This window comes from Sylvia atricapilla, chromosome 11, assembly GCF_009819655.1.
Source record: "Sylvia atricapilla isolate bSylAtr1 chromosome 11, bSylAtr1.pri, whole genome shotgun sequence".
In the NCBI taxonomy this organism is placed as follows: Eukaryota; Metazoa; Chordata; class Aves; order Passeriformes; family Sylviidae; genus Sylvia; species Sylvia atricapilla.
The window spans coordinates 3693360-3812663 of NC_089150.1; the positions used below are offsets into that span (position 1 = coordinate 3693360).

The window sequence follows — 119304 nt, forward strand, 5'->3', positions numbered from 1 at the left end:
TTCTCTCAGTGAGTAGAAGCGTACTCTTGTTTAAATTGGCAACTGAAACTTTAGCTGAAACAGAAAATCCTAAGGCAAGTTGGAAAGGCATCTCTGCTCAAGTTTAAATGACTTTCTGGGTCCCAGCCTCTCAATCGCAACAGTCGAGCTGCCTCTGTCCTTCAGATGTCAATTTACACTCGGGTGGCAAACACTGCGAGATAAGGGCTGGAGTCAGAATACATTGCCTAATCAAACTGTGATTTTGATTTGCAGCAGAGGTGCAAACAAGGTTTCTGCTCCTGTCATGCTGTGAGGTTCAGCAGTTCTGCTGTCCCTTACTCCAAGTCCCTGTCCCAGCACTCCCCTGCCCAGCCGCCTGCAGCTCTGCCTGCAACCCTCCTGCTCTCTGCCAGCCTGTGTCACAGACACTCTCACACTCCAGGGTTTGGGAAAAGCTTCTTGGAACTCCATCCCCTGCACAGGCTCTTACCTGGCAGCCTGGGATGGCACCAAGGTCCTGTTCTCCCTCCTCTCAGGAACTGCCACACAAGGAGAGAGAAATGTGCGAGATAAAAGGGAGACTCCTGGAGCCTGTTTCTTCTGAAACCCTGCACTAGTCCTGACTGCACAGGGGAGAAAGCCCAGAACTGCAACTCCTCAGCAATCCTTGTTTAACTTTGGGAACATATCCTTTCCCTCACCCACAGTCCCCAGCCACATCTCTCCAACAAATGTATGATACAAGTAGAGGATGTCCCATCTGTGCCAGTTTTCCTCTCATTAGGGGGAGGCTTCATTATCTCACCCTGCTCACCTCACTCCTACTCTGCCTTAGATACAGAAGTGAGCAGTTCCGAGTCACGGCTGATGTTTTCGGCTGAACAGACTTGAAAAGTAAGATAATTTTCTCTGCTGCTTCCTTGAAGTACTCCTACACACACCCTTGGGGCTTGCACCTAGAAAATGCCCTCTGGGAGTCTGCTCCTGGATCACTGCTCTTTAGGAGTGAGTCTGCTCTTGGATCGCTGCTCTGTAGGAGTGTCCTCACTTCCAGTTCCCCAGGGAATGCTCCCAAGCACCTTTCAGCTACTGCAATTAAAAAAAGCTCTTTGTGCATATCACAAGATGATGATCATGCTTTGGAAATTTAAACTAAATGAAGTATTTTAAATAAACATCAAGCCATGTTGTATCCTCTCACTTTGAGGCTACTCATTATGATCCCAGCATAAAGACCTCAACTTCCCCATCCCTGGAAGTGTTCAAGGCCAGGCTGGACAGGACTGGAGTAACCTGGTCTAGTGGAAGGTGTCCCTGCCCATGGCAGGGTGTGAAACAAGATATCCATGATGGTCCCTTCCAACCCAAACCATTCTAGAACTCTGTGGTTCTGTGATCCCAGAAATGGAAGTGCCAGGCAGAAATACATTTCCATTAGGAGAGGGGAGTCAGGGGCAGCACTGGCCATCTCCCAAGGCAGGGATGGAAAACTGTCTGGCAGTGGAACACTGCTGTTACTGTGAAAGGAATAGCACTTGAAGAGGAAAATGGATCAACAGTACCTGGGTTTGTACCTTTCACTGACAATAGTCTTGGACTGTGCCTAATGCAATTCACATTACCAAGAATACATTATCAAACTGTAAGGGACTGGGAAAGCAGGCCACAACTGTATCCCACAAAGAAAGGATTCTTCTGCTGTTCTCAGCAACAATCTCAGTAGGCTTCTAGGATTTCCTGCTTTTTGTCATTTCAAAGGTCATTAGAAAATTGAAGTATATTAAATCTGAGTTTCAGTAAAACAGTTCATATTCTTCCTTTATATCCTTCATGAAACGGAGTACAAGACTTAAAACTTCCGTGTAAGAAGAGAGCTACAGTTAGTATCTGTGGTTGGCCCCCAAATACACGACACGATTTTCATACACCTTCTTCATCGTTTTCTCAATTTGCTTCAAAAATACTTGTGGAATTCTCCCACATAAAGTGTGCACTGTATCCAGAAATTTCGACTGCAGAGGGTAGTACAAGGACTGGAAGAGATTGTCTTCAAATGGAAACTAAAGAAAAGAAAAAGAGAATTTTTAGTTTTCACTAGTGAAATCTGTAAGAGAAAACATTCCATAGGTGGGGAATGTCTCGCCCCTCACCTGCTGAGTGTCACCAACCCATCACTTCATACCCTGCCTGCCTGAGAGTGTGCATTGACAGGAATTTTATTAAGGTAAGGAAACAGGAATTTTGGCAAGCAGAGCTGTACACACACAACATCCCAAGTGGACACAGGCACCTGTGTCTGTGGACAAGCTTCTGCCCTCCATGTGCCTGGGGGCTTGAGGTGCTCAGGGGGGACAAGAATTCCCTGGGAATTTATGGACCAGAGCTGCAGCCCCAACCTAAGAAACTCCAGTCCAGCATCTTTTTTCTACCTTCAGTATTACAGAAAAGCAATTTATCAGCCTTTCTAATGACTGTAACACGAAGGTGAAACATTTAAACCACCTCAAACGCACGAGAGGCCAAAACAACCCCGTCCATTTGCGCCTGGTGGGTTTTACACAAACACCACCGCCCAGCCTGGCGGCTGGCAGAGCAGGAGTGAAGCAGGAATCCACCGTGGGACACACGGAGCGGCTGTGCAGGCAGCACTTACATCCCGGATCACCTCGTAGAGGGCCTTGAAGGTGGGCTGCTTGTCATCGTGGTACACGCCGCGGTTGCCGTGCAGGATGGAGACGCCGTCCCGCTCCGCCCCGCGGCAGTTGCTGCCGTACATGCAGTGGTCGGGCCGGTAGTTCCACTGGCACGGGAACACGTACAGACACTCTGCCCACGGCACCGGGCCACGGGGAAGGAGAAGAGACACGTCAGACAAGAGTTACAACGAATTAAACCAGCCTGGCAGTGATGGTCAGGGAATATGCGGTTATATCTTTTGCGAATATCCGCGACAGAGACACTTCCCTCCCTGGTGGGGGACTACACTCCCCAGCTGATGGTCCTGAACAGGCAGGAAAACACAAAATCTGCGATCGAGGGAACAAAATCTACAACCCGAGGGAAGCCTTTAGAAAGCTGAAGTGGGAGAATCAAACCAGAGAGGAGTACACAGCAGGTGGCACTGTCCAGCGCCCTCTGCCACAGCAAGGAGCTCCTGGAGTGACAGGAACCACGGGGGAAACACATCGAGCAGTGAGGGTTGTGAAAAATCCCGACTCCTCCCGGAGCCAGCATGGGCAAACTTGCAAAGTATATCCAGTGTTTGCTGCTGAAGCTGTCACAAAGGCCATGGCAATTTGTTACGCAGCAGAGCATAAGGGGTGGTGTATTTTATTCACAGCCCTCCAAAGAGCCAACATCCATTCATTTCACAGCTCTAGGTTATTTAGAGATGAGCCTAATTTCTCACAAAGGCTCATAACTCCCTTTCTCCTGGTGATTTTTTTTTTAAACTCTGTGCACACAGTGCTTGCAATCTGTTTGTCGTAAATCACTCCAGTCCCTGCAACCTTTCTGCCTCGGCCCTGGGGAACAATGAATCAGGGCTGGTGCCAGCAGGGCATGGCAGAAGCAGTGAAGATTGAATTCTTCCCTTGGCCTTTCCAAGGTTCCTGGGAAGCCTGCAGCTGGTGCCGTGGGGTTCTGCAAAAGCAGGAGGAAAACGTTCAGAACTTTTCTTCCTTTAAGGCCTCTCGAGCAGAGTGCTCCAGAAAGGGAGAGCAGTCTTTGGAGAAGGGCAAAGGGAGCAGCTCCTCAGGCCTGGGTAACAGAGTTCTCTGGTTTTAGCCCACATTTATAAAAAGGCACCTGCAGCAGTCTTGGCCAATTCCCTCCCCAGGCACTCTCCACAACCCAGAGCTTCAACCCCCAGAAAGCCCAGTTTTCTGTGTTAACTGTACCCAGTTCTTTGTTTTCTTTTCTTGAGCAGTCTGATAGTATGCAATTCATAAAAAATTCCTTACTAGTACCAAGGAAAGGACAGACTGTGGTGCAGAGGAGTCCCCACATGTGGCTGTTGTAGGGAACACTCATCACAATATTGAAGTAGTTTTGCAACCTTTGTTTTTTCCTGCACACCTCAGTGAACAGCTTGTGTCTGACTTCACAACTAATCCGGCTCCACCTTCTTCTTTCTCCAGGAGACCACACTCCCATAACACCAGTTTCTTTTTGGAAATTAATTCCCATTCTATTTTTCCAGAGGACTAGGGGTGATCTACGGTGTCCCAGCAACGTTGATGTTTGACATCTGTCTGCAATAAACAGATGTTTGCTTTTTGCTTTGCTTCTTCTCACTCCAGCAGTTTGCCTGGATTTGGGTATATCCAATTACCCTGTGACTCCTTACACAAAATGAAAAGGGAGCAGAAGAAATAAAGATAATTCCAAATTTGTTTTATTCTTAAGATCACTGGAGGTGACGAGGTCATAAGAAACCAGGAGAAGCAGTAGGGATGGATACTCAGCATCCAGTTAGAAGCATGAATTAAAGTTCTCAGCCTCTCTGGGAAGTGTGTGCTACTCTCCAGTGTTTAAGTCCCTGCATTTCTCACCAGCAGGACATCGATGACATCATCTGCTGCCTGCTGAGGCCGGGTCACTCAGCTCAGAGGCTGCAAGCTGCTTTAGATGAGATACTCCAATGGCTGTGTCCACTTTCTGTCTATATTAGCTTGTTACTTACTTTCTTAAGTATCACAAGTTAGCTGAATTTCAGAAAACCGAGGCTTAGCTTTGCACAAAGTGTGGCACTTTCACATTCAGATAAATATCTGAAACAAAAACATTTTTGCAGCTACACCCTGGTCCAGTGACGCCCTGAAGCACATACACGACATGAACTTCATCCCTTCACTTAATTAATTTTATACCTCATTATTTTCTCAAATCTCCAGAAAACAGATTTACATATTCAACGGAACAAAGTCCAAGCCCCACTACCTGCAGCAACGTCAGAAATATTTTCACAGGTTATAAATCCTTTGAGGGTGCAGTTAAACAATAACTCCACATCAGACTATTTATGCATATTATAAATAACAAATAGCAGTTAAAAAGAAAATCAAGCTCAAGATATTTTCTCAACACAGATAATGATGACTCTGAGAATCACTCCTTACCTGGGTTAAAGTAAAAAATGATATTTAGTAAATCCTGGTCTCCCCACGTGATGTAATTTTTATACTTTTGGTACAATGGATATAACATTTCCTCCCAAGTCAAGCCACCTGGTATCAAGCTGTTCTGCAGGGCAGGAAAACAGAAGCCAGGGGTTAGTATCATGATCAGTGCTGTGGTTTCTGACTCAGAGTGGGCACACACAAATCTCTAAGTTCTGCTAAGTCATGTTGGACACCCAGGTGAAAAATGAAAAGCTGCCAGGAAATGTTGGATCTGGACAGGGCTGTAACAGCAGAACTCACTGTGTTTATCTAAACAGGAAAACAAAGTCTCCTGGGCCCAGCTCTGATGTCAGCTCCTGCTATTCACTATTTCCTTATTCACTTTTTCAAGGGAAAAAGTGGAAAAAATGCAGGGACAAGGTGAAAACAAAGATATGAGAGCAAGAGGAATATTTGGGGTGGTTTTTTTTTCTCAAGCTGTCCCTTAACAACGCAGGGAAACCCCTGGCATTGCCTGAGGAACCACTTGGGGTAAGCAAAGTTTTAGTGATTACAGAAAATGTGCTCAAAGACACACATCTGTCATGAAAATGTTCCCTTCTCACTTACACCAGTTCACAGAGTCACTTATCTGCAGCAGGATGCAAAAGTCTATTCACAACAGATGCAAAAATCACCAATTTCTCTGCGTATTCACATCAAGCTTTCCAATTTTAAAAACAACACAGCGACTGCACTGAAGATCCTTGAGTCTGTTCTTTCATGTATCTTTTCAGGGAAATGTAAGAAGTTGGGGAAGCCATTTTTAACACTGCTACCAGACTGCTTCACCTGCAAGTTCTCACTGCTCCAGCCCTGAGGAAGCTTCATTTATTTTAATAACCATGTTCACAACAGCTTTTAGTATCCAATTATAATATTCTGTATTGCTCTACGACGAACTTTATGCAATTTTACACTGAGCTTTCCAGGATGTGAAAGAATATATCAACCCTGAGTTTCTGCAACAGCTGCATTTGTTCTCTGTGGGTTTGCCCCACACTCTGAGGGCCAGCCTGTAGAAAAATGGCTACAATAATTAGCGAGACTCCTTCTCCAAGGTGTTTTGTAAATCAAAAGGTTTAATAAGGAAAAATAACAAAATAACAAAACATTGCAGAAAACAAATAATAAGAGGCGCACAGGAGTCTGAGAAACCTTGCTACCACACCTCCAAAAGCCTTTACTTCCTTTAGTGCTCTTTCTTAAATACTCAGTTCTTTAGGAGGGATAACTTGGCTTGCAGCCATCAGAGAGAGACACAGGGTTTGAAGAACAGTGACAAGACCCAAGAGGTGCTTCTTTCTCAGCCCTGAGCCAACCCTTCTCAGAAGGGTATTGAACCTCCTGGGTTCAAGAGGTGAGCCTTAAACCTTCCCTATACGTGGGAACATCTGCTGGGTGCAGAGGGCACATCCCTGCAGCGGGGGGCATCACTGCAGCAGAGTGCATCACTGCAGCGAGGCGCATCACTGCAGCAGAGTGCATCACTGCAGCGAGGGGCATCACTGCAGCGAGGGGCATCACTGCAGCGGGGGGCATCACTGCAGCAGAGTGCATCACTGCAGCGAGGGGCATCACTGCAGCGAGGGGCATCACTGCAGCGGGGGGCATCACTGCAGCGGGGGGCATCACTGCAGCGGAGTGCATCACTGCAGCGAGGGGCATCACTGCAGCGAGGGGCATCACTGCAGCGAGGGGCATCACTGCAGCGAGGGGCATCACTGCAGCGGGGGGCATCACTGCAGCGGGGCGCATCACTGCAGTGGAGGGCTTCACTGCAGCGAGGGGCATCACTGCAGCGGGGTGCATCACTGCAGCGAGGGGCATCACTGCAGCGGGGGGCATCACTGCAGCGGGGCGCATCACTGCAGTGGAGGGCTTCACTGCAGCGGGGGGCATCACTGCAGAGGGGTGCATCACAGCAGCAGAGTGCATCACTGCAGCGGGGCGCATCACTGCAGCAGAGTGCATCACTGCAGCGAGGGGCATCACTGCAGCGAGGGGCATCACTGCAGCGGGGGGCATCACTGCAGCGGGGCGCATCACTGCAGTGGAGGGCTTCACTGCAGCGAGGGGCATCACTGCAGCGGGGTGCATCACTGCAGCGAGGGGCATCACTGCAGCGGGGGGCATCACTGCAGCGGGGGGCATCACTGCAGCGGGGCGCATCACTGCAGTGGAGGGCTTCACTGCAGCGGGGGGCATCACTGCAGAGGGGTGCATCACAGCAGCAGAGTGCATCACTGCAGCGAGGTGCATCCCTGCAGCGAGGTGCATCCCTGCAGTGGGGGGCATCCCTGCAGCTCTCACCTTGAAGTGTGTGCTGCGGATGCGTGTCAGATTCATCAGCATGACGCCGGAGTTGAGGCCGGTGGTGCCGTAGTAGGGGTGCCGGGCGAAGCGGCTGTACCAGCCGATCTTGGGCACCTCGTGCTCGGGGGCCATGGCAGCCAGCTGCGTGGAGTTGAACTCCCTGAGCAGCTGCCAGATGTCATCGATGGGCCTCAGGAAGAGCACGTCGGTGTCCACGTAAAGCAGGGAGTCCACGTCCTTCAAAATCACCTTCGGGGGTTTGAGCGGCGGCACGGGGAGCAAGCCAGAGAGACAACAGACACGAAGATTATTGCCAAAAGGCACTTTGGCTTTAAACTGATAATTTGGAGGTTATTGATTTATCAGCTAAATGTAATTACACGGAGGAACAACGGTTATCGGATTATTGGCTTGTTGTTTGCTGTGGGTTTGGTTTTTTTTTAACTGCACAATAAAACAGTTACCAGAGCACTGAGGTTGGATTAACCTTCTTATGAAGCAGCAATTCACTGAGCTCCCAAAAAGGAGCAAGGACTACTTAGTACCTGTTCAGAAATTACATGTAAATAATATATATTTACAAAGCTATATATATATATTTATATATTTTCAAGATCTCTAAGTGGTGAAGCATACAGTGTTCTCCTTGGCAGAAAGGGTAACCCAAGAGACCAGAATATTTAGACTTACCTTCATATATAATTAATATATACAACTGTTTCACATTAATTAACACAACCCCATTGATTACCAATATAAGTGCACCCCCCTGAAGAACAAAATTTGGTTGTTCAGCAGAAGTGTCACAGTAAAACACACCAGGTTGTATTCTGAGCTCTGTTACCAGATTCTGTGTGAGGAATAACCACAGTACACTTGGTCAGGCCAGGAGGGTATAAACTGCAGATTAGAGGCAGGACATTTCAGAAGTTCCTGCTGACCATGTTCCGCCTTGTGGCTGCCCAAATCTTTACACATTCCTTCATTAACATCCATGGTGGGACAAATGACCTGCTGCTTCAAGTCTTTGTAAAGTAATAAAGATCATTATCCACAGCTGACCAACACTTCCAACTGCATTTTTGTTGATCTTCTTCATTATTTGCTAAAACTGACCAAAATTTCCTGAAGGACTGAAATTTTCTTACTTTGGTCTAGCAAAAAACCCTATTTACCTCTTTCTCTTTCTTTGAAAAGCAAACCTAAAAGCCTTTGGATTTTCACCATGTGGAACACAACAACCACGCTCTCATCCAACTGCAATGAAATTAATGACAAACTCTCCTATTTATGCAGGTTGCAAGAAATTCTACCAAAGAAATTGGGCTTTACATAAATTCTAATGTGTTGTGACTGAGGATTACCTGTGAAATAGAGTGAACAACATCAGGATTTTCAACAAGTGGGTGAAAAATATCACCTCTAAGCATGCTCAACAGGAATCCACTAAGATGCCAAATCCGTGAGTAAAGACTTAAATGAGATTTTTCACCTGACTGAACACTTTGGGATTCAGACTGACATTTAGTCAAGTTTAACAAATCCCTGACCTGTATTTCTGACAGGATAACTACATGTTCTTCCTACAGAACAGGGCAAGCAGGAGAAGGAACTGTCTCTGCATTTTAAACAAAACTTATGCGTACAACAAACTCTAAGTAAACACATTCAACACAATCCAGATCTCTCTGCTGGATAGAAGATTATAGCAATACAGCATTTTCCCACAAAATTGCCACAAACCTGCCTGTGGAGGTATCAGTAAGTAAGTGACAAAAATAGTTCAATAATACACTAAGAGCTCAGAGTAAATATTTGCAAATGTTAAGTATCCTCAAGTCCAGCACTAAAAAAACAAACCAATAAAAAAGACAGCTACTGTAAGAGTAAATCAAAAGGAGGAAGACAATCTGAAAGGAAGAGAAGTTTTCAGTTTAAGGATATCCTGGGCATTGTGTATTAGCACCTAGCAGCCCTAATTCATGGGTACCTGCTATATGAAGTCACACAAAATCAAAAAACATTAAAAAGAGAAAAAATCATCCCCAAATTTAGTCTGAGACAGGAGGTAACACTGGAATACAAGCAGAGCAGAAGCTGTTAGACTTTGCCTGTGGATCCACAGCACACTGAAGATGATGTAAGGTTTTTAAGGCAGATTTTAAAGAATTTTGAGGCATTTTTCCAGCACAGAAAGCTTACCCCACTTCAGGGGGAAGTTTAACAGAGGCCTATGGACCCTCCTCACCCTTCCCAAGCATAAGTGACAGCTTCTTCCAGCAGAAAAACATTCTTTCAGCAGCTTTCAACACAGAAATAAATTTAATCTGTGGAAGCCTATGGACTGTAATAATCTTCCTACAGATTCAAGCAGGTATTTCAGTTCCCTGTGGAGTGCCTACCAGCACCTGACCCCACCTTGTATTCCTCCTCTCAGGACTCACATGCTCTCCCTTCTGCTGGTTAAAAGATTCTTCTTTCTCCTGTGTCCAAGGTGCTGCCCTGCAGTGACACCCAGCTGGCTAAAAAAAGAGCTGTGCTACCTCCTTTAAGCCCTTCCCACTTTCATATGTTGAGTGTTAAGACTCCTTTAAAAGCTGCAGATATCAGTTTGAATTGCTCACATCTCTCCTGGCTGTGCCTTGGGTAGGGGGGGGATTTAATTTCCCCAACTGCAGCTGTAGGAGTTCCTCAGAGAGCAGGAACCTGCAGTGCAGGTTAAAAGTGACACGCAGAGAGCTGGAGCAGCAGCTTTGCCAGGCTGCATCTGGAGGTCTGAGCTCACACAAACCATGCAGACACACCTGACAGCCTGGGATTTTGGAAAGGGATAGCCAGAGCCATGGTTTGCTCTGCTTGTCTTCCCCTTGCTCTGCAGGCACTTACAGCTTAAAAGTGTGATTTTTTTTTCCTTTTTTTTTGCAGCTATATAGAGTATTCTCGGTAAATCTGTCAAAAAGCTCTGCACAGAACTGGCTATATTTAGCCTGGCACTTCACTTAAATACTCAATTATCTGTAATTTGATTTCACAACTTCTGTCTCCATAGATTCTCCCTGTGTTAGCAAGGTTGGCAAGGAATAACACACTCCTGAGTAAACACACACTGGGCTGTGAGGCTGGGCTACCTAAGGGTTTGTGAGGGCTCATGCGGCAGCTTAGCACAGCTTTATCCAAAATTAGGGACAAATCACTAAGCTTGATGCTCGAGTAACAGTGCCACAAAGTTGAGTTACTAAACCTCATTGTAGTAAGAGATTAACTCAAGTTACAGCAGAGACTTTTGTCTAGATAAGGCCCTGGCATCTATTCCCACTGGGCTGGATACTTGAGCATCCCTCAAGAGGAGAGCTGTAACACAGGGATATTGCTAATCTGTCTTAAAAGCTCTTAAGTAGATTAAGTGTTTTGAGAAGGGCTCTAAATGTTCATCCAAAAATCATCCAAAAATCCCTTAAGCATTTCAGGATACTTCAGCTGATTGTTTTCGTAGCTGCAGAAGAGCAGCACAGAGACAGCTGCAGCCAGCCCTGAGGGACCAACATCCCTGGGACCAGAGGATGTTCCTCACCTGCTGTCTTAACACCCTAAACACTGTCTTAAACTAGTCCCCAGTGACTGCTGAGAGCACTGCCCTCCTAATTTCACCTTATAGTTTCATTCTGTGCTTACAAAAAGATCTGCATCTTCCTCCCTGTGTCTCTGCAAATGCCCTGGATGGTTTTGTTGCAGCAAGAGACTGACTTGTGAGATTACACTGAGGTTCCATCTACAACCCCTGCCTGCACCGAAGTGCCAAATGTGATCAGATGTCTCAGAATGCCTCTGAAAAGCACAGGATGCTGTAGAGCCTTCCTTAATATTTCAGCATCCTGTGTAGAGCCAACGAGTTGGGAATGTGCACCTTAACTCAGGACAGAACAGTTCAGTACTCTGAATTGCAGGGTCACATCCCACAGCTCTGCTCCCATCTCTGGGTAAAAGCACTGAAAGGTTCTCACCCAGTTTTCCCTGAACACATTCCTCAGACCCTCCTGTCCACTTTCACACGCCTGCTGGTGCTGCAGAGGAGATTTCTTTGGCAGGAGAGGCACTTGTGAATCAAAGACTCGCATTCCACTTGGGCTTAGCATTATCAGGAGCAAGACAATTTGCACAACTGAGAGCTAAACAGATGATAACTGCTGCTCTCCTGGGGTCCTCCCTAAAGCCAGGCACATTTCATGCTCCTGCAGGGAAAAATGCAGCTCAGTATGAGGAAGGATTTTAAAAAACTCCCTGATATTCTGCTGGTATTTATTAAAAATAAAAGCCAAACTATTTTTCTAAATAGTAATACTTGGAACCCTCTGCTCCCACTGCGTGCAGACAGTTCAACTGGGATATCAGAACCCAGTTATCAAACACCAAAAGACCAAAATAATGGCTGGAATTACCCAGAAACAGCCCAAGGTTGTGGCAGCCTGTGAACTCGAGCACAAAAGCTCGGGGGTCCCACAGGACATTTGGCACCTCAGCCACGATTACAGCTTGTTTATTATACCCACATCAACTCTGTGTCAGCTGCAAGTCCTCTTGGACAGCCCGTCCTACACAGAGCCAGAAACCTCAGCCTGACCACACACAGCACTCTGCAACTGCCCCTGCAGAAACAGCATCTACAGCCCAACTGCCCCCTCACTCTGCTGACACAACATGCAGCAGGTTAATATTCCTTAAAAGAAGTTACTGGAGAAGTTCAGCAACGTGAGAGGGACAAGAAGGAATCAGTAAAAGCACTGCCCAGCCTGAAGCAAACAGCATGAACACATAACCCCTTTCTGTCATCAGAACAGTCAAGAGAAATAAAAGTTTAGTCATTTCTATAATTAATCTCCCAAAATGACAGAAAGTGTCACAGAAGAACAAAGATTTCTGTTTACCCAGGACATCCTGACACCCTGTATGGAACGAGCTAACGCTTAGGATTATTTTCCAGGTGATGCAAATATTTAGTCAGGAGAGAGAGGATCCCTGCTGCAGTTGGAGTTACTTCCAGCCCATCTGGCCTTTGTGCTGTTGCTTGTCCAGCCCTAAATGGCAGACCAGCAGAACTGCTGACAGCACATATTTTCTCACATATGTATTCACAGGCTATGTATCTGGACATGCAGCTGTCTCCTGATTGCTTCCATCTGAGAGGGGAAAGATTTCTTTTCCCCTCCCCACCACTCCTAAGACAGCGATGAAGAAATCTGGATCATGTGAACAGCTTGTCACTTCACTGGAGTCACCCCAATCAACAGCAACCCACAAGATATTTTTTGATAGATGTTCTCAGCTCCACAGAAATTGCTTTATGCGAACGTTCTTTCAACTTCTGATATGCAAAATTGGTATCAACACCTCCCTTCTCTCCAAGATTACGACACTGAGTGTAACACAACTTTTCAGTGAACTTGAAGAGTCCAGGATACACCAAGCTCTTGCATGAAATCCAACTTCAAAAACTGGAGTTATTACCTTAAGGGCAATTCTGACAGTCTTGGGGAAAAAAAAGTAAAACTCAAGGAAAAGGGAATGTTGAGAGCATCAATTTAAGGGCTAACATACGGAAAGGAAGATGGCTACAGAGGGCATGTGGTCAAGAATGTTATTTACAAAAGGCACACAGCACCTACTCCAAAAGATCTGCCCTAAGAGAGCTCTCACACTCTCTCTAGAGTCTGGAGAGTCTGAGAGACTCATGGAACCAGAGACAAATCAGAAACACACATCCTTTGTTAGCCAGGAAAAAGCCAGGCTGGATTTCTGTGTTGTTTTTTCAGTGTCTTAAAGCACAGACTAAAATTATCTTTAAGCAGATGTTTCAGCCTGAAAATGGTTTTAATATTAAAGCAGCAAAGCTTCCTTTCTGTGGAATTAACCTTTTCCTGAAGCAACCTACTGAGAAATCCAGGTGCCTTACCGGAAGAAACAGACGCTGGGCAGCACATGGTTTGAATAACTTTTTCCATTCCTGAGCATTTCCTACTGAGAAGGTTATTGGGTAAAAGTTGGACTCAAACTTCTTTGTATATGAGGAAGGCCACTCCTTTAACTGAAAGACATGGTGGGAGGAAATCAGACACTACAAGTTACAGAGCTTTTGTAAAAAAAATGCATGCATAAGGAATTTATAACTGTACAGTAAACGTGCTCAGCTGCTACTTGTTGATGTCACCATAATTTTTCTCAGAGATTTACAACTTCTATTGTAACTAACTCATCTATTTATTTACCCAACAACAAAGGAACTCACCTTCTTCTCAAATTCAGGCTTAAGGGAATCCTCGGCAAAGATGTGGAAGCAGAGCCTCCTGTTGCTGAAGAGAACTGCTGATTTCAGCATGATCAGTGTCTCCTCCAGCCGGTCCCCACATGCCACCACTGCCAGATGCATGCACTGCAAGGATGAGGGCTCCTTGGGATGCTTCTGCTCTCCAGGCTTCCTGAAAATTCAGGGATAGGCACATAAAAATCACCGAGGAGACGTGAAGAGAATCCCTCATCAACAGACATCAGGGCTGGTACATTTTTCTTCATCGTTTTGTAAGAGATCAGGAGGTTTTTTCTGGTGAGATATTTACAGAACAAGCAAATAGCATGGTAATTTCTGTCCACAGTACAGATCAATAATGTTACAATTACAGCATAAAGAAAAAGGCTAATTTCTGTTATTCCTACATTTCTGAGTTTGCAAAAACCACTGCACTACAGACACGGTTTAAGCCAATTTCACAGCACCCCAAAGCAGACACCACCTTGCTCTGTGCAAATGACAGGTCTTCCCCCAGCCCAGAGATCACAAAGCCAGAACAGAGTTACAACTACCCAGCCAACTTCCTAACACAATGCAGATCACACAACTGCATCCAGAAACCTTATTTCCAAGCCCATCATGGCTAGACTGGAAGAAGACAATCATACTTTAAAAAACAAAAAAAAAAACAACATTCCATCCATATGTAAATTGTTCTAACAGTTAATTAATTTTGCTATTAAAGATGCATGCCTTAATCCTGGCCTGAAGGCGCTGGCAGAGTTTCAAAGGACTGCTCTCCAATTCACCCCATGGAATCCATGAGATTTTGCTAAAATAGGGATTTTTGAAAACAAATATAGTCACACATCCCAGATGAATCAGACTATATTTCAAGGGCCAAACTGTGGGATTTTCACTTAGCACCCACCTGTGTGGGCTTTAAATACATTTCATTCAGATAAAGGGAGCACAGTAAGAGGCACAATGAAGCTTCCTGCTAGCCAGAAAAATCAGATTCTCCTGGGGAGTTGAAGACCTTTTGAAAACAGTCTTTAGTTTGGTGTTTAGTGTGGAGATATGTTGTAATAAATCATATGGGACTCCATTTCCTTCATGCAGGAAAAGCCAGTTCTTTATTCACATAACTCATTTTATACAGTTTTCACAGATCTCGTGTGTAACACCTGGTAGTTTTCTTACTACTTCTTTTATTGGTCATAAGGTGATTTGTACGTATATGCTAAGATTCAAGTTGTTTACATTTTTCCTTTATGGCTTCTTATGAAACAGATCTAATATTTATGCAGGTGCACTTGTTTTTCACCCAAGAATAGGTTGTTATGTTAACAAACTCTTCATACCCAAGATCGTTTTCACATGGGAACTTGCAAACTACTTAGCTGCACTTAAACAAGTGACAGCTTTTAGCAGAGCAAGGCCTAATTTCATATTTTATAAGACCTTTCTAATATAACATTTTTTTTTACCTATCTGCAACAGAGGTAAAAATTGCATCCTCCAGGGATGCTTGCACCATGGTGTATCCACATTCCAACACAGATGGCACTTAGCCTCCATCACACGGGATGGAGCTGACCAAGCAACTAAATCCCAGGCACAGTAATCACTCCTGGAGGGCTCAGGAGGCAAATCATAGATCACTGCCTGCTCTGGACATATCTCTGAGCAGAGGACATCAATCCCAGCCCTGCTCAGCACACACAATTAATCACTGGAGGTAATGCTACAAACAGAAGTTCTAAATAAAGAGAAAAATGACAGTTTTAAGCTGTTATTATTTCTTTTTCCAGACATTGAACTGCTGCTCTGTGTAACAGCAGCGTTTTATCCTTCAAAGTAACCCACCTCTGTGTAGAGGAGCACCAGGCACTGACACTTCACTGACTGTACAAAACAACACATTTCATTAAGGGTTTAAAATCTTCTGCTGTAGTCTTAATTAACCCCCAATTTCATCAGTGCATAAATAATGGAATATTACATCCATGTGAAGTGGTATTTACTTTCCAACCTATTAGTGTAAAAATTGCTGAATTATTGACGTGAATAATTAGCTGCTCACACAGATCACCTTTTCCCCCTTCTCCCTATCTGTGTAATATTTCCCCTTAATTGAGTCTCTAAATCAAGCCATGCACAGGCTGGGAGCTGCTTTGATGTAGTTTCTGGCAATGGAATTTGCTGGGAGAGGCACTAAACCCTGCACTTTTACTGCAATATTTCAAAACCCCACACCAAAGCACTCAGCTCTGCTGGGCAGTTTTAACCATGGTGAGCTCTGTATTATGCAGCTGTTTTGCAGTGAAAAATCCAGTATTGTAAACTACACTTCCAAAGGACAGAGTGAGCAGAAGCAACCCTTGGTGAAAGCAGAATGCCTGGAAAGCCCACGGGAGTTGGGATAACAACACACATCCAACACAGACACCGTGAAGGACAAAGCTGAGCCTTAGAGGTGAGGAATTACCATCAGTGCAGGGGGCTCAAGAGCCTGGGGTGGCCTGAATTGGAACAAAAAAAAAGCCCAGAAAAAAGAGCTATTTGAACTACATGAGGGCAATAACCAGTGAGAGAAGCAGCAATGAGATACAGAAGAATTTCGGGACACAACGTTAGAAACTTAGAGGGACAGTAAAAACAAAGGTGAGCCGCAATGGGAGATAAACAGTGCCACAGCAGGATGCATTTGACTGCAACTTTAACTTAACCTTTAAAAAACAACAATTATCCAGAAGCCCGAGAAAGGGGCAGGTGTAGAAGAGGCAAAGTCAAACTGCTGGAGAGCAAACAAGCAGATCATGGTGAAGAACATCCCAGCTCCCCTTCCCTGCCCTGTTCACGCACGCACCTCGGACAGGGCAAGGAGAATGGAAGGGGCAGGGAGGAACAACAGCTGGATGAAAGAATAACCCTTAAAGATGTTCAGGACACAGCCACGTTATCCTGCCTCTAAAATGGGAACAGATGTTACAGCTCTAAGAATTTCCTACCTCAAGAGACTCCCAAGACATTAAAAAGCCCATAGATCCACGGAGTGATGCAATTATTATCATTAGCCAGTTCTTCCTAACATTTACATTCGTTCCTTTATAGTTCAACTTGTCTGTTATGAACAGCCTGTAGTTGGATTTTATAACCTAAATGAAATGTTTAAACACATTGAAAGCAATGCAGAGACCTGGGCCCTAAAGTTTAATGTGTTTGACAAGAAAAATACACAAACTAAGATTAAGCACTCCAGAAAGCATCACAAAATACTTGCAGAACACATCCCCATGGAGTGGCTGAAGACTATACTCGATAAGATGGAGCACAATAAAATGTTTATAGCAAAGACCTTCCAACAATACAGAGCAACTCCTATCCAGTTGCTCACTCATATTTTATTCACTGAATACTGAAAATTTTTTTCAGAAAGGCACTGACACAGCAGGAGCAGCCTGACTGCTCAAGCACAACAGTGTGCATTCCTAGGTCTTAAAGTTTAGATTACATGTAATTTTCTTATTAGTCACAGCCAAAGTGTCTCAAACATAATTAACCCAAAAACCTGTCTAAATCAATCCAAATCCATTCAAAATAATGCATTCCCACCTCATTACACAGCCTGCTAATCTATTCAAGCCTTCAAATTTATTCCTGAAAGATAATGCATGCAGATGCTTCCAAAATGCAATATAGTTGTTCATTTTTGAAACCTTCTTCCCATTATGATCTCACTTACTTCTGCAGCACAAACAAGGGTAGATTTGGGCATTGTATCAAAAGTGGTGATTCACTGACCAGGCTCCTTCCCTGACAGCCACCCCTGAGCCAACGTCCCAACAACAGCTCCATGATGTGAAACACATTTTCCTGCACGCTTTGAAACACAAATGTTTTCAAACCAACCTTTCTCACTTTGCAGCAGTTGCACAAACCCAACTGTAGCTGCTGTCAATCCAAAAAATGGTTGATGTTTCAACTTTCTCCTACCACTCAGAGAAAAGGAAAAAAAGCCACTCAAAACCAGAATGGTTTCTCTCTCCTCTTACGAAGTGGGCTCTTTACGAAACAAGTATGAAATTCTTGGAGTTTCAGCATGTTATTATCAAACTGAAGCCAAACTTGCACGTGCTGCACACAGGCTGCACAGAAAGAAAATGCACCTTGACAGGCTGCCATGCAAGGGATGTTTTGCGTTGACAAAGTTACTTTCAGGGAACTAAATGTGCTGTCCCCAGCCTTGCCACCCTGCTTTCACAGAGAGTATGGTCACATCTGCCTTTCAAATGTAAAACAATCCTCCTTCTTTTTGATACTTCTCACACATGGGTTTGGCACGTATTTAACATTTTTTTATATAAAAAAGTCTTACCAAAGGCATAGGACTTGCTACTTCCAAGAGGAATGAGCAATAAAACCACAAAAGTCAAGTTTTCAAAGCTAACCAGAAACTTACCTAGATTTGTCAAAATTACCTAATGACCAAAGCAGGACACATGAATGTCACTGCTAACATTTGTGAAGCACCAGCCAGCTAATGGCATGTGCCTACATTAAGCTTTATGTATAACTTCATACGTTGAAAGAATTCTACACTTCTTAAAACTTAAAACCTAATCATGTCTTCTGATATTATGTGACTACACAAAGCAATATTACAAATCCCAATCAAAATACAATTCATCTTGCCTGCAAGATGCTCATTCTCACGAAGCAAACACAAATCCGAAGTAACACCTTTGAGCTGAGCCCAAAACTTGCATCCTCTGACAAACCAACCTGACAAAACTGAATTGAAACGTTTTATGTTCACACAGACAGAACTTCACTAAAGTTCTGTTCATCAGTTCTGCAGTCTCATGCAAGCATGTACACGGTGATCACCTCACAAGATCTTGAACAGTCCTAATCAGATCTGTTATTATCCTGCATGAATCAGTTAGGTAAGGTGGGATCTCTCTCATCAAATAAAAAAATAATGTTCCTTTGCTCATAAGGAGGAACTAAAATGATAATCACGGCCTGTTTCCTACAATCCAAATTCAAGCCCCCCACACTGCTTTCAGTTTAGCTTGGATCAGGCTTTTTAAACCCAGCACATCCCACCATCTGATGTTTTCCAACCAGGTAAGCATCACCTCCACTTGAACCACTTATGTCACACCCTCCCCACATTTTTTATGATAGCCTCACCTGAATAAATTTTAGTAGTAACTAACGTAACACAGAAACTTTCAGCGAATGGCTGAACAGAATTGTGCTTCTCAGTTATACAAACCCCTGCTGGGGCCAATGGTGCAGGATGACGGGGAAAAAACAACTACCAAGCCCCACAAACAAAATTCTGAAGAAAACGCACACTTTGAATACCAAATTCCTCTCTTTCTTTTTTTGCTGTTGCGTTGCAGACCTTGTAAAAAGGACTCGCAAAGTCAACAAATAATCAAAAAGTTAGATAACGTCAGATTGTGAAACATGAAGATGCCACTGAAAAGCGCATTGAAGTGGAATGGCTGTTTACGCTCGCTGGCAGTTCCATACTTCCCGGGCTCCCTCCTTCAGTGCTCTTCTTGATTTCCATGATAATCACAGAGATATGCCTTAAAGAAAAATGACTTCAGGAGGTACAGTTGCTAGTGGAAATAATCCTGCTTTAATACCAGCATTTGAATTCAGTCCGTGACCCACTCTCAGCCCCAGAAAACATCTCCTGCATTCAGTGGGGTAACAATGCTGGGGGGAAACCAACTGCTTTAATAAGTTAAGGAGTAAGAGCTCAAGAAACAGGAATAGTCTTTCATTCAGAACATCTCTGTGAAATCACGAATCAGAGACACAAAGACATACCAAGTTAATTAGATATATGAGGTCACACTGACCATAATATAATTGGAATGCAAAGGGGAAAACAAGTCCTCCACCCACTGAAAGCTGCCCTTTCTCAACTAATTAGTTTTTTAAAAAATACCCTGCCTGTAAGGTGCTGGGAAAGGAAACACACCACGCCACGATTTAAAACACCTTTAAAGGTCTGCTAAATCGATTTACATATAAAAAACCCCTTCCAAACAAAAAGCTCGAAAGCTTGTAATTTGCCAGTGCCTCTGCAGTTTGGAGCCCAGTGGCACCGCACGGCAACGACGAGCCGCCTTCTCTTTTCCCTGGAAAATCCGCAAAGCGCAGCTCCCGAGGTGACAGCAGCGCCCTGTTCAGCCCGCGAGCACCGCACTGCCCACGTCAGCCCGAAACAAGGCCAGAACTAATGGAAAAGCCGCTACTTTAGAAGCGGAGAAGGAAACCTCCTGCTCGGGCACAGGGAAAACCTTCCGTGGCATCTCCGGCAACTGCGCTGCCAGGGGAAACACGCGGGGAAAAGTTTGTACTTGTGAACCTCAGCAGCCTGCACAGAGTCTTTCATCGCCCCGATCGCTCGCGGGGGAAGAACATCTGGGAGAGAGGAGTGCCCGGTGCACCGGCACCAAAGCGACACCGCCGAGGGGACAGGCGGGTCACGCGTGGGGCTGGGCACGGGCAGAGCGGCCGGGGCATTCCCGAGGGCAGGGGGATTCCCGAGGGCAGGGGCATTCCCGAGGGCAGGGGCATTCCCGAGGGCAGGGCCGGGGCATTCCCGAGGGCAGGGGCATTCCCGAGGGCAGGGCAGGGGCATTCCCGAGGGCAGGGGCATTCCCGAGGGCAGGGCCCGGGGATGGAGCCGCCCCGTTACCTGGCGCTGCCGCCGCCCGCGGGGCTCCTCCTCGGGGGGCTCCGGCCGAGGCGCGGCGGGCGGCGGGCGGCGGCGGAGGGCGCGGGCGGCGGGGCCGCGCTGCCCGCCAGCAGATAGAGCAGCAGCAGCACGGCCAGGCACAGCAGGGCCGCCGCCACCTTGCAGGGCCGCCGCATGGCCGGCTCAGCACGGCCGCATGGCCGGGTGCGCCCCGCGGCACGGCCGGGCCGGCAGCTCCGCACGGCCGCGTCCCGCCCGCCGCATCCCCGGAGCCCGGGCCCAGCGGGGACGTGGCCGCACAGCCCGGGCAGAGCGGGGCGGGACGGGGCGGGGCGGGCCGCGCCTACCGTACTGCCTGGAGTAGCCGCCCGGCCCCGGAGAGCCCGGCCGCGGCGGGACACCGCGCTGGGACACCGCGCTGGGACACCGGCTGGGGGTTCCGTACGGACAGGAGTGCCCGGCACGGACCGCGGGTACGCAGAGGTAGCTTTGGTTTCACGGACGGGCAGTGCTGGGAGAACGGGAGTGTGTACAGCGAGGTGATCAGGAGAGAAAGGGGAAGCTCGTCTCGACAGAGTCACAGAATCACCAGGTTGGAAGAGACCTACAGTATCATCAAGTCCAACCCATGCCCTAATACCTCAAACAGACTCACACCGAGTGCCACATCCAGTCTTTTCTTAAACACACCCAGGGATGGTGACTCCCCACCCCCCTGGGCAGACCATTCCTGTACTTTATCACCCTTTCTGTAAAAAATTTTTTTCTTAATATCCAACCTGTATTTCCCTTGGTGCAGCTCAAGGCTGTGTCCTCTGGTTCTGTCAGTGCTGCCTGGAGAAAGAGCCCAGCCCCACCTGAGCACAGCCACCTTTCAGGGAGCTGTACAGAGTGACAAGGTCACCTCTGAGTCTCCTTTTCTCCAGGATAAACACCCCCAGCTCCCTCAGCCCTTCCTCACAGGGTTTGTGTTCCCAGCCCCTCACCAGCCTCGTGGCCTCCTCTGGATGTGTTTGAGCATCTCAATGTCCATCCCAAACTGAGGGACAGAACTGGACACAGCACTCAGTGTCCATCCTAAACTGAGACACCCAGAGCTGGACACAGCACTCAGTGTCCATCCCAAACTGAGGGACAGAACTGGACACAGCACTAAGTGTCCATCCCAAACTGAGGCCCAGCAGTGCATTTCCTCTGCCTGTGCCAGCAGGCGATCTGAGCCTCCCTCTGCCTTGCAGCGCCAGTTTATCACCTGCAGACAGCACACGCTCCTCATTCCATCTGCACCGAAGGCAGGTAGATGATAAAGTGCAATACTTGTAGAACTGTGAAGGAACAAATTGCTCACTCACTTGTCCCTGTGTGACCCATCCTAGCCAGTCTGCTGGGGAACATCAGCAGGAATCAAACACCGAACTTCTCAGAAGTAAATCCTGCTTGGGGTCATAATCTGATTTATGACCTTGAAATGTACAGAATGATGGAAATACAAGGATTCTTGCTGCCCCATGGAGCTGGAGTACAAGCTGTGCAAAGAATGGAGACACCAGTGTTGGAAAGGGGAGAGAAGGGAAAGTGGAGCCTCGCAAGTTTGGCACTGGAGAAGCCTCATGTGTCCCTGCTGGAGCCACTGGAAGTGACAGTGGCATTCACTTGGCAGTGGAACTGCACAGCCTGTCCATTTTACACTGCTCACACCACATGCCTTCACCAGTGGTATCCCAAAATGTACTTTCCCTTAGCATCACTTCAAATGCAATGAACAACTACTCTTTCAAGAGTTTCATCCAACTCGGATTGTGGCCAGACATGAAAATGTAAATTACTTCATGCTAAGAGAAAATAGCAATACTAAATGAGAAACTACAGAAAACCCACAATGCATAAACATATGCTCTTTCCCGAGAATATATGCACTATAATAGAACCCTACCAAACTTTATACCTAGTGAAAAAGAGTACCAGTGCTCAAATCATTGAGCTGTTCAAATGTGTGATTTTTGTATCATCAGTACAATCACTTTCTTCTCTAGATGTGTCAATTAAGGCCTCTTAGGAATTTTGGTTTGGATTACCATTTCCAAGGTTGCCAGATTTACTCATTATCAGCGATGTGGAGCCAATTGTGCTTATCAATTGCTAAGATTCATGTTTCTGCTTCTCAAGCAAACAGCAAGTTGTCCTAATTACTTGCCCAAACCCTTTTGGATTATGCATTTTACTTCTTCTGTGATTTATTAAATACATACCAGCCAAATTCCCTTCATCAGAAAGATGTAGTCTTTGTACATTTCCAAATAAAACTTTTTCATTACAGTTCTGAAAAAATTCAGTATGTACTTTACAGAAGAAAGCAATACCCATTCCTTAGAGATCTTACTTCATCCTTTTCTTGCATGGAAAAGCAGAATGGCTGATACACCACTTTCTTCACTAAAATCAATATATAAATAGTTCTTTTACAAGGAAAGTATTAGCACCAAAAAAAAAAAAAAAATAGGCTGGGAGTTCTTAGGCTCTAAAAAATAATTCTGAGGCAGTCTTGGAAAGTGTCACTTAGGCAAGAAAAAAATCTCTGATGAAACTTCTTTATCTTTCACAGGCTTGTCCTGAAAATTTGAATTTATCTCGAGAAGATGGTGCCAACTGGTTCATAATGCAGCTTCCTGTCCAATATACTTATTAGAGATTACTTTGTAAGGTCCAAAAGTTAATTAGTGCTGAAGTTCTCTGGAAATGCATCAAAAGTTTCTGAGGATATGACTGAGGCCTTAGTCCAAAACAAATCAGCATCTGAAATTAGATATCATTAACTGCTTAACATGAAAAAAAAAAAATAGCTTTTTATATGCCATGCATCTTCAATTTCTGCATGTGAAAAACTGGGACACAAGGAAGTTTAGGCTGAATATTAAAACCATCCATCAATTTTAAATCAGTGGGGAGAACTATCTATTTTGAAGCAAATTAGTAAATTTTTGTGCAGCACTTGAACTGCTGGTTCACTTCAGTACAAGAGTAAAAAGTCTTCTTAAAAGGAGACGTCATATTCAGTGTTCAGGGGATGTCCAACTTAGAAGATTGTTTGTCTACTTTTTTTTTAAGAAAACTTTATTATGAGAGGTTACATAATTATGCTTTTCCCCTCCAGGAAAATATTTGAATGCATTTCCGAGGGGGCAGTAAGAGGAAGACAGCAGCATTTTAAAATGCAGAGAATTGTCTAGAACCAGAACACCTCTCATGGTGCAAAGGCAGAAAAATTAGATCAACTGTACATTAGGTGATATATTTAATAAATTACAGCTTTTAAACCAACTTTTCTGCTCTCGCATCTTGTTCTCCTTCATGCTGTATTTGTTTGGATCCATGAGGATCTGTCCCCTGTTCACCCTGTCAATGTTTTGCATTAATCCAGTATTTTACAAGAACTTTATGTAATTGGGAATTCCTGCTCTGGCAGTGCTCGTGGAGTCACTCTTCTGTTCGCTCATCCTCTACCTTTTCTGCAGCAAAGGAGAAGACAGATGAGCGCAAACATAACAAATAGTACATTTGTTCACAGCAATCAGTACTGCATTAACCAGTGGTCGGCTTCACAGAAAAGAAACAAACCACTCGAGTTTAATTTCCACACTCCTTTATGAAAAGCAGCTGATGAAATAGAATATGCTCAGTCTGTGCAACATCCTTTATGCAATCGCAGGTAAGAATTCATTCCATTTGCCCAGATGCCGGATTATGATTTTCACCCTAAACGACCCAGCTCTGCGCACTTACACTGCCCACATCCACAATGACTGCTCACCGCTCCCTTTCCCAACAACTGCTGGCAAACATCAGGAAACCACGGCAAATTTACGGGCAGCAAGAATTCACAGCAGCTCTTTAAACCGCGGCAGGTTTCCCTCAAAGGCGCAGGGTTATAACCAGCGACCCGCGGGGCCCGGGCGGCGCTGAGGGGACATGGCTGAGGGGGCGGGGCTGAGGGGCGGGGCTGAGGGGCGGGGCTGAGGGGCGGGGCTGAGGGGCGGGGCTGAGGGGCGGGGCTGAGGGGCGGGGCTGAGGGGCGGGGCTGAGGGGCGGGGCTGAGGGGCGGGGCTGAGGGGCGGGGCTGAGGGGCGGCCGTGAGGGGCGGGGCTGAGGGGCGGGGCTGAGGGGCGGCCGTGAGGGGGCATGGCTGAGGGGCGGGGCTGAGGGGCATAGCTCAGGGGGCGGGGCTGAGGGGCGGGGCTGAGGGGCGGGGCTGAGGGGCGGGGCTGAGGGGCGGGGCTGAGGGGCGGGGCTGAGGGGCGGGGCTGAGGGGCGGGGCTGAGGGGCGGTGCCGTTCGCAGTGCGCATGCGCGGGGCCGCCCCGGTGCGGGCGGGCGCGGGAAGCGGCGGCGGGAGCGGCGCGGGGCTGAGTGAGTGGCGCGGGCGGGCAGGGCTGGGGCTCTTCCCGCTGCTCTTCCCGGGGTTCTCCCGCTGTCTGCCGCCTTCCCCCAGGGCTCTGTCCCGTTGCAGGGCTCGCTGCTGGGTGGCTGAGCGAGGGTACGGCCCCAGGTCGGCGCGTGGCCCGGTGTGACGGCACCGGCGGGAGGCTGTGTCCCGTTCTGGGCTCCTGAGTGCAGGAGAGGGTCCAGCGGAGGGAGCAGAAGTGCTGAGGGCTCTGGGGCATCTCTCTCATTAGAGGCTGCGGGAGCTGGGCCTGGTTCGGCTGGAGAAAACTGAGAGGGGCTCTCTTTAATATACATAAATATCGCCAAGAGGTGCCAGAGGACGGGGCCGGCCTCTGTTCAGGGGGCCCAGCGACAGGACGAGGAGCAGTGGCCGTAAGATAAACGCGGGAAGTTTTGCCTTAGCTTGAGGCAGAGCTTTTTTCCGTGGCGAGTGGCCGAGCGCTGAGCAGGCAGTGTGCCGTCTCTGTCTCTGAGGATGTCCCAAACCCGCCGGGGGCTCCTGTGTCACCTGCCGCAGGTGACCCTGGCGTGGAGCTCTCCCCGAGCCCCTCCCAACGCCAGCATTCTGTGTTATAACACCGAGCCTCTCATGCCTCATCCCTGGCCCTGCTCCCTCTGCCTTTCCCTAACGCACAGCAGAGCCCGTGAACGTGAAAATTTGGGATAACTGGGGGTTTAAACGCTGTGTCCCAGTGATTCCTCAGTTGTGAGATATGAAGGATATAGGTAGGACCACCCCAAGAAGGGTTTGGGGTGAATAATTTGGGCCAGGGATGCTCTGACTGCAGGGCACGGAGAGCTGGCCCTGGTTTTGGGGATGCTGGTTATTTATGAACCTCTGACTGGGGAAAATAAAAGTGCACACTGGCAAGTCATCCCTGAAGAGTCCAAATGAGCTATTGGTACCTCCTAACCGTGCTTGTGGTGTTGAGAGAAGAAAATCTACAGGAAAGTGCATCAGGTGTACAGGTGTTGGACAAACCGGCTGTTTCCTGTTTAGATACAATTCCATAAAACACCTGCGGGTTCTCGGTCTGGGATGGGTGGGAATGTTGGCCCTGGAATCATATGATATGGTGAAAGGGGATGTATTTAATAGTTTATTTAAGTACAGTTAAAATTTATTTAATATTTACTATAGTAATATTATTAGTATTATTATATATTATTAATTATGTCCTGTTATATTATTCTGTAATATGTTATTGCTATATATAATTATTATTAATTATGTTAATATTTATTTGATATTTTCCATACATGCTAAACAAGGCTTGTTACCCATATGAGAAAAAGGGTGATCTGTTAATTTAGCCTTCTTAATTGTTAATGATTTCTGGCTGTTCACAAAATTGTCAGGATGGAGATTTATTTAGTAAAGACAATTGAAAGTGAGTGAAAAGTAGTTATTTCCCAAATAATAGTTCTGTTCTGGTTTTATTTGTTAAAATATTTTTGGTTTAAAATGCTAGTTTTCAAAACCATGTGACCTTTTGCAAACACACCTTCCAAAAAACCAAAACAAATGAAACACAAAAAATCTCCCCAAACAATCTATAACTGGATTCTAAATTAAACCTGGTACAAGAAGTTATTGAAAGGTTGGAAAGTTGTATATCAGGTGAATAGTACTGTATAAATTCCTTTTCTTGTGCAAAGTACATACATGTGCTGGTGTATATACATACATATAGTTCTGAATAATGTTAGCTAAATTATCCTTGAATCTGTTGCTCATATGCTGGCTAATATGTGTGTGAATTGCAAAAAAAAAAATAGAGCTGTGTTTTATAAGTTTTACTTGTTTTTAGGATTTTTTAATAGTGGTTTGTGCTCAGCTCCCTAGAGAACTGCAAAGGTCTAAGGTCTGCTGTGTGTGAAATTATAAATAACAGTAGCAGAAAGAAGCTGAAAAGTTTTAGGACTGAATTTTGGTTTGATTTTCACATGGTGCTTTCCTGTACTCCAGCTCTACATTCAATTGTTTCATTAAGGTGCACAGAGGTGGTGCCTTCATGTTTTTGATAACGCTTTGATGTTGTTATTGTCATCAGTGTTTTCTTCTTGAGCACATGGAGGATAATTAGGTGGGAATCTGAAATGTTCTTGCTCTCATAGATTGGAAGGTACAGTAATCTTTTCTTTCTTTTCCTGTTTCTGTAGGGCTACACTACCTGTGTTTGCTTTTCCTGCTGGATTCATCATGATAACTCCAGCTTTTGAACTCTCCCAGGATCCAGATTTTCTTACAGTAAAAATCAGAGTGCCTTATGCCAAAGCTTCAGAGTTTGACATTTATTTTGAAGGGGAAGATTTCAAATTTTATGCTAAGCCATACTTTCTCAGGCAAGTAGTGGGAAAAGTTTTCAAGAACTGATCTTTATACTAGGAAATGAACTTAATTTTGGTCCCTTCAGAATGTTCTTCATCTGCAGCTTTTATTCTCTTGACTACAGACAGCACAGTTCATGCAAAGATTTGGTTTTTTGGATCTGGCCTCTTTGTTCCTAGGCATTAAATCATGTTAAAGGGAGTTGAAAGAAATACTTTTCTAAATTTACTGTACAATGGCTTTTTAATTTTAATGGCCAGACTACTCTCTGGGTGTAAATTTTGTAGAGTGTGTCTTTTCTTGGGAGGAATCCAGGGGGATTGAACTGCATGGATTCCATTACTGTGAAGAGGAGTGATGTAGTTAAGTCCTTTGTGCTGCTTTTGGAATGTGCATTACATTTTTATAGGCTGAGACATTAACTTGCAGAATTAGTCAGGCTTTCAGTGAGGCATGTCATTTTTTGCCTGCAGATTGACACTTCCTGGAAGAATTGTAGAGGATGGCAGAGAAAAAGCATCTTATAATACAGATGAAGGTATTGGTTGATGTTATTGATATCTGTGTCATAAAAAAGTGTTGCTATCTCCAGTAGTTTATACTTCAAGGCAAAAAAAAAAAAAATCCCTATAAAACAATAAATTTGGTGCTTGCAGAACCTTTATTACCTGAATAAGACAGTAATCAGATTGGTGAATGTAGCTTCTGTGGATTGTTTGGTGCAAGGATTAAAAATTAAATAAAGCTTGCTTTCTTCTGTTGGTCTGTGTTTACACACTGTAAGTCAGGAGACTCCAAGTAGTTAAATATTCTCTTTCATGTTTTATCATTAAAATCCTGAATTGTTATGAAATAAGGTTAAAAACATGCACAGGGATCAATGCAAAATAAAATGCTACCTCCATGTGTCCTACTTCCTCTGAGCCTTTCTCATAGAGGAAAAATGCACGTTTGTCTGTCTCAGATATTTTAATGCAATCATTATATTCCTGCTTTCTTTTAAGGTATTTTTACAATTCAGTTGCCCAAGGAGGTTCCTGGCCAATATTTTGAGGGGCTGGACATGCTGACATCTCTTTTAGCACCAAAGAAATCAAGATCAGCAAAACCTTTGGTAGAAGAGATGGGTAAGACAAAATCAATCTTGTTTATACAGGATGATACATGTATGTAATGAAACAGGTACAGATCTATAGAGTGATACATGGAGAAAAATACAGTATTTTTATTATTGGTTAATCCAAGGTATGAGAAGGGCATGAATAAATCAAAGTATGTATAAGAGTAGAACTAAGTCTGTTGCAGATGATACACATGTCAACTTTATAGGTTTAGTTATGTTTAAATTTTCCCAAAATGTGTGTATAATGTGCTTTAAAAATATGCAAATGCTCTGTAGGTCTTTATACCCCTCTAGTGGCTGTAGAACACACACACAGTTGAATCTTCTGCTTTCTACAAGCTACTCCTGGACTAGTAGCTCAAGTGATAAGCTAATTAAAACCACAGGTTCTAGTGCATGTCTTGCTTAATAACATCACTATTTAACAGGCAAAAATGCTTGGCTGTCTCTGATTTTTTAACACCTGCCTTAAGTGATTGATAACCTCACTTAGGTTCTGTCAGGGTTCTCCTGGCATCAGATGCTGATCTTGTTGAATTCAGTGGAACAGGTATTTCAGTCTGAGGGAGTGCATTTGAAATTTAGTGTTCCTGATGTTCATTTTTGAAAGTTGAGGAGTTTGAAGCAGGACCTGTGGATTACAGATCTGTATGACCCAGTGTTGAGTGAGATTTCTTAAAAGATGCAGTAAAATGAGAAAGACAAACACCAGTAGCACAATAAACCTTTCAAGGCAATAATACATATTTTTCTATGTAATAATTTTCTATTTCTGACCATGTCATAGATACAGCTGCCTCTGCTGAGCTGTCTGACGAGAATGAAGAAGAATTTGACTGGGAGATGGAACAGATTCCTTATGAAGAAAGCACTCCAGCACTGCAGCACCCCTATGGGTTTGGGAATTTGCGCTCAGGGGTGTTCCAGAGGCTGCAGGTAGAAGAATTTTGTCTTCTTCTGTCTTAGAAGTTCTGGATGATTTGTTGTGTAGGTTTCCTGGCTCACAAGGCAGCAGCTTTTGAAAAGTGCAACTCAGTGATGTAACTCTAACTTACTGTTGTATGGATTGTAGTGTTCACAGGTCTTGGAGCAGGATTGCTGTTTATGGAGGAAGTATTTATATTTTGTTAGGAGATATATGCTGCTTTATTTGTAAAGAATTTTGTAAAGCAATGCGTTTCCCATGAGTGTTAATTGGATGGGAAATAACTTAATGATGTTTAAAAGGGCACTGCAATTGCTTATTAATTAATCTACAGCCACTTCAGAGAGTGAGAGTATTCTCAAAAGTCACAAGAATGGTGTATGATTCTTATCTTGTTTTTGTTGGGGTTGTGTGCTTTTGTTTAACATTGGAAATTTATCATAATGCAAAATAACCTCCCTGCCTTATGATAAAGTGGCCTGAATTGATTTGATATTATCACGAATTCTAAGGAGCTTCAAATAATTGCATTTCCTTGGAATTTTGATGCTTTATTTGCATAGTAGAGCCTGAATTTGGAAGACTTGAAAGGGAGGTTGGAGCTGTTCTAGGGATTTCAGTGCAGTGCTGACAAGCATCCCTTCTTAAATTCTTCCTGAATAGATCTTGTGTGCCCTACCAGTGGCTTGGTCCTATGATTTTGTTCCCCTTTGCAGGATGAGCTCAGTGATGTCATTGACATTAAGGATCCAGACCAAACTCCTGCAGAGGAGCGTAGGAGGAAACGTTTGGCAGCTGAAGGTGCCAAGTTTGAGCCTGATCATTACCTGTGAGTAACTGACTTCACCTGGCCAAGACCCTCTGAAACACGTTCCCTTTTCACCTGTGGTTGGATTTAAGATCACTTTTGGAAAGGACAGCTTTGCTTTTGCTCTGGGTTTGTCTCCTCAGAGCAGGCTTTAGTGGGTGTTCTTAATGTGACACTGACACAAAACATTGCTCATCTGTTTTGGGGTTACTCAACTGTTTAATTCCTGCTTAAGTCTGTGTTAAAGGGGGCTGCTCTCAGCTGCTGCAGAATGTTGTTTCATCCTTCATCTCTTCAGCAGCTGAACAGCCACTCCCTGCTGGAATTTTGGGTTGACAAAGCCAGAACTTTGTTTTTGCCTTGTGAAAAAAGGATTAATAAGCCCCACTTGTCCAGGAGGGGAGAATTTGAGTTTTGAAGTTATGAAATTTTGTCTTGGCCGCTTTGGTTTTTGCCTTCATCACGTGAAACTTGTTTTACAGCAGAACAAAGATAATGTCCAAACCAAAATTTTGTGCTTCATTTCATGTAGCGAGGTAAAAATGATTCTTTGTGCCTTTCAGGTTGGAGTGTTCCAGCTCACGTTAGGTTCAGAGAAGTAAAATAAAGGAAACTCATGAGATTTATTAATGTAGATTGATTCCTGCCAGATGGATCTGGTGGGAGAAGAGGATAGTCCCCAGTGGGGAGGATTAGTCCTGTGGTGTGTTTTTTGGGGACAGGAAGGCTTAGCCTGTTTTGAGTTGTTTCAGAAGGTTGCAAACCTGGAATTTTTCCTCAGTTGAGTGTTTCAGAGGCAGCCTCCTGTCTTCCTGTAACACACAAAAAATAGAAGAGCTTTCTTGAATTACATTTCACTAGAACTGAAGTAGTTCCTAACCTCTAATAGGATGCAAATTGCAGTAATTTCAAGTTTCAATTTTAGACTCTGTGTTCTGGCCTGGTAGAGCTCTACTATTTAGTTTAATGGCTGTGTCTTGGTTGTTTCAGAACAGATGATACCAGCCTTTCTTCAACAAAAATTGTTTTCCTGAGGGGAACAGAAGCTCTGGTAGAAATGGGGGCTAACAACTGTTATGGTGGCCTTGAGGAAAATGTATCCTGGCTGATCTCTCTGAGTTGCTGTGACACTGGAGGGAGGCAAAACCCAAAATCTGTCAGTGTGAGAGGGAAGCAGATTTCGTTCTCTGTTCAGGTTTTGTGTGGTGATTAAGAAGGTACTGAGAAATTTCCTGTGGGATTTTGGTTTTTTCGATTCTCAGTATTTATACAATTGTTTGGCTTGAAGAAAAAGCTCAGATGGTATGAGGAGGCTTAGAACTTGAATCCTTTAGGATGAATCTTCCCAGAATTACTAGGTTGGGATTTTTACCACAGTGCTGAGATGGAGATGATCTGTCTTCCAGAATTCATTGTACAGCTCTTCTTTTTCCACCTTGCTGCTTCATATCCTTGCTTAAAGTCCATCCCCATCCCTGCTTCACCTTTTACCCTTCAGCTGCACGACTTCTTCCCCACAAATTCCCTGGGTCTTAAGTGGGAGAGCTACCCAATAAAATCAAGTGATTTGTCTGAGAAGCCTTTGGAGTGTTGTCCTTTAGCTGCATTCAGAACAGGTTGGTTCAGCTTCATGTGATGCTGCAAGCTCCTCAATTCCCTGGGCTTCTGGGTGGCTCAGGAAAGGTGGAGGAAGTAAGGAAGGAATACTGAAAGATAGGAGAATATTGGGGATTTTTTAATAACTTTCTGCTTTAAAGTCAAAGAACATATTTCTAACATGGAAAAGAACCTGGAGCCAAGTGAGATGTATTCTATGGATGTGTTATTATGTACCCACATATAATGTGAATTGAAATAAATAGCATATGAAAGTTCTTTCTGTTTTCCCTAGAGCTGATTTTTTTGAAGATGAAGCTATTAAGCATCTTTTAAAGTACAAACCCTGGTGGATTGATGCTCATAAAAAGATGACAGCCTTGCAGGGAGAAAGTCATCAGGAACACGACAATCCTCCATTTGGTGAGAATATACATATATATATGTATATAAATATATATATACACATCTGTTGCTTGAATGATAATTGCTGTGATGTCATGTTATAGGTTATTGTTCTTAAAGGGAATTTATTACTCTAATGCATTTAGTATTTATTACTTTATGGGTCTTGGAGACCTTTTTTCAAAGAGAACTGTCCATTTAGAAAGCTCAAGGGATGTTTCCAGGGTGAGTAGGTGACCTTGTGGGAGCACTGCCAACAGATAACTGAGGCTGCCTCCCTGCACACTGTGATTACAGAAACCACTGCAAGTTACTATTGTGCATTTTCTTCTATTGTTCTTTGTTCATTTCCTATGTAGTATGAAAATCTGATATTCCTAAAGTAAATGATGATAATCCCTTCACCAGAAGTTCTGATAATACCTGCACTTCCACATTTCCTCTGGGAGGACAATAGAATTTGGGTAGATGTTGTGTGTTTTGCTGTGAATGTAATCTGATCTTCATTCCTGGTGTCTTTTCAGCCTCTGAAGCCAGGAATTGTTAATTATGTCCATCATAAACACTTGATTTAAAAAGCTTTGGACAAAGGTACAAGAGGCTTGAAAATACAATAATGAGGGGTTCCTTTGTTTGTCTTTATGCATTCGCTCCTTAGTAAATGAAACACTACTCCTGTTTGCTTGGCTTAAGGAATATAAATAAATTGGAGAGCTGCTGCATGATTTTATTGATAAGGAATGTTTCTCCTCCAAATTGAGGTACTGAAGAAAAACGTGTCTGTTGTTGGGTTTTAGGGGCAACAACAGACAAACCCCTCAAAAGCCTGGCAAGCCTGCTAATGGAAATATAGACAGAAAATGGGCTTTATAAAGGATTATCTTTGCTCCAAACCATTTGTTGTAACAGATACCTATTTAATAAGAATGATCAAAAATATCTCACCTTCATGGGGCTGGGTGGAGAGGCTCCTGCAGTTTTGTGAGTCTTGAGGAAATTTAAGTAACTTGAGAGGCAGTTTGGAGTTTGGGTGATGTTAAAGACAACAAACCCACCCTCTTCTATGGAACCACCTCGGTTTTGGTAATATTTTTGCTTTTTGAATAAGTGACTGAAGTAAGTGAAGGTTCCCAAACCTGAGCTGTGGTGAAGGAAGCCACCATGAGAGGGAGTGCAGGTTCTATTTGAAGTCTCCTGTGAATGGAAATGCAGAAGGGCAGGACGTGGCTCCAGGCTGTTCCACCTGGAATCTGATCAGCAGCAGGATGTATCCCCTGTGGTTTTATGTTGTTTTATCCAGCCAAAGGAATGGGGCAGTTAATCAGGAATTCCTGTCTGCCCTGTGTGAAGGAAGGATTTGTGAATAAAGACGTGTTGCTCCTCAAGTTAAATGTAAAAGTGAGTTTAGGGTGGGAAAGAGACATAAAAATTAGCAGATTCTTTAAAAGTTTACTTTCTTACTCAGCAACACTGAATAAAGACAACTATTTTTTTTTTCTTTTCCTGACTTACATTGATGTTTTCTCAGTTGTTATCCTCATTGGTTTCTTAGAATCAAAAACTTGGTTACTTTTGTCTTTATAATGTCTTTGGCTGCAAGAAGTAATTAGAACTACAGATGGCCTTTTTTATTTTTTGCATGACATTGCAATTAACTGAAGATTTTCTTTGGTTGATTACTGCTCTTATATTTATCCCTGGTTATTTTCCCTTTGTTTTTACATCATCAGATTCTTCTAATGCCTCATTACCAAATTTTTTTTCACTTTTCAGTTCATCTCATTAACATTTAAATTTTTCATCTCTCTTCTGTCCTTACTTTGAATTTATTTTTATTTGACCTTTTTGCTTTTTCTCCAGCTTGTGTGCATGGTTTGTGTATTTTGCCTTTTTAAATTTTTTCTCATCCCAAGTGTCTTTTCTTTCTTTTGTCCTTTCTGTACATTTTACTGTGTATTCTCTTCCAGCCCCTTTTTGTTCACACTTACAATGTCTCATTCAAGTAAAGTAATACTCCATAAAGCCTTATTAATTACACAGCCTTTCCCATGAGGGGATAAGATTTTTGGAAAGCTTGCTTGCTGCTGCTGCTGAAGTTTACATTAGTGTCTTGCTTCTTGCAGATTCCAGATGAAAGGGTTTGTATTTTCTAGCAGTCACATTCACCTTGGTTAAAAGTTCATTTTTATTCTACTTCCAACTGCACAACTGTAAAAAACTCCTCTTTAGGCAACACAATAATCTTCAAAGGCTCAGGCTGACATATGTATTTAATCTAACATTTATATGCTCCAAGGATATCTTATTTTGTTCAGGGTAACCTCTCATGCTTACAGTGACTGTTCTCTTTCTTATTTCTTTATAGAAAGAGAAGCAATTTCCTTTTAGAGTTCCACCTTTCAGTAAGGCTTGGCTCAAATATATGCCATTGCTGGTGGATTCATAAGTTTAAGATGGATTACTTTTCTTTTTTTCATCAAATTTCTGCAATTGTACTGTCTACCTGCTTTGCTCAGTTTTCAGGGCTTTGCATCATGTGTTCCTTCCTGGCACTGCTCTGCTGCAGAGCAGGTTTTTGTTATGTGAGGAAATTCTGCTTTTTTATTCATGCAAAACTCTTAATGATCAGTCTCCACTGTAAAATATCTCAGGTTTTAAAAGGCAAGAACAGTAGGAAGAAAGAATGATGTATGGTGTTGATATGCTTTCAGGAGCTGTGGATTCCTTAAAGACTAGTAAGAAAAATGAGTATAAAGGAAATTGTGAGATCCAGGCAAGGCTGTCTAGGTCCAGTGATGCTGTGGAGAATGCCTGGAGGAAGGAGTTCAGAAGTGATGTGGAGGAAATGTTGATTTGAGAAGTGGAGGCTTGAGGGGGAAGAAGAGATAAGTGGAGGAGGTAAAATTTGAATGGAAGAATTGCAAAGACAGGGGTGGGATGAACAAACCAGACTCCAGTGACCATTGGTACTGTGAATATGGGTCTGCAGAGGGGATAGATTTGTGGGTTTAGGACTTTTGGCTCCTTTCTTAAAAAACTGAGGCTTTTCTGGTCATGGTCTGCCTGACAGGGCTTTAGGGAATCTCAAAAATCTGCAACTTTCCCAAAATGGCCCATGTAGGAGGGGAAGAGCTTTTGCTGAAACTTCAGTGCCACCTTTTGAGGGGCAGAGTCTGTACAGGAAGGAAAGAGTGGGAAGTTCCACTGACCTCTCATACCTCAGCAGGCTGCAACAAATTCAAGCAATTTAACACAAAATCAGGTTTATTACTTCAGGTACTTGTTTAAGTTTACGTTGTTATTGAGTGTTTTTAAGGCAGTATCCAGCACTGGGGAAGATGCTGACCCTGCACAAAGTCCTTGGGTGACTCCATTCACAGCAGTGCTGCCTTTCATCTTGTGATGGCTTAGGAAGGGCTTGAAATGAACTTGTTTGCTACTGATTAATATCCATAACTAACTTTATTCTGACTAATCTGCTCTCTGCTGACTGGTCTCCTTCATCTGATGTTGCTGATTCCTTAACCTACAGGGATAGGAGCACACATTTAAAAACCTTAAAATTATAACATAAGAGTTTAAAAAAAGAAAAAGAGAAGGAGGGATCAGTTCTGCTCAGTTCTTTCCCTTTGGGAGAGCTGTGGGATTCAAGACTTGGCTTGACAGGATCATAAACTGAGGTTCTGCTCTCACCAGCAGATAATCAGAGGTTTTTTCCTGACTGACCACTGAGTCAGCTCTCTGTGTGGGTCCAGCACATTTTATCTAAGTGCCCCTATCACACTGAGAGCTGCAAGTGTCATAGCAGTCTGGAGATACAGATCTCCAGTGATTTAAGTGGTGTTATCACAGTGTAAAATAGCAGTAGGGCTGTAACAAAACACCCTCTGGCTGTCAGACCTCATCCTCCCCTCAGAGATTAAACTCTGCTTCACCCACACTCTGCTACTGGAGGACAATTTGAAGTATCTTTTTTAGCATGAGGAATGGCCTGCTTAAAACAAGTAAAAGAGGCGATTAAAATGTGAAGGTAATGTCTGCAGTCTCATCTGTCAGAAACTTTGTGAGATGAATGTCTGACTCCTTTAGAAGTGGATATATTAACACACATTTATACTCTGGCATGGTTTTGCCACTGGCAAATACACAAAAAAAAATTAAATCAAAGTTACAAAAAACTTGCCAATTTAACTTGCTTGATAACTAGCAGCAAGTGCTGCTTTGCATTAGATTAATACTGATTGTGGTACAGATTGTTAGCTAAAATTTGGCAGTTTAAGTGTACAGAAGTGTGCAGGCTTAGTACAGCAGAAATGTAATTACAATTTTAATTGTTTTGATAATTTCACACCATGTACTTGGAAGTTTTGAATAGGGAAAACAAAGTAGGTGGTGGTTTGGACATGTTAATAATGAGTCTCAGGCCTGGATAATTAATTGTTCAAAAACTTCAGGCAAGGGATAGAATTATTTTTATTAACATTGAAGTATTTTCTCAGATAAAGGTATTTTATTTAGAACACCTGGCACTTTGCAGCAACTTAATGAATGTCTTGTAATATTTACCTTTGGGAATAGTCTAGTCTATTTCTTGTTTGTTATTTAATAAACCTGGAGTTTTTGTGTTTGTGGTCCAGTTGCAGACATTATGATGCTTCAGAGTTTGAAATTTAAAGGAAGAAAACTTTACTGCTCAATTTCATTAATTTCACTGGGAGTTTCTTTGCTGTTTGAAAAGTGAAGTGTGGTTCATGTTTGTATTGAAGAATCAACTTGGAAAGAAATTTACTGATGGGGATACATCATCTGTAGTTGTGATTCAGAGGGTGGCCTACTTTGCATGAACAGAAAAAAACCAGACTTAGAACTGCCATAGTATTTATTAAGTATTTATTTTTGCCCCATACAATGTGGGCTTAAAAATCCTCATTTTCCTTGGATCCTGATTGTGCATTTATCCCTGTATAAGATACCCAGGCATCCACAGAAATCCTTGGCACCTGGAGGAGCTCCAAATCATCAGTGTGTGCATGCAGTGCTGGAGCCTGACATTGACACAGATAGACCAGAGCTCAGTAAAAGTTAAAAAGGAAAGTGAGAGCGATTTTGGCTTTTTCTTGAGTGATGAGTGACTTGTGATTAGTTACACACTCCTTTCTAAAGACACTGTTGAAGTAGTATTACCACCTATTAAAGTGAATGTGCCAGCTTTAAATTCAAAATCAATTATCCTTTTACTTTTTATAGTTGTCTTCTCTGAGGAAGAGAGGGAGCAGATGAGAAAGTTCACAAATAAATCTTACCTTCTGGATAAAAGGAGCCGTCAGCACATATATCTTGGGTTAATTGATATTCTTCTGGCATATTGCTACGAGATCCGTGTCAATGAAGGGGACAAGAATGTAAGTTGAAAAAAAGAAAAAAATAAATTAATTTTTAGTCCCATCTAGTGCTGAACCCTGTACTGCCATTTAGGGAACTTACCTTTTAAAGTGAACTTACTCCCAGGCATTAAACATAGATAATGAAGTTAAAATGGAAGACTTTGTATCTCTAGATTTGGTGCACATGGGGATTAGTAGGATTTCTAAATATTTGTGTTCTTCTGCAGCAGCGTTGTAATAGGAGAGATGTGGAGATTTCAGACAATTCTGTGTAGTTCTGATTTGTGTATCTTAGTTTATGCAAATACAAATTTAACAAAATAATTCTTTTTTGTTCTCTGTGGATACTTTGCCCTCTTGGAGTTGCTTCCCAGATGGAACTTTATGCCTTGCATCTCCTGTGCTGATATGAACGAAGGAAATGTTTTTTTCAATGCTTTTAATCAAAATATTGGCACATGTAATCAAAACCATTCTGGTTTAATCAGACTGACACTCAGGGCATGGAGTGTAGAATGACAAGCAAAGTGTCCAGATCTGCTGATTCACCAGAATAATCTGGGATTGTTGTGTTGCATGTTAGAGCTGCTCAGAATTGCAAAGCTGCCAGGACCACAGTTGTACAATTCTTTATTGGTTTTTGCAGTAACTGTGTGATGTGTGTGGAAAACACAGAGGTTTTTTCTCCTTTCCCCCCCTGCCCTTTTTTTTTTTTCATTCCTGTTTAATAGGGAAACCAAGACATTCAGGCCACACAAATCTTTACTAGAGCCAGGATTATAGATCAAGCCTTTCTGGCTTTTTGCCCCAGTCATCCCACTGGACCACACTTCCACTCAAATACTATGAATCTGTCACATATTAAGAATAATGACATTTTACATGTACTGCTGGCTTCAGGACCCTCTCTGCAAGCCAAAAGTCTTGAGCTGTTTTCATGAAACAAGGCATTTGAACTTGGCTTTTGTTGCTTCAAGTCTCTGTTGTTTTGTGCAAATGGACAGAATTCCACTAAAATACCATTTCTCTGTGTATTGCCATTATATTTTAAAGGTTTTGTGTGTGGACTGGATCATCCTAGTATGGAAACCAATTCATTATTCAACGTCTGCATTGCAATATAATTTTTAATGTTGTCCTGTAGCCATTTCAATGCGTATGTTGTAATTACTGCTTCTTATTCACAAAGGTTCTGAAATTGCTGCTGGAGTCTTATCTTAAATAGTTTGCCAGCATGGTTGTATTAGATAATACTTGTTTTACTGTTATCTCTTAAAATCAGGTTGAATCGTCTTGGAACATCAGGAAGCTGAGTGCAACGTTGTGCTGGCTGGAGGTAAGGTTAAAGTAAAGTTTTGTGTTAAGTTTTTAATGGATTACTTGGGTTTTTTTGTGTTTTATGTTCTTTCTGTGCCAAGTTTTCTCTTTCAGTGTTGAGGATTAATTGTATATCCTGTTTTTAAGGGTATCAGAAATTGATTTCTGGGCTCCAGAATGTAGTGGGCACGTGTTGCTTTATCTGCCTCCTTCTTTTCAGCTTTATTCTTGGAATAATAAAGGTTGGAAAAGACCTTTAAAAATCCTCAGGTCCAGCCATTGCCTGCACAATCACCATGTTCACCATTAAACCACATCCAGGTGCCACATCCCTGTTTTAGTTGCTGCTCACCCTTTGGAACCAACAGAGATTAGAGGAAACCCTGGATTCCATTCTCTCCACGTTCAGATTGTTCTCTGAAAGCACCCAGGCCCCCGTAGGGAAATTGTTACAGAGCTGGAGGTGCAAAGGACTTGACCTGGCCTGAAACCCATTAATTCTTAAAATGCAGGAAGGTGGAAAGGACTGTCCCAGCTCAGTCCTGAAATGACTGAGCCAAGTCTCACTTTGCAGGATCAAAACTGAAATTGGACAGGATTTTTGGGTCCAGTCGTTCAAACTTTTCCTCTAGTGTTGAATGTTAATATTCAGTTACAACTTGTCCTGTGACAACAGGTTTTGAGTTCTGCAGTAGCAGGTTACAAGAGGCAAGTTAAAATGCCCTCATTGCCTTAATTCATGATTTATTTTTTTTTCAGATCCATGATCTAACATAGTGGAGGAGTTCTCTGCTTGTGCTTACCCTGTGATAGAGCAGTTCTTGGTGCAGCCTGTGCCAACAGTGTATTTCACACCTAGAAAACTCACAGTCCTGGCACCAAGCTGTTAGTAACTATCTCTGTTAACTCCCAGCCCTAATGGTTTGTCTTTCATCATTCTCTACAAAAAAAAAAAAATTGCCTCAGCTCTGGTTTGTTGGAGCTGACTGCCATTTTGCTGGCCATGCCATGTACACACCTTAGCCTCTAAATATTAAATCACAAACCATAAATGATTTAAATGCTTGCTGGTGATCCATTAAAATGAACAATGGTCATTGGTAGTCACAGAATGCAAAGAAGTGCTGGCTGTCAGCAAAGTGCTTTTATTAATTTTTATAGATTGAGAGCTCAAGATTAAATAGAGGGGGGGTTTAAATTAATTAATAAATGGAGCATTTTGTCTTGAAAAGTGAAAGCTGGAAGGGAAATCACTCTTAAGAAATTATTTAATAACTCCTTAATGCCTCTGGCCTGAGTAAATTAAAGGTGTTCCTCACTCATGGAGTAGGACAATGAATTGCTCTCCCCAGGCAGGTCTATTTATCCCTGTCCTGAATATCTAGAATTTTCATGAAAAGCAGAGTCATGATCTTATATGTACACATGTATTCGGTTAATATCATGTGGATTTAATTTTTCTTTGCTCTTAAAAGGCTTTTTATAGCTTCTCCTTAATATATAAAATAATGTGGGACAGATGTAATTTACTGCTTTAATCTAAAAGATGGCAAAGTCTTGAGTGAGATATTTTATTCCCATGTTCTCTATGTTCTTTTTTTTAATCCCAAACCACTAAAATGTACAGGACTTCTGTTATCTTGCCATGCAAACTCGATGTGCAGTCTTGTTTCTCTTTAACATGTACATTTCCATATCTATTCAAATTCAGGTTTTTAGAGGCATAATAAATCAAAGTCTGCTTCCTCCTCTCCCCTCATTCTGCTATGGCTTTTTTTCCTTAAAGGAAAACAAACAAGCACACAGACTTACTCAGATTTCTTGCTGATGCACACAGAGTTTCTCCAGCATCCATGATGTCCTGGTTTCTTTTGGAAGAAGAGTGCTGTGCTATCCCCTGTACAGGCATTTTGAGCTGGTGACACGTGCCTTCAGTGACACAGTCATGATTCTGCATCTGGGTGAGTGTTCAGGGACTGGAAGTTGTACACAACCATCTTTATGCCTTGGCTTGTTGAAGTTACCTGCAACTTTTCCATTTAGCATGAGCTACTTCTTTGAAAAAAGCATTAGATTTGATTTTTGGACAGAAGGATCACTGAGAAGCAGTGCTTCAGGGGTTTATTTTAAATGTTCGTGAGTTGCAAGATTCAAAACCCACATAAATGGCAATATTAATCTTTACTACTGCCAAAAACTGTTGCTGATTGAAAATCCCATTGACATTAGAACAGTCAGGGAGTGAAGTTTTAAGGGGAAGATGGATGCTGTCCCTCCTCACTTATCTGCACTGCCTTATGTTGCTGTTCATAAGTGTGAAAAAGAAAATTTTGACAACAAAAACTGCTGTGATGCAGTGCTGACAGCCTATGGGTTGTTGTTTTTTTTTTCTGAGGAGGATAGTACATGAGAGGTAAGAAACTTGCTTTTCTTTTAATGTCACAGTAGAAAATGGTGTTGCAGTGAACATTCAGTGATCCAGTGCAATATTGCCTGACTGGGTAAGTTATTACCAGGATGTTTCAATTTTAACGTTTGTGGAGTTCTTGTGTCTCAGAATACTGTTCCATTCAAAAGAGAGAATAACAGCAAAGTTCAGTTTATCTTTAGATGAATGCTCCTCCTTGAAAATGTGGAAAACACACAGAAGTCTGTGGGGAAAAAAGAATGTAAAATAGAGAAGTGTGACTTAAATTTTCCTTCCAGATACACAGGATGAAAGCTGGTAGAATGTCACGATGGTGTAAAATCAGACTTTCATGTCAAATGGCAAACACAGAGCTGGGGTCACATTTTATCCTCATTTTGAAATAGTCTGTGGAAGGAGGACTGGATTTCTGAATCTGTAAAATTCAGGTTTCAGGCTCTTGTCTGGCAGCTCTCTCAGCAAGGAACTCCAGAAGGATCCAGTGATGTGCAGAGACAAAGTTCTCTGATTTTCCCATTGCACATATTGGAAGCTTTTTTTATTTGTACTTTTGAACAAAACTAGTGGGGGTTTTTGATTAATCAGGAAGTAGTGTCTGCACATAAAAAGTAGTTTATTTACTGATCAGTGCAATGCCCAGCTGTAACTATGCAAAAGCTGTTAAATCCCATGGGCCCATGTTCTAAAAGCAGACATCTGATGGTTTTCCTGATGCAGGATTCCCTGTTTCAAGTCTGGCAAGATTTGCAGCCTCTCATTAGAGACCCATTAAGCCACTACAATCCCAAACTTTTAATTTATGAAGAAAAACATTTTTAGTTGTGAATCAGTGTAACATTCACTGATGTACATTGTTACTTGGCAGATGAGGTACAGGAGTGGATGTTGGAAATGGTTTGGGCTGACAGCTTGACAGCTGGAACCTGAAAAAAATCAGCCAAATTTCAATTCCCCACATCATTTCTTTGTAAAAGAGCATGCTTCTTTTTAGTCAAAATAGTGATGTTTGACAGGCATTGATGGGGATACAATTCCAAAGTTATTAGTTATATTTGGGGTTTTAGGTTTTCTTTACTGACTTGGTTTCCAAAACCAGTGGGTTTTTTCTGTTCTCTTTGCCATGGCTTTTTGCTCTCCATGTTCCTCCTATTTATTGCCATCTTCCTCACCCTGAACTTTCATTCTCTGACTGTATTTTTTCAGCATGGAATTGCTTACAAATAAGCAAAAAAAAATTTTGTGCTTGAACGGCAGGGGGAGTTCTGATCTTTTTTGTTTCTTTTTTCCCCCCCTCTCCTCTCCTCTAAATCTGTAAAATGTAATTTCATCCCTGTTCAGGTTTCATAGCCTAGGAGGAGCCAGCCTCTTGGGAGAGGGTTATTAGATTCCATTTGCAGTGGTGGCTGTTTTCATTTGAATGTGGGTTTTTTTTTTTTTTCCCCCACCATCAAATGGTGAAAATAATTTTTTTTAAGTGTTCCAGCGCTTAACCCTTTAGCAACTGTCATCAGAAAACTAAGAGGGGGGAGATTCCAACTAATTGGAATCCTGCATGTGAAGGGAAAAGTCAAACTGACAACAGAAAGTTTTCTGGTTGTGGAGTGAGAACAGATTTTTGATCTTCTACTGTATTTATTAACTGTGTGTCATATGGTTCCTTCCTGAACCTGAAGTGAGTTTTTTTCTTTCATTTTGCCAGACTATTCTGTGACTAGCAGAAATAGGAAAAGTTCTCCCTAACTCCAGGCCCTCATCTGCTGTTAGGTAATCATTACAGTGCCTCACACAATTCCTGTGCTTGGCCCTGCTGTGAGCTGTGTGCTCCCAAACTCATTATTTCCCAGCGCTGGTGTTTGTGTAGGCATAAAGGGGAAAAATGCTCCTCTTAAGAGAGATGATGGGGCATAACTTGTTATTTGTGAGCTACTTCTCAGCTTAGTTTGTTTCTTTTTAAACAGTTCCCTGCCTGCCTGTGCCAAGGTTTGGGCCAGCAGGGCTGGGAGCAGTGGAGATGCTGGGGGAAGGGGCTGCTTCAGCTGTGGAGAATTACACGCATGGCTGAGCCTGCAGGCTTTGGTCTTGCAGAGATTCCTGCTGAATCCAGAGGCTCCCCTTCCCCAGGGATGTGGATGCTGAAGGACAGAGTTACAGTGCTGCTGTTCCCAGCCTGGGAATCCACTCCAGTTCCCAAGGTGGTTGTAGATACCGTGGTTATTAAACCGTCAGGTGGGAGATGATAAAGATCATCTGCTGTGGTTTCTTGTGAATCACAAAGACAAAACCCTGTTTCCTGCAGGGAAAGCTGCAGTTTTGAAGTGTCTGCTGGACATTCACAAGATTTTTATGGAGAGTGACCCTGCCTACATCCTCAATGATCTCTTCATTACAGACTATTGCATCTGGATCCAGAAAGTCAAGTAAGTTCTTTGGTGGTTACTGATGTGGGAGATGTTTTTTAGCACACATCATCTGTGAACAAATAGCAGTAAAATAAATTCTGTCTCCTATATGTGAGAATATGAGTTTTTTCATTTAGTAACTGTCTGTCCAGCAATTGTTGACACAGAAGCAGAGACATTCAGTGCATTTTGTAATACAGTGACACCACTGGAGAAGGGAGGGAGGGATTGGATTTTAAATAAAAATGTGAATTTTCATTTATATATTCATAGGGGTTTGGGGGGAAAAACAGCTTCTGGGGAATTCTCATCATGTTGTGATCTTACTTATGAAGAGAAATGTTTATGTAGCACTTATATAACTTCAGGATAAAAGCTGGGAGGAGCTTCCAGTTCAAAACTGACAGCACATGCAAAGCATTCCCAGCTGCATGGAGCATTGATTTATGGGCTGTAGCAGTTGCACCAATTGATTATTAACACCAGAACAAGTGTCACAAATCCCCATGTGCTCTGTGCTCCTGCAGCTCTCCCTGGCACTGTGGGAAGCTTTGGCTTCCATTGCTTCAGAGGAAAGAGGGACTCTGCCATCTCCAGACAAAACCCCTGCACTCCTGTGTCTCACCTGTGTTCTTTTCATGGAGTCAGCATGGCTTATTTCCAGAGTTTGGTTGGAATACCAGCATGTTTTAATGGCTTAAAACCAAAAGTATCAGTAGGAAAACAGTGGGAAGTGGATTAAATGATTAAAGCAAGCTGCATGTTCAAATCTTACTAAGCTTTATATTGTTCTTGTCAGATTTATTCTGTTTTTTCGTCCAGCTTTTGTATTATTTTTCCTTCCTCTTTATATCTTCACAGCCTTCTCTGAAAGCCCACAAAAGGTGTGAGTTGGAACAGGCATGACTAATGTGCACACAAAAAATGTCATTGTTTTATTTGTTAATACAGCAATGCAGCCTCCTAAACCAGTGGCTAAAATAGCCTTTGTATTTCCCAAGAGGCTGTGGGGGATAAAATATCTGAAGTGCACAAGACACTAAAGGGGATCTAGAGGGAATTTGGTAATAATTGTGATCAGAAGGGAGAATGAGACACAGAACTGAGGCAGCCTGCACAGGCTGTTATGTTTAGGTGTTACCTTAGCAGTATTTCTTGGAGAATTAAAGACTTTCAGTTCATAGCTGTTCATGATGGTTTGTAGATGTTGATTCTTACTCTCTGTGTGCTTTCACTGACTCTGTTCCTATAGGTAACAATATATAAGTTGCTTTAAGACAATTACAGGTGTTTCCAAACATTTTTATTCATCAATCCTCATTAATTCCTGAAACAGTTCATTTTACACTGTCACATTTGAGGTGGCCTTTTTCAACCACACCTTAAGTGTGTGGAAAATTCACCAGGTATGGGGAAATTCAGGTTGAAGTTGGGTAGAAAAAGTGCAGTAAATAAAGGAGAAAGTTATTTCATGGGTCTTTCACCAAGAAATGAGTCATTAAGCAGTAATACCTCTGCTGCCCATATCAATGAATATAATGTCTAGCAAGTCAGTCATAAAACCCAGTTTTCTTTAAATCCAGCCCAGGAAAATGCACAATAGCTATAAGTGACTGATAGATTAACACATTTCCTCCCAGACTCTCACATTATGTCCCAGTTAAGCAGAACTGACAGCTGCTGGAAAGAGGGCAATTAAGCTATCTTATTGTCAGAGTGACATGGCACAATGGCTGTCTGTCATTAGGAGAGCAAGAGGGAGAGAGAGGAGCTGCAGAACCCAGTCCTATTTTTAGGCCTGAATCAGGACAGCATTTAAGCATATGCTGCAGTCATTGCTGTGCAGTTCAGCAGTGTTTGAAGTTCAGCAAGTGCAAAGGGAATGGGAACACTTGGTTTTGTTCCTTTGTGTTGAAGGGAACAGCTAAGCTCACTTGTCATTCAGGACATATCTTGACAGGGTGGTGATTTGTCTGTTCAAGGCAAGGGGTCCCAGCTCCCCAAGGTGAGGCACCTGCAGAGGAGGTGCTGCATCTTCCTTTCCAGGGGAAAAAATGTTGTGACATCCCTCTGGTAATTCCCTCTGAAGCACTGGTACAGTCTCCCAGAGAAGCTGTGGCTGCCCCTGGATCCCTGAAGTGTCCAAGGCTGGGTTGGGCAGGGCTTGGAGCAACCTCGGATAGTGAAAGATGTCTCTGCCATGGCAGGGGATGGGTTGAGATGAGCTTTAAGGTCCCTTCCTGCTCAAACCATTCTGTGATTCTATAATTGCTGCTGTGGTGGAAGAGTTTTGAGAGGGGAAGGTATTTAGAGGTGTTATTGTGGTGGTCTCTCAGGGTTGTAGTTATTTCCATCAGCAGTCAGTCTGGATACTTCCCTGTTTTGTTTCTTAACTGTTATTTGCTCTATACAGGCTTCATTAACTTCCTTTGTCTCTGTTTCCTCCTGTCTTTTTGTGGCCGAGGATACTCTCAAAAATCCATGAAGGGTTTTCATTTTCTTCTCCTTTCCCTGTCAGCAGCAGACTCCTGGTGGAGGCTGAGGCCTCTGTTTAAACAGTTAGAACAGGCTCTAGGTTCTTTTTAGTGAAGAATCTGGGCACTTTAAAACCAGCTGGAAACAAGCTCTTCAGCTCACCTGTGCTGGCACACACCTCTGGGTTTAGGAAGAAAGTTTGGCACAGGCAAAAACCATAATGGATATATCCAGTGAGAGAGAGAGCACGCAGTCCCATACCAGATGAAGAGAAACACCCCTGGTCTAGCTTTTAAATATTCCATGTGGAAACAAAATCCTTGTAGCCAGCAGTGTGTCAATAGCTGATTACAAATTTGGTTTGAGATCATAGTTTGGCTGTGGGTAAATTAGATGAATAAGTGAATGTGTCACTGGGCTGGCAAAAGCTGATTTATTTTAAGCTCAGTGTATCCGGAATTGGAAATGATGAAGATGCTGAATAAAACACAGGTGGCTAATAGTTGGGGATGGGAAGTACAAGCTAGGTCTGGAATTCTAAAGGTTTGGGATTTTTTTTTTTTCTTTCAGAAAAATTGCTTTATTCAGGTGCCTGTTACTAAGAGAAAAGTAGATTCCCAAATGTGTTAGACAATGGAAGATATTAGCAAGTGTAGCTGAAATTTAGTCTTTCTGCTTGCAGTCTTAAAGACAGTTTCACCTGCTTTCTAGGTTCCTAGTATTTCCCTTAAGCTGCTTGTGAAGTGAGTATTAATAATTCCATCCATCGTGTAAAGTGGAATGTAAATCCTTTTAAGTGTTGTTAGGTTTTGAAGAAAAGGGAGCATGTTGCTCAGCCAAACTTACCAGAAAAGAGGGAAAAGTAAATGTTAACCTGGGCAACAAAAGCTTGACAAAGACCTATGGAGGCAGCTTGTGGTAAATCTCAGCAGGTGGTGTCAACATTTCTGTTGAAAAGCCAGATGCAGCCAGATGGAAAATTGCATCTTTAACCCCTGAGGTCATAATGACATGTCATCACTTCATTTGATCCCCCTGCTAAGTGAGCTTATCATCCACCCTGCTGTCACTTCTGTTATTGCTTTCATTTCCATAATAAAATTAAATTTAATTTGCCTGGTTTGCATGCTTTTGTTCTTCAGGTCCGAGCTTTTACAAGCCACTCTGATACATATGGCAGCCTCTCCGAGGTGAAATGAGAGCTGAACTTGTGTTCTAAGGCTGGGATTTTCTCCATTTTTCACACCTGTCTTTAGCAGAAGGGGATAAGGGAAAGGAGAGAGATTTTTGGGGAAACCAGTGGTGGGTTGATGGCTGCAGTGGGGGCAGCTGAGACAGGGCAATCCAGGTGTGCATTTACTGCAGGAGAGCTTTTTTTCCCCTTCTGTCAGGAGTCTGTGTCTGTGACCCCACAGGAGCTGTGTCCTTTAGAGAAGTCAGAATAGTTTACCCACTGTCTCTTGCTGTGCTGAGGTTCCTTTGTGTGGCCTGATGTCTTTCTCCAGTGTTTTGTGTTCCCCTTTGTGCCAGGCTCTATTCACGTGGTGGTTTTTGGCTGCTGTTGTACATATGTGCCTGCTGGCTGTGACATGGGTGGGAGGCTGAACAGCTTCCTCCAGTCCTTGGCCAGCACAGGCAGTTCTGCATCTCTGCTTAAGGGAACAGTTCCAGCCCCTGGCAATTTAAAATATTTTAACCTAGTATTTGCATGCGTATTTAGCTTTAAACATGTACCACTTTAATATTCTTAAATGTGTATTTTCTGTGTTGCTGAATTGGAGGTGAAGCTGTGAGTGTTCCTGACTCTTTCCCAGGGTTTAGTACTCTCAGTCTAGAATCACAGAATGGTTTGGATTGGAAGGGACTGCACAAATCATTCAGTTCCAACCCTTTGCCATGGAAAGGGACACTTCCACAAGACCAGGTTACTCACCCATCCATCCAGCCTGCCTGTTGTACAGCTGTTTGCTTCTCATAGTTTTATTGTTTTATGGGTATGAGGTGTGCAGGAGAATGCTTGATTCCATGTATATTTTTCATTATCACTATTTTTCTGCTTTTTAACTTAGCATAAAATTCTAAAGATCATTGTTTGTGTTGTATTTTGTAGTAGCTTCAACACGTGCAGAGAAGGAGAGCTGTGAGCTAAGACAGCTGAGCTGTTAAATTGCCTTGCTGTGTTCTGTGGAACTGGATCTGCAACCTGATTTGTTATCCTTCACAAATACGTGCTCTGCACCCTGTGACAAATGTGATGTTGCTAATTTTGGTGACTGTAGGTGTAACATGCCAGTTCAAGCATGGACTCCTTGATTTCAAGTAAAAACCAGGATTCCTGGTGGCATTTATACAGTCTCTGTAGAAGCCGCTGCCTTTATTGGAACTAACTAAATTAAAATCAGATACTCCTGAGCGTGTCATATTTGTTTCTCCTGGTTTGGAGGTGAGACAGCCCCTGAAAGGTGGGTTGGCCTCATAGGTCTGTTCTCCTTTTCATCTCTTCCTTACAATCGAAGCCTTGTCCTTGTTACACTGTAATTACCCAGTCTGAAACCAGCGGGGAGTTACTGCTTGATGTGTAGGATGTGAATTTCTCCTAAATAACTGTAGGATTAATTACATTCACAGCATGCCACGGAGGTGATGAGATCGACTGTGATTGTTCAGGCCCCCTTTTCTTTTCCCCGGGTTTTCTGAATCCCTTGTTTAATCAATACAGTGTAATGTTGCCCTGAAGTGTTTAAGGCCTGATGCTGCAAAGGCATGAAGGAGTTCAGGACTTGGAGGAAAAAAAAAAGATTTGTGAGATACAGGGTTTTTACTGCCTGTGTCACATCAGATCCTAAAGTGCACAAGGGAGTAAAGAACTCAAGTTTAAGTATTGTAGTTTCAGTCCATCGCATTGGTGTTTTACCTCAGGCTTTTGTTAGATTTGGGAAAATATTTTGTAGCATATAAATATCCTTGAGCTTCTGTAGTCAAATACAATCTTTCAATGAATGTAAATAGAATTTTGACATACATCCCGATGGCATGTTAAAATAATTTGTGAAATGGATAATTTATCTGCAAACTGAAGAAATTTGATTTGGTTACTACTTAGCAAAAACTGGAAAACTTTGATAACTGTTTCAAAGTATGTAGAAAAGATCTTGATTGTACCACTCTTGCAGCTGTTTCTTCTTGGCATTTTTGTTTTCTGAAGTGTTTTGGGGTTTTGAAAAGCTCAAAACACTTGAAAAGACACAAGCCAGGCTTTTAAAAGTCTTTTGGTATTTGCTTTCTTGTTGCTTGTAGGGTTGATAGTCATGAATTAATAGAATGGTTTGGGCTGGAAGGGACCTTAAAGGTCATCCTATTCCACCCCTGCCATGGCAGGGACACCTCCCACTGTCCCAGGTGCTCCAGCCCCAGTGTCCAGCCTGGCCTTGGGCACTGCCAGGGATCCAGGGGCAGCCACAGCTGCTCTGGGCCCCTGTGCCAGGGCTGCCACCCTCACAGGGAGGAATTTATTCCCAATATCCCATCTAAACTCATGAAGTCCTATTTCACTTTTATGGCATTTCCATGTTCCTGGGAAGGGTTTAATTGTAACCTTTGAAACTCAGGGCTGTCCTATGAAATGGGGAGTGAATGGAGTTGCTCTTGTAACCTCAGCACCTCTACTGTGAAAATACTGAGTTCAGATGGGAGCATTCAGGAACAAAACTGCCCTGAGAGGTTCTTAAGTGGTGCACTGCTAATGTTAGTTTATTAAATTTTTGATTTGTGATGGGGGGAAGAGGGAATGTGTTAACACATAATAAAAATGAATTGGTGCTTTAAAACATTCTCAAATGTTAGAGGAATATGCTAATTTTCAGCTGTTAACCTCCTGGATCCAGCAGCCGTGATTCCAAAGAACAAAGGCATAAGCAGTAATATATTCTGGATGAAAATCCTGCCTCTTGGCTCTGTGGGATTAATCTGATTTGTACAGCACGTTTAAAGCACTTCATCCAGTTGAGGCGTGAGGGAAAATGCCCCTCATGGTGTTGTGTTTCATGTGTGTTACAGGGTCGTGGGCAGCTGTTCCCTGCTCTGCCTGGGTTTGACTTTACTTTCACTGCTGCCCATGTCAGCCTTAGTTTAGTGGAGGCTCCAGGAGTTTTAGGTTGGATAAAAACTCCGGTTTTCAGAGTGTGTGGTGCAGAGAAAAGCCAAATTGCTTTCATGGTGCCGCTTTGAAAGCAGCTTTGCCATTAGCATGTGTTTTTAGCTTATGTTCTGCTGTAGCCAGTTGTGTTCACTTATCAGGTAGTGCACAACCCCATCACAAAACCCCTTAACTTGATCTGTTTTGTAGTGAGATGATTATATTTTTGATGCCAGCTTTTTAATGATAATGTCATTGTGGATGCACTGAAGCCACATAATTCTCTGCCCCTACTCCCTGCAAAACAAAAAAAATCTCGTGTTTAGAAGATTTTTAATTTGAAAGCTATTCTTTCCTTTGGTGTTCTGCTTTGATAAGAGCCATGCAGGTACAAGGACAAACCCCAAAACCTTGGTGCTGCTCGTGGTCACACCTGGACCACGGTGAGGCAGCTGGGGCTCCTCAGGCTGCACCCTGACTGTGCTGTGAGGACTTGTTGCAGTAGCTCAGGACTACAATCCCTAATTATTGTAGCTCAGGACTACAATCCCCAATTATTGTAATTCCTTCTTAGCAGGTTTTACAAGCTGGCATTACTGCTGGCATTACAGTTCAGTGTGCAGCACTGTTTGCTGCCTGCCTGGAGCACTCGTGCTGTGCTGGGTTTGCTTCCCATTCACTTCCTTGGTGGCCTGGAGTGCTGAATTAACTCTGAGCTGTCCCAGCTGCTCTTACCAATAATGAGAGTGGCTGCTTCAGATGGTCTTTGAAATTAATTTAATGCATATTTAAAAATCCATAAGAAAATACATAATGTGTCCTGTTAGTTTTGGTTTTGGTTTTTTTTTTTTTTTTTGTGGGGTTTTGTTTGTTTTTTTGGTGGCATTCAATGTTATTTATTTAAAGGTATAAAATGAATTGCAGAGTCTGCCCCAGGCTGGCCATAAGTGCTTATTTGAACAATGTGCATTTTAATACAAGCCGATCTAAAATGACACACTCTGTAAAGGCTTGTAGAGCACAGTTATGGATTGGTGAATAAAAGAGAGTTGAGGGCAACAGCTTCAGAAAAATAGGTTGGGTGATGCTTGAGAAGAGTTTGAACCTGAGCAGGTGAGAGGGTGAGTGCACTTCAGCTGAAGAAGCAGAGTAGTATCATTTAAAAGAAGGAAGTGACATGACCTTAAAATGCATCATTTGTAAGACTGTGTTAAAACACTGATTCTAGTGCTTCTTCAAAAAGATGTTGAAAAATGGAGTGGATTAGAAGCTAAAATACTTCATGAATGTAAATGGCTGAGTGACCTGTGTTAAGCCAAGACATCAAATAAACTCAGGAGTGCTTTGGTAAGAAAATTAAAGGTTGATTAGGACTTGTCTACAAGTATATGGAACAGTGATTTCTGGTTTTAGCCATTGAGTTGTATAAAAAAAAATAAATCACATGGTCTGTTTGAACAGGAAAAGTTCAGACAGCAATAAGCCTTCACATTTTCCTAGGGAAAAGTAATTGAGTTGACTCATTCTCCCTGTGTTGTTGGGTAATTCTGTAGAGTCTTACTTGTTTCTATCAGAATTGCACAGCTCAGATAAACACCTTTTGGTTCAAACCCAAAGCTCTGGGTGTGATGCAGAAAGTATTGGAGATTCTGAGCAATTTATTATGCTACTAAAACAGGAAACGTTATCATTTTCCTTAAAACTTGGATAGGACTTTACCAGTTTATCGAAGAGTACGTTGACTGTTGGTAAAACTCCCTAATTTATTTGTTTTCATCCCAAGTCATCTGCTATTACACCTTAGATCTTAGAGTTCTTGGATGTAAAAACAGTAACTAATAATTTGCAGGAACATTCTCTGTGTCTTTTCTTTCAGTGTTTTGATGCATGTTTTTAATACCGTTTCTGTTTGTTTACTGCCACTGCCTCTCCTTAGGTCCTGCATCTTGTTTAAAGCCTGAGCTGTCACTTCAGGTGTCTGTAAAGCAGGAGGTGCACACAGAGCACTTGTAAATAACAATACCCAACTAATACAGTACACTGACTTAAGAGCCTTAAGGCAAAACACTGCCCTGGGGGCTCAGAAAGGTGATAGACAGGTGTGTATAATACCAGAAATTCCCCCTCATGTATGTTTTAGCAAGCCCTGTAGAAACATGGATTTTTAACAAGGGATTTAATCTCTCCTTCCAGCTGCTTGCTGCAGTTTCCTTTGATGTTTTTGCTCTCCTGCCCTCTGTTGTTTTTTCCTATTTATTCCATCACTTTTCTATAGCTCAGATTCCTTCAGGCTGCGTCTGGATGCACCTTGCTGTGGGCAGAGCAGGCAAAGAAGAAAGCCAGTTTTTCCCCCCCTCAGGCTACTGCTTTGATTTTCCAAAGTTGTTGGGAGGCAGCTCCTGTGTGCCTGCAGAAGGGTCAGTGACCTGTGTCGTGTCTTTTCAGGCAGCACAGCTCAGCTGAGTGGATTTCTGGTTTGATGAGGGGAAGGATGAGCTCGTGCAGTGTTGCCTTTCTGAGCAGGTGGAATGTGCAGCTCTGGTCCAAGGGGGAAGCTGAGCTCCAAGCTGGGAACATCTCCCTGCTTTGTTTCCAGCCTGCTCAGCAGCTAGCTCAGTAATAATGATGTCTATGAGACGTGATCATGGAATCATGGAACAGTTTGGGTTGGGAGGGATCTCTATGGACACCCAGTTCAACCCTCCTGCAATGAACTGGGACATCTTCAACTCGGTCAGATTGGAGAGGCCCAACCTGGCCTTGAATATTTCCAGGGATGGGGCAGCCACAGCTTCTCTGGGCAACCTTTTCCAGTGTTTCATTACCCTCGTTGTTTAAAAACTGGTTTTATATCTAATCTAACTGGACCCCGCTGCAGCTTCAAACCATCCCCTTGTTCAGTGGTGCCCCAGAGCAGCTGGGAACAGGTGCCCAAACACAACAGGGGAGATGGCAGGAGCTGCAGCAGGCTGCTCACTTCAGGCCCTTGCAAAAATCTGCTTTCCTGCCAGGAGTTTGCAAGATGCTGGGGTTTGGTGTTTTTTCCTGTTCAGAGTCTGTGAGTTGAGGGCAGACAGAATGAAAAGGCTGCAGGTGGTGTTTTCCCCTCAAATGTTCTGTGTATCAGTCACAATGATGGAGCAGTGAAAGTTAAACTCTGATCAACCCCACTGTGTTGTTTGGTGGATAAATTCCATTGTAAAAGGGAAGGATCATGTTGGAGTAATGTTTGTAATTGTGCCTTTAAGGCTGTTCCCCACCATTGTTGCTGTTTCTGTAATACAGGACTTTGCTGGCATTATCCTGACACTAAAATTGACATTTTCTGGCCTGCTGTGTGAGTACCTTTCCTTCCCATACTGTCACACAAACTGGCAGATGTGCAGCATGAGAAGAGCTTTCTCCTAGATCACCAGCAGTGATGGTGAAGACAGAGTTCTAGGTAATGGCAGCAAAGAAACTTGAGGAAGGTGGGGCTAATACAGAACAGTTGTCGGTGTTCCACTTCTGTAACACAGCCAGGATTACTATCATTTTATCAAATCTCTCTCTGCATCTGTTTTGTGGTGAGTTATATGTTCATCTTTCATTATTTGTGTTTATCATATATGACTTTGGAAGCTGTGCCATTATTAGATGTTTGGACTGGCTGCAACTTACTGGAGCTGTTTTGGCAACAGAGCTCCATTAAACTGTTCTTAAAACATATAAATACTCCTCAGTTTCTTTTTATAGTCCAATATTAATTCCAAGTCTGTTTTCTCTTATGAATATTTTCATAATATCATCTACATAAGTAAGCTGTACTTGATTTCTTTTGTAATCCATGATCTGTTTGGTTTCAACTTATCAAAAAGACCGAGTAATGAAAGTAAGATGTTATATTGGAAAGCTTCATCTTTTTTTTTAAATATTTATAAATGTGAAGTTCAGCTCATGCAGTATTTAGATTCATTATGAAAGAAGCACTGTGGAATTTCAGAATAAATATGGGGGGAAACTCGCTTGAAACATTCAGACTTATTAACATAAAAGAAGTCACTTAAATTGAAACGATGGTGCTATGTTTTATATTTGATTTATGGTTAACAAACTGTAATACTTTAAGCTGTGTAGATAGCAGTTCATGTTTACAAGACTGCCAGTTGGATTGCAGTGTAAGTACATCACTCTTGGTTTCAGAATCCACGTAATGCCCTTTGAAAGCCAGAATTCCAAGATTAAAGCATTTTATGTTGCCCTTAAGCCTGCTGGATTCTGCCCATCAGCCGTTGTTTATGGGGCAGGGCTGTGTTTTGTCACCTGCACAGAAGGGGGGACTTTCTCCTGTCCAGAGAATTTTCTTGGTGCTGCATTTCTGCTCCTCACCATTGAATTGGGGGCATCTTGCTCACAGGGAGATGCATTTTCCAGACTTTCTTGAACCCAGCGCTCATTTTCCAGTGTGGTTTTCCTGTTTGCAGTGAAGGTTTGCTGTGCAGGGAATGCTTCTCCAGTCTCTGCTTTTTCTGGTGCCTGTGAGGAAAGGAGAAAAAAAGACTTTATGAACTTCCCAACCCAAGCCTTGTGCTCTTGTTCCTTCCCCACATCCTTTGACACCTCCACCAGGGCTGAGGCATATCCACAGCTGGAATTGGCATGGCTCAGCTGGCTGAGGTACCTGCCCTGGCCTCCTACCAAGTCATGACACAACAGCTGTGTCCTGCCACCCTTGTTCCAGGAGGCTCATTATTCATCCCTCTGCTTATTTTCATGGAATGTGTGGGAATTCAAAGATCTTTAGATTTTAGTTACTCTTAAATTTGATGAAGTTGCTTGCTGTTTCCAGGAGCTGTTAGGAAGGAAATCATTAATGGTCAGTATGGACATGGACAGTGTAACTCTCTGTAAATCTGGGTCATTTAGGCTGAAAATCAGAGTCCATCATCATCTTGAGAGACAGAAAGCATTAATTCCTACCTGCAGTTGCATAAAGGATCTTGCACAGAGTGAGCATTTATTTTTATTTTTTTTAGTACTGACTTGAAATTTAGAAATTAAGTAGTCTTTGATGTGTTGGGGAGAAGGTTTGTTTCTTTCCAATGAAAACAGTGATTAATCCAGGACTAATTCCCGTGAACAAATGTTGTGTTTTTGCTGTTGTGTTTACACTCATCTGTCTTTTGTTGCAGATAAGGTAGAAGATTAGTTAAAGTTTAGGTCAATTTTTACCTAAGTCCTGAAGAAAATGGTCCTGTTTTTCCTTTACTAACATTCTTCCATTATCTTCTATACTCATTGATCAGACCTAATGAGATTTTAATGGAGTTATTTATGGCTTCTCCCTCTTGCTATAAAAGTGTATAATAAACTGAGCACATGAAACTGTTGGATGGTGCTGTTTGTTTTTATCTCTGTTAATTTTACGACCTCTTCTGTGATTCTTTCAGATCTTCTAAGCCAGGTTGAGTATGATGAGCCAACCATACTCAAAAAAATAGTAGATGTTAATTATTTATCTTTCTGATGATTATAAAATATTTTCTGTGCTCTTCTGAGTGAGGGCCTTTTGCTGCCATGAAAGCCTTCAGGTGCTTTGTGTATTTTTCAGTTCATGCCTTAAACTTCATGGTGGTATTGTTGTGCTTTAAGTTTTAGCCTAAAAGGAATAGTTGTGTTCCCAGATCTGGATGAAATAAAGTCTGTGCGCAGATTGCCCAAACTTGTGGGGAATTGGGTAAAAGTGTGTGGTAAGGTACTTCAGCAATAAAACCAGTGTAAAGTTGGTTGTTGTCATGGTCTGTGAGCCATGTGCAGGTCAGCAGTGTGCAAAAGTGACAAAAATGACAGGCAAAGTGGGTGGCACTATTAACTCTTACCAAGATTACTTTCTGCTCTGAATTTCCTTCAGAACTTCCTTTGGAGTATTTTTGTTCCTTGATCCTGAACTTGCTTTTTCAAAGCTGTTTCACAATGATTGGAGGTCACTGACTAGTGTATAATTGAAGCACTCATTATAAATAACCTTGAAAGTGAAATAATAAATGGGGAAATATGTGAGATGCTATAAAACACACTCTAAAGGTGTAATTGAGCCTTCCTCTCTTGTCTCCAGGCAGATTCTGAGACTCAAGTTCTTTTGTAACCCATGACTTTTTAAAGAGTGGTTTGGGCAAATGGATGGTGCCTTTCGTGTGATGAGTTTCTTATTATTGCACCTAAATGTCCATTTGTAAGGGTTCTTTTCCTGAACTGGAGGGGTTTTGTGATCTAACCTCATTGTTGGACCATTTATGCAGTTTTGTGTCTGTTGACTCGAGCTGTTTCTGCATTAATGAATTCTGCTTTAGTATTCAACACCATCATCGTTATTGCTCCTGTGTCTTACCAGTCAGGGCTGATCAAACCTAGACGCTTTCATGTCTTGAATATTTTATTAAAATCAAATTGTCTGTCAATTCTGTATCATAAGAATTCAATTTTTTTTTTCTTTTAAGCTGCCTGAAGGTGCATGTCAGGTGTGGAGGGATGTTTCTCATTGTTGGTTGCCTTTCTGAAGGAATTGTGCTACTTTTGGGCTAAACCCCTGAAATTTAAGTTCTCTTACAGCCATTTGAGAGTGTGCATTTCCTCTGCTTTATCCCCCACCCCTGGCTCTCAGAATATGCTGATCAGTGACCAGGGTGATCTCAGTTATGAACTTCAAACTTTCCCCAAAGATTACCAGTTTGGTTGCTCCAGTAGCTCTTCTGGACTAGACAGAAGCTGCATCTGAATTTTAGAGCAAAGAGCAATTTATTTTCTTCTTGAGGGACTAGTTGGGTGCTTTGCCAGCTGTGTCATTCTTCTATGAGCTCACTTTATCTTCTGCTTTCAGGTTTGGCTGTAACTTGTTGAGCCTTCTGCTTTGAGGGAACTCAGGCTGTGGGCTTGCTGCCATGGGGATACTAATTTGCATCAGGATTGTGACAGAGTTCCTGTGGGAGGTTCATTTGGCATTATCTGGAGACTGGATGTTGAACAATGGCTCTTCATACCCCTGATGTCTGGGCAGATGAGGCGTGGGCTGCAGGACAGTGATGGAAGGAATCCGGCAAGAACCACTGTGGCCAGGGGGAAAATGAGACCATCAGGAGGGTGTGGAGAGCCTGTCCCTTTGCAGGTGCCCTTTTATTCACTAGTGACAAACTGTGAAGAAACACCAGTGATGTCCTGTTGAAGCCTGTCCTCAACCAGTCTGGTGGCCAGGCAGAAAATTTCATTCTTCCTTATAGTTTAACTGACATTTCAATGTCTCGCAGATAGTAAATTTGCACACTCTCTGTATCTGAAGTGCTGAGACTCTGGGATAATATCTGGTGATGTCTGAGATAATATTAACTCTAGAATTGTTTTAATACTTGCAGTGCCTCTGGCTAAATGAATAATTGTGGGAAATTGTAAGCAGTGCTGCCAGGTATGTAATTTGGAACAGATTTAAAGTGGGGATCCTGGTCTGGTTGTATTGCTTGGTATCTTATCTGTTTTATCAAACAGAGAATCTCTCTGTGAAACTTTCTCTCCTAAATCAGAGTTTTGCCAGGCCTTGTGGAGAAAGGTGGTGTAAATATAGCCTGATGCTTTCCCTTTAAACTCGGTAACTTCTTATATGTTCAAGATATAAAATTAAGGCTCCTGTGATGCAGCAGACCAGAAGCATTTTGCTTAACGCAGCGGCTTTGCTCTGAGATGGATCCTGTGTGTCCAGAGCTCCTGCTGGGTGGAGATAAGTTCAGTAAGTGCCCTTTCAGTGTGTTTCAGGCCGTGCTGGGCTCTGTGTGGCTGCAGCCCAGGGAGCTGCTGGCAGGGACACGGAGCTGCTCCAAAGGCACGTCGGAGCTTGACGGCTCTGCTGCCTCTGAGGCTGTTTATCTTGCCTGCAGGGCTTAAAGATAATTAATGAAAAGTGTTTCACACTCTCAAAGAGGGCTTGTCAGCCCTGTGGAGCTGAGTCCTGCCAGCATGGAGGACTGATTCCCACTGGAGCACTGAGTGGGCCCTAACCACACGCAAGCAACGTAATTTTTAGTTAATTCCAAGATCAGTTAGGTCCTGTTCAAACAGCAGGCTGGCCAGCAGAGCTGCTGTCAGTGTTTGTGATACTGAGGGTCCTGTGCTTGGTTCCTTTCCTGTTGTGCTGGGGCAGGAGCAGCTTGATGTGCCCTGGCAGCTCTGAGCCATCACTTGGCCAGGACTGAGCCAGGGGAGATAGCAGAGAGACTCTTACACCTTATTTACACAGAGTACTTTAGAACAGGACATGTTTGTATACAACTGTGAATGCAAAGCCAAACTGATGAGCCAGTAGAAATAATCCTTCTATTGTTTACAACAACAAAAGCAAGCTGGAGCTTGTGCCTGTGCAGGAAAAGTCACTTTCCATTCCACAGCAGGATGTTACTGACTCCAGCTTTGGGAGGCTGTTCTGCCGGTGTGACTCTTCCATAGAACCATGGAATGGTTTGGGTTGGAAGGGACCTTAAAGATAAACCAGTGACACTCTCCACTATCCCAGGCTGCTCCAAGCCCTGTCCACCCTGCCCTTGGACACTGCCAGGGATCCAGGGCAGCCACAGCTGCTCTGGGCAGGGACATTCACTCCCATGCTTACAAATATTTTGCAAAGTGTTTCAGATCAGTAATTCCCCTGCCATGATTAAATATGCAGTGCCACCATCATTCAGAATGAGGAGCAGACTGCTGATTTTTATATTTTCAAATTCTCTTTGAGTTATTTGTTCTTTTAAACATAACTGCTAAAGCAAGAGTACTACATGTATGGGAAGTACCAGGCAGATGGGAGGGTCTGAGCTATTGACACTCTATCTTTAAACCTTTTTCCTTACTTAGTGCTGACTGAGGGACATAGTTTATGGAAGCATAATTATTTTTTTCTTCATCATTTGGGAAAAATGAGAGGATTTTTGGCTGGATGTACTCCCCTCACTCAAGTCCTGCGTTTGTTTTTTATTGTCAGTGGCTGGGTTGATTTTTGTCCTCCCTTCCAGCTTATGTGAAGTGTTCCTTGGAAACAATCAAATCCCTGCTGTCTGTCTGCAGTGAGACTTCTCACAGCTCTGTGTTCTGGAGGTGACAGCTATATTGACTCCTCAGACCCTGGTGCTCTCTGTACTCCCTGGACTAGAGAGCAGAACTGGAGCTTGTAGGAGTTTGGCTTTACCTGGAGTTGTGTCCTGCTCTGCTCCCACCCTGGCTGTCACATGTGTCCCAGTCCTGCAGTCAGTCCCATCACCATCTCTTCTCTTCATGCTGCCACAGGTGGCCTTTGCTGTAAACCTCTGATTTCCCTTTCCTCTTGCCATAATCCTCTTTTTATTCTTCTCAGAGTTCTATCCATCTCCCTTTATTTGCTAAATCTCCTTTGATTCTTTGTTCTTTTCAGCCCAGTTTCACTCCTTTATAATCTAAGATCTGTAGAACAAGATTTTTTTCTTCTTCTTCTAGCACCTGAAGAAACTCTCCTGTGCCTAGACAAGGATTACTGTAGTTCTGTCTTGGAATTTTAATTCCAGACTACATGGACAAGCCCCGAGATGCTTCTCTTATCTGTTCCTCAAAGCTATGCATTAAACAAAACATGCATCTGATCAGTTTAACCTGTAATTAAACATTTTCCTTAAGCAACTGACATCGTGATAACTAATAATTATCATGTGTAGCACCTTTAAAACCTATTATGCATGTTTATGTAAGAACACTATTACCATAATAATAAGATATCATTACCACAAATGTGCATACTGAATGAGCATGTCTTAAAGTAATCATGGATTCCATTAATCATACTTGAAAAATTAAAGTATTTGCTGTCTAATCTCTCAAACACTACTCGAAAGGTTTTGGAAACAGCAGGGCCTGTTTACTGCAGGTCTCTCATACACAACTTCTTGTTTCTGGTGTCTCGTTTTTGTTTTCCTCAATTGTTGCTTATCTTTCACCTTGGGAAGCCATCAGCTCAGAGTCCTACGTTCTCCCCTTGAAAGCATTTCCATGCTGGTTTTCAGTCTGTTTGCCTTGGTTTTTTTGTCTAGGGAGTGCTGCCACCTTTTCTTTAGGCTGATGTGAAATGGACTCCTGCAACTTGGTTCTCCTGCAAATTAGATAATTGCCTTAAAGGAGATGAACTGATGGCTAATTGTAATTCTCTTAGTCCCTTGCACAGGGGCAGAAAAGAAACAGCCCCGTTCTTCAAGTGTTCTTTGTTCTTTGGGGGATATTTAATACTAGATTGCAGAGTTGGGGAGTGGAGTTTTTTGGGTTTATGTATCAAATTGTTCAACAGTTTGGAGTTTGCCTCATATTGAAAAGTTTTGCTCTGTAGATTTGGATAGAGACTGGATGAGCAGAGTGAAAGTTGGGAAGAAGCACTTGACCTACTGAGAACTGAAATGAGACTTTTTTTGTAGAGTCAGAATATTTGGGGTTGGAAGGGACCTTTAAAGGCCATCTAGTCCAACCCCCCTGCCATGAGCAGGGACATCAAATACCTGATGTGGCCAAGAGCTAAAAAAACAATTTAATTGCTGTAGGGAGATCATTCTTTTACCTGTCAGTGGGACCACTTTGAATTAGTAGCATAATGTGTGTTGAGTCAAACAAGTTTATCACTGTGTATTTTCTTCCTTAACACTTGGCATTAGGTAACCTGGACCCAGCAAAGTATTTATTAATGCCTAAAAAGCCCCTTAGGTCATATAACTCCTTAATACAGTTCTGTGATGTGTTTCTGTATCTTACTATACAAACTGCATTATAAGAGAGTAGTGAAGGAGGTGGAGAAAGAATTTAAAGGACTGAGAGTCTGGAGCAGGGACTCCAGACAAAATAGGCATGAAAAGGTAAGAAAAAATAGGCAAAAATAGGAAAAGAACCCCCAATAAATAGAATTAGGAAGCAAACTGACAGATACAGTGGAAGTGTGGGGAGAAACAGGACTTTGAAAATTGCTTTTCTGCCATAATGGCAGCAGTGAAAGGGAGGAAATGAGACAGCCAGTGGGAACTGGGGGGAAATTGTTGTGCCAGAGGGTGTGTGGTGAGTTGCTCATGGTGTCAGTGAAATTAAAGGGAACCACATAAGGTGGGCCAAAGCAGAGTTCTGTGGCAGGGCACACCCAGCCTTTGGAGCTCCTGTGGCTGTGGGCAGTCAGGGAACAGGAGAGCAAAGGGAATTGAACCTTCGTGTTCTGAGCAGCTCTCACAGGGGAAGGGAGCACACGTACAGCCAGAGTTGGAAGGAAGGAAAGAGGCTGTTTGAAAAGCAAAGCAAAATGCTTTCTGAAAAGGGATATAAACTCTTGTGACTCGGGGTATAAATCAGCTTTTCTCCCCAGTGTGCTCAGGAAGCAGATTTCCCTGCAGCCACTTGTTCTGTTCCCACCTACCTGCAAGGCTCCATGAACCTCTCAATGTATCACTTGGCTTCTTTTCCTTTCTCTTTACTGATGGAGCAGGGAGAATGCTTGCTTTGTTCCCCATTAAGTTGGCAATTTCTCAAATTCCCCATAACTTTTTGAGAAAAATGCAAGTCCTTGACAAAAAAATGGAAAAAAGCTGCCAGAAAAAAAACATTATTCTAATACGTTTTTAAAATTTGGTACACCTTTTTTTATTAGAGGCTGGTAGCATCATGTTGCAATTAATTCTTAGATTTAGATTTGAAAATTCTAGAAATATAAATTGTTTTCTGTTGCTTTACTTCTGGGAAAGTTCTTTCTCAGTTTCCCAGTCTGTGGGTTGAACTAAGGAAATCAGGTGTGTTTTATTCAAAGTTTTTAAAGCATTTAAATGGTGGCGCTGTCTGTAAAACGTGCAAGAAGCTGCGCTGAATTTCCCTTCCCCCATTTAAAAATACAATTCCTTTAGGAGCAAAAGAGAAAAAAAAAAGTGGAAGCATCTATGTTATACTGAGTAATTATGGCCCCTGGGAAATGGAATATAAAGATCTTTAAAATCATTCAAGTGAGAGAACGAGCGCTTTAACTTTTGCCTGGCAGGAGCCGTGTGTTACATCCCCAGCTCCTTGCTCCAGTGTCAGTGTGTCGTGCCTTGCAGGTTCACAGCTCTGGCAGAGGAAATGAAACCCAGTCAGTTACTGCAGGATTTATAGCAGACCTGCTGCTGCAGGAAGTGGTGAAAAGCTGATTGATAGTCTGAGGCCAAACTCCACAACAAGAAACAGGATGTATGTTGGGGGTTTTGTACTCATTTTCCCCTCTGCCCTCACCCCGCCCCCCTCCATTTCGAGGCACTCTCTTGCTTTTTAGTCTCCATTTATAAATCCACGGTGCCCTTTTCTGGTAAAGCACGTGCTGCCTTCCACCACTCGAGGAAATGGATGGGGCTGGACCAGAGAGTTGAAGCCAATGTGGTGTGTCTGCTTTATTAGGGGCATTTATCTAAATGGTCCTGTTCCTCCTGCTGAATTACATTTCAGCTGAATTCCAAGTGAAGGGCGAAGCAGGCAGAGTTATTGAGCATCTCCTGTGATCGTGGGTGCACCAGGCTGGGTGGGAGGGGAGGAGCATGGATCACTCATCAGCCCTGTTCTCTTGGTTCTGATGCATTCCACAGATTTATCTGGGACTGTGGGAAACCAAAATGGTTTTGCTGCACATAGCCTTCAGCCAGCCTGTGCTGCAGAGTGTGCTGCTAAAGACAGCAAACCTGAAAGGGTTTGTTCTGAAATCTCTTCTCCTTCACTGTGCACTGCTGGAGCATCCAGCAGCAGGATCGTTCAGGAATGTATCCTCAAAGCCTTTCAGTGGGATATCGTCTAACCTTGTGGGAGAAGTTACCCTAAATAATTGTAATTATGAATCCTTCTTATTTTTTCCCCTCCTGTAACATCTCTTTTACAATCAGGGTTGAAGAAGAAAGTTGTTTGCATACCAAACAAATGGGAGAAATGCGTAAGGTTCGTGTTCTCGTTATCGAATGGGAAAGTTCTGTTTGTCAGGTTCCATAACATATCTTGTTCTTTGTTAAAGGTCAAAAAAGTTGGCTGCACTCTGTGAGTCCTTGCAGAAAACCACGCTCAGCAAGTCCCACATGGGGCTGGAGCTGGAGGAGCTGGAAGCAGCAGCAGTGCTGGTACAGGAGGAAGAGAAGGCGTTAAAAGCTGCTGGCACAGTTTCCAAGCAACAGCTGCTTTGCTCTGAGTCGGAGACAAGTGACTCTGAAGAATCCAGCAGCACTTCATCATCTGAGACAGAAGGCTCTGATTCAGATGAGCAGGAGTCCTCGACCAGCGAAGATGGGGAAATAAATTCTTCCCAAGGCGTGCTCCAGGAGGAGAGGACAGCTCCACTTATTGACTGTAATGGATTAAGGCAGGGCGCAGACACTTCGGCGATGGAGGTCAGTGATGGAAAATCAAAGGTTCCCTTGCAATCTCCCACTCCTCCTGGAAAACTGGTGGAAGAATTAGAAATGCAAATCCGCTCTGCAATGAGACTTTCAGAGCAGCCTGAAGGATTGGCTACTGCAGGCTGCATTTCACAGGAACAAGAAGAAAACCCTGTACCCGAGCCTGACAGATTTTCAGAAGATGCTGCTGGGAAGGGAAATTTCTTGGAGGTGTCTCCCAAGCCAAACCCGTTGCTTTTTCTCTGCAGCACAAATGAAGATGAAGACTAAAGGGCTGTGCAGGAGCACAGTGTGACCCACAGGCTCCCAGCTCGTTCTGTAATGAGCTGTCCCAAGGCTGTCCTGTGCTGCACAAAGATGTTTTTCTTTTTTATTGTTGGAGGACAAGACTGCTTTGAATAGAATTGATAGGACTATGTGATACTTTCACAGTTAATTCTTATTTTTCTCCAATTCAGCAGAATCTCATATTTGATGTGAGAATGTATAATTTCAATAAACTTCTAGAAACAGTTTTCATTAAGCTTATTCAGTGATAGAATGATGTCCTAATCAAATACAACTGAAATGACTCATTTTAATTTTCTTTAGGTCTTGGGATTTACTTGAAAAATATCCTCATTGTGTTTGTAAAAACTTGTTTATGACATTATACTGTTATTTTAAAATGCTTCATAACAAACCACTTCAAATAATGGTTATGTTTAAAAGTTTAAATAGTGATGGCAAATTATTTTAAAGTATATGAATTCTTTATTTTTTGTACAAAATAAAGGAAATTTCTATGCTGTCAATACAATGGTTGTGTCTTTTATGTCTAAAAGATATAAGTTCATATTTCTGCAGTTCTTCAATAAGTTCTTCCCGCAGTTTTGTCAGGTATTCATTCTTTTGTGCTGTTTTTGAAATGTTTCTACATGTGGACACTCCTGTTGCTTTTTGAAGAACAGAAATCCCAATTATTTAATATTTTTTGTGCTGATGATCTCAGTTCCACCACAGCAGTGTTAACCAGAGTGAAAGAACAACACAATTTGGGGATCTTGGAACAGATCAAGAGAGCAAACCTGGCCTGGGTAGTCCTGGCTTTGTTAGTCTGGCCCAAAGCTTTGGCCAACTTATTTCTCCTTTTTTGCCTTTAAAATGTTCAGATAATCCAGTCAGGTTCATGCAGTTTGTTAGCTAATTTATGTTATTGAAATCAGGGGCCTGCTCCCAATTACCTGCTCTTTTGTTAGCTGATTTCTGCAGAAGGATTTGGGAAGATGGAACTGGACCCCCACGTTTGGTTCAGCAGGGACACAGACCCAACAGGAGCATCTGATTCACTCCTCTGGAGAAGCAAGTTTTGATTACTTTTCAACCTTTTTTTCCTATTAAAAAGTGTATAAAAATCCTAAGCTAAAGGACTTATTCTTCACCAGCGCTGTTCCCTGCTGGAAATCAGCAGGTGAGCTCTGTTCCTGCAGCAGCTCCTGCTCGGTGAGAGCTGCAACCCTCACCTGCCAGGATTTTTTATGTTCTTAAATACCTGCTGCTCTCTTAATCAGTCTCTGTGTTCTGTTCCCTGGGGGAGAAACCTTTCCCATCCTGTGTGGCAGGGAGCACTTACTCTTCTAAATGCCAGCAATAAAATCCACACTGGAGCTGCCGAAGTCGGAGAGAAGTGAGGGGGAAATGCACTTCAGGACAAAAGAGCAATGGTCCTGCTCTCCCCAAATTCCAGGGCTGAACTCGGGAACTTCAGCAGGGCCTGGAGAAAGCCGTGTAAAATTCTGTGTTTTCTGGTTGTGGGGCTGATAAGGGGTGTTGATTGTTGTGGGTTGACTGATGGCTGTTTTCTGTGACCTCTGTAGGGGTGGGGTGTGAAGTTTTTGCATGTGGGGTGATTGGAATTTCACCTGAGGCTGAACTGCCCCAGCACACACGTGGGGTGCTCGGGATGAGCAGTGCCTGGGTGAAAAGGAAGCCTTTGCTCCTCCAGAAAGAATGCACAGAGACGCTTCAAAAAGAAAAGTGGAGCTTTAATGCTTTTGTTTAGCCAAAACTGAGGCTCACTGAGTCTGCGAAGTATCAACACTTGGGGAGAACAAAAAAAAAACTCCCAAAACACAAACACAGAAAAGGACCTCCTAAGAAGTCACATTTATTTAGAAGGGAGAGAAGCGAGGCCTTTGCATCGAGGAGTTGGCTGGAAAAGGATGGAGATGTCTTAGGGACGTCCTTTTTCATGTAGTATTTTACAACTAAGGTGTTAACAGCAACAAGTGAAACACTGGAAACCATCAGAAGGCGCTAAACAGAAGCAGGATTTGATTTTTACTCCTTTTTCTCACAGGAACAGTGCCACATTTTCCTCTTTCCCCAAATTAAAAAAAAAAAAAAATTAGAGCTGAATTGATTAAATATCTTTTCTTTCCCTGGCTTTTCCTAATTCCAAACAGATCTGCGAAAAGCTTGTAAAGGCTTTGCTGCACGTCAGAACAAGAAGAGCATCGATTAGACTTGATTTACTGCAATAAATGATAAATAGGGCCGAGGCATTGATTCACAGCCCCGAGTGAAGGGGCCGGGTGACCCTCCACCAGTGCCACAGCTGAGTGTTGTCACAGCCCAGCCGATGGCTCAAGGCTGCAGAAAACAAACAGGGAAACACATGTCAGGCAGATAAATTGCTCCGCTGTTTAGAGCTCTCCGTGGAGGCCATTTGTCTCCGAGATAAGGAAGAATGCACTCCAAAGCCGGGCGGGGAGATAAGCCGGGAGAAGAAAATGAATGTGGAGCCGCTGTGGTGGCACAGGGAGCACAGAGAGTCCCCCCCAGGCCGGGAGCAGGGGGAGCACCAGGGAAATGTCTCCTGGGAACTTGCAGAGCATCCCTGAACATTTCAGCAGTGGCTATTTCTGCCTTGACAGCCAACAAACAAACGGGGTCAGTTGTCTGAGTCACCCGAGTGTTTCCTGAGCCTGCCGCGGATCTGTTCCTCTCCTTCTCCATGGTACGTGGGCACATGTGAGGCATTGGTTTGCACTGACACAACTCTGGGTTTGTAGTACTGTGGCACCCATAAATCAGGCTGGGTTTATATCTTTAGGTTTCGGAGAAGTGACAGTCAGTCCTGCTTTGATAAATGCTGAATTTGGTGACCTGACTGAGATCAGATCCAAAATGCACTTGGTAATGCTGGTTTGCATTTCCTTAAATGTTCTCTCATATCATGAGCCACCATACTGCAGCAACTGAGCACATTTGGTGGCACTGTGAGGATGCTTGGAGACAAAAACAAGATCTGAGTCCCTCAGGTGAGGACTGAGATGTTGGCAGAGCTCTGTGAAGGACAGCTCTGACCCAAGAGCTGCTCATTTCTGTGGGGAAAAAAATGATAAGCACAGAAAAGGACAAAAAGTTTCAGGTCTAGAAAGCAGCAAGGTCAGTAGGTGATGTTACTCCTCAGTGACCCCAGGAGCTCTGTGGTCAGTCCCTCTCTTTAATGTTGCTGTGCTGCCTAACTCAGGAAGGTCCAGACTCTGGAAAGGGAGCACAGAAACAGAGTAAAAAGGAGTAAAACTCAAATCTGGCAGTGGAGATTTCTCTGTCTGCCACTGATTTGTGCAGAACAAGAAGCTAAACCCTGCCATTTCTGATGTATTCCTAAATACCTCTCTGTGTGTCAGTATCCATCAGTGCCTTGGGAGCTGCTCACCCACACCAGCTGCAGGCACTGCTCCTCTAAATCCTGGAAATTTGACCAAGCTGGCCAAAATCAGATCCCAGAAACCTCCTAAAAATGCGATGTGTCTGAAGGCTTGGCCTCTGTTCCACTGTGTATCAGACTCCATCAAACCTCTGAGCCCTGTGTGCGGCCTCAGCACCACCTGAGCAGGGCTTTGGTGGCTCTCTGGGACAGCTCCTTTCCTCAGGCAGCCCTGGGGCACAGCTGCCTTTGAGTCCATCTCCCAGGATAAAACCCCCTGGGTGTGTGCAAACAGATCCCCGATGTTTCCTCCTGGCAGGAGAATCACCTTCCTCGAGGAGCCCAGAAATGCAAAAGCCTCTCTCACTCATCACTGGTTTGGCTTGTGCCCCTTATCTCCGTGTGGAACCCCCTTTCCTGAGCGTTATCCTGCTCACAGGATACTCATCTGCAGCACACACGCTCTTTATGTCAATATATTTTATAGTATATATTTATATATTCAATATATATTATAAAAGTATTTATTTAGTGTGCATATTTATTTATTTTTCATTTTCTCCTCCTGCCACTGGGATATGGTGAGAGTTCTCCTGCTCCCGTCACTGCTCACAGGATGCTTGTCTGCAGCACATACACCCTTTATGTCAATATATTTTATAGTATATATGATATTTATATTTATATGATATTTAATATATATAATCTAAATAGATTTGATATCTCTATATAAATATTTTTATATTTATTCTTTATTTTCTCCTTCTATCAGTGGGATATGGTGAGAGTTCTCCTGCTCCCATCGCTGCTCACAGGATGCTTGTCTGCAGCACACATGCTCTTTATGTCAATATATTTTATATTACATATTTATAGATGATATTTTATATATATAATATAAATATATAATATTTGATATTTCCATATAAATGTGTGTTTTTTATTTTCTCCTTCTGCCAGTGGGATATGGTGGGAGTTATCCTGCTCCCATCGCTGCTCACAGGATGCTTGTCTGCAGCACACACGCTCTTTATGTCAATATATTTTATAGTATATATTTCTATATCATATATATAATCTAAATAAATTATATTGAATATTTCTATGTAAAATTTTTTTTTCCAATTTTCTCCTTCTGCCAGTGGGATATGGTGAGACCTCACCGTGTGCTGCTCTCCACGGGGTGGGAGCTGTAAGGGCTGAAGGAGCAGAGCAGCGAAGCCAGCGAGCAGCGAGCCAGCTCTGACCTTAACCAAATCTGTGCCTGGGGAGCCGCAGGAGGAGAAGGTTCAGCAGTCACTTGTGTCAGGAGCTGTGTGTGCCTGGCCTCTGCCGTGCAGCGCTGGCTCTGCCCCGTTCTGAGCCTTGGGGCTGTGCTTTCGGCCCGGAGTCAGCGGCGGGGTGAGTGGCCGCAAACACCCCTCTCTCTCTCTAATTATGGCCGTGTGAGAGATTTGGGAGCCTAACTCATACATGGTCACGAGATGTTTAAAGCATAAATCAACGGAATGTCAAGAGGAGACCCTCAGCTGTGCTCCCAACACTCCAGGTGAGTGACCATCGCCAAGGGGCTGCGGTGGCATTCCATCTCCTGTCCGCAATCCTTGGCAATCACGCCCAAACGTCCCCGTTTCCTGCCGGAAATAAATAGGCATCCGTGTGTTTGCCTTGATGTAACTCCACCTCCTCTAATAGGCTGCATTGTCCATTGATTTGCCTAATTATGTGTATTCCGAGTGCACGAGGCGCTGGGTAGCAGCGGGGGGCTGTGCCGGGGAGAGGAGGAGGGGGATGGCTCCATCTGCTCCTCCGAGCTGCCGGGAGAAGCGCCGGGAGCCGAGCGGGAGATGGAGGCAAGGAATTACCATTTGGTGCAGGTGCCTCTGCAAAGGGGGAATCCCAGGGCCAGGTGCGGGCAGGCAGCTCTCCTGAGCTCCCCACGTGCTTAATTACCCTACAGCGACTCTTCCCACCTCCAATTAGAGCAGCCAATTGCTACTTGAAGCCTTGAAACAAAACGAGGAGTTGTAGCAGGGCTTCATCCATCTCGCTGCGGAGACCCGCGTTTCCCATCCAGCAAGATTCATGCCCCATTCGGCCGAATTTAAAAGCGCTCACCTGGAATTCGATGATTAATTTGGACATCCGAATTGTGGGAGTGTAAGCAGACAAGGTCAAAGCATCCGAGCTGTGAATCTGGGTTCCAGGGATGATATTATTAAAACCAAAACCCAAGTGTGGTGTTTGTGCCGTGGATTTGAGGAGTCGCTCGGGGCTGTGGGATCAGGGGGAGCCCGGGGAGAACGGGATGAGCTGTCAGTAGCTGCTGTCCTGAACAAGGAGCTTTTTTCCTCCGCAGCTGCGTCTCCCTGTCACACTCCCGCATCGCTGATGGATCAGGGGTGGCAATAGGGTAATGTGCCTCTCGTTCTCCTGCTGGTTCCTGCTGCTGCCAGCAGGTAACTCAGCAGATCAGCCTGTTAGTCCCACTGGAAAATACCTGAGGGATAAAAACTGCCCAGGACCTGTCGTGTGCCATCACAACGAGCAACGCACATGGGCTGTGACATCCTGGGGATAACACCCCTGGAGGGAGAACACTGCCCAAGTTGAAGTCGTGGTGTGACCCTGAGGTGTTTTAAATCGCTTTAGCACTTTTTTTTGTGGGTTTCTGCACGGCGGGGCAGTGCTGTGAGGAGTCACACACAGGCTGCGCTGTGTCCAGGTGATCCTGCAGCGCCGTGGGGCACGATCCCAGCTGGCTGCATCCACACGGGCTGCATCCACACAGACTGCATCCCTGCATCCACACGGGCCGCATCCACACAGACTGCATCCACACAGACTGCATCCACACGGGCTGCATCCACACGGGCCGCATCCACACGGGCTGCATCAGAGGGCCGCATCCACACAGACTGCATCCACACAGACTGCATCCCTGCATCCACACGGGCTGCATCAGAGGGCCGCAGGAGCTGTGAAACAGAACCGAGGTGCCTGGCAGTGCTCCAGTCCTTTATCCACGGTGTGAAGGATTAGACAAAGGTTTGGGCATGGGGCGCCAGTGGGAAGTTGTCTTTTACCTGACAGCAAACCCCATCGGTCGCGGTGGGGTGGAGGCTCTCAGAGAACAGGGGGAACAGCACTGCCAAAAACTGGGATAAGTGTCAATTCCAAGAAGACGCTGGTGCTAACATGATCATGCTCTGAAATCCTGAAGGTTTGAGCTATGAACAATTGCACTGATACGTCTTTCCTGAATCTATTTATTACACAGCAGGTTTGGACAGTGCTCTCAGGCACAGGGGGGACTCTTGGGGTGTCCTGTGCAGGGACAGGGGCTGGATTTGGATGATCTGTCCGGGTCTCTTCCAACTCAGGATATTCCAGGATTCTGACAGCTGAAACATCTTGTGGAACCTTAATATCCTGCTCTTAATGACCTTAATGGAAAGTCCTAAATCACACCTTGATTATAAACTGCAAAGCTGTTGGGTGTCAGCCCAAAGCCAGCAGGGGCAGGGAGGGGCGTGTGTGCCCACACAAGCGTGTGTGTGTTAATCAATTTGCTTTTCAAAGTGGCGAAAAACAGAAGCCTGAGGAGTTTCCCCTGCGAGGTGATTTCCCTGGATGCTGCTCCTTGTGCTAATGGCATCCTCTCACCAGAGAAAACATCCCACTCCAGAGCTGAAGTGGTTGGCAGGAGCTGTAATTAAGGTGTGAAGAGATTTTCCATACAAGAACCTGCTTCCCGTGTTGGGCTCCTCGCTTGAGAACAGAGACTCTTTGGCAACTGGCTTCTACACATGGGCTTGGAAGCGTGTTTGTATTCTTGCTATTCTGTTTGGATTGCTAATCCTCCAATTTGCACCTCAAATCCCTTAAAATAAAACAGGGGCAAAAATGTTATCACACTGATTCGCAGCAAGAAGTGTAAGAGAACAAAAATATTTATAATATAAATATTTACAATATAAATATTTGTAAGACAAGTATTTCTGGACCCGACTTTATCAAAACCTCTTTCTCAAACTGCAATTAATATATATATATTTAAATACTGCTAGTTGCTAGAACTAGGCTTAGAAACACGGTTTAGGTATTTTTTTTTCTTAAAGATTTGTTGGTTTTATTAATTAAGTAGAGATTTATACGGGGAAAAGAGAAACTAAATAAAACACTGATGTATTAGCTCAGTAGGAGAAGTGATTCAACATGAGGAAAGCCACAGGCCAGTCCATTAGGAGAATCTGTTGGATTTTGGCGACTCATGGGAAGATATTTTCATTGATAATGTGAAGCAGACCCTGGTGCACGTGTCCTTGGGACTGCAGGAGCAGCTTTGTGCTGGGAATGCCCAGCCCCGGGTGTGTCGCTGCTCAGGGATCCACATCCTCCTTCCCCACTGGCTCTGACCCGACCGGACCCTGCAGAAAGGCCTGGAGCTGCACTATCAGCTTTTCCTGGCCGCAAATGTCGCTTTAAAACAGCCCCGAGTTCCTTGAAATTGGCTGGGTATTTCCACTGGATCCCACCCCAGGCACCATGAGGGATGAGGACGGGAAATTTTGACTCATTGCTCTGTTTTCTTGAGTGACCGTGGGCACCTCCCTTTACACTCCTGGCACCCCACATCCCTGAAGATTCCAGCGGTAAAGCTCCTTTGCCTGGCAGTGGTGCTCCCCAGCCACAAGCAGGAAAGAGGTGAAATCCCTGTTCATATTCTATTTTTCTCTTCAATTTACACTTTGCTGGCAGGTCACTGAGATTACAGGTTACTCGGTGGTGCAGAGCAAGTGGGTGATCCGGTGTAAGTGGGCCTGAAGGCTGGAGCAAAGCAGTGACAGCTCCAAGCTGCCAGGGCCCTGCTGGGATATCAGTTCGAGATGGATGTTTTATAGACCAGGGAAAAGGGGCGGGATGAGTGGCAGCGGTGGGGAAAGTGCAAACACCCGGAGACATCCAGGGCTGGGAATGTGGTTTGAGTGCTGAACTGGCCCTCGCATTACACACGCAATTACAAGCTCTGTGGTGAGCAGATGGGAGCTCCAGGGAGGCTTTAAGCTGGCGGAACGCGCGTCAGGGAAGGCAGGAGAAGATATCCAAACCTCCCCTGGAGAGAGCGAGCCGCGGTCCCGGCTGGATCCGCTCCACGGGCGTGCCGGCGGAACTCTGCTCTGGGGAGCTGGAGGGATGCTGCTGCTGGGCTGAATCCATCCTAAAGATGCCACAAGAAGGGTCTGTAGAGGCTGGCTCTGTGCTCAGCCACAGGAGAGGCCACGAGCCTTTCCTCAGCATTCCCTGAGCTTCCAGGCTGTGAGGAGAATTCTGGGCGCTGCCATGTGCTCAGGAAATCCCCCGTGAGGACAAGGACATCTCCTGTGAGGACAAGGACATCTCCTGTGAGGACAAGGAAATCCCCTGTGAGGACAAGGACATCTCCTGTGAGGACGAGGACATCCCCCGTGAGGATAAGGACATCTCCTGTGAGGACAAGGACATCTCCTGTGAGAACAAGCTGGAGAGTGCTTTGCTTTTCCAACTCAGTTGTGGCTGCTGCTGTTCTGTCCCGAGCTTGACTCTGTGTCCTTCCAGCAGCTTGGCACGGTGCAGTTCATGGAGAAAGGCTGAGAGCTTGGCCAGAGGTGAGACCACAGCTTTCCTGGCCTCTTCCCTCCCTGCTAAGTTTGCATCTTGCTTTGGGGAATATAGACAGGGGGAAAAAATGGACACATCTGGCTTAAAAATAAACTGCTGAATTGCAATTTCCATCAGCTCCAAGCGGTGCCCAGCAGTGGCCTCTGCCCGCTGCGGGCAGGGTGGGAAGTTCAAACCTGGAGATTTCACAGGCGACAGAAGAGCTCCATGCAAAACACACCGCACAACTCGAGCAAAAACGCCTGCCAGTCGCCAGCCTGAATTGTCACTCCACCCCAGTCCAAAACCAGCCCCTGGCAATTCTTTGCAGGCTGAGATTAATCGGTGCTCGTCTTTAATCTCAAAGTAAATCAGAGCGGAGTTTCAGCCCGTGCGAGCCCGCCCGCCTGCGCCGGGGAGTTCTGATTCTCTTTCCCCGTTACTTTTTCCCTATTGCTACAACAATTAATTAAGAACGGTTCTGCTGAACCCTGTTGATTCATTTGGCACTTGGAAGCTTAATGAGGTGTGAACCTGCAGACTGCGGCATCGGTGTAGCTGACACGGTAATTTATATCAATTGCTGTGATTAGTCCGGCTCCTCAATCACCGCGTTGTTTCTCCGAGCAATCTGTCACAGGCCGGACGGGGGGACCTCAGCGCCGGCTTTCTCTGACACTGCCGCCAATGTTTCTCGAGGTGCTGCTAAACAAGGCAAATACAAAAATCGCACGGGATGCTTTGAGAACAGCAACGCTCGGATTTGCTTTGGTACTTTTCTCTCCCGAGATGACTGAGATGCAGCGCTGGTGTGCAGTTAGAGCAGCTGCGGGTTGGGGTGCAGGTACCTGTGTTTGGGGACGGTGTTCTTTCCAGGTCGAAAGGTCTCGTTGCTTCAGCCCGTCAGGAGGTGGCTGTGAAAATCTCTCTGTGGCTTGCTGTGTTCGCTGTGCCGTGTCGAGATTATTCATCAGTTGCTTGAACTTCTGCAAATTCAGCCCAGGGCCGTTGGAGCCACCCTGATTTTTTTTGTCCATAACACGGGGTCGAGTGGGGCACAGCAAGAGGTGTGGGACCTCTCTGCAATCACACCCCCAGTTATGTCCTTGGGGAGGGCGCTGCATCCTGTTCACTTCTGTATTCTAACAAGAATCTTGGAATCACGGCATGGGTGGGAAGGGATCCTAAAGAACATCCTGTTGTATCTCTGCTGCCATGGGCAGGGACACCTCCCACTGTCCCAGGCTGCTCCAACCCCAGTGTCCAGCCTGGCCTTGGGCACTGCCAGGGATCCAGGGGCAGCCACAGCTTCTCTGGGCACCTGTGCCAGGCCTCCCCACCCTCACAGGGAGGAATTTCTTCTTAGTGTCTAATCTAAACCTGCCCTCCTTCAGGTTGTCACTACAATCCTTGTGAAAAGTCCCTCTCCAGCCTTTTAACCCCCTACAATCACACCGATGCAACTTTTTTGAGTTTTGGAAACAGCTCGGTGTTGAGGCATAACCAGAAAGAGAAGGACAATCTCCCTTTTGGCAGTCGGGGTTCAGCAAAGCCACCACAACTTAAATAATCATCTCTGCTCTTCAAAAATACCTGCTTTTATTGGGTCCACTGCCTGCTGCTGCATCATCTGCAGGTATCCCTGAGCACACCCTCCTTGTTTGTTGGGTGAGGGTGGTGCTTTGTGGCCACCAGGGAGCCCTTTGCCAGGTCCTGGCTGGGGACAAGGGCTGAGAGGGGCAGCCTGTCCCTTGGTGGCAGCTGCAGGAGGCAGAGGAGCACAGCGGGATGCAGGAGAGGGGCCGTAAATCAGCCCTGCTGATGGGGAATGGTTTAAATCAGCCTCATTGAGCTGGTGTGGTTTCAACGGAGCTGGTGCTACTTTGGTTTATTCTGTGCCTGGTTAATGGGAAAATAAACAAACCACCCCCCTGAAGTGAAAGCAGACACGGGAGAAACTGAGCTACACCAAAATAAACCCATTTTGAATTATTCCCTTAAGCTGGCTCTCCAAACAGGAGAAATGGGTACGTGAATAAATCCAAAAAGCTGAACAATAAAGGTAAAGATCTTTTTAATGTTCACGGAACCAGCAGGAAATCTTTAAGTGGATTTTTCTGGAAAAGGAAATTCTGCATATGCAATGCTAACGCTTTTAAACTGATCACTGAGGCACGGGCACATCATTTCTGTACCGCTGCAGATGTGTAAGCTAATTTTAACACCCTTTCTATTTTCAGCACAGAGTCCTTAGAGTAAGTGAGCGTTTGACCTGTAACCACTGAAAGTAGTGTTCACTTTGGGGCCTATGTGTAGAGAAATATAATTTATTTTAATGATATTTAAGCTAATGAGCTTGGCTAATAGATATTTTTGAAGCCCTTTATGGGGGTTCAGTCATGGGACAACACGCCACTGGGCACAAACGCTCATTTACTCTGTGAAATGTCAGAGAATGGCCCAGCTATTAGTAAAGTGCATTCTGTTTGATTTTTAAGAATATATTTCCATAAATTACTGGCCCTAGAAATGAAATAAATCAGCCAGCTATTCAGTGAAATCTTAAATGCTAATTGAGAGTCGTGGGAGCGGCTGGAGCCAAAGGAGAGGAGGATGTGGAGGATCTCCCTGGGTGCTGGTTTGGAGGGTGCCTCACCCCATGGACGTGTTCACCCCAGGTCTGGAGTCACCTCTGCTGCTGGAGATCCTGGCAAGAGACCTCCACGTGGTTGGGCCGCTGTCCTGCCATCCTGGGTGCCACCACTGAGCAGGTTGGGGTCAGCTGGGCAGGCTGGGGCTGCTCTCCTGAGCAACCTGGGCAGCCTGGAAACAAAAAGTGAGCCCTGGGAGAGGAGGATTGAGAAACGGTCTGGGGATCAGAAGGGTGATGGTCAAACGAGTCACCCAGTCTGGGTGCAGGCACTTGAATTGCACCATGTGTCGGGTTGTGTAGACTCAGCTTCTTCCCCACGGACCTGGTTGAATTTGGGGTATCAGGATGGTTCTTTGAGTGTTCCTTTTTTATTTATTTTGCTCAATGCCAGCTTACCAGTGTTCCCCATTGAGGGAAGATGTTTCTTCCACTGGCACCAGCTTGAGCCAGTTGTTTTCAGCAACAACAGAACTTTACAGAACTGGGCAGGGGAAAATGTACCTGCAATGTCAATGCATCAGGGAATACCAGAAGGGAGCAGACTTTGCAAGGTCTATTTTCCTGCCCTCAGGCAGGTTGGTCTGTGTCAAAATCATTCCCAGAAACTGTTTATTTAACCCCTTCCTGAGCTTTGCCAGCACTGGAGATCCCCCAGTGTGTCCCTGCCAGCGCTGTTAGAGTTTTGGTTACAGCCTGTGGTGTGGATGTGTTGTTACACAAACACTTAATAACAAGGACAGCGGGTTTCTCTTCTCTCTTTATTAGCAGCAGGGATGTGAAGCTCCTTCATGCCCCAGAACAGCAGCAGCAGAGGGAGGGGGGCAAGGGCAGCAATTAAATCTGTGTCAGTGCTCTCTGTGGGCAAACCCTGAGGCTGCTCAGGACTCTGGATCTGAACCGCCCCATCTCCTCTCCTCTTCCTTGTGTCGGGTGCAGTAATCCGGGTTTGTGCTGTGCATCCTGCTGCCAGTCTCGCTCCAGGAGTTCCTCTCCTGTGCACGGGCTGATCCACAGGTAAAAGCTGTGCCACCTCCACGTGCCAGCAGCCCGGACCTGCGCTGAGCAGATGAAAGATTATAGTGATCAATTTGGTGAGAAGGGAGATTTTTCTCCATCTGTCCACCCTCAAGGCTCTATTTCCTCATAAACCATTCCCCGAGACACGAGGAAAATTGAAGCTGTTCGGGAATGGAGAAGATGGTTAACCCCAAATGAATGAAGATCCGAGCCGCTGGAGCAGGAGGGGAGCAGCCAGCCCAGCCCGTGCCTCTCCTGCCCCACGCCGCCTTTCTGCCTCCCATCCCGAGGTTCTCAGTCCCCTCCGAGCTGCCCCTCTCGGCCAAGCACATCCAAACCTGCTCCCTGTGCTCAAGGATGCCTCTGCCCCAGCCGGGTGAGAGCAGGGCTGGCTTGAAGCCCCCAAACTTGTGGGAAGAGCTCCTCAGCAGAGCCCGGGGCTGGCAGGCTGCTCCTGGCCGGCCACAGCCACCTCCTCCTTTGGAATTCAGGCTCCGTGCCCCGGGGCTCTCTGCTCGTTCAGCGATGCCGTGGGTGATGCGGTTTGATGGTTCGTGTTTCAAGGGAACAGCAGAAGATGGAGAAGACACTTTACAGCATCTGTGTTTGTGCAGCTTTCATGTCCCGTGATTCCAATACTCCCAGCTACACTAGCACTCAGTGCAAAAGTCTTTGGGATCTGGAAGGTCAGCTCTGGAGGATGAGGGCAGATTTCCAGGTGGGACTTCAGAACACAGCAGAGCACCTGCCTCCCTTTCCCTCTTGGGGCTGGATGAACCAAAGGGATAAAATCCTCACCCCTACCCAGGTGTGTCTCCCTCCCCACCATGGTTCTTGCAAGGAATTTAACTCTCTTCCTGCTCCATCACTTCTTTTTTTTTTCTTTTCCTTACGTTACAATGCAGAACATTTGTTACAACCCCACCCAAGCTTCTTGCCAGCTGAAGATCTTCAGGACGCTCTCCAGAGAGACAGAAGAAAAGGGGAGAGCCACTGGGTTTGGAAACACCCTGCAGGGAAAATGCTGTGGATGAATTTTCAGGTGAGCCCGCTGAAGGAGAAATCTGAAGGTTTTCTGTAGGGGCCCAGGGGTGGTTTTCCTGAGGGCCAGGCATGGCCAGGGAGCAGGAGTGGGAAGGTGCTCCTTGGAGAAGTTGGGAGCTGCAGGGCAGACCTCAGCCTTCCTCTTCACCCCGTTCAGCCTGTGGCTGCTCCAAAGCCGTGTGGAAACGATGGCACTACGTGATTTTATTTTTGCCTGGAGCCAACTCTCTGCCAGGAAAATTTCTCCCACGTATCCTGCACTGAGCCTGCGTGGGCAGCCCCAGCAGCTGCTGCTGTCTCCCACCAAAGCCCAGTGGCAGCGAGTGTGGCAGGGAGGCCAGAGCTGCAGCCCAAAATAATTGGGGTCCTCACGGGAGATGGAGAGCAGTGAGCTCAGCCTGGAGGCATGAAACCCACTTATCCTCCAAAGATCCCCCTGGAGCTGTGGGTGATGCTGGGGGGTGATGGCCCAAGGGAGGAGAGAGCACATCAGCCCACTGATGCTGCAGGAAAGGGCTCAGCTCTTCCCACAGCCACCATTCTCCTGCCACCCCTGTGTCCCTGCCATCCCTGTGTCCCTGCCATCCCTGTCCCCATCCTCCTGCCACCCCTGTGTCCCTGCCATCCCTGTGTCCCTGCCAGCCCCGACCCGCAGCTCCCTCTGGGCTTTCAGATGCTTCTACAATGCCAGCAAGGGTTGGAGCAGCATGCTATTGTAAGCATGAATGCAGAACCAGTCCCTTTCCTACCAGCTGTCAAAAAGTATTATTTAATCTCAAATAGCTCTCAGTAGCTTTTTTTTGTTGTTGTTTCCTCTAGTTTGTTTTAAGAAGGTTGTTGAGTGTGAGAAAGCAGGAAACAGTATCAATAACACAGTGGGTTTTTTTCTTTTCACAGACACCCTTTGAACTCCCTTTACTCTGCCTCCCCTCCAGTTACATTTACACACCCTATAAATAACCTTCCAGGGCTTTGAAATGCTTTTATTAAAGCTAAGAGTGGAGATTTTTTTTTTCCAAATCCAGTGTTATTTGCTGCATTATCTGTAGACAACCTTCAGCATAATTACTATAAATGGCTTTAGGTTTTAACCCGTCCCTGTGTGTGCTGAAGGAGAAGGAAAACCAGGCAGAAAGTGGCAGAAGCTTGGGAAGGAGATGATGGACGTGCTGGGACCCCATGGCCCCGGGTCTCTGGGGTCTGTGGGGTGAGTCCAAGCCTGACCCAATTCGCTGTCATCCTTGGGGACAGCTGCCCTGGACACTTGCAAGGTCCTGCAGGAGCACTGAGTGTCTGAATGCCGCAGTCCCTGCAGTGACAGCTCTGCTGGGGGCACTGGCGCTGGTGTTTGGGGATGAAACTGTGGCTCCATGAGCAGGGTCTCCCCAGGTCCAGCCTGCCCTGCTCAAAACCCAAATGTGTCACCTCTGCACCCGAAGAGGGAACCTTCACCAGCATCCTCATGTCTGGGGTCAGTTCAGCACAGTCTGCTTTTCTGGGAGGGATATTTCCGTTGCTTTAGGCTTTACCTTGGTAACTCCCAATTTTCACCAACTTAAGCCAGAAAATGATGGTCTTTCATAATAATCCCCTGCTGCCCTGCAGCGCTTTGTTCCTTGCCTTGCTATGGCAGAAGCATTGCAGATCTGGCAATAAGGTTTTGGGATTTCTCTGCTCTGGGTTTCCTTCCTTCCCACTGTCCTTTGTGGTGCAGCAAATTGAGGAGAATCGCCTGTACAGCTTTTACTGACCCACAGTTTGCTCTTCTCCCTTTATTTTTTTCTTTTTTTTTTTTTTTCCATTAGTCATCACTAAGGCTGTGGCTAGAGAGTGCTCAGGTTAAGTTTTGCTGTCTTCTGGAGCCGAGTCCCTGGAAAGAACCATCACGTCCCTTTGTGCAGCCCTCAGTGACAGCAGATGGAGCTTTCTGGAAACTTAACGAGGTGTGAGACCACTCCCTCCAGCCTCACAGCCCCCAGGAGTGTTTCTCTCTGCCTCTCGCCTCACTAAATGATGAAAATCTCCTTCACCATCATCAGTCTTCAATTTTCTGTGCCACAGGGCTGATGCAGGGAACTCGTGCAGCTCACCTGGGCTGGGGGTGGCTCTGCCCTGATGGATGTCCCTTGCAGCCACCTGCCACAAGAGCTGGATCTAGATGGCCTTTAAGGTACCCACTAACCCAAAACCATTCTCTAATTCTACGATTCTATGAATTTAAAATCAGGAAATGACAAAACCAACCCGTGATGTTTTGAATTAATTGAAATATTTCTTTTTGTGAACAATTTTTTCTTGTTTTGCTAATAACTACAGAGGTACAGTTAAAAAAATAGCTCCTTAATATGATTTTAACTAAGAAGTTAAGTCTTTATCATAATATTAAATAGAATAAAAAATCATAACTGTGCTGGATTAAACAGTCTTTAATGCATTTATTCCTTCACAATGGATGTCACTGTTTGGTGGTGGACATTTTTTGGTACAGAGAATGAAAATCGGACACAAAAAAAAAAAAAAAAAAAAAAAAGACTCTTGGGAAAATATTATAACTGCCTAAAAGTAAACCCACTAGTCCTGAAATATTTATAAATACATTGTTGGTATTATTAGAATGATGCATTTCAGAGGAACTGAGGGAAGGAGGAATTTTCCTGACCAGTGTGCTGGGAGCCTGGCAGGTAATTTTCTATTCTAGATGCAGCTTTTGCAGGCGAGTGCGAGCGATGAAGGGCATTAGCTAAATAAGAGATGATTTAGTGGTGATGGCACTGTTGGTCCACAGATCCCACAGCTGCTAAATTTCAATATAAACTCCGTAACTCTGGAGGCAGAAAGAACCAAACACGCACAAGAGACTGCTCCTGAATATATTTTTCCCCCTCTCTCCAATAAAAGGCACAAATAATAGCATATTTTTCAAAGTGCAAAGCACTTTACATTGCAAATAGTTACATTAAATTTACATTTCATGGGTGAGTGGCCATAGCTGCTGCTTGCCACATCCTTGCTGGTGACACTGCAGCAGTTGTACATGATCTAGTGCCCACTGGGCTGTGTGTGCCTGGATTGTCCAGGAGCAGAGTGGGCTGAGGGCAGAGCACTCCTGAGCTCCACGAGCACCTCCCACAACCTTGTCTTCAAAGTCAGGAGGGAAAGGACGGGGAGCACAAGTGCTGGGAGAAGGGTTTGTGCAGCAGGGCAGTGAATTGGTGCTGGTGAGGCCACACCTCGGGGGCTGTGTTCAGTTCTAATCCTCCATTTGGGATGGACACTGAGTGCTGTGTCCAGCTCTGTCCCTCAGTTTGGGATGGACATTGAGGGCTGTGTCCAGCTCTGGGTGTCTCAGTTTAGGATGGACACTGAGTGCTGTGTCCAGTTCTGTCCCTCAGTTTAGGATGGACACTGAGTGCTGTGTCCAGCTCTGGGTGTCTCAGTTTAGGATGGACACTGAGTGCTGTGTCCAGTTCTGTCCCTCAGTTTGGGATGGACACTGAGTGCTGTGTCCAGCTCTGGGTGTCTCAGTTTAGGATGGACACTGAGATGCTCAAACACATCCAGAGGAGGCCACGAGGCTGGTGAGGGGCTGGGAACACAAACCCTGTGAGGAAGGGCTGAGGGAGCTGGGGGTGTTTATCCTGGAGAAAAGGAGACTCAGAGGTGACCTTGTCACTCTGTACAACTCCCTGAAAGGTGGCTGTGCTCAGGTGGGGCTGGGCTCTTTCTCCAGGCAGCACTGACAGAACCACAGGACACAGCCTTGAGCTGCACCAAGGGAAATACAGGTTGGATATTAAGAAAAAGGTTTTTTACAGAAAGGGTGATAAAGAATTGAATTGTCTGCCCAGGGGGATGGGGAGTCACCATCCCTGGGTGTGTTTAAACAAAGACTGGATGTGGCACTCAGGGCCAGGGTTTAGTTGAGGTGTTGGGGCTGGGTTGGACTTGATCTTGTAGGTCTGTTCCAACTTCATGATTCTGTGATTCTGTCAATTCTTGGCAAAGCCAAGGGGAAATCCATTCTTCCAGCACTGGAAGGACATTTTTCCTCTGCCCTCGAGGCTGGGGGAATGAGACAAATCCTTTTTTCAGGGTGAGAGCCAAGCCGAGCACTCCTGCTCAGCACGGCTGGCCCGTGCGCTTGTGGTGCTTCCCTGCAAAGGTCAGCACACTCAGCACACTCATTGTCCCCGTTTTCCCCCGAGGTGATCGATGAGATGCAAACACTGTGCTGACAGTTGTTGTGGCCACGGAAAACTCATTTTCTGCTGCCCCTCACTGGGAGGTGCAGTGCATCCGCCGTTACCTCCATGGCGGCTGTGCCCCTCCTGCCATGCTCCACCTTTCTGGTTTGTGCTGGCAGAGAGACAATTTTCCTGCAATCACAGAATCATTCCGGTTGGAAAAGACCTCCAAGACCATCAAGTCCAGCTGTTAACCCAGCGCTGCCAGTGCCAGTCTCCAAGTGCCACATCCATATGTCTTAAATCCCACATCTCCAAGTGCCACATCCGTGTCTTTTAAATCCCTCCAGGGATGATGACTCCAGCACTGCCCTGAGCAGCCTGTTCCAGGGCTTGACAGCCCTTCAAGTGAAGAACATTTCCTAATAGCCAATCTCAGGTAATTTCCTGTATAATATCCAATCTAAGATTGATTTTCACGCCCTCCTTTGAGGAGCTCCCTGTCGGAGCCACCCTGGCAGTTACAGGCTCCCTGATTTTCCTGCCTAATCAGAATCAGATTGCCCTCCCCTCCCTGTCCCTGCAGACAATTGCTGCTGTGCTTGAGGCTGCTGGATGCTCCCTGGGGCTGGAGGGGTTGAAGGGATGAGTGTGCAACCCCCTGGCCATGGCCATGTCCCTCTGCAAAGTCCCTCTTTGCCACCAGCGTGTTGTGTCAGACAGGAGCCCGGTGCTTCTTCACTGCCATAAAAAAATGTGAGGATTTTATTTCTCCTTTCTTTGTTTACCTGCAACATCCTTGATGACATTTCTGGGCAGTCCATACCGTGACCTTCTCACTCAGTGCATTATTTCATCCCCAGTCTCGAGGTTTGACGTTTGTCCTTTATCTGTGTTGGCTTTGGCACCTGCGAGCCCGGGGTCTGCACCTCACCTGCAGGGGTGAGTCCTCATTAGTTGCTGTTCTGGCATTTACCATCCTGGCAGCCTCTGGAGCCTGCCTGCTGCTGAGGCCAGCCTGAGTCACGGCTGGGTTTGCATCCGCGGAAAATTAGTGGAGAGCTGAGAAGGCACAGTGGGGTCTGATCCCATCTGCAGAGAGCCCAGCAGGGCGGGCTGTGAGCACAGGGAGCCCTGGTGGGAACGTGAACATTCCAGGCACGGAACAATCATTTATTTCCTGTGGGATTTAACCTCCTGAAGGTTCTGCCCACCGCTGCCCACACTCACAGATTAAAAACCCACGTGGGGTTTGCCAGCCTGTGCTGCAGCCGTGACTTTGCTGATGTGTAACTGTAGCTGCCTGTTGGGAATTTGCTCTTCTGGATTTCTTTGCAGGCTCCTGGGAGAGCTCTCCCGTTTTATGAATCTTTTTCCTGCGTACTGTGCTCCTGTTCCCTGAGCAGCAGCACAGCAGCTCCGTGACGCTGAGCCTCACACTGCCACAGCCTGTGCCACATCGAGGGGCCGGCTCCTGCTCACAGCATCATCATTTCCAGAAGGGTCCCTCCATGAAAAAATCTTAAGCAGTTCCTTAATAAACTAGTTCAGCATATAAAGTATTTAACTGTTGTGTAATTTCCTGGCAAGCCAGCAGGTCCCCTAATAAATGCAGGAGCGTCGAGCTGGCTCCTGGCCAGAGCTCAGGCGTCTCTGGCCACTTGCCCTGTGCCAGCTCGTAAAATCCTCCCTCGCTGGCTCCCTTCCCTCTCCAGATCCCTGCGGTGCCACAGCCAGGTAGGGGGGTCTCTGTGAGCCCCCCAAGGTGAACTCAAGGCTCATTGTCCTGTCCTCTGCAGGGAGGAGGCAGGACAGTGTCACTTAGGACCAGTGCCCCAGCATTTGTGTGGCAGACCCAGTTTTGCTCCTGTCTTTTTGCACACATAGAGCCCTTTTCCCCGGGGGTCAGATGGTTTCTGGCGCCTGCAGCAAAGCCACAGGAAATATCACCGACTTCAGGGGTTTCTCTGGGTTTTAGCAGTTTCTCACCTTTCCGAGCAGGAGGAAAAGCGTGGAGAAGTGATTCATCCCACCCCTGAAAACTGAGCCAAAACCCACCAGGGAACCTCGGGCAGCGAGTCAAACCTCCCCGTGCTCTAACCCAAGGTCACGGCCGTGGGGCCTGACTCAGATCCTTCAGCTTTAGGATCTGATCCCAGGGGCCTTATGCCTCACCACAGTGGCCCATCCCTTCTTTCTGTTTATTAATTCCCTGCAATAAACCCAGCTGTTTTCTTCCCCACAACTTTCTCCCTCGAGGCACAGCCCCTTGCCCATGGGGTGTCCGTGGGTCTCTTGGGGTGCTGGTCCATCTGCTGGGCTGTTGGCGGGCCTGCTGAAGTGCTGGTGGGTTTTTTAGGGTGCTGGTGGGTTTTTTAGGGTGCTGGTGGTCTGCCAGGGTGCTGCAGCCTCCCATCCATGTGCTGTCCCCATGTGCTGGCCAGCTGAGGAGGGAGGTGGGACCAGGATGCAGCTTCAAAGGCTCTGAACTGGTTGCCAAGAAGTTCAAAGTGGCAGATTTGAGGTTTGTTTCAAGCCTTGTCACCTTATTTTCTGAGCTGTTGGGAGGCTGTGGTGGGGTTTGGGAGGCTCAGGTGGCCTGGCTGGGTGCGTGGCTGGGAAAAAGGTCCTGTGTTTGCTGCAGACCCCTCAGGGCAGAGGATGGTGCCTGAGCTGGAGCTGCAGCCCCCAGCAGGTCTGGAGGAGAGAGGAGAAGGAGCCCAGATGCCTTTATGTGTGAAGTGAACCCATCTGGCCACAGACAGACAGACAGATAGACAGACATCCCACACTGGGCTGTGTGAGCCTGGGCTCTCCAAGGAGAAGGGTGGGGAGAGGAGGACACGGAGCTGGGCTGCCTGAAAACACCTGAGCTGCAATGCAAGGAGATTGTTATTCAGCTGGCTGGGATACTGGGCACACTGGGCATACTGGGTATACTGGGTATACTGGGGATACTGGGATACTGGGGATACTGGGGATACTGGGGATACTGGGGATACTGGGCACACTGGCACACCGGGCACACTGGGCACACTGGGCACACTGGGCACACCGGGCACACTGGGCACACTGGGCATACTGGTTATACTGGGTATACTGGGCATACTGGGCACACTGGGCACACTGGGCACACCGGGCACACTGGGCATACTGGGCATACTGGGCACACTGGGCATACTGGGCACACTGGGCATACTGGGCACACTGGGCACACTGGGCACACTGGGCATACTGGGCATACTGGGCATACTGGGCACACTGGGCATACTGGGCACACTGGGCACACTGGGTATACTGGGCATACTGGGTATACTGGGAACACTGGACACACTGGGCACACTGGACACACTGGGCACACTGGGCATACTGGGCACACTGGGCATACTGGGCACACTGGGCACACTGGGCATACCAGGCACACCGGGCACACTGGGCACACTGGGCACACTGGACACACTGGGAACACTGGGCACACTGGGCACACCGGGCACACCGGGCATACTGGGCTTACTGGGCATACTGGGCACACTGGGCACACTGGGTTTCCTGTGACACCACCACAGAGGACAATACCTGACCTGGGCTGCCTGCACAGCAAGGTCTGCTGGAAGTCCTTTTTCTGCCTGGAATCCATTAGGATTGTCCTAGATGATCTCTAGGGTCCCTTCTAACCCCCCTAATGATTCTTTTAGTCTACATTTTGCATTTTTGTTCCTCCACATCTCCACAGAAACATCCGTCTGGGTGTGAGCAAAGGTTAAGTTCCCACAGCCACGTGTGGGCCTCCCCTGTTCAACCCCATTCCAACAAAGAGTGAAGGAGATCTGCTGGCAGCAGGCCCCGAGCAAAGCTCACTGAGGCTGATGAATTTTCCTGATAACTTTGAGCACTTTGGACCCTGCCCTTTGGCACTTGTGGCTGAGTGCCCTCAGAAGGGATCTATGCCCAGTAGGTGAGAGAGAGAGAGCTGCTGGGAAGCCCCTTTCCATTTTCTCATCCACAGCAGGTTTTGGGATTAACAGATATCTTTTGGGTAGGGCAGATAAATCTCATGCAACGTCGTTATCTGTATTTCTGAAGGAGAATCACTTACAGGCTCTCTCACAGTGTCTGGAAGGATGTGCTGGCCTGAATCTGCATGAGGATGCAGATTGTGCTGAGGATGCTGGGGAGGGTTTGGATTTGTTTGGATCATTTGTGCCAAGCCAGAGAAGCAGCAAAATCATTTATGATCTAAACGCTCATTGGAAGGATTTTGTTCTTGTGAGATTTTTTGTTAATTGTCTTAGTAGGGGGTGGCATGTTTGCATTTGGCAATTCTTACATTAAATGCACAAGAAGGCAAAATCTACTGGCAGGCCTTCCCCTAGAAATGCTCCCAAATGCCCACCTTGAACCCATTCCCCATCAGTCCTGTGATTATGGTCACAGTTTAGTCCTGTATGTGTAAGTTAGTGGGACTTACATGTACATTGTCCCCACAGGGGAGGCCCAAGCACCTGCTCAGTACTCTGCAGAATCACAGCTTCAGAGCACAATAACACAAATTAGGATTTTATTCACTATTTTATATCAGCACTATCTGTACCTTGCTGCCTAATGTAGGGTTTTTATCTCTTTCCAGGCCAATTTCAGACCAGTTTCTTTGTTTGCTTGTCCTGCATCTGTTTTCTCCAACCAGCTTCTGAAGGTTTCTTTTGGAAGCACCATCCCACGAGGAATCAACTGTGTTTTTGTTTGAAATTGCACAGTTCTCCATATTTCCTTATCTTTAGAGCTAAGTGGCCATCACCTCCTAATTACAGTTTCCTCTTTTTTTAACTACTGTGCTCAATTTACAGCCTAATTACTCTTACCTTGTTTGTTTAATGAAGCTTATATAATGATTCCTGTGATCTTCATGAAACGTTACGCAGGGGTTTTTACTTTTCACTTTATAAACTGCGATTTTATATTAATGTTTTTAACCTCAGGTTCCTAATCATAAAGTCATAAGGAGTTTAATTGATTTGAAACTAGCCGTGCCCCGAAGTGTGTACATGTCAGATTGATTCAAATTGATCCAACGTGTTTAAATAAAACCCGTGCCAAAATCCCGTCCCACCTTATGCTACCAGATATTTGCCCAAAGCCCTCCGGTTACTTAATTATGCTGCCATCTCAGTGTAATAAATTATTGATTAGGATGTGGTTTTGTGTGTGTTTGTTACAGTTTGGGGAGCCAGAGAAGCCCCACAAGGCAGCACGGACACATCGTGTTGGAGGGAACTGCTGCAGATCCATTTGGTGCTGCAACTGGAGATTCAAGTCACTGCTCACTGCAGAAAATTGCAAGTGTGTGGTCACGTCCTTGGGTCTTCTCGCAGTTTGGGTGCTCTGAGAAGCTACTCCTGCAGTTTAAAGGAAGGAATGGGAGGGCCAGAGGGGGAATACAAGGTGTGGACCCAAGATGACGCAGCAGCAACATCTGATTTCCACCCGAGTGTTCTGCCTGGAAATCCTCCGTGTCTGGTCTGCTGGGTGTCTGATCTGCACATGGACCTGCACAGTCTGTTGAGATCTGACAGATCCCAATGGTGGCAGCTCACAAACACTCAGCTCTCTCGTGACAGACGCACAGGCTGCAGCCCCCAAGGCAGCCCTGCAAACTGTGACCAGCTGCCTCCCACAAGACTCTAAATTTGGTGTCTCTGGCTCAGGGACGCAGCAGCCATTCCTGCTGTTGAAAATACCCAAGAAATACCAAAAATCACTGCTTCGTGGTGAGCACTCCGAAGTCACGGAAATGCCTTTTGGAAAGTGAGATTTGACTCAAGCAATCCAAGATGTAATCAGCAAAATCAAACGCTGCATTTTCACCTGATCCTGCCTGAGCAGTGCTCAGGTTGTGTCACCATCACCAGGGTGTCTTTCCAGGGCTCCCAGCCCTCCCCTGGAATTGTCTAGAAGCCTAGAAAAGCCTGATGACCTGACTGGCAATGAGTACAGCTCTGTGAAGTAAAACGAAGACAGTTCTATCTAGAAAGATGGCAACAGATTTTTATCTCTAATTAGACCTCAGTATTACTATTGGATTTTTTATTTATTCTGTAGTTGGATTAGATTTTAATAAAATAGCTACATGTGTCAGGCCAGATGAGCAGAGACAAAACTGCTGAGTGGCCTCAAACATGTCAAAGTTGATTACAGTGACTGGTACAGTCAGAAGCAATGAAGTCCCTTTTGGTTTTAACCATCTTGGATTATTTTATTATAAATTTATGCCAAAAAGCATTGGCTGAGCTATGATATATATTAATGGAAGGCGCATAAATAAATAAATAAAAACCCACAGGTTTTTGTTGAACCCTATTAAATATTTTTTGTTGAACCAGAGGTGAGAGGTTGTGCCTGGGGTGAAGAGTTTTAGCTGGTGAGGAGAATCCCACAGAAAATCTTCCTTGGAGTCCTGAGCTTTGCTGATCTGCCAGAGGCAGCAGAGCAGGGGCAGACAACAGGGGTGTAGTAAAATAGATAAATGCCATTCTCAGCCAAGCACCTGATTTCTACGTTTCAGGGTAGATACCCTGGGAGTTTCAAGTTTGTGCTCCAGAGTTTGAGCTTCAGACTGCTCTTTCCTACATAGGTGGCACTAATTAACTAAATGAGACCTGTTCCTCACAGACAGGACTTGTGGGTTCAAAGAAACCAGAAACTCAGAGCTCAAAAAAATCACGTTTGTTTGCTTTTATTTAACTGTTTGTGCCTTTGAGACCACAGGTAAGAGAGGGTTTTGTGCACACAGAAAGTGCCCTGGAGCTGTGACTACACCTTGTGTGCTCCACGTGCCACCTCAGCCCACACCAGACACCCACAAAAATCCTGGCTTGGGCTGTCGTTTCTCCACAGGCCAAAGAGAGGCGTTGTGCCTTGATTTCAGAGGAGAATTCCCCACGGAGCCCTTGTGCTTGTGTTGCCCATGCTGGGGTAGCCCTCTGCACACAGTGTGTAAATCACACATCTCTACGTCGCCTCGCTAGTAAAATACTGGAGCTCGAGAAATAATGTGCATTGCTCTCATGAGGATATTTTTTATCAATTGGCCCATAAAATCCACCAAGGAATTATGTGAGCACCAATATATCTCTACCATCCTCCCACTGATGAGAGCGTTTATTTGGTATAGACGAAATTGAATTTTAATTTGCTCTCCTTCACGCGGGCAGTTTTCTTCTCCGGGTGTAAATATGGTGCTTAAACAAACCAATGAGTCTTCTGGGACGTGGGTTATGTGCATCACCACTTTTCATGCCTTGGTGGCCCTGGCTGATGGCAAACACGGGCAGCCCAGTGTGTCTGTGGCCAGCCAGCTCTGTTTGAGCCTCCTCCAGCCTTGTGGCCACTGCTGGATACATTGGAAGGGACAGATTTCCCTTGCTGGCCTCAAATGAATTTATTTTTTCATCTCAAAGTGAATTTTTTTTTTGCGGGGGGCAGCCCTGAGTGCCCTCAGCCCTGTCTGTGCTCACACTCTGGAGTCACACATGCTGCAGGCAGTGGCTGTCTGTCCCTGTATGCACATCCTGAGATCTGCAGCAGGTTCTGGCACCTGAGGACATCTCTGTGCTGCCTTCATGGCTCTGACATTCCCCAGGTGCTGGTGGTGACATTCCCCACGTGGGGCCTGGGCTGCTGTGACAGCCCAGATGGTCACCACTGTGCCCCAGCCCAGGTGGTCACCACTGTCCCCTGTCCACACTGACCACAGTGCCAGCAGTGCTTTGGGCTGGGGCAAACCCTCTCTGCCACAGCAGCAGGGGAGGATCATGGAATCACAGACTAGTTCAGGTTGGAAAAGCCCTCTAAGGTCACGGAGTGCAGCTGTCACCTCAGCCCCACCGTGCTCACTGCTAACCAGTGTCCTCAAGTGCACACATCTTCTGAACACTCCCAGAGAGGGTAAATCCATAACTTCCCTGGGCAGCCTGTTCTAGTGCTCGACCACGCTGAAGAAAATTTCCCAAATATCCCACCTGAATGGCCCCACGGAATCATTTGGCCCATGTGGTTTTACATCTCACGGAGGGTCTGGGGCTGTCAGAGCCCTTTGGGGGGGAATGTGTGTGGTGGAGCCAAATGTTTCCACGGTGTCCCCCAGCAGTGGGGGCTGATGGACATGGGATCCATGGGACCTGAAGGGGAGAAACGTTGAAGGCAAAAAGGGACAGTGACACCCATGGAGCTGCAGAAAAATGGGGATTGCCCAGCCAGCCTCTGGTTCCCATCTGCCCCTCAGACTCCAGCCTGAAAATCAGCTGATCCAAACACTGCTTTTCCTAGTGCACACATTTAAGCTGCAGCCCCCATGGCTCTGCAGACCAGGGCATCCACAGCTGGGCTGTACATTGAGCCGTCCCTGCAGGGAGAGCCCCAGGGCGACAGGAACAGCCCCAGGGGGATGGGAACAGCCCCAGGGTGATGGGAATAGCCCCATGGCGATGGGAACAGCCCCAGGGGGATGGGAACAGCCCCAGAGTGACGGGAACAGCCCCAGAGTGATGGGAACAGCCCCAGGGCGATGGGAACAGCCCCAGGGGGATGGGAACAGCCCCAGAGTGATAGGAACAGCCCCAGGGGGATGGGAATAGCCCCATGGCGATGGGAACAGCCCCAGGGGGATGGGAACAGCCCCAGGGCGACAGGAACAGCCCCAGGGGGATGGGAACAGCCCCAGAGTGATGGGAACAGCCCCAGGGGGATGGGAACAGCCCCAGAGTGATGGGAACAGCCCCAGGGGGATGGGAACAGCCCCAGAGTGATAGGAACAGCCCCAGGGCAATGGGAACAGCCCCAGGGGGATGGGAACAGCCTCAGAGTGATGGGAACAGCCCCAGCGTGATAGGAACAGCCCCAGGGGGATGGGAACAGCCCCAGGGTGACGGGAATAGCCTCAGGGTGATGGGAACAGCCCCACGATGACGGGAACAGCCCCAGGGTGACAGGAATAGCCCCAGCCACGCTCCGTGGCCCTGGCTCTGGCAGCTCAGGGGTGTGAGGGCTGCAAGGGGCCAGGCAGAGGTGAGGCCTGATGGCAGTGTGAGGACAGGATGATTTATCCTGAGTCACTGCTGGGCAGGGGGATATCTTTATCTCTGCCGAGCCCACAGCTGGCTGATAGAGCACAGCTCGCTCTCCTTGATAAGCGTGTGGGCAGCATATATAATTCTTGCAGAGCTTTCCTGCTAACCTAAACAGAGATTCTGCAAACTTTATGTGCTCGGAAGATAAAAGGTAATGAGACTCCATACATTTCCTGGCTGAGCCCCTTTACCAACCTTTCAATTGCTTCCAAAATGCCCCGTCGTAACCTCTCCATTAGAAATAGATTGGCGGTCTTAATTCTCCTCTTATCACAGACAGCGCCCAGGGGAAAGAGTCATGTCCTTCCCCTGCTGCTCCCAGGGAGAGATTTGCTTCCCCAGCCGGCTGTAACCCGGAGCAGGTCCTGTGCAGCCGGCTGTGCCACACAGATGGGGAGGCGGCGGGGATTTGTGGCAGTTCATAGATCTGCACTGATGGAGAAGAATTAAAGGAACAGGGGAGCATTGAAAACAGACAATTGTATTCCCGAGGTCGGGCTATTACATTTTATTTATCATTTAAAAATATCGTGCCAGCTGCCCTTTGAAACCTGCTGAAATCCAGCCCTGCTGGTGCTGTCCTGGATTTGCAGAAAAGAGCAATTTCTGTTCTTCATTAAACAAAGATGCCATCCGCTCCATCAGCTTTTGGGTTTGGTTCCAAGCAGCTCAAAGCTATTTTAATGCTTCCTGATTTTTTTTTTTTTTTAAACTGTGGCTGATGCCCACTTTTCTTTGCTCCTGGCTTCCTGGTCAAGCCAGTGAACAGAATCACATTGCTTTGGCCTGGTCCTGTGCTGGCTCAGGAATCCAGGGTCACGTCCCAGCCCTGAAGGAGTGGTCATTGTTTCTAGTGCTGAATTCTGTAATTCCTGCTCTGCTTCTGGGGGTAAGTAAGCCAAGGTGAGGTAAATAAGGTGGTACCTGTGCTTTGTGCCCTGTAGTCTTTCTGGGTCAGCCTGTGCCTGTCCTGGGATGCTCCCTGCCTGCTCTCCTGCCACAGAGGCTCCAGGCACCCAAGCTCCACACTGGGGCCACCTGTTGCTGGTTTAGGCTGGGACATGTTTCACATAAATCTGCCATGCAAAGCACTCCAGGCTCTAGTGAGGCTGATGCCAGGTGTGCTCCCTGTTTTCCAGGACGTTCAGGGTAAGTGTGCTGGGAGCAGTGGGATGTGCTCTACCCTGATGGGGAGGATGGAGAGCCCAGGGGATGTTTCCAGGCTGCTCTCTGCCATCTGACGGGCTGGGGCAATCCCTTGGACAGCCACAAAATGAGACTCCTGAAGGTCTGGATGGATTTATCAGGCTGTGCTGCTCAAATGGCCTCAGAGTATCTGCCCAAGGCCAGTCTGACCCTTGCTCAGTGAATGGGAGCTGCTCCTCCCAAGGCATTGCGATGCAGCCAGCCAAGTGCCAGAGTATCACCAAATGACTATTGATTTTCTGGCAGGGTGTCTGAGCTGTAAGCAAGAGAACTGCTTTTTAGCCTGGCTGCATGTGGTGAAGAAGAGAAAATCAGCAAAGTGTCACTTACAGACTGCAGTGCGCCTTGCTGACCCCGCACACCCCGGGTGCCAAGGAGAGTCTCACTGCCAGGGGCAGCAGCAGGCACTGGAGTTGTTCTGGATCCTGTGGATTGAACACTCTGAGGCCTGTGCAGCCAAAGGAGGCACATGGGGCTTTGCTTTTCTGGGGGGTTGTGCCCACAGGGGACAGTGTGGAAGCTCTGGGGAGCCTGAGGCAGGTGAGTGGCAGGAAGAGGAGTCGTGCCAAAGAATCACAGAATGGTTTGGGTTGGAAGGGAGCACCTCATTCCAGTCCTCTGCCCTCAAGTAGGGACACCTTCCACTGGACCAGGCTGCTCCTAGCCCTGTCATTTCCAGGGATGCCCAAGCCCTTGCCTGTGAGATTTAGGTGGCTGTTGCTGCTCAGAGGTTTGTACAGTGAGTTGCACTCTCTGAAGAGCAGCTGGGAGTTGTGTAACTGCTGCCATCAGGACGGTGCCTGTTGCTATAACTACAGTGCTCAGGATCCTGCCTGGCCAGCAGCACTCTCAGTGCGGAGGGAGCAGGAGGGCTTCTTTAATTCCATGCTTATGGGATCAGTTATGGTGGAATTGCATCCTGAAAATCAAATTCTAACGGATTTGTATCTGGGTTTCAGAGACCCCAGGAGGAGGTTGGATCTGCAGGGTCTGGGTGCTGGCTGGCACAGCTGGGGGTGTCCCACAGCTGCTGGGTCACAGTGTTGGCACCTCTGGCCCTGGTACTGTGCCTCCCTGGGCTGCAGGGCTGGCCTCCAGCCACAGGAAGGTTCACGCACCAGGAGATGGATGTCTGGGTCAGGGCACTGGAGCGATGCTCCCCCAGCACCTTGGGGACTGTTGGTGTTGCAGAGAGTGCTGCCTCAGTTTCCCCTGTCTCTCCAGGAATCTCACACCTCCCCAAGCTACAAACACGCACAGCTTCTCCCCCGGTCTGCTAGGAAAATGTGGTAAGGGCCACTCTGACCTGAGGGGACGGTGCTGTCCTTGCTCCTCCATCCCCACTGCCCCAAACACCCTGGAGAGCCCTGCCTGTCCCTGCCACGGCTGCTTCTGCTCAGGAATCTGGGCACTGGGTCACGGTTCCTTTCCCCTCAGGATGGAGGGGTTCCCTGAAAGCCACGCTCCTCTGATCACCATGCTCTGGCCCAAACTGGTATCTTTTGTGTATCCTGCTCCAATCCCTCAATCCCAGACACCACCCAAGGGATGTTTTCCAGCAGAAAGAGCCTTGTGCAGAAGGAAAAAACTCAGTCCTGCCTTGGCAAGTGCCCCGTTGGGAGCTGTGGCCAAAATCCACCACCATTTCTTCCCACTCATTCTTGAAGCTGCAGCATCTGGGGCATGATGGAGGCGGCAGGCAAAGCCTCCCAGGGCTGCTGCCTCCCAAAGTGTATCCCTTGCTTTATTCCCAACCGCCCCAGAGTGGTCACTTGGCTGTCAGGGAGATCAGAGGCCATGAAAGCCTCTGCAGAATGTGGCCAGGCTGGCTCAGCGTGGTTTGGAACAAGGTTTATCTGCTCCCATCGGCTCCTCCTGGGCTGCAGCAGGACGAGGTGGCTCTGCAGGGCCAGTGGTGTGCTTCATCTGGGGCACTGGGGCTTTCCTGGGATGAATAAAGCCTCCTAGCAGACCGTCCCTGTAGCTCCAAGAGATGTGTGCGCATCCTCTGCTGCCTTGCAGTGAAGATCTCAGGCGGGTAATGACTTTCCTCGGCTAATTTAGCCCCTGCCCAACTCTGACTAATTACAAGCCCTTTTAGCTTTATTCTTGCGTAACCTTTTAAGTGTTTCCTTTGGAAGAGGCGTTGCCTGTGCTAAACGCAGAGCCTGTGAGCTTCTCAGAGCCTTTTTTTCCAGGATAGCATCAAATGCAGGCTGCCAAGAAACCAGGCTGCAACACGTGTGGAAGTGCTGCTGAGCCAGCTCGGGAGTGCCCGGGGCAGGGATGGGGCCAACAGCAGCCAGCAACTTAATTTTCTTCTTCTCCTTTATACGGAGGGAGGAAGGAGGAGGAGGAGGAGGAAATATGTTGGACATCTTCTGGCTGCACTTTGAACCGAGTAATAAAACTGTACCGAGGGATTGATTTTCGGTGCCTCGAGGCACCTCTTGCAGGAGAGGTGTAGGATGTAAATTGTTCTGTCGGGTCAGGCTTTGAAGACAGACGAGGAGGGAGTGTGTGGGGCTGCTGCCCTGGTCCCTGCTCCATCCCTGCTCCCACACGGGTGGGGTGATGCTGTGCCCAGGGCAGCTCTTTGTCACGGCTGGGCACGGGGGTCACCAGCAGCTTTGAGAGGCTTCTTCTCCCCCCGCTGTGCTCACCCGGGGCTGCTCCATGTGCAGAGGTGGGTGCTGCAGATGTGCACCCTGCTTTTGGCACTGTTTGATGAGCTGGAGGTCATTTGGATTCCTTTTACAAATGAGATGGAGCAGGAAAAGGTCTCCCTGGGGGCCACTCCCTGGAGGGGGAAGATCTTGGCTGTGGCTCCCTAAAACCCGCAGCCTCAGCAGCAGAGTTGGTGCTGCCTCTTGCCCTGGACGGGCTGGGGAGGCTCATGCCCACGTCTGTCCTCATTTGGCAGCTGGGGAGGCAGAGGCTGGGCACGGAGGGGAGCTGTGATCCACGCATAGCCCGGGAAATACACGGGAGTTAAAATAAAACCAAAATGTGTGGCATGGGCAAAGGTGATTTGTGGCAATAAGCAGCTACCAGGGCTATGAAATGGGTCTGACAGTGGCTTGGTGTAACAAGCTGCGAGGGGAAGACACAGGGGGGAAAACGCGTGGCAGAGTTATGCAGGGATCAGTAACCCCTTCAAAATTCATTAACAGCAAAGATTCTGTCTTGATGTTTTAATTATCTGCTAGACACAATGCCCTGGACAACCAGTGGCTTATTTTCTCTCCAGGGCTCTAAAGCAGGGATGATTCTCTCTCTCTCTCCCAGCTTAAGAAGGGATGGAGCACTGCTGAAAAAAGCCAGCGTGCAGGCTGGGGAAGGACCTGGGTGTGTTCCCAGCATCACAATGCAACTTCTCCTGCACCTCCATGGAATATCTGGCACCCTCCACACTTACAGGGCAGGGAGGTGTGTGTGCCATGGCTGTGACACTGAGATGTGTTTGTGAATGTAAAAGAGTTATTTAGCAAACCGCCAGAACCGGAGGCTAAGTGATGGTAAATGGAGCAGCTGTTGGCTTCTATTTTCCTCCAGCAGCTTATCAGAGATCATCTCTTCAATCAAAGGCACTTAAAAAATCTTTGACAATCAATTCATATTCTCCTCTGTGCCGGGGAAAGAAGAAATACTAATAAAAGACCTCCCATGATTGCCTCTGTAATTTCCTTTGTACGAGATAAGTTTAGGTCCCAGTTCATAAAGTACAACACGTAGGACATTAAGTTGTTGTTTTATTCAGAAAAATGCTGCCAGCCCCTAAAGAATTCAATTTTGTGATTCATAAAACCTTTATTCCACATCTCTATGTCACGCTCTTTGAATACATAATCCCAGACAGACTTGATTGGTAAAAAGATAGTCCTATTTTTAGCTTGGAAAAACATCAATACAACGGCAAGGAAAACTTTCCTTGCAGAGCAAGGAAAAATACAAGATCCTGAAACATTAGGTAACAACAAAACGCTCATTAAAACTGATGGCTTTACAGAAGCTACCTGGAGCCAGGGAAAAGCCCGTTCATAAATACTTGAACGGCACTTGGTTGTGTGGTGATCCCTTGTTTTCCATGCCCTTGAAGTGTCTCCTGCAGGAAACAAGGCGCATGTCGGGTGCATGGAGATGTGTGAGACTGGTGCTCCCAGTGCCAGGGGAGGATCTGAGTGGGGCACAGGAGGGGAGGAGCTGCCCCGCTGCTCCTGGGACAGCCAGGCAGTGCTCCGACCGCAGGGGCTTCGAGGTTAAGATGTGACTGTGCAGCTGCAGCTCGTTTTTAACCTCTGCACCTCGTTGAAACAGGTTTGCAGACTTTGTACTGCTCGGGGGTCTGAGCTTTCCTCTTGAGGAATGAGCTGAGGGTCTGTGGTTTAATTGCCTTTTCCTTTTGGCTAAGGTCTGCACAAGAGGCTGGCTGCCCCAGAGAGCTGGAATTGGGATGCTTGGGATGCTTCAGAAAGCAGCTCCACTCCACTGGAGAAACAAGCCTAATAGGAAAATGCAAATTCACCAGAGAGCAGGTATCAAATGGAAATATTCTCCCCGTCCACGTGTTTGTGCTTAGGATACAGGCATGTGGATGTGCCAGCTTGGATTTTGCTCTTTCTCCTAATTGTAAGTAATTGGAAAGCAGATGTTTAGGGCCATATTCAACAAGGCACTGAGGTATCTAATGGCCACTGAAGGGTTTGTGAGCCCCAAACACACATATTCAACTCCCTTCCTCCAAAACCTCAAATCCCAAAATGTTGCGGGTTTTTTTCCACATGATGCTCTTTTATCAATTTGAGATCAAACAAATGAGCAGATGGCAAAACTGCACCTGCAACACCTCTGCCAAAGCGTCCCCTGGACCCAGCTCCCAAACCTCCCCAGCTCCTCCTGACAGATTGTGGGTTTTATTTTGCTATTTGAATTTTTCAACTGGGCAGCTTTGTGTAGACAGGTACAAAGGTGCCCAGCACACTCCCACCCTGACCAGGACCCCCCATAAATCCCCAGGATCTCTGTGCACCCACTTCTGCCTCTCTTTCTGCCGGTCCTGCTGGGAACAGAGCTGTTTGTGTCTCCTGATTGATGGCAGGCATAAAACGCTGCCGCTGAGACGAGCGTGGTTTATTGCTCTGTAATTCATCCCCGGGGGGAGGTGGCTGCCCTGAGCCCTGGCCGTGATACCCGGCTGTGCTGATGGATGGCTCCAAGGCCACCCTGTGCCCCACGGGCCCCAACTGTGCCCCACGGCGGGACAGGGCTGCCAGAGGGGGGAGAAACCCCTGGGACTGCAGGAAGGGTTTGGTTCAGGCTGCTCAGGCTGGAGCTTTGCCACGCACTGTGCCAGGGAGTGTATATAATGCATTTTTATGTATTTATGTATACATATGCATCTCAGCACTGGTGAGGCCACACCCTGAGTGCTGTGTCCAGTTCTGGGTGTCTCAGTTTGGGATGGACATTGAGTGCTGTGTCCAGTTCTGTGTCTCAGTTTAGGATGGACACTGAGTGCTGTGTCCAGTTCTGTCCCTCAGTTTGGGATGGACATTGAGATGCTCAAACACATCCAGGGGAGGCCACGAGGCTGGTGAGGGGCTGGGAACACAAACCCTGTGAGGAAGGGCTGAGGGAGCTGGGGCTGTTTATCCTGGAGAAAAGGAGACTCAGAGGTGACCTTGTCACTCTGTACAGCTCCCTGAAAGGTGGCTGTGCTCAGGTGAGGCTGGGCTCTTTCTCCAGGCAGCACTGACAGAACCAGAGGACACAGCCTTGAGCTGCACCAAGGGAAATACAGGTTGGGTATTAGGAAAAAGTTTTCCATGGAACAGAGTGGTAAAGTACAGAGTGGTAAAGTACAGGAATGGTCTGCCCAGGGAGGTGGTGCAGTCACCATCCCTGGGTGTGTTTAAAGAAGACTGGATGTAGCACTCGGTGCCAGGTTTAGTTGAGGTGTTGGGGCTGGGTTGGACTCGAAGATCTTGAAGGTCTCTTCCAACCTGGTGACTCTGTGAATTCTGTGAATCTAAAGACCCTCTCCTCAGGCTGGGGCGGGAGTTGAAAATCTCCCAATTAGCTTAAAATCAGCCAGGAGGCCAAGCAGGGAGCAGCAGCCTGTGGGCATCCGCAGCTGCCTCAGGGCAACAGGTGGCAGAGGCAGCGGTGGAGGAGCATCCCATCGCCTGATGCCTGACCTTTATCTGCCCGAGGAAGGAGAGTGATAACTCACCGGCAGCGCTGCCACCACCGGCTTAATTGGTCTCATCTCACGAGTGAAGATAAAGGTCGTACTGAGCTCGTAGCTGAGTTCAGCCAATATGTTCTCCATATGGACAAGAAATGTTGCTTTTGTGTTAGCCATGTGCTGAAGAAGGGCTTATTTTTTTTTTCTTTTCTTTTCTCCACGGGGTTTAAAACTTCGATGTAGTTAAGCACCAGTCATTAAAAGTAGCTCCAGCTATGAGAAGAACTTATGGTATTTATAGGCAGTTAAAAGAAATTGCTGCTTCCCATTTAATGCTCCAGCTCAGCAAATCGCTTAAGTGCAGGGTTAAATTGCAGCGTGTGATGAATCCTCCCCACGGTGGGCATGTGCGCACCTTGCCGTGCTCTCCGAGGGACTTAAGTGTGCTCTTAAGAAGCGAAAAGCAATTTTCATGGGCTTTACCCAGGGCTGGGCTGAATCGAGGCCATTTTATTAGGAGAAAACGCAGCGATATTACATCAAAGCTGGTGCTGTTTATAAAGAGCTACGGTCCTCTTCTGATGACAAGACAATTGCGGGGAGTGATCAAAGAAGGTTTGAAAGCTACGGCGGAGACATCGCTCGTGGCACATGGGAGAGGACTCCTCACCTCTCCTGCTTATCTGCTGCGGCTGCTGCTCCCAAGCCAATATTGACACGGGCTCCACGCGGCCGGCTGGAGGGCACCGCGTGTTGAAGTAGTGGTATTTAACATAACAAACACGCTAATCATTGTATCAACACTCCCGCCTGGGAGATCTTGCATATCTGAGGAGGGTTGCCGCCCCTTGGAGCTGCCTTTGTCACAGGGCAGGGAGGAGCATCCTCTCCTGAGCCGGCTCTGGCAGAGCGAGGAGAGGTGGGGAACAGGGGTGTGCAGCACCCTTGGGTGAGCAGGGCAGGGGAATGGAGGGACACACGGAATTTGGGAGCTGGAAGCTGGGTCCTGGCTCTAAGCACCGTGTCCTTGCCCTCGGAGGGGCATCGCTCCTCGGAGCTGGTGGCAGCAGGAGGGACCTGGGGGTCCTGGGATGCTCAGATTCCCGGTGCAAGCAGCTGCGGGACATCCACACCCTGCTGCTGCTGCTGCAGAAAGCCGGGTCAGAAAGCTGAAATCCGAATTGTAAAGGCGGTCCTGCAGCAGGGAAGCTCCAGGGACGGGGTTGGCATGGAGCTGACAGGGAGACGTGGGGTCCCTGGAGCCCAGCCTGGCAGGGACATTGCCCGGGGAGCCCCAGCAGGGACAGCCGCTGGGAAGGGCTGGGAGAAGGTAAGAGGGAAGCCAGCGTGTCCCTGTGCTGAGCAGCCCCCTTCCATGTCCCAGTGTGTAGGAGCACGTTTCTGTGTGGGGAGCCTACCTGCTCCGATTTCCTCAATCCAGGAGGGTTAATTAAAAAAAAAAAAATAAAAAGAACATTTCCCTTTTTTTTTGTTGTTTTTCCCTGTCTAAGGACTTTTTTTCCTTTTCTTGGAGCGTTGGCTTTCTTCAAGAATATAAATGCCTGAATAATCTCAGCTGATCTTCCTTCACTCTCCTCTTGGGACTGAGGTGTGGAAGATAAAATTCCACCCCCTCCTTCCTGGAGACTGAGTTCATCCAAAGAAATCCTGTTGTTCTCCGAGGAAAAGCTGTCCAGAGGAGCTCAGCGCTGGTGCCCAGAGCAGGTTCCAGCCCGGGGAGGTGGCAGCAGGGCAGCATCCAGCAGGGATGGCCCCGGAGCCAGCCTGGGTTTCCCGGGGGGTTGAGGTGAAATTCGATTGCTTCCTTTGCAGATGGCAGTAAGGCTGTGACCCAAGGGCTCGGGAACATCTCCGGTTCCTGAATTTGCTTCCCTTCGAATTCTCAATGCCAAAAACAAAAAAATAAAAAGAAAAGGGAGAAAAAAAAAAAAAAAGTAGCAAGATCACAAGATATTTTGGTCTCACAGCACTAGGAGCTGTGAACCATTTGTGTGGGAGATGGTGAGGGCAGCCCTGCCCCAAAACAGGGCTGGTGGGGCAGACCCACTTGAGCTGCCTGGGAGGAAAAGCCTGCATCCAGGACCACTCCTCCTTCAGCTATCTATGAAAGCTTTGAGCCCTTGAAATCCATTATTAAAACCTCTCTTTGACTTCAGCAGGAGCAGGATTTCATCTTTAGTCCGAGTTTTGAGCAGAGAAGGGATTTCAGCTTGGGGAAGCTGGGCTGGATTAATCTTTTGTGTATAGGCTTCAAACATCTTTCACATTCACTTTAGCTTTACCTGTGTTGAACCAGGAAATAAATAATGGATATGGGAAGTAGGGTAATGCATTGTGGCACTGAAACCCTGGAGATGGCTGAATAATAAATAAAAGCCTTTTATCAGTGGCTTATGTCCTCGCTGGCTGAGTATCAAGCTGGGCAGCGAGAAGAGCAGTGCAAGGGTGAAGGGAGAGGAGAGGAAAAGGCAGCAGGAGCACAGCAGCTCTGGGGAAAGCCCCTGGGACAAACCAAGAACAGAGCAGGCTGCCAGTGCACTAGTGAGGGTGGGGTTTTGTGCCACCAAGCAGTGTCCCCCTCTCAGGGGGCTGTGACTGTTGACAGGCTGGTGCTGAGACAGGATTTGGGGGGGGTTTGCTCATTGCTGGCTAGGAGGTGCCACCACGCCCTGCCAGGGGAACATCAGCACCTCCAAAATTAAGAGGAGAATTCAGTTCAGAGGGACTAGTTTAGAGAAAAGTGTTAACTCCTGACCTTCATGGAGTGTGGAGTCATGAATTGCAGGAAATGCTGGGAGGGACCGTGGGGAAGGGGAGGACTGAGGGGGAAGCCTGAGGCTGAGCTGAACCCCAGGAAAAGAATGTGGTGTAAAGACCCTGGGCCAGGACCCTTTTCCAGGGAAGCAGGAGCCAGCCTGTGCCCCTGGACCATGCTGCTGGGAGCTGTGTGCATCCCAAGAGCCGCTCTGCTGCTTCACAGAGATGCCTTGGAGCTGAAAGGAGGCGTTGGCAGCTACAGGCAAGGATCGCTTCTCTCCCTGCACATCTGTCTCCAAACCCTCTAACTGCATTGTTGCTATTTGCAGCAAACCCTCTCTGTTTTCTACTTAATGCTTGTCTCTGAGGAGTGCTCCCAGGGGGCCTGGCAGGTTTGTGGGGCCTCTTGCCCCTGTGTGTGCTCCTGGAGGGTTTGGGACATCTGAGAGAGGGAGCAGATGGGGACTCTCCCCACAGCACTGCTCGGGGGAGGAGGCACAGGGGGATGAAACCATTTCCCTGCGGAGAGAAACACGTGGAGGAGTTTGTCTCCGTGAGACCTGGTGAATCCCAGATAATTCCTGCAAGTCTCCATGGCCGCTGGAGTTAATCGATGCCATTTGTTTGCCTTTGGGGCAGAGGGTATCGATCCCTTTGTCTCTCTCCCTCCTTGCGTGATGCCAGGTGTCTGAAACGTGGCCAAGTCGTGCAGGTGCCAGGCCGAGTGGCAGCTGAATTATCACCTGGGTCACTCGGTTGCTGTTGGAAATGCACAATAAGCTGCCAGCCATGAAAGAGAAAGAAGAAAAAGCCAAACAAAACCCCCAGCAGCTGCAAGCCCTCTGTGCCGGCTGGAGAAAAGCGTGGCCAGAACAATGCCCTGCCCCGTGTGCTGGGGCTGCTGGAGAGGGTGTCCCCACCTTTGTTTGGGGCAGGGACCCTCTGCATGGGTGCTGTCGGCAGGGGCTGGCTCCATGTGGGTGCAGCACCCCTGGGAGGTGGCCGTGGCTGCCCAGCTGTCCCTTGGGATGGCTTTCCCTGCTCGGCAAGCGGCGGTGGCTGCGGCACAGCTCTCCCCCTCCTCCCCCTCCTCCTCCTCCTCCTCCCTGCAGCTCTGCTCTCATCCATAAACAGCCTAATGCAATTCCCTCCAGCCTGCCTCTGCAACAGGTACCAGCTCTAATGAGGATAACTCGAGGGGCTGCCTGATGGCTCGTGAGCCGACTGAGCCTTCCCATTGCTGGCCTACTGGGAGATGTCCCTGCCCGCAGCACGGGGTTGTTGCAACTGGAGGATTTTTAAGGTTTATTCCAATCCAAACCATCCTGTGAGTCCGTGGTGCTGCTGGCTCTCAGCATGACAGCTTCCCTGGCAGGGTTTGTGCAGGGGAAAAGGCCCATGGGGCACCTTGTTACCAGTGGGATTCCACCCTGTCCAGCCAGAAAGGGGAGCAGGATGAGGCCATGGATGTGAGCTGTCTGTGCTGTGTGTGGCCAGCTGTGCACATCAGTTTATCTCTCCCTATATGTGCTCTATCCTGTGCCTGTGCTGACGGCACAGAGCAGCAGCAGCCTCTCCTCTCGGGCTGTTGGATCCTGCATGGTGAATTTTCCTCTGACAGTCAGGACTTTGCTAACAGCTTAAAACTATACAGTGGGTGCTAGAAATGATCTAAGACTGGGATTCAAAAAAAAACCCACTAATGCTGCTTCATTCTTTTGTGCTGTGGTCATTGAGGCTCCATGTGGACGAGGCTTTTTGGGGCAATTTGGAGAAGCAGAAGAGAACTCTACACAAGACAGTCACAAAACTGCTGGAGATGGAGGCTTGGTGCAAAGTAATTAGAATTAATTTCTCAACCAGCTAATGAGAGACAGTGTTGCCAGTGCCTTTTCAATGCTAGCAGAGCTGGTAAGAACCAGAGTTAGTGGTTCCTCTGGTGCAAGCCAAACCTGAGTGACCAGAAAGGCTCAGCCCACATTAGCTGGAGTCTCCCTCCTGTTTGAGCACAGGGATGATCTGGCAGCACCCCAAAGCACCCAGCCTTTGGATACTGGCACCCACAAGGGTGCTCACAAACCCATCCCTTGAACAGCCTGGCTTCAGTGGGAGTTGCCTGTGCAGCACAAACGAGCACTGAAGTAGCAAAGCGTGTTATTCCAGCAGAGCAGAAAGCATCAGGAGTGCCCCTGCTAGGGCTGCAGAAGCGGCTTTAATGCCTCTTCTGACACACAGCAGAAGCATTAATAGGGAGCAAGGAGCATTTACCAAACACCTGAAGCATTTGCCAGCTGCAAATGTTTATATGTGTGCCCTTGCCAGGGAGCAGAGAGGGGTTTCTCTTCTGCTGCAAGGAGATGGTGTCAAAACTGCGAGTGAGTGTGCTGGGGCTGGGGCTGCTGCGCCCAGAGGTCTGTGCTCTGTGACCCTTGGGCTGGGCAGTGTGATGGGACATTACAGTGAGTCAGTGCTGCACTGTGAATAAATGGCCAAAGAAAGCTCAGCACAGGCTGGTTCTGGAGCCCCACAGGGCAGAGAGCAGCTCTCCTCAGGTGTTACACCAGGCTGACTCCATCAGCCCAGGCAGCAAGGGGAAATCCCAAACCAGGGATGAATTTTCACCGCAGCAGCTGGAATGTTTGCACTCACATTCCTTGATAGCTGCTTTTCATTTTCCTGTGGGAAATTGTAGAAAACGCCTTCCTCCTGTGCCATGTGCCACTGGGGAGCTCCCAATTTCCCTGTGCAGCTGGGAACATCTCTTAGCAGTGCCAGGCATCTCACTCCCACAGAGTGGCCCTTGGGTATCCGTGCTGTGGGAGACAGGAGCTGCAGGGCCCTGGGGAGCTGCAGGGCTCTTGGAAGAAGCATCTTGCAGATGTCATGATACCAGCCTGATCTGCACTGCCAGCTGCCGTGTCCCCAGGCACCTTCCCTGTAAGAGGCCGTGGGGGGACAAGTGCCACAGGAGCAGCATCACCCAGGAGTGCTGGGGATGGTCACCACGTTTGTGCTCTTGCTGCTCAGCCAAGCATCCACTCCCACAGCTGCTCTCTAGACATGATTTAAAATCCTGTGCACACGTTATTGCCATTCACCAAAAGGTATTTTGACAGGGCTCTGTGATACACTAATTAGAAACAGTCACTTAAAATCCACATCTGAAATGCATTGTGGAATTGAGGTTCAAGGAGTACAGGTTTGCTACAGACACCAGATTCCTAAAGAACAATTTCCCACACCTAAATAATGATGTTTTCCATCATGTAACATCCATTAGCCATAACTTGGCAGTTGCATCCATCATAATATGGTATTTCGGGGAAATAAATGAGTGTATTTTTCTCTGTGAGAACCAAGGCAAAAATATCTCGCTGCTGAAATATCGAGCAGGTTTATACAGTGAGACCAAGTGCAGATTCCTGCTCTAATGCATTGATTCAGCCATTAACATACAGCACAGACTAGTCTGCTTTCTTCTAATGCTGTAACTTCAAAACTAACATTTTCGTAGCTACTTCTTATTAAGGTTGCTTTTAAATCATGCAATCAGCTTTCCAGCAATGTTATTAAACAATAACATGACTCTACCAGAACCAGCCTGTATTTGTGGCTGTTCCCTGTAGCTGAAGCGCTTTTCAGTCTCCTTATCTTGGGAGGGTGTTTGGCTTTCCTTTCACTTCTTAAAAGCATTTAAATTGATTTTCCCAAGTTCTTTCCCACCATACATATGTGCGAGCAGGTCCCTGATTTTCTGTCTGCAGGATGGGGACCGGGGTGGTGCATTTCAGGAAGAGGAGTACCACAGCTCCACACACATATGCTCTCCCTGTTTTCCCCGTGCTGTTGATGGGAAGAGCATTGACATTCCCGTCGTACTCCGTCAGCGTCACTTCTGCTTTGCGTTGGAGCAGGATGTGCTGCTCCGGTGGGATGAGCCAAGGAGGAGGAGCAGAGGAGTGTTTTGCTGTGCCCCGAGCAGCACCCCTCACGTGTGCTGCCCGGGTGTCCCTGGGTGCCTGTCCTCTTGCATTTTTCCAGCTGTAAACTGGGAATGAAGGCAGTCCTTCACGGGAGGGATGAATGGGCAGCTGCAGCGCTGGCAGCGCAGGGAGCGCCAGGTAAAAGCTGCACCTTGCCAGGCTCAGGGCCTTCCCCAACACCTCCGAGGTCGGTGGGATTTGAAGGGGATTTACCACCCCTTGGAAGAAGGAAAGGGCTCGCCTGGGCTTGATTTAAAACTGGCCCAGGCTGTAGTTTAACTGCATTCACAAGGCCGGTGATGTGAAACTGCTGCTCGTCTGGGAGGAGGAAGAGGAGGAAGCAGCAGCTGCCAGATGGGCACTGCCTGTCCCCTACATGCCTCTGGCCCTTTGAGGGATGCTGCATCACCTGCTGGGGTGCAGCTGAGTTGTGGGTGAGGTGAACAACATTGAAGAGGAATGAGCAATCAATTATACCAATCCTTCCATGCTCCAGCCCCAGAATTTGCCAGCTGGGAGTCCTCTCCCTGAACAGCAGTGGGGAAAGAGTGCACTGGGGATTGTAGTGGGGTGTCACTCCATCTTGCTCTAGGACTGACACCCAGGAACTGTTGTATGAAAACAAGCGTATTGAAGGATGGAGAACCCTGGGATAATTGATAAACAAACCACATCCAAACAGCACAGACTTTGGAAAATGTGCCAGTTAAAGATTTCCAATGATATAATCACAGGATATTTAAAAAGCTTGATTCTCAGCAAGCCTAATAAAAGGGCAGTTCCTGAACCTCAGCTACAAAGCGAGACCACATGCTGGAACAACACGAGCACTAATCTCAGGCTTTAATAGACTACAAGAGCTAAAATTGCTCCTGGGATGACAGGAGCAGCAGACACCTCATGGAGCGAGTGAGCAGCAGAGAGAAACAGGCTCTGGAAACAGCACCTTCCTCTCTTCCACCGGGTGCTGATACAGGAGATGGGGGAACACCAATGGGATCTTCTGCTTCCAAGAGTGCAGCCCCCATTGATTGCTAAAGCAATAAAATCGGCCTTTAGTCAAGCACTGCAAAGTTGCATAAAGCATATTTGATGGATTGCACCTATCAAAACTTTTAGCGAGAGGAACAGTTACAATTAACAGGCTGCGAACAGGATCTTCTCTGCAATTTTTTCCTTGACATCATCAGTAATTACCTGCACTAAATGTGCTGCTGCTGCTGCTTGGCGGGGGCTTGTCAATCAAGAGGCAGCTCAGACCCAGAACATCATAAATTTGCTGTCGTAAACTTTGCTGCCGGTCTGAGGGGGAAGCGCTGACAGAAGGGTATGAAGCATCTGCAGGGCTTCATTCAAATCCCTCCCCGTGCCCTTGTGGTTGAGAATGAGGAGGGGAATTACTCCAGGGCTGTGCCACACACACCAGCTGAAAATGCCAGTACTTCCAGCTCTCCAGAAGAACCATCCCACAATTACCTTATGTGAGCCTGGCAGTTCCCTCCGCTGGAGAGATACAAGGTTATTAAGCAAATATGATTAATGAATAAAAGAACCTCTGGCATGCTGGAACGAGGCTCTGAGGCCTGTTGGGCTCCAGGAGGATTCATCAGCTTGTGCTTTGGGAACTGCGTCAGATTTCTGCAGTAATATGATTAACACGCTGTGTAATGGGCTAAATCCATCCCAAGTGTCCCTCCAGTTAAGCCTCTGTGTGGACACCTGGGATGAATTTGGCCCTTTTACAGTGGATGCACTTGACAGAGCTGGAAGAAAGAAGGGCACCGAGTTACTACTGCAGCTGGGAAGGCGGATGGCAAAAAGGATGGAGAGGAGGGATGGGTCTGGAAGGGATCCAGACCAGCCCCTGCCCTCAGCACCCTCCAGAAGCACAGGAGGGCTGTGGGTTGGAGCAGATGTGTGCGGAGCCTGCTCTGCCGTGCCTGCCATCCCCACGGACAGCTGCCACTCCGTGGCACCTGCCAGCCAAAGCCCTGGGACTTGGCCACGCTCTCTCCTGCCACGTGGCGCTGCCGTGCCCAGCTCCAGGGAACGCGGGGCTGCCAGAGCTCCCCGGCTGCGGGAACGGGAAGGATGGGGAGCGCTGCCTTCCTTATCTGCCGGGCCAGATTGCCAGCAGCTGCGGGCAGATAAAGAGCGATGGAGATGGGCTGGAGGAAGGCGTTTGCTTGCCCTGCAAAGCAAACTCGCTCTGCCTTTTCCCAGCGCTCTCCGGCAGCAGCCAGGCTGCCTTCTGGGCAGGGAATCTTCTCTGCCGCGGGGGTAAAAGCAGGAGGGTGGATGATGTAAGAGCCGGAACCTGAGGGACTGATTTCAGTTTATTTGCAGAGTACTGCTTTATCTCACCCTGTCGGGGTTGCTGCTGCTTCCTATCTGCTCCAGCCCGGGATGGGTGTCCCCCAGCACACTCGCCAGGCTTGGCCACAGGTTTTATTCCAGCACTGGAGTGCTCTTTCATAGGTAGGCTCTGTCTTGCTCTCATGTCCTGTACTGCATTAATTGCAACATGATATTTCTTACTTGTTCCAATGTACCTTCCATTTTGGGTAAGTTCCATGTTTTTGTGCTGTTTTAATAATTTCCAGCGAGTGCCTTTGTTTTCCATCTTTTGGATGGTTTCATCTGTGTGTTCGCTGTGGTCCCTTACAATTCACTTTAGCCTCGTAATTCCTGAGCAAGGAATAGAGCCTTTAGAGGAACTGTCTAGAAAGGGATTAATCGCAGCCAGACCTCGTTAAAATCCCGTTGCCACACCAATTCCCTACACTTACAGAACCTGACCACAGTGTGAAAATTGATATTTATGCTGAGGAGTGTCAATGCGCTGCCTGTGCACCGTTCCCTGATTTACTGTCCTCTGGGGGTGTGAGCTCTGGGGATGCCAGTGAGATGTGCTGGTCCATTTCCAAGCCCCCAGAAATGAAATAACTGCCCACTTGGGCCCTTCAACACTAAATGTGATCAGCACATTAATGCTGCTGGATTCTGTGGATGATCAGCCTCCAGCTTTATTGCCTGATTTCTTGCAGCCTGGTTCCTGCAACTTGTTGAACTGGGTGAAAACAGTAGCAGAACAGCCAGATTTTGTGATAGAGATTGAAAATCTGCTTTAAATTAATTTCTCTCAGCCTATGGTCTCTTTGCCCTACTGGATAAGGGGGGACAGCCTTGGCACATTGGTGACAGATTTCCAAGGAGACCCAAACCATTTGGGAAAGTTTTTCCAGAGGGCACATGACCCTCCAGGATTCCTGGGGACCTGTTTTTCCCCTGAGCAGCACATCTCATGGCTGGCTGAAGAGTGCTCCTTCCTCAAGGTCTGTAATAGGTTTCAGTGTTTGTTGAAACTGATAAAAATCTCTCTTAGCTACCAGGATTATGACACAACAAAATAGAAAATTTTTGTGATTTTTTCTCTACAGTGGAAAAACTCTGCAAAATAAGTGTCTGTTGGCTTTGAAAATCCCTTGCTCCAATACTCTTACCAGATGGCTGATGGCTCACAGGGATGTGGCTGGTCTGTGTTTGCAACCCTTTAACTCCCGTGGAGACGTGGCTGTTTTCTCAGGAAACAGCAGGTTCTGCCTGAGTTCGTGGCTGTGGCCTCTGTGGCTTTTCAAGATGCAGGAAGAGAGAGTGGGAATCCCAGATACTACACCTGGCAGGGCACAGCCTGCCCAGCCCCATGAGGTACCCAAGGCACTGCTGTGGCAGTGACACTCTGCAGCTTTTCTGTGGGATGCTGCTGTGGCCTGGAAGAGCATCTTGTCAAAAAGGATGCCAAGGCACATGCACTGGAGCAGGGACAGTGAGATTTCTAATGGTCCTGGTGTGACCAAGAATGCATCTGTTAAGACAGTGCCTGCAACTAGGAAAGACAGGCTTATTTCTGTACTTCCCAGGAGACAGGCTGAAGCTATTATAAAGTTATTAAGCTATTATTATACACAGGTATTAAGGCTGAATGAAGAAGTCAAGCCATAGGAGGGCATACAAAAGAGACACCTCAGAGGTGTTCAGCAGAAGTCAGGGAAGGAGGTGGGGAGGCAATTGTTGTGGGAAGGGGCTGGTGTATCTGTGGGATCAACCACAGCCAGAGGAGAGAAACCGTAAGTCACCTCTGAGCTCCTGACAAGGTGTGCAAACCATTTTCTCCTGCCATATGGCTGATTTGTGAGGATTCCTGCACAGAGCTGAGCCAAAGAGCCCTTGTGCTGAGGACATCCAACTTACCAGATCACTAAATGCTGTTGTGCTCTGCAGCATTAGCAGGGACCACCAAAGCTCCAAAACCCAGGGGAAAGCCCACCTGGGATTGCCATCTGTTATGGGCCTCTGCAAGGATTATGTCATAGAGTGCAAAGCTTGTGTTTTTGGTGTGAGCAAGTGTGCAGAACCTGAAAAGTCTGAATTCAAGCAGCCAGCTGGAGGAGAGAAGCTCAGCAAGAAAGGAGGATGCCTCAAAACCCAGTGTGGGTAGTGTGCTGGATCCACTCAGAGCTTAGATGCTGTAAACACAGTGGGATACAGCAGCTGGATCTTTTTCCAGCAATCTGAGCATCCACCGCAGGGAGCAGAGCCAGGGCTGTGACACACAAGTGCAAAATGTTAGTCAGAAAGGACAAATGGAATGTGAAAAACCACCAGAAACTCCCAAAGTGGGTCAAATTCCTTGACGCATCTAACAATAGATGTAGGACGGGAAGGACGGGGTGGATTCAGTCGCGTGCCCTCCCGTGCCTCCTAAAATTTGGGCTGCACTGTGGGCCTGAGCCCGTGGTGCTGAAATTCAAAGCAGGTGGCTGAAACTGTGGGAGCCAGAGGCTCCAGCTCTGCCTCCTCCACCCGGGCCTGCCTGGCATAATATTATCTTCACGCCTGAGCGAGGAGGACTTGGTTTATTAAACTTGCAAACCTGCCTTGCGCTCGCCCTTGGGTATCCAGGACTGCCGGGTCTCTGGGGCAGCGTGTTCTAATGCTCCTTTTACGCCACGTCTACCACAACGAGGCCTCCTTAATTGGCTTGTGGTTCCCACCAGCACTGCCAGCACAGAGCGAGCGATGCAGGAAAAGCTGCCAGCCACAGCTCCCGCTCGGTGTTGGTGCATCATTAGCTCACATGTTGTCTCTCTCCCCGAAGACAAACACGCTGTGTAGCCAAAAAAGGTCTGTGGGGAGGGTGGCATGGCAAGATCCATGCAGGAGAAGCAGGGGGAGCACAGGTAGTTCTCTTTTCCTCTGCCCCACTTGGTTTCTCCGCTCTGCCAAATCACGGATTTTCAGTAGTATGGGGGAAACTTGCAGCGAAATAGCCTTTTTTTCTTTCTCTCTGTTTTAAAAAGAACATCCTCCCCCTTCCTTGCTTTAATCACTTTAAAACAACCCTAGAGGAGCAAGACTTGGGTAAATAAATGTGGGAACCAGGGGAGTTCCTGAACTGTTAAAGAAATCAATATAAATCAGAGTAACCTTGCCCTGATGTCTTCCTTATCACCTCTGAAGCTCTACCTGCCTTTGTCTAACAACAATCTCAGTTAATTAGATAATTAATCTAATTATCTAATTAGGTGGAATCACTAATAGCTATTCCACCTAATTAGGCCAGTGGCTGTATCTCAGCAGTGGTGGTTCTCTCTTTCTGGCTAACCCTCCACCTTCTGCCATGCCTTGAAACCAGGCTCTGACATAATTCGCAGCTCTTTGTTTGCTTTAACCAAAACCACCTGGAAGCAGTTTTACATTTTTTTTACTCAGGCTTTCCTTGAATGAAAGCAAGGTGGCCAGTTGGAAAGTAGAAAAGGAAGCTCTCAGAAGATTAATTTTTTAGCAATGTATGCAGGAAGCTCTTCATTGTTTTAATTTGTTCTCCTGATGTAAGATTAATTTTAGCTCTGAACACAACAACCTGTTATGAATTGATCCTAGGGAAGTATATTGCTCTGAGGCTGGGGAAACAACATAAGTAGCTTTTTCCCCCCTTTTATTTGGACAAGTTTAGCTAACTCATGGCTACAGTCCTAACTACAGTCTCTTCCCTGTGGAAATGTGGATTGTGCTCCCACTGCAGCTTTCCCAATCCATCCTCTGTGTGACAGCATGAGGGAGCTGGCAAGAATTAAAACCAGCCTAAGGCCATTGGTCCCCTGGCAGCAGAGTCCCGCTGCTCATCTCTGCAGGGATGCTGTGGTTGGCAGCCCTAGGTTGCTTGGCTTGGATCACCTCTGTCCCTTCAGGTGCCTTTGGGACTGCAAAGCTGCCATACGGCTCTTGTGGGGCTTTTTCCCTTTAATGCCTAAATTGGATTGAAGGGCATTTTTGTACATTCCAAAACTAATCAATGTCTGTCTGCAAAACAGCCAGACTTGGCCCCGAGAATAGATGGATGTGCTCATCATTTTTGCACCGAGATCTCTGCTTCCCTGGGATCCCACGTTATGTACCAGGAAAAGCCATTCAGCATCTGAGTGGTCAGGAACTGAGACTCTTCCAGCCCCAGGAATGTTTAATGATTCACTCCATCCCTACCTGTCACTGGAGAGCACTGCTGGATCCCCTCTGACACCCACAGCTTTAGCAGGTACAACTTGGAGCACCACTCTGCTTGGGCTCAGAGTCACAGAGACTCTGGGAACCCTGGCTGGAGTCTGGAGGAGGTAAAAGGGCCAGGTAGGTTCTGCAAGAGCATTTCTGCAGTGAACCCTTTCTCTCACCTGGAAATGTTTCCTTCCTCTAGTGCTCTCAGGTTAATCTGCTGCAATAGCATCCAGATCTATGATCAGGTTCTGGTGAGAGTCCTGCTCCTGCCTGACTGGAACGATGGGTACCTCACAAATCCACAGCATTTCATTCTGTTTTTTCAGTGTTTGGTTGGGGTTTTTTTCTATATGTGTATGTAACTGAAACATCATAAAATGTCTCCTTGGGCTAGTTGGGTTTTTCTTTTAAAAAAAAAAGTTATGTATTATATGTTTGTTTTTTTGAGGTGTTGGAGCAAAGTTGTCTTAACATTCTCATTCTGAAACCCCCATATTGAGGTGTTTATTATGGAGTCGTGAAAATCCACATTTAGTTGAAATTTGGCAAATGTTTTTTGGCTTGAAGCAAGTTTTCTTTTGAAGGAGTTTACTATTAAGTGTTTAAGTTATTTCCCCCCTTTCTCTCTACTTTTCTTTTGAAAAAGCAACACCTTCCAGAACTGGGTTCAGAAGCAGAAGGCCAGCTCTGCAGCACGTGTGAAAGCCGTGAGTCGAGCACAGAGCTGCAGCCATTCATGCTTTTTTTCTGACATCTGTTAAGAGAATGGGAGGAAGGGAAATTGGCTGTACTCTACGAGAAAAGAGGCTTTTTTGGTGGTGTTGTTTTGCTGAGTCCTGAGTAGCTGCACTGCCCTAGGTGCTGGTGATCCCAACACCAGCTGCACAGAGCACAGCATCTCTGGCTGCCTGGAGCTGGTGCCTTCACACCTCCCACAGCAAGCCAGATCTGCTGTACCTGGGAGAAAACTGAGCGTGCAGCAGGCTTGTTGCTGTTGTGTATTGAACAACAACATTCCTGACAGGGGCTGGGATCGTGTTGTTACAGTTCCACTGGAGTAACACAGCTACTGCTGATCTGGTTTGTGCCATGGCCTCAATATCAATGACAGTCCATACTTTGCTTTATACTCCCAAGTTTCTCTGCTTTTTCAGGTGTGCAGGCTGATTGTATCCAAAGTGAGGCTATGCAGGTAGATAACCAGGTTTAGCAACCCCTGCTAGCAAACTGCACTTCCCACAGAGCCAGGAGCAGGTGTCACTGGTGGGAAATGGCTGTTGCTGTCCAGGGGAGTTTAGCCAAACTCCTCTGACCCTTTCCAGCCTGCAAGCTGGGAGAGGGGTGAGGATGAGGATGGCCAGAGCAGACAGCCAGATCTCAGGCTGCACATCAGCATGACCAGCCTTAGTGACCTTGTGTTTGCTTATGGAGGTGACAAACATCTCCATAGAGAGCCAGGACCTCTCTGCTGCCTGAGCTGGTTCCTGAACTTGAACCCAAATGGGATGGCCTCTGAGATTCTGAAACACTGCGGACAGAGCTGATTGGGGTTTTTTTCCCCACTTCCACTTTCTGGCAGCAGCTAGAAGCGGGAGTAGCAAAGTCTCCAGAGTGAGCCTGCTTTCTCTGGCTCTACCTTGAAAACTCAGGCAGTTTGAGGAGGTCTGATAATCACCCTTACCTTGCTTATTTATCAGCTTAGTCTCCACCCGAGGGCGTTCCCAGTGCCCTACCTGAGCTGGCTTTGCTCACACCACCGTGCTGGCTGGCTGCCACCACAGCGCTCACTGAGGCAGGAAATACACACCATTGGTACTTTTGCTCCCATCCTCCTGTGCTTTTCCCATTTTTGCTCTCCTGTTGAAGATGCTTCAACAAAAATGCTGTTTGTGGAGATAGCAGTGGACTGCCACCACTTTGTACCATATATAGGACAATTTCACTGCAGTATTTAAGATGCTTGCCTGGAACACCTGTGGTTGGACAAGTGTGCATTTGACTTCACATGTACTGGGGCTTTTCAGCCCCTTCCAAAACACATAATTCACTTAGGTGATTGAATTGCAATGTTGACTTTCTCTTCCCTCACTCATGTTCTCTTAATCTTTTTTAATATATTTTATCAGAAGGGGTTTTTTTTGACACTGTGCTCCCACGTACCATTGGTATGCAGATGTTACACAGATCTACTGACCATTTTCCACTTGCTGGGTTTCACCAGTCTATCCAGCAACTTTGTGTGTTTCCTTATCACGGGCTTCACTGTTCTACAAACAGTATGGACCTAGGAGATCAAGGTGCTTTTTCCTGGTTGCCAGCATCTAGCCCAAAGGGGGAGGCAAATTTGGAGATGTTGCTTGTTTCTATGGATAATAATCAATAAGACCCATTAGGGAGACAAGTACATACATCACTAAACTTTGACCTCTGCTCTCCAGATCAGTCCCAAGATGCCTATTCATATGCTGGTGACATCCAGATTGCGCTGTTGCAAAAGCCTCTTTGCTTGGGAAGGGATTACAGATTTAAATTGCACAGCCTTTGCTATCTGTAGAGTACAGCATGCAGGATGCTTAGCTAGAGCCTCTAGTTTTTGTTGGCTTTCTTTACTACTCAGCCAAGTTTTATATTTAACGCTGTTGCATGCAGAGTGTTTTATGCCTCTCTACCTTTCAGGCTGTTTTTCACTCCAGTCTGACTGGCATTTTAAGGGTTTACAGACCCTGGAGATTCCTGGCACTGGCTGTTGCTTGCATATTGCTCCTCATCTTTCAGATCCTTTTTCTCCTACGTTGCTCTCCGGCAGGCTGTTTCTGATAGAAAGTTTTTGGCTTGCTGTTTGAAGTTCCTGATAGTCGGCATTTGATCACTTGCTAATTCAGTTCTACAACTTTTTTCCAAAGAAACCATGAAATACTATCTAAAAATAGATTTTAAAAAAGAAAGAAAACTTTAAAAAAAAAAACTTATTTTGCTGAATACAGGAAGTTTTTTGTTTTCTGGGAGGAAAAAAACCCACATACCAAATTTAGAAGCAAATCAGAGATCCCAGGATGTTTGAGAAATACATTTCTAGGCACAAAAGCTGGATGAAGAGTTTTCTTCTCTCTGTACGTCTTCCCTTGAGAGAACATCTACTGAAATCTGTTGGCTGGAAACAAGCCAGATGAGATTCTTTGGTGTGGGAGGGTGAGAAGGGAGAGACAAGACTCCAGTGACAATATTGGGGTCTGACCTCAGCGGGATCACAGGGGCAGAGGGACTCTGAGCTGCTCCATGGGGTGGTTTCTTCTGTGAGTGATCAAGGTCCATCTTTACATTGAGTGCTTCTGCTCCTCCCACTGCAAAGCTGTTTCTGTTCCATGTTCCTCTGAAGGTTAGAAACAGATGTCTAGTTTCCATCCCACATGTCCAGCATGGATCAGCTGTGCTCTTCTTTCTTGTCTAAGAGCTCTTTCATTGCTGCAATGTGCTGCCTCCTTCCCCAGCGGATTTTACAGCGGTCATATCTCCTCCTTTGTTTCCCCAGGCTGAGAAAGTTGAGTTTGTAGAGGCTCCTTTTAGAAAATAGGTTTTCCATTCCCCATACCATCCTAGAAACTCTTCTCCATACTTGTCCCTGCTTGAATGCATTTTTGTCTTCAGTTGGAGAATTGTCTGAAGAATTCCAACAAGATCTTGCCTGTGCACTGTTCAGTGGTGTTAAAGGCTTCCCTGTCTCTATTCTTTGGTACTTCTGACACCCCTGCTTGACATTGGCCTTTCCAGGAGCTAAGTCACGCCAGTGGCACTCAAACACCTGAGACAGGTCTTCACCCTGCTGCATGCCACACCAATGAGCTCCTGCTCCAGGTGAGAAAGGCTGATTACAAGCAGCCAGCTGTCAAAATCAGTAACAGTGTATTTCATCCCATTTCCATTTTGCTCTCTCAAAGTTGCTCTCTTTTTCCAGTGTAGCATTCTGCTTCTCATGTTCAGGTTGTAAGCACAATCCCTCCTTTTCCTAATGGAGTTGTTAAAGGAAATATCAGGTAATGTTCACCTTTGGGCAGTTTTATGAAGACCTCTACCTATTATCTCTCCGGCTCCTTGCTTCATCCCTTGCCCACTTTGCTATGCTTGTGCTCCCAGCACAACTAAAAATATCCCATCTGACCTTGCATCCAACTCATTCCCAAAGTTTGGAAAAGGGAACACCGTGTGGTAATTTCTGCTTATCATTTTCCCACCCCGCTCAATTATCAGTAAAGTCTCTGAGTGTCCCTTGTATTAACTTTAAATGGTTGTGAATTTAGTAAGTTCTGCTAGAGTGTGCATACATCTTTGTGTTGCACAAGGGCCATCCATCAGCCAGCTCTGTGTTTACACAATCCCTAGCACAACGCTATTCCCAAAAAGCTTACGAACTCAGCCTAGGCCACATATTCAAAGATGTGGTCAAGTGGTGAGTGAGATTTCCAAGAGCAGTTTCCTCCTGACTTCTCTCTGGCATCGGCACCCAAAGCCGATGGCCATTAATGCTGTGCTCTGAAAGCCAGAGAGGGAGAATTTTGTTGGCCACCACTGCCTCTGGGCAATGCTTGTTTTCTGGTTTGGTATTTTATTTTGTGGTGAAGACTTCCAGGCTTCTGAGCATAGGCTCCCGTCTGCCTTGCCAAGGATGCTCTTATGTATGGCAAACATTATGCTGCCTTGTGTGAAGTCTTCACACAGCCTCTTTTTCTTCCACCCCTGGACAGTTTCTCCTCATGCTGGAAACCTGTGGAGGCTAAACACATTTAACCCTCTTCAGGAGGACACAGTGAAATGAATGCTGGCTGTCAAGGCGCTCTTGTTCCCCATTTCTACCCTCAATTGCTAATTTCCCTTTCTACCCGCTTCTACTAAAAGGTGCTAATTGTGTGGTGATACACAACTTCCCTGCCCCGGAGAGCGGCAGCATCACTTCTGATCCTTTTAGGTCTGGCTAAACTAATAGAGATCTGTGTCCTGAGTCTGATTCTAACTCCTATATAACAAATTCCTTTTTAATCCACAGAAAAGTCATTTACTAGTGGTTAGACTTTGGGCTGTTCAGGGCAGCAGCCACTTCTTAGAAGTTACGCATGTCTGATGCAAAATTACAAAAATGTGTATTTACCACAGTGACCAAGGGGGCTGAGAAGCTCAAGTTAATATTTATATTTGGCATTGAACCCTATGCACAAATAGTGACTTTGGCTGGGTGCAGCGTCCCCGTTTATTCTAAAATCCTTTTATACTGATGGTCCAGGTGCAGGGAATTACCCCTGTGCTCTGGGCACCCCAGGTTCTGGAGGTCTCACTGTGCTGAAGAAGCTGCTAACAGGGTGTTTATCTCGAGAGCACATCTCAGAGCATCTCTGGACAGCTGCTCTGGGGAGGGGTATGGACTGTCACACTGTGCCTTTGGACTGTTGCCCGTTTTCAGGGCTGAAGCAGGGAAGCAGGAGTAGCTGCAATGCCACTGGGGTGAGGGGAATGTGGCCTGCAGAAGGGGAATGAAGCTCCATCTGTCTCATCCCAACATCTCCATACTGATATGAAGGATGTACTGGAGTAGTTTTCTCTGGACCTCCCAGCAGAGGCTGTGGCTGCCAGGTTGGCCCAAGAAGTTTGTGGCCTTTCCCCACTGCCATGTCTCTTGTGCCCTGGAAACACCTGCAGCCACTGTCTCTTTACAAGGGTTTTGTCAATAAAAATCCACGTGGTGAGGGAAGGGTGGAAAGAAGTTGGTTCTCATCTGCTCTCACAGATGAGAGTACTTTCAGACAAGCACACACTGGGCATCAATGAGCAAGTGGCATCTTCTGGAGGCAAGGGTGGGAATTCCATCAGGTGGGTTTAGCACCTGCTGAACATCACTGTGAAGTTCAAGCCATTTAGCTGGAAAGAGTTTGGTTTGAAAACTTGTGCCATGTGGGAGCCTGGAAAATTCACGCCTTACAGTTCTGAAATCAGACTATTGGAGTTAAGGAGAAGTATTAAATAACTTGTCTAAGGCTGCCTTACGAGGACATGAGGGCCCAAACTCTGTTAAAAATCTCAAATGCTCAGAGGGATGTGCTGCCTGTACCACCTCAGTGAATTTTGAGGCTGGCAGTATAACTCACTGTTCTAATAACAGAATGTGAAAGAAATATCCCTACCAAGGCACTTGCCCTTTAGTTTGTATTTTCAGCCCTGACTTCTGCCAGTGGTTCCTGTCCTGGTGTGTTGGTGTCTGGAGAGGTCAACAGGGAAGTGCTGCCTGCAGGACACAGCATCCCAAAAACTCTGGCTGGGCCAGCCCACCAGTGGCCATGATACTCCTCCAGAACCCTCCATGAAGGAAAAGATCCCAAACTGTGGCTTGAAGGGTGTTTAACAAACTGGGAATGATCACCTCCTGATGGATGTATGGGATTGAATGAAGTCATGCTGTGCCTGGCTTGCCAAGTTTTTAACATGTGACGTTGCAAGCGTTATTTGTCGAGGAAGGAAGGTTTCCAGGGGAATTGATAACGAAGGATGTAGTAGGTTTTTGAAAGAAAACAACTTCTGCTGTGGAAACAGCAATCCTGAAACTTTTTTTCAGAGATAAACTGCCATCTAAAAATGGGTCACAGCTCCCTGCTGTTCCCACAAAAACTTACTGTATGCCTGTGGCAGCTGTCACTCTGCTTAACACAACACTGTGGAGCTAAGGGAAACACCTGTGGCAGAAAATGGGAGATGGACCATGCTTAAGTCTCCTGCTGTGTCAAAATGTCAGTGTTTTCTGCTTTTCTGTTCTTCTCAGGTTCTCCGCTGTGCTTGTCCCCAAGAATGGTGTGTTCCCCACACTCTCCATTGTCATGAAGGTCCGGTAGCAATTGCATATCAGGTCTCTGCTTAGCAGACCCCACAAGCACTGCTGAGTTCCTGTTCCCACACAGATTCCCAAAGCAAACGCTACAGCTATAATGTAAAAGAGCAAAAATGTTTGGAAAACAGCAGATGCAATGGGAAAATGACACTTCCTACATGTGATAATTGTGCAACCTTAACTCTGCCCTTGGAGTATGTCTGCATCTTGCTGTATTGTTCAGGAATTTGTGTGGTGAAAGAAAAGAGTCATTGGAAGTCTGTCTGGAAATTAAAATGGTTGGTTGAGGTGCCACCGAGGGTTAGATTACCTGGGTAGAGATGGGGGGGCTGGATAGGGTAAGTGGATTACACACTCTTAAATACAGGAGGTGACTCTGTCAGCATGATTTGATTGTTAAAACGGGCATTGGCAGAGAGAAAAACCCTCTGTGGCTTGTGAGTCCTAAAGCTTTAATGCACAGGACGTGGTTATGTTACCTCCTGCCATGTAGGTGCCTATCCTACTTTAAGCCACTTACATGGGTTTGCTTTCAAGCAATAATTTTCTTTTTTTTTCCCCCTTGTACTCAGCCATAGATTATCTCTGCTCAGACTGCCTCCACTCTCTCAGGTACAGCCCTGCTCAGCCCACGTCCCTCCTGTCCGCCCTGTGCCTTGCCTGGGGATGAAGTTTGCTGTTCACTGATGGGAGATGTTTGCTTGGCTTAGTCACCACTGAGAAAGTGGAAAAGC

General features: G+C 46.3%; 2 protein-coding genes across 4 annotated transcripts; one reads left to right on the plus strand and one right to left on the minus strand.

The window, feature by feature from the left end:
- Positions 1 to 366: 366 nt before the first annotated feature.
- On the minus strand, positions 367 to 13927 carry GXYLT2 (glucoside xylosyltransferase 2). 2 transcript variants are annotated; one of them, XR_010744494.1, is made up of 7 exons: positions 13741 to 13927; positions 13408 to 13539; positions 7458 to 7709; positions 5103 to 5226; positions 2636 to 2808; positions 1540 to 2042; positions 367 to 1493 (listed from the first exon to the last, which is right to left on the minus strand). XR_010744494.1 is itself a non-coding variant. In XM_066327173.1 (6 exons), the coding sequence occupies exons 1-6, from the start codon at positions 13879 to 13881 to the stop codon at positions 1863 to 1865; spliced, it is 1002 nt and encodes a 333-aa protein (XP_066183270.1). In that variant the 5' UTR covers positions 13882 to 13927; the 3' UTR covers positions 367 to 1862. The 2 variants fall into 2 exon arrangements, 1 of the variants encoding a protein (XP_066183270.1); XM_066327173.1 differs by having other exon boundaries at positions 367 to 2042.
- A 10894-nt stretch (positions 13928 to 24821) lies between these two features.
- Positions 24822 to 64425, plus strand: SHQ1 (SHQ1, H/ACA ribonucleoprotein assembly factor). Of its 2 annotated transcripts, none has more exons than XM_066327174.1 (12): positions 24822 to 24876; positions 27076 to 27258; positions 27718 to 27782; positions 28249 to 28371; positions 29155 to 29303; positions 30009 to 30121; positions 31992 to 32119; positions 37349 to 37503; positions 38768 to 38821; positions 40640 to 40763; positions 43527 to 43647; positions 63267 to 64425. In XM_066327174.1, the coding sequence occupies exons 2-12, from the start codon at positions 27116 to 27118 to the stop codon at positions 63913 to 63915; spliced, it is 1824 nt and encodes a 607-aa protein (XP_066183271.1). In that variant the 5' UTR covers positions 24822 to 24876; positions 27076 to 27115; the 3' UTR covers positions 63916 to 64425. The 2 variants fall into 2 exon arrangements, with proteins under 2 accessions (XP_066183271.1, XP_066183272.1); XM_066327175.1 differs by having other exon boundaries at positions 29161 to 29303; positions 63267 to 64424.
- Positions 64426 to 119304: the final 54879 nt, after the last annotated feature.

Bases quoted from the DNA above. Each gene is read 5' to 3' on its own strand.
- SHQ1 (XM_066327174.1), top strand. From the start codon at position 27,116: ATGATAACTCCAGCTTTTGAACTCTCCCAGGATCCAGATTTTCTTACA. The intron at 32,120-37,348 runs GTGAGAATATAC...TACTTTTTATAG, and splicing joins ACACGACAATCCTCCATTTG to TTGTCTTCTCTGAGGAAGAG. The intron at 37,504-38,767 runs GTAAGTTGAAAA...TCTTAAAATCAG, and splicing joins TCAATGAAGGGGACAAGAAT to GTTGAATCGTCTTGGAACAT.
- GXYLT2 (XM_066327173.1), bottom strand. From the start codon at position 13,881: ATGCATCTGGCAGTGGTGGCATGTGGGGACCGGCTGGAGGAGACACTG. The intron at 2,809-5,102 runs GTAAGGAGTGAT...TGCCGTGGGCAG, and splicing joins CATTTTTTACTTTAACCCAG to AGTGTCTGTACGTGTTCCCG. The intron at 2,043-2,635 runs GTAAGTGCTGCC...TCTTTTCTTTAG, and splicing joins TCTACGAGGTGATCCGGGAT to TTTCCATTTGAAGACAATCT.